Source organism: Bufo bufo, chromosome 2 (genome assembly GCF_905171765.1).
Source record: "Bufo bufo chromosome 2, aBufBuf1.1, whole genome shotgun sequence".
Lineage (NCBI taxonomy): Eukaryota > Metazoa > Chordata > Amphibia > Anura > Bufonidae > Bufo > Bufo bufo.
The window spans coordinates 707,716,980-707,861,158 of NC_053390.1; the positions used below are offsets into that span (position 1 = coordinate 707,716,980).

General features: G+C 43.8%; 1 protein-coding gene across 1 annotated transcript; it reads left to right on the forward strand.

The window, feature by feature from the left end:
• Positions 1–19,460: 19,460 nt before the first annotated feature.
• Positions 19,461–97,980, forward strand: LOC120990164 (cytochrome P450 4V2). Its single transcript, XM_040418760.1, has 12 exons — positions 19,461–19,811; positions 25,238–25,350; positions 37,957–38,042; positions 63,141–63,331; positions 65,343–65,412; positions 66,699–66,825; positions 68,889–69,086; positions 70,089–70,191; positions 78,616–78,750; positions 78,971–79,150; positions 88,647–88,879; positions 97,248–97,980. Exons 1-11 carry the CDS (start codon positions 19,613–19,615, stop codon positions 88,820–88,822), a joined length of 1,578 nt encoding a protein of 525 aa, XP_040274694.1. The 5' UTR covers positions 19,461–19,612; the 3' UTR covers positions 88,823–88,879; positions 97,248–97,980.
• Positions 97,981–144,179: the final 46,199 nt, after the last annotated feature.

Here is a 144,179-nt window from a genome sequence, read left to right on the forward strand (position 1 = left end):
CACGGAATACCTTGGGGTTTCTTCTTTCCAAAATGGGGTCACTTGTGGGGTAGTTATACTGCCCTGGCATTTTCCAGGGGCCCTAATGTGTGGTAAGTAGGTAAATGACCTGTGAAATCCTAAAGGGGCTCTTTGGAATATGGGCCCCTTTGCCCAGCTAGGCTGCAAATAAGTGTCACACATGTGGTATCGCCGTATTCAGGAGAAGTTGGGGAATGTGTTTTGGGGTGTCATTTTACATATAACCTTGCTGGGTGAGAGAAATATCTTGACAAAAGACAACTTTTCCCATTTTTTTATACAAAGTTGGCATTTGACCAAGATATTTCTCTCACCCAGCATGGGTATATGTAAAATGACACCCCAAAACACATTCCCCAACTTCTCCTGAGTACGGCGATACCAGATGTGTGACACTTTTTTGCAGCCTAGATGCGCAAAGGTGCCCAAATTCCTTTTAGGAGGGCATTTTTAGACATTTGGATACCAGACTTCTTCTCACGCTTTGGGGCCCCTAGAATGCCAGGGCAGTATAAAAACCCCACATGTGACCCCATTTTGGAAAGAAGACACCCCAAGGTATTCAATGAGGGGCATGGCGAGTTCATAGAAATTTTTTTTTTTTGGCACAAGTTAGCGGAAATTGATATTTTTAATTTTTTTCTCACAAAGTCTCCCGTTCCGCTAATTCGGGACAAAAATTTCAATCTTTCATGGACTCAATATGCCCCTCACGGAATACCTGGGGGTGTCTTCTTTCCGAAATGGGGTCACATGTGGGGTATTTATACTGCCCTGGCATTCTAGGGGCCCTAAAGCGTGAGAAGAAGTCTGGAATATAAATGTCTAAAAAATTTTACGCATTTGGATTCCGTGAGGGGTATGGTGAGTTCATGTGAGATTTTATTTTTTGACACAAGTTAGTGGAATATGAGACTTTGTAAGAAAAAAAAATAATAATTCCGCTAACTTGGGCCAAAAAAATGTCTGAATGGAGCCTTACAGAGGGGTGATCAATGACAGGGGGGTGATCAATGACAGGGGTGTGATCAATGACAGGGGGGTGATCAATGACAGGGGGGTGATCAGGGAGTCTATATGGGGTGATAACCACAGTCATTGATCACGCCCCTGTAAGGCTTCATTCAGACGTCCGGATGCGTTTTGCGGATCCGATCCATCTATCAGTGCATCCGTAAAAATCATGCGGACATCTGAATGGAGCTTTACAGGGGTGTGATCAATGACAGGGGGGTGATCAATGACAGGGGGGTGATCAGGGAGTCTATATGGGGTGATAACCACAGTCATTGATCATGCCCCTGTAAGGCTTCATTCAGACGTCCGGATGCGTTTTGCGGATCCGATCCATCTATCAGTGCATCCGTAAAAATCATGCGGACATCTGAATGGAGCTTTACAGGGGGGTAATCAATGACAGGGGGGTGATCAGGGAGTCTATATGGGGTGATCACCACAGTCATTGATCATGCCCCTGTAAGGCTTCATTCAGACGTCCGGATGCGTTTTGCGGATCCGATCCATCTATCAGTGGATCCGTAAAAATCATGCGGACGTCTGAATGGAGCTTTACAGGGGGGTAATCAATGACAGGGGGGTGATCAATGACAGGGGGGTGATCAGGGAGTCTATATGGGGTGATCACCACAGTCATTGATCACGCCCCTGTAAGGCTTCATTCAGACGTCCGGATGCGTTTTGCGGATCCGATCCATCTATCAGTGCATCCGTAAAAATCATGCGGACATCTGAATGGAGCTTTACAGGGGGTTGATCAATGACAGGGGGGTGATCAGGGAGTCTATATGGGGTGATCACCACAGTCATTGATCATGCCCCTGTAAGGCTTCATTCAGACGTCCGGATGCGTTTTGCGGATCCGATCCATCTATCAGTGGATCCGTAAAAATCATGCGGACGTCTGAATGGAGCTTTACAGGGGGGGTAATCAATGACAGGGGGGTGATCAATGACAGGGGGGTGATCAGGGAGTCTATATGGGGTGATCACCACAGTCATTGTTCACGCCCCTGTAAGGCTTCATTCAGACGTCCGGATGCGTTTTGCGGATCCGATCCATCTATCAGTGCATCCGTAAAAATCATGCGGACATCTGAATGGAGCTTTACAGGGGGTTGATCAATGACAGGGGGGTGATCAGGGAGTCTATATGGGGTGATCACCACAGTCATTGATCATGCCCCTGTAAGGCTTCATTCAGACGTCCGGATGCGTTTTGCGGATCCGATCCATCTATCAGTGGATCCGTAAAAATCATGCGGACGTCTGAATGGAGCTTTACAGGGGGGTAATCAATGACAGGGGGGTAATCAATGACAGGGGGGTGATCAGGGAGTCTATATGGGGTGATCACCACAGTCATTGATCACGCCCCTGTAAGGCTTCATTCAGACGTCCGGATGCGTTTTGCGGATCCGATCCATCTATCAGTGCATCCGTAAAAATCATGCGGACATCTGAATGGATCTTTACAGGGGGTTGATCAATGACAGGGGTGTAATCAATGACAGGGGGGTGATCAGGGAGTCTATATGGGGTGATAACCACAGTCATTGATCACGCCCCTGTAAGGCTTCATTCAGACGTCCGGATGCGTTTTGCGGATCCGATCCATCTATCAGTGGATCCGTAAAAATCATGCGGACGTCTGAATGGAGCTTTACAGGGGGGTGATCAATGACAGGGGGGTGATCAATGACAGGGGGGTAATCAATGACAGGGGGGTGATCAGGGAGTCTATATGGGGTGATCAGGGGCTAATAAGGGGTTAATAAGTGACGGGGGGGGGTGTAGTGTAGTGTAGTGGTGCTTGGTGCTACTTTACTGAGCTACCTGTGTCCTCTGGTGGTCGATCCAAACAAAGGGGACCACCAGAGGACCGGGTAGCAGGTATATTAGACGCTGTTATCAAAACAGCGTCTAATATACCTGTTAGGGGTTAAAAAAAACACATCTCCAGCCTGCCAGCGAACGATCGCCGCTGGCAGGCTGGAGATCAACTCTCTTACCGTCCGTTCCTGTGAGCGCGCGCGCCTGTGTGCGCGCGTTCACAGGAAATCTCGCGTCTCGCGAGAGGACGCGCCGGCGCGTCCAGGAGGAATGAATCAACCACCTCCAGGACGCGTCTGTGCGTACAGCGGTCCGGAGGTGGTTAAAAGTAGATTGACTGATTACTATTTTCTTTAATACAATTCTTGGACATTTTTACATTACATCAGAACAAACCTATGATCTGTGTACACGAAAAAGTATTACAGCAGCTCTGTCACGTATACGGCACATATATGGGGGCAGCATAACGCAGAGCCTTTTAGGAATACCCCAGCCATGAGCAGCACATGATAAATAGGGAGACAATGAGCTATGTACTTTTCTATGATGTGTTTCAGTATTTTTATGCACAAAACTTTCATTGTGGACACTGAGTGATTCTAGTATGTGCTTCTATCCAGGCAGAGCTAGGAACCGTCAGAACTCACAGGTTTTCCCTTTGAGTACTCATTAATTCTTTTTATAACTCAATAGGGTAGCACAGGGAAACTGACAGAGCCTTCAGATTTTTAAACATATGTGTATTTGCTGTCCGGTTTTGGATCATGGCACTAAAGCCATTATAAGTCAATGGGCGCTATAATGAAAAAAAACTGATCCAGCACCACTGTTCAGTTTCCCATGCCACGCACAAAAACACTGTTTGCCAGAATAGGAATGCAACAAACTGGAAAGGAATGCATTCTGGTGCACTTCAATCCGGTTTGTTTAGTTTTTTTCCTATTTGGTAATGAATGGGGACAAAACTGAAGGGTTTTCCTCTGTTTTTGAGATCCTCTGACGGATATCAAAACCGGAAAGCCATCCACAGCCATGCCATTAGTAGGCATGGCTGTGATGGCTTCTAAGGTCAGACAGTTAACCGTTTGTTGATTGGCTGCTCTGCAGCCTTTCAAAAAGCGCCAAGAAAGCGCCGAACACCAAACCCAAACCCGAACTTTTACTGTAATGTTCGGGTTCGGGTTCGGGTTCGGGTCCGGGGTCCAAAAATCCTAAAGTTTACAGTTCTGGTTCGCTCAACCCTAATAAAGACATAATGAGGAATAGCTAAGTAGAAAACGGAATATGAAGTCATATTCGTAGGTGCAAGTATACAGGATCTCAATGACAAGTCATGGGAAGCAGTGTATCCAAAATGATGCCATATTTGTTATAGTGAATGGTTTCTAATACTGATTCAAAATCTAAGGTAATATTAGGTAAAGTGCATTTAAATGGCTCATCCTTCTCCTTTTGAAAAAGGAAGTGTCCCCAAATGACCCTATTCAAATGTTTGAACAGCCAGAGTTAGTCTAAATGTTAACATTAGTGTTGAGCGCGAATATTCGAATCGTGAATTTTAATCGTGAATATCGTCAATTCGATAATTCGCAAATATTTAGAATATAGTGCTATATATTTGTATTTGCGAATAGTGTTGATTGCGAATATTCTAATTGCGAATTTATTGCGAATATACACTGCGTGCAGAATTATTAGGCAAATGAGTATTTTGACCACATCATCCTCTTTATGCATGTTGTCTTACTCCAAGCTGTATAGGCTCGAAAGCCTACTACCAATTAAGCATATTAGGTGATGTGCATCTCTGTAATGAGAAGGGGTGTGGTCTAATGACATCAACACCCTATATTAGGTGTGCATAATTATTAGGCAACTTCCTTTCCTTTGGCAAAATGGGTCAAAAGAAGGACTTGACAGGCTCAGAAAAGTCAAAAATAGTGAGATATCTTGCAGAGGGATGCAGCACTCTTAAAATTGCAAAGCTTCTGAAGCGTGATCATCGAACAATCAAGCGTTTCATTCAAAATAGTCAACAGGGTCGCAAGAAGCGTGTGGAAAAACCAAGGCGCAAAATAACTGCCCATGAACTGAGAAAAGTCAAGCATGCAGCTGCCAAGATGCCACTTGCCACCAGTTTGGCCATATTTCAGAGCTGCAACATCACTGGAGTGCCCAAAAGCACAAGGTGTGCAATACTCAGAGACATGGCCAAGGTAAGAAAGGCTGAAAGACGACCACCACTGAACAAGACACACAAGCTGAAACGTCAAGACTGGGCCAAGAAATATCTCAAGACTGATTTTTCTAAGGTTTTATGGACTGATGAAATGAGAGTGAGTCTTGATGGGCCAGATGGATGGGCCCGTGGCTGGATTGGTAAAGGGCAGAGAGCTCCAGTCCGACTCAGACGCCAGCAAGGTGGAGGTGGAGTACTGGTTTGGGCTGGTATCATCAAAGATGAGCTTGTGGGGCCTTTTCGGGTTGAGGATGGAGTCAAGCTCAACTCCCAGTCCTACTGCCAGTTTCTGGAAGACACCTTCTTCAAGCAGTTGTACAGGAAGAAGTCTGCATCCTTCAAGAAAAACATGATTTTCATGCAGGACAATGCTCCATCACACGCGTCCAAGTACTCCACAGCGTGGCTGGCAAGAAAGGGTATAAAAGAAGAAAATCTAATGACATGGCCTCCTTGTTCACCTGATCTGAACCCCATTGAGAACCTGTGGTCCATCATCAAATGTGAGATTTACAAGGAGGGAAAACAGTACACCTCTCTAAACAGTGTCTGGGAGGCTGTGGTTGCTGCTGCACGCAATGTTGATGGTGAACAGATCAAAACACTGACAGAATCCATGGATGGCAGGCTTTTGAGTGTCCTTGCAAAGAAAGGTGGCTATATTGGTCACTGATTTGTTTTTGTTTTGTTTTTGAATGTCAGAAATGTATATTTGTGAATGTTGAGATGTTATATTGGTTTCACTGGTAAAAATAAATAATTTAAATGGGTATATATTTGTTTTTTGTTAAGTTGCCTAATAATTATGCACAGTAATAGTCACCTGCACACACAGATATCCCCCTAAAATAGCTAAAACTAAAAACAAACTAAAAACTACTTCCAAAAATATTCAGCTTTGATATTAATGAGTTTTTTGGGTTCATTGAGAACATGGTTGTTGTTCAATAATAAAATTAATCCTCAAAAATACAACTTGCCTAATAATTCTGCACTCCCTGTAGGCACTTAGCAACATCCCTAGCAACCATTAGGAAAGTTGCCTACCCCTTAGTGTTGATCGCGAATATTTTAATCACATTTTTTATCGCAAATATATTACATTGCTGATTTTCACAATCAAGAAAATAATGTCTGGAGATCACGAATTCTCGAATTTGCAAATTTATGCCAAATATTCGGCGAATTTCGCGAATTTAAATATTGCCTATGCCGCTCATCACTAGTTAACATAGCTGTACCTGCAGACAATGCAACAGATCTGTCGGACCTCATTATACTTTATGGGGCCAGCGGACATTCTGCTTGTATCTGGCAGTGCCGAATCCGGAGAATTCTGGCAGACTGTTCTCTGGCAAATCAGCCTGCTGGAATTCACACCACAGGTGTGAAACTAGCCTAAGAAATAATTCAGTGACTTGTGCTGTATACAATGCTTGTATCGCAAAGGCTGAATACAAGAGTTGAGGGTTACATAATAATACTGAGGATAAATGGGAGAGCTTTAAATCCACAATGAATAATTGCACACAAAAAATTAATTCCTTCAGGTAACAAGTATAAACGGCTAAAATTAAACCCCCCGTAGCTTACAGCTACCATAAAAAGGGCAATAAATGACAAAAAAGGGCATTTAAAAATACAAATCTGTAGGGTCAGATGTAGCCTTTGAAGTTTACAAAGGGCTTAAAGGGAACCTTTCACCTAGAAAATGCATATTAAACCACCAGCAGTACCTTATTACAGCCTATAGCATGATTATAAAGGTGTCGGTGTCTTTTCTGTGCAATGCGGCAAAAGTCTGTAAAAAACTTTTATTCAACGGGCCACGCTATGTAAACGATAGTCGTGAGGTCAAGGGGGCAGCAGCTTTCTCACCTGAAGTCAAGCGCGCCCCGTCCCCTTTACCTCCCCATAGCGTTGAAACTAGTTGAAGGACCGTATCTAGAGAGTTGTGGTCAATGATTCCTATTCAGAATGGTCCCGGGTTATAAGTGGTGTACCCCAAGATTCAGTGCTGGGCCCTCTATTATTTAATTTATTTATTAATGATATCGAGGACGGGATTAATAGCACCATTTCTATTTTTGCAGATGACACTAAGCTGTGTAGAACTGTACAGTCTATGGAAGATGTCAATATACTACAAGCTGACTTGAACATTGATTGGGCATCAACTTGACAAATGAGGTTTAATGTGGATAAATGTAAAGTTATGCATCTTGGTAGTAATAATCTCTGTGCTTCATATGTCCTAAGTAGTGTTGATCGAGCACCATAGTGCTCGGGCCGAACACATCAGGATGTTTGGGTGCTCTACCGAGCACCCGAGCTCAATGGAAGTCAATGGGAGGACACAAGCATTAAACCAGGCACCTCCTGCTCTGAAGAGGGGAGGGTGCCTGGTTCATAGGAAAAGATCAGAAATTTATGGAAACACCACCAAAATGTTACGGGAACAGCATGGGGAGGATTTCTGGATGCATCTTGGACTCCCAGGTTGCTGCTGGGAACGATGTTGTTCGAGTAGTACGCGACTTTTACAGACTGACAATAATATGCACAAAACCAAAGATAAAATCGATTTTAGAGGAAACATTCTTTCCTGTATAGTTACTTGTATATAAAGTGCAAGTGCTGCCAAAAACTACAAGGAAAAGGCACTCCGATACAACCTGTATATCACATAAATGAGGGCCTCATTCACATTGTGGTACAATTGTTCAGGTAGTGGGACTCCTACACTCATAAAGCCTATGCACTAATTGAAAGGGCCGCCAAAAAATACATGGAACCGGCACTCCAATACACCCTTTATTACACATAAAGAAAGGCATCGAACACAACCTTGAAAAATTATGATTGATGGCCTGCTGGTGACCCTCAAAAACATTTGAAGCAAGGGCCTGCTGATCTGACCATCTAAAACATTATGGGCGAGGGCCTGCTGCCGCTTTGTTGACTCTAGATATCCTGGGCCCAATCGCACGTCCCCGTGACGACGACGATCCATTCGGATGTCTGCCCTATCAACTTTCGATGTTATTTTCAGCTCAAACCACGGTGACCATGGGTAACGGAGAATCAGGCTACCACTTCCAAGCAAGGCAGCATGCGCGCAAATTACCTATTAGGTATAATTAGGTGAGGGCCTGCAGGTGAGCTGACCCTGTAAAAGATTGTGAGGGCCTGCTGGTGAGCTGACCCTCTAAAACATTATATGTAAGGGCCTGCAGGTGATCTGACCCTGTAAAAGATTTTGAGGGCCTGCTGCTGAGCTGACCATTAAAAAAATTATGGGAGAGTGTGCAGCGTACTCAAGTTAGGGTTAATAGTGTTCCTGGGTGTTGTAGTGCAATAGACACTAACCTGAGACGGCTGACTCTCTGCAAGGGCAGGTGATGATGAGAATTGTTCGTGACGCCAGTGCCAATTAAACGGTGGCACGCCGTTTGCTGATAGCAGGAATAACTGAGGAACCACGTGATGTTAAAGCAGAACTCAAACTTTAGTAGTCATCATATAGGGACATTAACGGAAACGCAGTTCCTTTGCAGACAGTTGATTTTCAATACAGTTGAAGCAGGCAATATATGTATAGCAAGGTGACTTCAGAGTGTTAAACACAGGACTTGCAGTACAGGCAGCTTGCACTCTATTCCTGACTGATCCTGGAACATAGAAAATCTTCTCCAAGGCCCAATGCCCTAGCTCTGGCTTATATCCTTGGTTTTATCTTTATCAAGTACCTCCTCTGTTGTCTTGAGTACCTCTTGCTTTTCTGAGCTTTGCCTCTGTCTCTCTCTCAGCTTCCTCAGGCTCTTTAATTGAGGGGTTCCTGCTTCTGCATAGGTGAACTCAGGAGGGGAACCTTCTCTTTGAATCTGGAACCCGGTTACAGGGACTGCAATACCCTCTCCTGGTCTGCAGGCTTCAGGCCTGGACTTGACTCAGACATAGTCTGATCTCTAACTCAGTCTAAAGTCCCCTTCAACTACTCCTCCTTTCCCTGACTGGGCCTTATATAAACTAGGGCTCCCTAGCTCCCTCTAGTGACTCAGAGCTGGAATGACATCCCTAGCAGGCCTGTACATGCAAGTTTCACAGTAACAGGGAAATACATAGCATTACAGTTTATAAAGATGACTTATACCAACTTCCCCATAAATAAGGGGGGGAACGACAGCACACAAGTGACCCACCTGTAGTGACGGGCATTACAGTCCCCGTACACTACAAGTGACTGCTGCTTAGCTGACCATTGAAAAAATTACATTTTTCAAAGCAGGAATAATGGAATAGGACTACGGTTCTATTTTGTTGGTTTTCAGAACTGGGGCCATGATTAAGAGGGACGGCCGGGGGCATCCGTGTTGCGTCGCTAGAGGTGAAATTCTTGGACCGGCGCAAGATGAACCAAAGCAAAAGCATTTGCTAAGAATGTTTTCATTAATCAAAAACGAAAGTCGGAGGTTCGAAGACGATCACATACCGTCGTAGTTCCGACCATAAATGATGACGACCGGCGGCGTTATTCCCATGACCCGCTGAGCTGCTTCCGGGGGAGTATGGTTTCAAAGCTGACAAAGTACACTGTATGTCACAGAACATTTGAAGCGCACACGTTACACTTCAGATGTGGCCCTGGTATGGTCACTGTCAGAACCGGATACCGTCTATGGAAAAATGACAATGTATGTCACAGAATTTTTTCTGAAGCGCACACGGTACACTGCAGATGTGGCCCTGGTAATGTCACAGTCAGAAGCGGACACCGTCTACGGAAAAATTACATTGTATGTCACAGATACATTTTTGAAGCGCACACGTTACACTGCAGATGTGGTCCTGGTAAGGTCACTGTCAGAAGCGGACACCGTCTATAGAAAAATTTATTGTATGTCACAGATATATTTTTGAAGAGCACACGTTACACTGCAGATGTGGCCCTGGTAAGGTCACTGTCAGAAGCGGACACCGTCTACGGAAAAATTACATTGTATGTCACAGATAAATTTTTGGAGCTCACACGTTACACTGCAGATGTGGTCCTGGTAAGGTCACTGTCAGAAGCGGACACCGTCTATGAAAAAATTACATTGTATGTCACAGAAAAATGTTTGAAGCGCACACGTTACACTGCAGATGTGGCCCTGGTAAGGTCACTGTCATAACCGGACAACGTTTACGGAAAAAGTACACTGGATGTCACTGATATTTTAGGGATGCGCACGATTTACACAGGAGATGTGGCGCAGCTAATCTCACTGTCCGCAGCGGACACTGTCTATTGAAAAAGTACACTGGATGTCACTGATATTTTTTGGATGCACACACTTTACACTGGAGATGTGGCGCGGATAATTTAACTGTCCGCAGCGGACACCATCTACGGAAAAAGTACACTGAATGTCACTGATATTTTAGGGATGTGCACACTTTACACTGGAGATCTGGCGCAGCTAATCTCACTGTCCGCAGCGGACACCGTCTATTGAAAAAGTACACTGGATGTCACAGATATTTTTGGGATGCGCACACGTTACCCAGGAGATGTGGCACGGATAATTTAACTGTCCGCAGCGGACACCGTCTACGGAAAAAGTACACTGGATGTCACTGATATTTTAGGGATGCGCATATTTTAAACAGGAGATGTGGAGCGGATAATTTAACTGTCCGCAGCGGACACAGTCTATGGAAAAAGTACACTGTATGTCACTGATATTTAGGGGATGTGCACACTTTACACAGGAGATGTAGCACGAATAATTTAACTGTCTGCAGCGGCCTATTACAAAGTATTTAGCGCAGGATGCGCTAAAAATATATATTGCTGCTGTCACACATAATAGTCCATAAAAGGACTTTTGGGTCTCTAAAAAAATTTTTTTGTATAAAAATCTTCCTATTACACTCCCTACACTGTCTGTCCCTTCCTATGCACAGCTCTCCCTAACACTGATCAATTTAGCGCAGGTTGCGTTACAAACATATATTGCTGCTGTCACACACAATAGTCCTTACAAGGACTTTTGGTTCCCTGAAATGTTTTTGTACAAAAAAAATATTCCTACTACACTCCCTAGACTGTCTGTCCCTTCCTATGCTCAGCTCTCCCTGACTACGAATGAGCCGAACATGCGTTATCGGGTGCTATATAGCACCAGATGATGCTTTCCGGCCAGCTAATCACTGTAATGCCAATAGCCAACATGGCTACTGGCATTACAGTGAGGGCAGTACCTACATGCATGCAGGGAGGAGACTCAAGCATGGCGCTCGAGCACATGTGGTACTCAGCGGAGTACTGCCATGTGCCGAGCATCGAGATGTTTGGCCGAGCATGCTCGATCATCACTAGTCCTAGTGGATGTAGCACTGGAGGAGTCACTTATAGAGAAGTATTTGGGTGTCCTTGTAGATCATAGATTGAATAACAGCATACAATGTCAATCAGCAGCTTCTAAGGCTACCAGGATATTTGCATGCATTAAACGAGGCATGGACTCGCAGTGCAGGGATGTAATATTACCACTTTACAAAGAGTTGGTGCGGCCTCATCTAGAATATGCAGTTCAGTTCTGGGCAGCAGACCATAGAAAGGATGTTTTGGAACTGGTAAAAGTACAAAGTAGAGCGACTAAACTGATAAGGGGCATAGAGGGTCTTAGTTTATTTAGTTTATTTAGTATTGAGAAGAGATGTCTAAAGGGGGACATGATTAACCTATAGAAATATATAAATGGGCCATACAAAAAGCACGGTGCAAAACTGTTACATTTAAAATACCTTCAAAAGACAAGAGGGGAATGCCTCCGACTGGAGAAGAAAAAGTTCAGTCTCCAGAATCGTCAAGGGTTCTTTTGCTGTAAGAACTGTGAATCTGTGGACTAGACTTCCTCAGGACGTGGTCACAGCAGGAACAGTGGACAGTTTTAAAAAGGGTTTAGTTCTTAAAAGTAAATGAGTAAAACAAGTAATGTTTGGCGTGAAATACTAGACCAAGCAGCGGTGCCCTTAATAGGGTAGGTTCAATCTCAATAATATAAAGCAAAAAGTTAGATGCGGGAACCGCGCTGTGTTTTTGACAGTTTATGAGAGTAATTGAAATGAAGAACCATAAACATGAAGGACCGAGTTCGTATTCAGCTGTCAGAAGTGGCAATCGCAAGTCCGTAGTTTACATATAATGAACCTGCTATCCACCTCCAGCCTGACGTTAGATCTCGCTTTGAGCCACCGACCGCTCACTCCAAACCGGATCAAGATTACCTTCACAAAAGGACAAAGAGATGGTGCAATACCCTCGACACTCAGAGGTAACCAAGTTTTATTATACTCACATATTCCAAAGTTTTCACATGCATATAAGATTGCCCGACCCGGGTTTTGCTGTTAGCTTCGTCAGGGGCTGCGGTACAAACGCCGCTATAGTCCACGAGTATATAACAACCCGGACGGGCACCCTGCTCCCCACAAGCTCGAGCATGTTCGGCTCATTCGTAGTCAGGGAGAGCTCGAGCTTGTGGGGAGCAGGGTGCCCGTCCTGGTTTTTATATACTCGTGGACTATAGCGGCGTTTGTACCGCAGCCCCTGACGAAGCTAACAGCGAAACCCAGGTCGGGCAATCTTATATGCATGTGAAAACTTTGGAATATGTGAGTATAATAAAACTTGGTTACCTCTGAGTGTCGAGGGTATTGCACCATCTCTTTGTCCTTTTGTGAAGGTAATCTTGATCCGGTTTGGAGTGAGCGGTCGGTGGCTCAAAGCGAGATCTAACGTCAGGCTGGAGGTGGATAGCAGGTTCATTATATGTAAACTACGGACTTGCGATTGCCACTTCTGACAGCTGAATACGAACTCGGTCCTTCATGTTTATGGTTCTTCATTTCAATTACTCTCATAAACTGTCAAAAACACAGCGCGGTTCCCCCATCTAACTTTTTGCTTTAAAAGTAAATGACGTTAAGGCCTCATGCACACGACCGTTGTTGTGTTCCGTGTCCGTTGTTCCGTTTTCCGTGATTTTCTGCGGACCCATTGACTTTCAATGGGTCAGTTGAAAACTCGGATAATGCACCGTTTGTCATCCGCGTTTGTGATCTGTGTTTCCAGTCCGTCCAAAAAATATGACCTGTCCTATTTTTTTCACGGACAACGGTTCGCGGACCCATTCAAGTCAATGGGTCTGTGAAAAAACACGGAGGCACACAAGATTGTCATCCGCATCCGTGATCCGTGTCCGTTTTTTTCCTATCATTTGCAAGGCAAACTTGACTTAGATTTTTTTTTCACTTTTCATGTCTGGTGATCCTCCAAAAATCAAGGAAGACACACGGAAACAAAAACGGAAACGGATCACGGAACAACGGAACCCCGTTTTGCAGACCGTGAAAAAATACTGTCGTGTGCATTAGGCCTAATGCTTTTGAAAATGTGTAGAAATCTCACTTCCTTCTGGGATTTGTGTCTCCACCTATCCATTGGTTGAACTTGATGGACGTATGTCTTCTTTCAACCGTATTAACTATGTAACTATGAGGGTTAATACCCTGGCATCTTAAAAATAGTCGGATTGTGGGCAGATCCTTCCCCTTGGACCAGAAGCAGTTGACAGGTATACACCTACCCCGAGAGCTATATCACCCAAATAGAAGCCGAAAACCAGAGTCAGCCTCTGAGTGAAAATGCATTAAGTTTTACAGCAGATTGAGGGCCGTTACAAAAGGGACAGTGGATGGATATACATGTCAGTGAATTATGGCATGAATGTAGGCTGGGCACTTCCTTTAATTTGGTTGGGGGAAAAAGCCTCCGGTGCCCTACTATATTTCTGAGAAAGACTGGCTATCTGTTAAAGTACAGCCCTCAGTTGGTCATTGTAGCGGTACCTTGAAGGAGAGAATTCATGGTGAGAGAGACGTTGCATCCTTTGGCCGAGTTGGAAAGTCTGATGGTGTCACGATGCGGTTCACTGTGACAGTTTTGGCTGTGTAGGCTGGCTGCATGCCCTCTCGCATACTGGCTGCAGGCTGTATCCTGTGTATGCTAGTTGCATGGGGCTGCGTGCTGGCTGCGGTGTTTTGTGGAACTGCTGCCTGTGAATTTTTGCTCTCCCCGTTTCTGCTTCTCTGTGCAGTTCTTATCACAGTTGCCGTGCAGGCTGGCTGCAGGCTCCCTCGCGTACTGGCTGTGCATGCTGGTTGCTTGGGACTGCATGCTGGCTGCGATGTAGTGTGTGAACTGTGTCCTGTGTTTGTGGTTCCGGTTCTCCTGTTCTGATGGGGTTAACTGTGACAAACCTCCAGTTCTCAGGAAGACTATGCCCGCCTCTGTATTCTTCCTTACTCAGGAGATATTGCAAACCGCTGATCTGTAGCTCCCAGTTTCCCCAGTCACTTTATTGAACAACTGCACAAACTTATATACAGAAAGTGATCAGATGAAACTGTATTCCCATCACATCCCCCTTCCCCTCCCCAGACATTCTGTCGCATCACACCACAGGGGTCCACCTGCTAAGATAGCTCCAGACAGCCCTAGCAGGGAGCCTGGCCAAAATGTTATTATCCTGAGCTCTTTCAGAGTACAAAGGGAGATAACGAAGGGGGGCTGACAGTCTTTTGATAACAAGGTCACACAGCATAACATAATTACACCCAACACCAATACACATATAGCTCTTCACCATGTCATCACATAGCTCCCCCAAGTTTAAGTATGGCAGTCCCGGTGAGACCCTCTATGGGTCCACTTGGGGATGTCCCTGTTAGTCACCCTTCCAGTTCTGTTTGGTGAGATAGTCCATCAGCATTCGCATTGTGTTTCCCAGGTCAGTATTAGATTGTGAAAGTGAACGGCTGTAGGGACAGGCTCCACTGCAACAGCCGTCCATGTGCCCCGAACACCCGGTTCAACCAAACAAGGGGGATCTCCAAAATCCTATGTCTGTAGTCGCTAGCAAGGAAGCTGGCCCTCAGGCTTCTCCAGCAGCCCCAGAGACGGTTCAGTCTGTCACATTAACTTCCCCTGATCTGTGCCTGAGTGTGGCTTATCAGGTGCCCTCATTATACAGCTTTATCTACCAGTGAGCTGTGGGGCTTGGGGTCAGTCTATCTCTGCCCAGTGCCTTACTGGGTGTAGCCCCTTGCTGCTGACCCTGTTTTTTTTTTACTATCTGCCCTTGTTTGTGGTGTCACTTGGTAATGCTTTGTTGCTGTTTTGTCTGATGTTGTTGGTACCTGTTCTGTTATGGTGTTTGATGTTATATCCTTGTCTGATCTCTACCTAGCCTGTATGATGTTTTTGTTATCCTTGTCTGTTCCTTGTTAGCCTAGCAGTGCTATACTGCATCTGGACCCCAAGCGGAATGGAAGCATGGCGGTCTTAGGCTTCTGATCCCTGTCTGTTCTTGTCTGCCTATAGTTCCTTTCTGCTTCTGTTCCTGTCTCATGTTTCTCCTGCCTTCGTGAGAGAGTCCATGGGTTCTCCGGAGGAAGGATCTCTAGTCTGTGTGAATCTCAAGTCTGTGTGCAGCTCTGCCTAAGACCGCCATGCTTCCATTCCGCTTGGGGTCCAGGTCTGTGCTGGTTCCCATTCGTATTGTTGTCTGTTCCATGTCCTGTGTTTGCTTGGGTTCCAGTTTTGTTGTCTTTCTGCTGGTGGTTTCACCAGCCTGGTTTTCTGCAGGTAGGGGCCAAGTGTACCAGGACCTTCCTGGAGGCGCGACCAGTGAGCCCTCGGCCCAGTTGATCCCCACCACCAGGGGCTCTGTGAAGAGCGGGCCTCACTGGCTCTCCGATCTCTGTGCTTTTATTACACTTGTAAAAAAAGTTATTTGTGGGTCCTTGGTCTGTTTTGCCTGTGTCCTGTTTGCTTGATGTCCCAGTTGTCAGCCTGCAGCCAGTACGCGAGGGAGCCTGCAGCCAGCCTGCACGGCAACTGTGATAAGAACTGCACAGAGAAGCAGAAACGGGGAGAGCAAAAATTCACAGGCAGCAGTTCCACAAAACACCGCAGCCAGCACGCAGCCCCATGCAACTAGCATACAGCCTGCAGCCAGTATGCGAGAGGGCATGCAGTCAGCCTACACAGCCAAAACTGTCACAGTGAACCACATCGTGACATAGAAAGGGTGACATAGAAAGTGGAGTAATATCTCAAGACATGTTAGACTTGTCAAAAATGGTGCAACATTTGATAACTTTGGCACTCGTTTTAGCAATGCAGACTCCTACAAAACTGGGGCCCATTCACTAAAGACTGGTGTTTGAAACATCAGTCTTAAAGGGGTTATCCAAGACTTTAAAATGCTCCCCCATATGCCCGGGCCCCTCACAATGAATATACTTACCTGGCTCGCCGCACCGCTTCTGGCCTCCCTAGCATCACCCGCATTTTTTTTGTAATTATGGGGTGACCGTAATGGCGCTGCCACCACATTAACTTCAATTGCTGCACCGCTATACAGTGATCTTTGGTCAAGTAACGGGTATTGCGGCCAAGATCAACATGTAGCCCCAGCCTAAAACTTGAAGGTTATGCATGGAAACCTACTTACTGGCTGTTAGAATAAACATGATTGACTATATACAAGGAAAAGTCAGTATTACTATACCATTACTATTATTACTATATTGTCACTCTACTACTTATATGCTATTATGTTTGTATTATATTCTTTTACTACTATACTATACTACTGTATCAGTATACTGTTACTATCCTACTTTATATTGCTATACTATTACTGCACTATTAGTACTAAAATATCACTACACCACTATATTACTAATATTACTACTATTACTATACTACTATTGCTATACTAATATATTATTACTACTATACTATTACTATACCATTACTATGCGATACCCTACTAATACTGCACTATTACTACCATTACTACTAATATATCCCTACACCACTATACTAATAATATAACTACTATAATATTACTACACTACTATTGCTTTACTAATGCACTGTTGCATGGTGGCTCAGGGGTTAGCACTGGTGCCTTGCAATGCTGGGGTCCTGGGTTCAAATCTGACCAAGGACAACATCTGCACAAAGTATGTTCTCCCCGTGTTTGCGTGGGTTTCCTCTGGGTACTTTGGTTTTCTCTCCACTCCAAAGACATATTGACAGGGACCTTAGACTGTGAGCTCCATTGGGTACATCTTGATGCTAATTTCTGTAAAGCACAGCGAAATATGTCAGCGCTATATAGCTGTGTCAAATAATGAAATGATTATTGCTATACTACTGTGTTACTATACTAATACTGCACTATTACTTCTAAAATATCCCTACACCACTATACTAATAATATTGCAACTATTGCAATACTAATACACTGCTCAAAAAAATAAAGGGAACACTTAAACAACACAATGTAACTCCAAGTCAATCACACTTCTGTGAAATCAAACTGTCCACTTAGGAAGCAACACTGAGTGACAATCAATTTCACATGCTGTTGTGCAAATAGGATAGACAACAGGTGGAAATTATAGGCAATTAGCAAGACACCCCCAATAAAGGAGTGGTTCTGCAGGTGGTGACCACAGACCACTTCTCAGTTCCTTTGCTTCCTGGCTGATGTTTTGGTCACTTTTAAATGCTGGCGGTGCTTTCACTCTAGTGGTAGCATGAGACGGAGTCTACAACCCACACAACTGGCTCAGGTAGTGCAGCTTATCCAGGATGGCACATCAATGCGAGCTGTGGCAAGAAGGTTTGCTGTGTCTGTCAGCGTAGTGTCCAGAGCATGGAGGCGCTACCAGGAGACAGGCCAGTACATCAGGAGACGTGGAGGAGGCCATAGGAGGGCAACAACCCAGCAGCAGGACCGCTACCTCCGCATTTGTGCAAGGAGGAACAGGAGGAGCACTGCCAGAGCCCTGCAAAATGACCTCCAGCAGGCCACAAATGTGCATGTGTCTGCTCAAACGGTCAGAAACAGACTCCATGAGGGTGATATGAGGGCCCGACGTCCACAGGTGGGGGTTGTGCTTACAGCCCAACACCGTGCAGGACGTTTGGCATTTGCCAGAGAACACCTAGATTGGCAAATTCGCCACTGGCGCCCTGTGCTCTTCACAGATGAAAGCAGGTTCACACTGAGCACATGTGACAGACATGACGAGTCTGGAGACGCCGTGGAGAACGTTCTGCTGCCTGCAACATCCTCCAGCATGACCGGTTTGGCATTGTGTCAGTAATGGTGTGGGGTGGCATTTCTTTGGAGCGCCGCACAGCCCTCCATGTGCTCGCCAGAGGTAGCCTGACTGCCATTAGGTACCGAGATGAGATCCTCAGACCCCTTGTGAGACCATATGCTGGTGCGGTTGGCCCTGGGTTCCTCCTAATGCAAGACAATGCTAGACCTCATGTGGCTGAAGTGTGTCAGCAGTTCCTGCAAGACAAAGGCATTGATGCTATGGACTGGCCCGCCCGTTCCCCAGACCTGAATCCAATTGAGCACATCTGGGACATCATGTCTCGCTCTATCCACCAACGTCACGTTGCACCACAGACTGTCCAGGAGTTGGCAGATGCTTTAGTCCAGGTCTGGGAGGAGATCCCTCAGGAGACCTTCCGCCACCTCATCAGGAGCTTGCACAGGCGTTGTAGGGAGGTCATACAGGCACGTGGAGGCCACACACACTACTGAGCCTCATTTTGACTTTTTTTAAGGACATTACATCAAAGTTGGATCAGCCTGTAGTGTGTTTTTCCACTTTCATTTTGAGTGTGACTCCAAATCCAGACCTCCATGGGTTAAAAAATTTGATTTCCATTTTTTTATTTTTGTGTGATTTTGTTGTCAGCACATTCAACTATGTAAAGAACAAAGTATTTCAGAAGAATATTTAATTAATTCAGATCTAGGATGTGTTATTTTTGTGTTCCCTTTATTTTTTTGAGCAGTGTATATTATTACTACTATACTATTACTATATTATTACTATGCGACTATACTATGACTAATATTACTATACTATTGCTATACTACTGTATTACTATACTATTACTATTCTACTACAATATTACTATTGCCATAGTACTAGACTACAGCTTTATTATCACTATACCATTATGCTATTCTTACTATGCTATATTATTTTTACTGCATGGTTACTATACTATTACTGTTCTATAATAATTGCATACTATATACTATTACGATACTGTTCCCATTCTACTAACGAGCCAGATTTCCCCTGGATTAAAGAGGTATGAGTGAGACAGGCGTGGAGGCCTGTACATACAGAGCCTGCAGTGTAAAGTACACTGTCTATCAGCAATGTATCATCCCGCCCCTCCAGCACAGGCTGATTGCTGACTGGCTGATTGTACAACCAGGGGAAGCAGCAATGAGGAAGCTGGAGAACTTATAAACACAAGGACACACGTTCTCCACCATCATAGCCAACATCACTCTGTAACCCCCCACCCCTGGCATTGCAGGGCAGGAATACAACATGGAGCTGCTGAGGGCAGACGTGCATCTGCTGGTCTGGGTTACTGCAGCTGTTGTGCTGATCACCCTCATCCTCTTCTCTACTGTCCCTTTCTTCGTTGACTATTTCAACAAATGGAAAATAATGAAGCCCATTCCAGGAGTGGGCCCCAATTACCCACTGGTGGGGGATGCACTGATGCTGAAGCCAAATGGCGGAGGTAAAGTATATGCAGAGAGACATTGCTGCAGGGAGTTTACACGGCAGAGCTGAAATACTCTTTGAAGCTGCATACATTTCTTTTAACCTGTTAAGGACACAGCCTAGTTTGATACTTAAGATGTGGCAAATTTTTTTTTTGGGGGGTTTTTGATCTTCGTATTTCAAAAGTCAGAAGTTTATATTTTTCTGCATGCGGGCTTGTTTTCTGTGGGACAAGTATTTTTAATGGCACCTTTGGGGTTCATCTAATGGTTTATCATGTTTTGGGAGGTGATGGTGTGAAGTAACGATGCAATTCCACCATGATTTTTAAGTTTTCATGTTTACTGTGTTGTAGATCTAACTCTGCGGGCCAGTACTATTATAGAGAGACCACACTGTTTTAGTTATGTTCTTAAAAAAATGATTGCTTTGCATCAAAATACACCCATAACGTCTTATTTTTCTGCTGACGGAGCTGTGGGAGGGCTCGTTTATATTTTTTATTGATACCGTTTTGGGATACACATGCCTTTTCATAATTTTTTATTCAATATTCTGGGTTCATCGCACATGGTAAATCAGGATAAATAACATAATATTTCACATTGTTCAACATTTTTTTTGTGCTTTTTGTTTATTTTTTTACATTTTTCTTGAACCCATGATCATTTCATCTCCTGTAGTAAAGTTTTACAGGCGATCTATTACAGCGAGATTAACCTGACAGTACTGGAGACCTTCAGAAAGCCCCCTGGCTTCTATGACAAGTACTCAGTGAGGTCTATCCCTTTGTCTAACCACTTAGATGCTGTGGTTGCCGTGGCATCTGAAGGGTTAAACTGCCTGCTTTCATAGTTCATATGATCTCGGCAGTCAGAGCAGGGTGCCACCTGTATAATACAGTATAAGGCCTCATGCACACAGTTGTGCCGTTTTTGCAGTCCGCGGATCCGCAAAAAAACGGAAGCCGCCCGCGTTGCCTTCCGCAATTTGCGAAACGGAACGGGCGCCGGCAATATAAATGCCTATTCTTGTCCGCAAAGCGCGGACAAGAATAGGACATGTTATATTTTTTTAACGGGGCCGCGGAACGGAGCCACGGATGCGGACAGCACACGGAGTGCTGTCCGCATCTTTTGCGGCTCCATTGAAGTGAATGGGTCTGCATCCGAGCTGCCAAAACGGCGTGTGCGTGAGGCCTAATACACAATATAGTTGGCACCCGCAAGTGATGGCACAGGTCCAACACCAGGGTTGGCAACCAGATTTTTTTCTGGACAACTTGTCCCAAAATCACGGACAGCCAACATTTTTTTACGGACAAATTGGAAAACCATATTGAGTGCTAAAGATTATAAGTATTATATGGCTATAGCTCAATATATACTGCTCAAAACTCACTACCAGCATTTACTGTGACCGGTAAATGGATTATAATTACTACCAAAGTAGTCTAGTCAGGTACCACCAGCCTCATAAAAATCATGGAAACGTCGATTTTTTTAACGGACACATGAAAAAAGTTGCCTATTTTTATGGACTGTGCATAAAAATGCTGCCCAACACCTGGACCCACATCATCATAGCTCTGTGCTCACAGACAGTGAAGTAATATCTGGCGCTGAGCGGAAAATTGGTAAAACTTGGTATTCGTTTTAACCCACTGTCCTGGTTAAAACCATATAAAGGTGATTCACAAAAAAATAATTAATTTGGCAAACTTAGCTCGTCTCCTTTACTGTGCAGGACAGCACTGTATACTGTATATTGGCTGATGAAAAGGATGTTTCTATTAATACTAAATATCAGAAGAATTGTAGAGTTGGTGTCGTGAACTTTAAAAAATATAAATATATCACCAGTCCGCAATAATGTTATGCAGCAGGTCCGGAAAAGTGATGTGGGTTCAATCACGTTCAAAGCAGATACAATGTATGGGGTTCGGACCGCGCTTCTGGTCCAGGTCAGTATGCAAGTTCTTTAATCCTTCTCACTTCCTCGTTTGCAAAGAGAGCCTGAAGGCTGCAAATATCCCTCAAATAGATATCCTGCAACCAATGGAATTTATAATAGTGTAAATCCGTGTGTGACAACAACCTGCATTGCACTGGTTCTACTTACACACTGCGCATCACACAAAGCGTAAATGTAATCCCTCCGTGGTAAATTGCTCTGGTTTTGTTCAAGCAGCCACGTATCGTTCAATCAGATTCAATCTCCCCACGGACTCGGATGGTATACACCACAGACAAATCAGTGTATTTTTTTTATTTTTTTTTTTTTTTTTTTAGGTTCCTGAAAGTATTCTGTGGACAAAAATAGCTTCTGCAATAGTGAAGCTCCGTGATACTTCTTAAAAACTTTTTATTTGTCCATACTTACAAGACAGACAACTTAAAACGACTTTTGGGCAGAAGCAGCAGACGCTGGGAATTTTATGTGTTTTAAAAGTCGTTTTAAGTTGTCTGTCTTGTAAGTATGGACAAATAAAAAGTTTTTAAGAAGTATCACGGAGCTTCACTATTGCAGAAGCTATTTTTGTCCACAGAATACTTTCAGGAACCTAAAAAAAAAAAAAAAAAAAAAATACACTGATTTGTCTGTGGTGTATACCATCCGAGTCCGTGGGGAGATTGAATCTGATTGAACGATACGTGGCTGCTTGAACAAAACCAGAGCAATTTACCACGGAGGGATTACATTTACGCTTTGTGTGATGCGCAGTGTGTAAGTAGAACCAGTGCAATGCAGGTTGTTGTCACACACGGATTTACACTATTATAAATTCCATTGGTTGCAGGATATCTATTTGAGGGATATTTGCAGCCTTCAGGCTCTCTTTGCAAACGAGGAAGTGAGAAGGATTAAAGAACTTGCATACTGACCTGGACCAGAAGCGCGGTCCGAACCCCATACATTGTATCGGTGTCGTGAACTTCACTGTAGCCTTCAGCAAATTCAAATCAGGTCTTGCGCTATATTGACATTTTCCATTGTGCAATCTGTACTCTCACCTGGAGTCGGAGTTCCCTCTACTATTTGTTTGCTTGCAGTATAGTTATTAGAATATGTCATGCTGCGGTCATGTACAGTACTTCTGCTCATAACTCCAGCAGTATGGCCATGAATGAGAACTAAAGTTGTTATATACAAAGAGTTTCTGCTTCTATACAATTTTACTTAAAGGTATAGGATAAAAAGATTCTAGGGCTCAATGCAGAATGTGTAACGGGCCCCCAGGCTGCCATGTGATGATGTTTTCTTATGTGCCGGTGCCGTCATCGGGCCCTTCAGGCAATGGGACCAGAGTCCTATCCTGCTACCCTAGAATTGCTCGATTTTGCAAAGTTGTGGAGATTTAAATTCTTCCATCACTTTTTTTTGGACAAGATTGTAGATAAAGTATATAGTATATTAGCAAATAAGCTCACTGTATGGACATGCACAGCCTTGGACCTTTTCATTTGTATTGTGTAGTAACATTACATTGCAGGGAATATCATCAGGATTTTTATTATATTATTATAAATCACTAAATAATTAAATGTATAATGGCTATACTCACATGCAGTAGATTTGTTCCAGAAATTTGAACGGAAACATATGTATGAAACAGATCTCTTTTTAGTTGCACACATTTCTGCAAAAAATCTGCACATACGAATGTACCGTAAGGCTGCATTCACATGACCATGTGCTGTCCGTGATACACGGTCCTTGTGATGGCCATATTTCCCAGACTGACCGCGGGTCACGTCTGCCATTCCATACTGTACCTAATATGGCCTTATCCAGGCTGTCGACAGATTTCATGTAGACAATGGGTTTTGTACTGTAGTGGTAAAATACTGTTGATAGTGACTTTGGGATTGTATCAGTTGAAGAGTTTGCAGGGGTGCACCACCAATGAGGCCAGGTGAGGAGATCGCCTCAGGCAGCACCAGGTAGGGGCAAGAGGGGGGCAGCCCAAAGATCATAAGCTGAAGGGAAGGGGTTAGGTTAAGAAATTGGCATGGTAGGGGGGGGGGGGGGGAGGCATGACTGTTTCAGTTTTTCGCCTCAGGCAGCAGAAAGGCTAGGTGCACCCCTGAGTGTTTGCTTCCACGCTTTTGGCAGTACAAATTGAACAAGTGGAGTGTTTGCAGATTGAACTTTTGTCATCTGGAGAGCATGCCATTGAGCTTTGTATTCTGCAAATTCATTTAGAATAGACATGTTAAAAAACCACTATAAAATAAGCTTCACGTGAATGTGGGCACATATAAGAAGCAAGGGAAATCTACACAACTTCTGACTGATTCCATTTATTAGTTAATTTTGTCTTAAAGGGAATGTCAGCCCTGAAACACCTTCCCAACTAGAATAAGCGGTGTATAGTGTAAATGATGCAGAGTGCGATTATATAACTTTTATCTTCATACTCACTTGCATTCTGACGCTGGGCTTCCACAAACCAGCAGTAAAATGCATTGAGAGGACTCTTGTGCTAATGCACATAGTGGAGAGGACTCAAAGAGGAGTCCTCTCAATGCATTTTACTGCTGGATTGTGGGAGCACAGCATCGGGATGCAAGTGAGTATGAAGATAAAGATTGCATAATCAGACTGAGCATCACTTATACTACACACCTCTTACTCTAGTTTGGATAATGTTTCGGAGCTGACATTCCCTTTAAAAAGTAGAACTGAAAGAAAGCATAAAATATTTTGCAATTTTATAAAGTTAGACGCAATGTGGTACTTGTCTAATTGCCAGTCTAAGGAGGTAACATATTAACCTGTGACTTTTTGGTGTCATTTTTGGAGTGTGTGTCAACGGTTGCCCTTGTTTGTTTGTTTTTTTTGGACAAATTTTCGAAATATTGCAGACCATTTGTTATATTTGTCATATGGCATACCTGGATGCTTCAGTCTAAATTCTAACCTTATTTATTACAGAGGTTTTTAACTGTACGTCACCAGCGGACTGGAGTACAGTTGCAATTTTGGGATAACTTGCAACTTTTTGGTCAGAAAGTTACAATGATAAATCTGGCTAAAAACTAAGGGGGTCATTTATCAAACTGGTGTAAAGTGGGAATGGCTTAGTTGCCCATAGCAACCAATCAGATTCCACCTTTCATTTTCCAAAGGAGCTGTCCAAAATGAAAGGTGGAATCTGATTGGTTAGTATGGTCAAACTAAGCCAGTTCTACTTTACACCAGTTTGATAAATGACTGACCCCCTAAACCCTGTCCACAAAACATCTGTCTGACCCTTAGTAAATGCAATTTGCTGGGCATGGAGCAACCTCCCTCCTCTAAAAATGGCACAAAATGATTACTCCACTGATAAAACAGCCAAAATCACTCCAACTCTCTAGTGCAGTGCACTTCATATACATTACCCCTAAGTTTATGTCATTTAAAGTTTTTTTTTATTCTGCTTCTTTATTTTTCCAGATTTCTTTAAACAAATTATTGAATTCTCCGAGGTGCTGAGACACCTTCCGCTGATTAAACTTTGGATTGGTCCTGTACCTTTCTTGATCTTGTATCATGCAGAAACCATAGAGGTGAGTAACATATTGGGTACAAATGCATTTGATTTCCCTTCTAAAATAGTTAACAAAAGTTATAAATGGAAAGAATATTGTGATAATTTGGGGCATCCCTGCTGATCAGCTCTTTGAAGAGGCTGTGGGGCTTGGGGCTGGGGGGGGCATTGCTTCCTGTGCATTTTACACAACACTATTAGCAGCAGACCCTATTGATCTAGCATTAAAGGGATTTTCTGAGACTTATATACTGATGACCAATCTTGTGGATATGTTATCAGTATCTGATCAGTGGGAGTCTGACACCGGGACCCCTGATCAGCTGTTTGAGAAGGCAGCTGAGCTTACAGTAGTGCTGTGCCCTTCTCCAGCCCTAGGCTAAGTGATGACATTGGTCACATGGCCTAGGCACTGCTCACTGCCTTGCCAAGCACAGCCACTATACTATGTACGGCGCTGTGCTTGGTGAGCAGGGAGAAGGATGCGGTGCTCACAGGAGGCCTTCTAAATACAGCTCCCATGTGTTGGACCCCCACCGATCATATACTGATGATCTATCCAGAGCATAGGTCTTCAGTTTTTAAGTCTTGGAAAAACTCTTTAATGGTCTATCTTAACGGGCTATTCAAATGGTTGTATTCCAGACATATTCTTATTATATTCATATTAGGGTGGGTTCACATCAGCGTTATGGATTCCGTTTATGTTTTCCGTTATAACATGGTTATAACAGAATCCATAAGACAGAAGTCAAAACGGAAGCCTTTAAGAGGCATTCAGTTTTCATCCTTCATAATACAAGTCTATGGCCCCTTTCACACGAGCGAGTTTTCTGCGCGGGTGGAATGCATGATGTGAACGCATAGCACCCGCACTGAATCCTGACCCATTTATTTCAATGGGTCTGTGTACATGAGCGGTTTTTTTCATGCATCAGTTCTGCTTTGCTTGAAAAACGCAGCATGTTCTATATTCAGCGTTTTTAACACAGCCCTGGCCCCATAGAAGTAAATGGGGCATCAGTGAAAAAGGCATTGCATCCGGAAGCAAGTGCCGATGCAATGCGTTTTTCACTGATGGTTGCTTAGAGATGTTGTTTGTAAACCTTCCGTTTTTTATCACGTGCGTGAAAAACGCATCATAATAACGCATGGTTTCCATTATGCAGGAGTCCAGTCTTGCATAACAGAAACCAGGATGGATCCGTTATGCTGCCCATAGACTTGTATTATGATGGAATGCAAAACGGAAGCCTTTAACCCCTTTGGGACACAACCTTATTTCACCTTAAGGACCAGGCCATTTTTTGCAAATCTGACCAGTGTCATTTTAAGTGGTGATAACTTTAAAACGCTTTGACTTATTCAGGCCATTCTGAGATTGTTTTTTCGTCACATATTGTACTTCATGACACTGGTAAAATGAAGTAAAAAAAAAATATTTTTATTTATAAAAAAAATACCAAATTTACCAAAAATTTGTAATAAATTGCAAATTTCCAAGTTTTAATTTCTCTACTTCTATAATACATAGTAATACCTCCAAAAATAGTTATTACTTTACATTTGCCATATGTCTACTTCATGTTTGGATCATTTTGGGAATGATATTTTATTTTTTGGGGATGTTACAAGGCTTAGAAGTTTAGAAGCAAATCTTGAAATTTTTCAGAAATGTTCAAAAACCCAATTTTTAGGGACCAGTTCAGGTCTGAAGTCACTTTGCGAGGCTTACATAATAGAAACCACCCCAAAATTTCCCCATTCTAGAAACTACACCCCTCAAGGTATTCAAAACTGATTTTATAAACTTTGTTAACCCTTTAGGTGTTCCACAAGAATTAATGGAAAATAGAGATACAATTTCAAAATTTCACATTTTTGGCAGATTTTCCATTTTAATAATTTTATTCCAGTTACAAAGCAAGGGTTAACAGCCAAACCAAACTCAATATTTATGGACCTGATTCTGTAGTTTACAGAAACACCCCATATGTGGTCGTAAACTGCTGTACAGGCACACAGCAGGGCGCAGAAGGAAAGGAATGCCATACGGTTTATGGAAGGCAGGTTTTGCTGGACAGGTTTTTTTGACACCATGTCCCATTTGAAGCCCCCCTGATGCACCCCTAGAGTAGAAACTCCAAAAAAGTGACCCCATCTAAGAAACTACACCCCTCAAGGTATTCAAAAAACGTTGTTAACCCTTTAGGTGTTCCACAAGAGTTATTTGCAAATGGAGATGAAATTTCTGAATTTTAATTTTTTGGTAAATTTTCCATTTTAATCCATTTTTTCCAGTAACAAAACAAGGGTTAATAGCCAAACAAAACTCAATATTTATGGCCCTGATTCTGTCGTTTACAGAAACAGCCCATATATGGTCGTAAAACTGCTGTAGGGGCACACGGCAGGGTCTAGAAGGAAAGGAATGCCATACGTTTTTTTGAAGGCAGATTTTGCTGGACTGTTTTTTTTTACACCATGTCCTATTTGAAGCCCCCCTGATGCACCCCTAGAGTAGAAACTCCAAAAAAGTGACCCCATTTTAGAAACTACGGGATAGGGTGGCAGTATTGTTGGTACTAGTTTAGGGTACATATGATTTTCTTTGCATATTACACTTTTTGTGAGGCAAGGTAACAAGAAATAGCTGTTTTGGCACAGTTTTTATTTTTTGTTATTTACAACATTCATCTGACAGGTTAGATCATGTGGTATTTTTATAGACCAGGTTGTCACGGATGCGGCGATACCTAATATGTATACTTTTTTTATTTATGTAAGTTTTACACAATGATTATTTTTTTTAAACAAAAAATATCATGTTTTAGTGTTTCCATAGTCTGAGAGACATATTTTTTTCAGTCTTTGGGCGATTACCTTGGGTAGGGTATGATTTTTGCGGGATGAGATGACGGTTTTATTGGCACTATTTTGGGGTGCGTGTGACTTTTTTATCGCTTGCTATTACACTTTTTGTGATGTAAGGTGACAAAAAATGGCTTTTTTTACACTGTTTTTATTTTTATTTATTTACGGTATTCACCTGAGGGGTTAGGTCATGTGATATTTTTATAGAGCAAGTTATTATGGACGCTGCAATACCTAATATGTATACTTTTTTTATTTATGTAAATTTTACACAATGATTTCACTTTTGAAGCAAAAAAAAATCGTGTTTTAGTGTTTCCATAGTCTGAGAGCCATAATTTTTTTAGTTTTTGGGCGTTTATCTTGGGTAGGATATGATTTTTGCGGGATGAGATGACGGTTTGATTGGCACGATTTTGGGGTGAGTGTGACTTTTTGATCGCTTGCTATTACACTTTTTGTGATGTAAGGTGACAAAAAATGGTTTATTTAGCACAGTTTTTATTAAAAAAATTTTACGGTGTTCATCTGAGTGATATTTTTATAGAGCCGGTTGATACGGACACGGCGATAACTAATATGTAGACTTTTTTTTAAATTTATGTAAGTTTTACACAATAACAGCTTTTTTAAAACAAAAAAAATTATGTTTTAGTGTCTCCATATTCTGAGCCATAGTTTTTTTATTTTTTGGGCGATTGTCTCAGGTAGGGGCTCATTTTTTGCGGGATGAGGTGACGGTTAGATGGGTATTATTTTGGTGGGCAAACGCCTTTTTGATCGCTTGCTGTTGTACTTTTTGTGATGTAAGGTGACAAAAAATGGTTTATTTAGCACAATTTCTTTTTTTTTTTTTTTTTACGGTGTTCATCAGAGGGGTTAGGTCATGTGATATGTTTATAGAGCCAGTCGATACGGACACGGCGATACCTAATATGTATACTTTTTTTTCCCCTATTTTTTTTACCAATTTTTTTTTACTTTATTTGGGGAAAATGACGTTTTTGTTTATTTTTACTTGAAACTTTTAATTTTTTTGGGGGGAAAACTTTATTTCTTCAACTTTTTTTTCACTTTCTTTTTTGTCCCACTTTGGGACTTGAACTTTTGGGGGACTAATCCCTTTACAATGCATTCCAATACTTCTGTATTGGAATGCATTGGCTGTATGAGTAATACAGTGAGTATTACTTATACAGCTTCCGGCCTGTGAGATCCAGGGGGCTGGATCTCACAAGCTCGTCACCGGAAGGCACCGCCCGCCGCTGCTGCAACCGCAGGTAAGCCACAAACCGCAGGTCTGAATTGACCTGCGGTTTGCGGCGATTGCCGACACGGTGGGGTCACGAGACGTACCAGGACAACATGCCGTAAGTACCAGGACAACATGCCGTACCGGTACGCCATGTGTCCTGAAAAGGTTAAAAGGCATTCCGTTTTGCTTTCCGTCATAATAGAAGTCTACGGTAATAATAACGGATCCGTCTGGTTCCTGTTATGCAAGATGGAAAACAAAGTCAAATTGCCGTAAAGCAATTCTGTAAATGCTTTCTAAATGCTGTTAGCTCAGGCAAGATGATCGCCCCCATAATCATGTTCAGGGAATAGAATAAAAAATCTGCAATCAGAAACTAAAACAGATTAGAAAAAAAGATGTGTTACCATCTGATTTTAACTGGCAGATAAAAAATTCTGTGACACATTTTCTTTATCGCCACATAAACGTTTCTAACACGAAACTGATATAAATTCTGTAGCAGAGACCTCTATGAGTCACATTATTCATAATACAGGGTGGTCCAAGAACAAGTAGCCCTCCTCCAACGTCTCCAAATCAAACTGCCTAATAGTAAATGTCTTAGTCATCCACAGCAACCAATCAGAGCTCAGCTTTCATTTTTTCTCTGATTAGTTGCTATGGACAGCTCAGACTGATTTACTATTAGGCAGTTTGATTTGGAGACATTGGAGGCGGGCTACGTTTTTTGTGGGCCAATCTGTACTCACAAAATTGTGAAAATTTGATTTCAGGCTTCTAAACAATCAGCAAGGCTTTACAAATAGCTACATACAGCTAGTAATAGGGGTTTCCAGCAGCTAGTACTCTCATGTAATGAGCTTAGGTAGAGGGGTCCACTATTATAAACTATATGTGGAACTAGTAATATGCTCTTTGTTACTGATACTAGAAATCTGAGCAAAACTACTTGTTTATCAGTGATATGGGGAATATGTAGGTTTAATCTTACTGCCCTATTACCGGTAACTATGTCATATATTCCGATGGCATGGTTTTCTATTTATCTAATGTTTCTATATGCAAATTAACATATAAAAATGGCTACTAATATATTTTGTTTCCTAAAAATAGCCGAAAACTCACCATGGCATTTGTAACTAGAATCTCTCTTAAATACGTCCTACAAACAATTAGACCCAGCATATCTGATTCCATTAATTACAAATATCTATTATATCTCAGTTATTATTAAAAGCACAATAAAATCTGGTCCACTATAATTTATATAACAGGGCTATGGGAACGTGGCACTTGGCGCGCCGTTACATCATCCACATGTCTTGAATTCATCTGACCTCTCCGTAAAGGGACTCTGTCAGCTCAGACTAAACTAGAATAAGTGGTGTATAGTGTAAGTGACGCCGGATCTGGTTATGTAATTTTTATCTTCATTCTCACTTCTAGCCCATGCAGTGCTCCCCCAAACCAGCAGTAAAATGCAATGAGAGGACTCCTCCTTAAGTCCTCTGCACTATGTGCGTGAGCTCAGGAGTCCTCTCAATACATATTACTGCTGTTTTTTCAGAGCACAGCGTCAGAATGCAAGTGAGTAGGAAATAACAATGACATAATCAGACCCTGCGTCACTTAAACCGTATATTCTAGTTTGGGGGGTGTTTCGGAGCTGACAGATTCCATTTCATAATTACCCATTAGGCCTAAACCCTCTTATCAACTATCACATATCGTAACTTAAAGTATTCCCAAAGATCTGTAGTGCTCACCCATGTACAACAGTGACATACACGCCCCAGAACCTCAACATGAATTTTGCTTCCACTTCATCAGGAGGTGATGAAGAAGCGGAAGCAAAATGTGCGGAAGATATTTGGGGGAATTGAGGGGAATATTTGAAGTCAGTTTTCCTTGGGTCTGTATTGGCATACTTTGCTCCAAATTTATCAAACGATGCTGATACTTTTGTCTAGAAATGCTACTCCAGTTTGGAGCGGCTTTGGGGCTTTTTTTTAATGTCCCAGTCATAAATCTGTTGTGAAACTCATTTACATAGCTAACCACACCAACTTTAAAAAAAAACTGAAGTAGGTGGTATAAAAAAACAAAAAGTCACAAGATTTTTCTGCAAGTAAATAAAAGCCCTATTTTGCAGCTTTTTGAAGACAAAATTCTGCAGTGCAGTGCAGGGTGTGATGAGTTCCCGTCCCTTGAATGTTTGGGATAATTTCGACCAAACTGCAATGATAACATCAAGTAATAACCTGATGCAGCTACTTCTGGATTGAAGTTTTTATACACTTAAGGGTTAACGCACACGACTGTGGTTTGAGTCTGCACCCGATCTTCAATGGGGCAGCAACAGATGCTGACAGCACACAGTGTACTGTCCATTCCATGGCATCTGCAAAAATAAAGGACATGTCCTATTCTTGTCTGCATTAGGAACAAGGATAGGACTGTCCTATTATGGGCTGGATGTCCCGTTCTGTAAAATGCAGAACGCACATGGCCGGTATCCGTGTCTTGCAGATACGCAACCATAAAACAGGCAATAGGCGTGTGCATGAGCCCTAATGCTGAGTTTACACAAGGTGTAGTTGATGCGTATTTGTTATATTTTTGAGCAACAAGATACCATCGGAAAAAACACACACCAGCAATGCTGCATTTTATTTTTTATTTTTTGCATTATTTACACCTGGTGGTAAAGGCGACATAAATACGCTACTTGTGCCTAGATTTAAAGGGACAAAGGTGTTTAAAAAGTTGTGAATTCAGGGATTTTTTTACACCAGAAAACTTGGGGAAGAAAAAAAACACCAGTAGAACCATATATATATATATATATATATATATATATATATATATATACAGATGTAGCAGGGGTAACACACACATTCTTAACTCATCGCGTTATCTTGAAACAAAAGTCGTTGAAAAGCAATTGCTTAATGCATTTAGTTGCATTTAGTTTAGATAACATTTCTCATAAATCATGAGTGTTAACCCTGCTACATCCGTATATATATATATATATATATATATATATATATATACATATACATATACATATAAGTAAAAAAAAGTGGGCAGCACTCCATAAGATAAAAAAGTACAAAAATCTTTATTTACCCAATTATCCATATTGGGCCAGTTGCACTCCCTTGTTTGCACTAGAGACGGTGCTGCCACTTTTTTATTTTTATACACTGCTCAAAAAAATAAAGGGAACACTTAAACAACACAATGTAACTCCAAGTCAATCACACTTCTGTGAAATCAAACTGTCCACTTAGGAAGCAACACTGAGTGACAATCAATTTCACATGCGGTTGTGCAAATGGGCTAGACAACAGGTGGAAATTATAGGCAATTAGCAAGACACCCCCAATAAAGGAGTGGTTCTGCAGGTGGTGATCACAGACCACTTCTCAGTTCCTATGCTTCCTGGCTGATGTTTTGGTCACTTTTGAATGCTGGCGGTGCTTTCACTCTAGTGGTAGCATGAGACGGAGTCTACAACCCACACAAGTGGCTCAGGTAGTGCAGCTTATCCAGGATGGCACATCAATGCGAGCTGTGGCAAGAAGGTTTGCTGTGTCTGTCAGCGTAGTGTCCACAGCATGGAGGCGCTACCAGGAGACAGGCCAGTACATCAGGAGACGTGGAGGAGGCCGTAGGAGGGCAACAACCCAGCAGCAGGACCGCTACCTCCGCCTTTGTGCAAGGAGGAACAGGAGGAGCACTGCCAGAGGCCTGCAAAATGACCTCCAGCAGGCCACAAATGTGCATGTGTCTGCTCAAACGGTCAGAAACAGACTCCATGAGGGTGATATGAGGGCCTGACGTCCACAGGTGGGGGTTGTGCTTACAGCCCAACACCGTGCAGGACGTTTGGCATTTGCCAGAGAACACCAAGATTGGCAAATTCGCCACTGGCGCCCTGTGCTCTTCACAGATGAAAGCAGGTTCACACTGAGCACATGTGACAGACGTGACAGAGTCTTGAGACGCCGTGGAGAACGTTCTGCTGCCTGCAACATCCTCCAGCATGACCGGTTTGGCATTGGGTGAGTAATGGTGTGGGGTGGCATTTCTTTGGAGGGCCGCACAGCCCTCCATGTGCTCGCCAGAGGTAGCCTGACTGCCATTAGGTACCGAGATGAGATCCTCAGACCCCTTGTGAGACCATATGCTGGTGTGGTTGTCCCTGGGTTCCTCCTAATGCAAGACAATGCTAGACCTCATGTGGCTGGAGTGTGTCAGCAGTTCCTGCAAGACGAAGGCATTGATGCTATGGACTGGCCCACCCGTTCCCCAGACCTGAATCCAATTGAGCACATCTGGGACATCATGTCTCGCTCTATCCACCAACGTCACGTTGCACCACAGACTGTCCAGGAGTTGGCAGATGCTTTAGTCCAGGTCTGGGAGGAGATCCCTCAGGAGACCGTCCGCCACCTCATCAGGAGCATGCACAGGCGTTGTTGGGAGGTCATACAGGCACGTGGAGGCCACACACACTACTGAGCCTCATTTTGACTTGTTTTAAGGACATTACATCAAATTTGGATCAGCCTGTAGTGTGTTTTTCCACTTTAATTTTGAGTGTGACTCCAAATCCAGACCTCCATGGGTTGAAAAATTAGATTTCCATTTTTTTATTTTTGTGTGATCTTGTTGTCAGCACATTCAACTATGTAAAGAACAAAGTATTTCAGAAGAATATTTAATTAACTCAGATCTAGGATGTGTTATTTTTGTGTTCCCTTTATTTTTTTGAGCAGTGTATATATATATTCATGCAGGCAGTTTTTTCTGATGTGGTTTTTATAATGTTTTTTTTGATTTCCTAAAATCCTGTAAACCTAGTCTTAGAAACATATTTTGTTTTCCTTGTCACCTGCCTAACACTTTACACTGCTTTCCTGTGGCAACAGAAAAACAATAATTTCCCCCAGGTATACATTGCTATGCTAGAACTTGTTAGAAACATAGCTGCACCAGCAGGGAAAAGTCTAGGGACTGAATAGAAAAGCCATAGATTTATCAGCAAATCATCTAGGGACCTGAAAAACTCTCTTCCCCTCCATTTACATCGGTCAAAGTTTTTGAGATTACTCATGAAAGGTTTTCAATTGCATCGCTAGTAAAATGTGAAGGGGCATGCTCAGATATTAGTCCCCAATATATTCATCAAAGTGCCAAAGTGTTTTCCAGTTTTATGTAAATCCTGCCTATTCAATGAAAAGTTGCACAGCTTCTCAATCCTTTCTTGAGTCACACAAATGAAAAGCAGAGGGTGCAACTATGCAACATAACTTATTGAGCATCTTGCAACTAATGGTGCTACACATCATCATTTGCTGACATTAGGATTTATATCCTACAAGTAAGGACTTTTATAAACAGGTCAAGGGTCTAGCTAAGTTATCAAAAATTAGATTTGGCTGCTTCGCCGAAGTTCACAAAGAAATTTGAATTACTTTGTCATGAATGGCATTCCATTGTATGTAGCGGGTGCAAAGCCGGGGAGCTGCAATTGTGCCGCCCCCATCATTGAACCCCTCAGATTCCGCTTTCAACGGTGATCGTGGCATCTGACAGTCACATTGAGACCGTTCATGGGTTAATCAGGGGTAAAAAAAAACTTGTTCTCAGGGACACTTGTTCTCAGGATAGGTCATAATTATCTGATTGTTGGGGGTGTGGCTCCTGGCACTGCCCCCAATCAGCTGTTTGAAGAGGCCGCCATGCAACGTTGAGTGCTTCAACTCCTCACAGCGTATGAAGTACAGAGCCGTACATTGTATTGCAGCCCAAACATGACATCACTTGCCTAAAGAAGAGGCTGCATCATGTATTGGAGCACTTCAGCCTCTTCAAACAACTGATCAGCGAAGGTGCTGGAAGTCACACCCCCACCAATCAGATACTGATGACCTTTTCTGAGGATAGGTCATCAATATTGTACTCCCAGAAAACCCCTTTAACACAGCTAACTACACCCACTTTACAAAACTGCAGTTAGTGGTGTAAAAATGCAAAAAGTTCCAAACTTTAGCACAAATGAACACAAAAAGTTACAAGAGCCCTTACGTTTTTTTGAATCCAGAATACCAGATTGCAGGGCTTGATAAATTTCTCTACTATTCTTAAAGGCTATGTACACTTTCAGAGGCAAATTTTTTTTATGATTGCATTTTACTCATGCATTTTTTTCAGTTGGTCTTTATTAAAAATATTGAGCTGTTCAGTCTTAAAGGGTTAACTGTTTTACTTTGTGCCGGTCATCTAATAAACTTTATCTCTAATCTACTAAGAGGTCATAAACAGTAATCAGTAAGATAAGAACTGAGCTATAATAAGCGTTGATAATGTCAGAGAGCAGAGATAAGGAGCCCATCAGATTAGCCGGCTGAAGGAGCAGAGAGAAAATTCAGATCCCTCTATTAGAGCATCTCAGCTCTGTACAGAAAAAAAGGTTCTCTATTTGAAATAAAGACCAATTTAAACAATGATTTTTAGCTCAGAATGAGTACAATGCAATAATTTTAAAAAAATTGCCATACTAGTGTATTGTCATACAAGATACTAAAAGTTTAGACTAGTTCGCAGAGATTTGCATAGGCTGGATACATTGCAGGAATTTCTCAGCTGTGAGAAGTGTTAGGTCTGAACCGGTTTTTAGCCACTGGGTCTAAAAGAAGAATGTGCACAACTAGAAGAGATTTTCTGGTGGGAATAGAATTACTATGAGGGGAATTTATTAACCCATTTACACCAGTTTTGCATTTTAACCTTTAGGCTACCGGAGGTTTTTTGTTTTTGCGTTTTCATTTTTCTTCCCTATTTTTCTTGAGCCATAACTTTTTTATATTTCTGGTCACATAGCTGTATGAGGGATTATTTTTAGCGGGACAGGTTGTACTTTCTAATGCTACCATTAATTATAGCATAATGTGTAGTGGGAAGCGGTAAAAAAATTTGAAATGGGGTGGAATTGGAAAAAAAACGCAATTCCTCCACTGTTTTACGGGTTTTGTTCCCACGGCGTTTTGTTTATGGCAAAACTGACCCATGCCCTTCATTCTCTGGGTCAGCACTATTACAACGATACCCAATATGTATAGGTGTTTTATGTCTAAATAGTGTAAAAATAAATGTAAACTTTAATAAAACATTTTTTTTTTACATCACCATATTCTGACGCCCATAACTCTTTTATACTTATGTATAATGAGCTGTTTAAGGGCTTATTTTTTGCAGAACAATCTGTAGTTTTTATTGCTACCATTTTGGAGTGTGCGTGACTTTTTGATCACATTTTATTACTTTTTTGGGGTAACAGAAGCAATGAAAAAATGGCAAATTGTCCATTTTGACCCTTTTTTCCGTTACGCCATTCACCGTATTGGAATTTTTAAAAAATATTTTAATAGTATGGGCGTTTTCGGTCGCAATGATACCCATGATGTTTATATTTATTGTTATTTAGGTATTTATTTTTTAATTATACGGAAAGAGGGGTGATTTAAACTTTTATATATTTTAAAAAAATGTTTTTTAATTTGTTGTGATGATTTTGAAGCTCATATATGAGCCTATAAATAATTTTTTCTAAAATTTTTAAATTTGTTCTTTCAGGGATTTTTAAAATGACATTTAAACTAGAAGTTGCTCATTTCTTATCGTGGCCAAAATAAGAATTGCAGCATGAACACTATCAGCCTCTTCAGCGAGGCTCACAGTATTCAGCGCAACTACCAATGCCCACATTGGCTGCACGGGGCAACGGTCGGAAGCCCTTAAGCGCGACCTTCTGGATTTTTGCGCATTTAGATGCCGTGATCTCACTTCATCATGGCATCTAAAGCCTTTAATTACTGCGATGGGCATTATTGCCGGTCACGGTAATTAGCCACAGGTTTCTGCTGAATGAAACAGCAGAGACCTGCCGGCCATGGTACCCGCTGCACGTGCGAGCGGGAGCCATGTATACAGATCGCTCCAGCGCCGTACATGTACTGCGCTGGTAGCGAAGGGGTTAATAAAGATACAAATTTTGACACATCATATGTGCATTAACATTCTTATGGTGGCTGCAGTTCGACAATAGGGGTAGGGCTTCCTATAATTTGCATACATTTGCATGAGTTATAGCCTTATTTCAGGTGCACAGACAGCAAAGAAAGCTTTTAAAGCTCAGGTAACACTGTAGATGTTAAATACAGTATATATGCTATACACTTGTTTATAAATCATTTTTAAAGCTTTTTACTGGCAGTGGACTATATACAGTAGGCCACCTGGTGCTGGGACCTTTTGTCTGCTCCCATGACAATACTTCAACTCGTACACCAGCAGTTTAGTGCTATTAAAATTATATTATTGTACAGTACTTATTACCAATGAATTACCAATAAATGCGGTGATGGACATAGGAAACCTTCATACGTCTGTTTAAACAGTTTTTTTTCTTCTGTTTTTTAGCCTTTACTTAGCACTTCAAAACACATGGACAAATCATTTGCTTATAAGTTCCTTCATCCTTGGCTCGGATTGGGTCTTCTCACAAGGTAAAAAAAAAATAAAAAAAAAATAATATATATATATATAGCAAAAAAAAAAAACACTGGGCAGGACCGCAATAACGCTTGTATGTATAGAGTGCCAGCGGCTGTGAGGACAATCCACCCCCAAAAATATCCAAATAAAGGAAAAAATTCCACGGCACATCCAAGGCGTAAAATCCAAGTAGAAGCTTTTTTCACCAGACAGCGACGTTTCAGTCCACTTGCTGGGACCTTTCTTAAGCAGTGACAAAGTGCTTATTTATACAGGTTAGCATCATTCACAATTCAATCCTATAATTAACCATCTCAAATACATCATTTCTCAAATAACAAAACCTTTTTCACAAAAATTCATATGAAAGAGCTAGTGCATAATCAAGTGACACAATATATATATATCATAAATTGATATTCCATGTACATACATAGTATAATCCAACTAAATTCATAAGTAGTCTCCTAATTGATATTAAAAACATATGTTCAAGATCTAAAATCATACCTTAGTGCAGGTGTAATTAATAAAAAAAACATTAGAGGAGAGAATCACACAGTCGGCAAGGATCCAGTCTATATGGAATTTGCGTGTAGTAATCCTCAATATGCATGTCTTCACCGAAGCAAATTGCCCATCACGTTTCCGGTTACACCAGTCACGTGATCGCAAGTCCGGCCACGTAATCACAAATATAAATATATATATATATACACTGCTCAAAAAAATAAAGGGAACACTTAAACAACACAATGTAACTCCAAGTCAATCACACTTCTGTGAAATCAAACTGTCCACTTAGGAAGCAACACTGACAATCACTTTCACATGCTTTTGTGCAAATGGAATAGACAACAGGTGGAAATTATAGGCAATTAGCAAGACACCCCCAATAAAGGAGTGGTTCTGCAGGTGGTGACCACAGACCACTTCTCAGTTCCTATGCTTCCTGGCTGATGTTTTGGTCACTTTTGAATGCTGGCGGTGCTTTCACTCTAGTGGTAGCATGAGACGGAGTCTACAACCCACACAACTGGCTCAGGTAGTGCAGCTTATCCAGGATGGCACATCAATGCGAGCTGTGGCAAGAAGGTTTGCTGTGTCTGTCAGCGTAGTGTCCAGAGCATGGAGGCGCTACCAGGAGACAGGCCAGTACATCAGGAGACGTGGAGGAGGCCGTAGGAGGGCAACAACCCAGCAGCAGGACCGCTACCTCCGCCTTTGTGCAAGGAGGAACAGGAGGAGCACTGCCAGAGCCCTGCAAAATGACCTCCAGCAGGCCACAAATGTGCATGTGTCTGCTCAAACGGTCAGAAACAGACTCCATGAGGGTGATATGAGGGCCCGACGTCCACAGGTGGGGGTTGTGCTTACAGCCCAACACCGTGCAGGACGTTTGGCATTTGCCAGAGAACACCAAGATTGGCAAATTCGCCACTGGCGTCCTGTGCTCTTCACAGATGAAAGCAGGTTCACACTGAGCACATGTGACAGACGTGACAGAGTCTGGAGACACCGTGGAGAACGTTCTGCTGCCTGCAACATCCTCCAGCATGACCGGTTTGGCATTGGGTCAGTAATGGTGTGGGGTGGCATTTCTTTGGAGGGCCGCACAGCCCTCCATGTGCTTGCCAGAGGTAGCCTGACTGCCATTAGGTACCGAGATGAGATCCTCAGACCCCTTGTGAGACCATATGCTGGTGCGGTTGGCCCTGGGTTCCTCCTAATGCAAGACAATGCTAGACCTCATGTGGCTGGAGTGTGTCAGCAGTTCCTGCAAGACGAAGGCATTGATGCTATGGACTGGCCGCCCGTTCCCCAGACCTGAATCCAATTGAGCACATCTGGGACATCATGTCTCGCTCTATTCACCAACGTCACGTTGCACCACAGACTGTCCAGGAGTTGGCAGATGCTTTAGTCCAGGTCTGGGAGGAGATCCCTCAGGAGACCGTCCGCCACCTCATCAGGAGCATGCATAGGCGTTGTAGGGAGGTCATACAGGCACGTGGAGGCCACACACACTACTGAGCCTCATTTTGACTTGTTTTAAGGACATTACATCAAAGTTGGATCAGCCTGTAGTGTGTTTTTCCACTTTAATTTTGAGGGTGACACCAAATCCAGACCTCCATGGGTTAAAAAATTTAATTTCCATTTTTTTATTTTTGTGTGATTTTGTTGTCAGCACATTTAATGTAAAGAACAAAGTATTTCAGAAGAATATTTAATTAATTCATATTTAGGATGTGTTATTTTTGTGTTCCCTTAATTTTTTTGAGCAGTGTATATATATATATATATATATATATATATATATATATATATAAAAGGAAATTCCACTGCACCTCCGTATGGTGAAGAAAATGTGTCCTATATATCCCTATGCAACATTTCAGTTCCCTTGGCCCATGACTTTTGACTTACCATGTGCACTTCTGGCACTCTGCTAAAATATTCTTGGAATTGAGGCGTTAAGGTTGGTACTATGTCTTTAAGTACTGTACTGTATATTATATGGGCATTCTTGATAGCCATAGTGAGTAAACTGCATATACACAGCAGAGAATTCAAGCTATTAAGTAGGATTATTGAGGACATCTAGTGGCTGCATTGTAAACTGCAAGATGAAATAAGAATAGTTTTCATGTCATTGTCCCATGAATAAATAGAACATTTTTCAGTTGGAACTAGAGATGAGCGAGCCAATTGAGATTTGTTTCTGGTCCAGTTCGCCAAATTTTTGAAAAAGTTCAGTTCAGATCCGAAACGATTCAGGCCGAAGTTGCTCCAATTGCCTTGAAAGTTGGTATATAACCCCCTCTAGCCTCCTAGGAATTTTTAGGAATACTAGTTATCTTTTTTTGTTTATTATTTATGATTTTTTTTCCCCCTCCCTCCTCTCCAAGTTCTGGCATGTAATAACAGCAATAGTAAATGATGTCTGGGTGACACTGACATACATAGCTATGGGTAAACGCACATTTGACTGTGTTATCATACGTCGTCTTTAAAAAGACACTGCTCCAACACATGTCTCATGCTTTTTCATATTCCAAAGCTCAAAAAACACATGTTATGAGGAATTGTCTTTGGGGAATGTGATGGTTGGCGAGTGAGTCACGCCCATGTGCATGGTTGTGATTCCTTGGGAGCCGCATGCAGTTGCCCACGGTCTGGGTGTTTTGTCAACCGCAGCTGGGGGCTGTTAGTGTTTTGCCTCAGTGCGGTTGCCGTGGACAACAGGTGTTTGTTGGCAGTGTAGCAGCCTGATCCGGTTGCTAGGCGTCTCACTGTTGATGCATGCGGTTGCCTCTGGCTATGTGTGTGTATGTATGCACTTTCTCTGTCTGGTGTGCACGAGGTTTATGTATGTGTGCACTGTGACACTTCCCTTCACTTATGGCTGCCCGTGGCAACGTGTTGTGTTGTGTACATGTGGTGGCAGTGTCTCGGCCTTCTGGCTATTTCCCAGGACATGGTTGCCACGCATGTCGTTGCCTGCGGTAACAGCTGCAGTGTGATAGTTGTTTTGTACACTTCCCCTTTAAGTGGCTTCTATCCATTGCCTGGTGTAGGAAGGGTTAACTCCCTTCTTAGTGTGTGAACACTGGGTGTGTCTGTGTGTGGGTGTGGCTACTTGGGCTATTTAGCTCCTGCTGGAAGCCAGAAGTCTGAGGGGTACTTCAGCCATGGTTAGCTGGAGTCATCCTCCTGGTTATATACCATCTGCCAGTGAGGGCCACCCTTGTGGTTATAAGTTATGTTAGACATTATTGTCCTTGTATTGTTATATGGTAACCATGTAGGGATATCAGAAAGAATATGCGGCACTCACCGGAGTCTTCACAAAGTATTGCTCTTTATTGATCCTTCATACAGGACGGATGAGTGGGGTGCTGGGGCGGACGGGCTCCTGCAGATGAATGGCGGCTACGGCCGCGGCCAGAAGAAGCGCAATCCACAGCGCGAAACGGCCATAGCCGCCATTCATCTGCAGGAGCCCGTCCGCCCCAGCACCCCACTCATCCGTCCTGTATGAAGGATCAATAAAGAGCAATACTTTGTGAAGACTCCGGTGAGTGCCGCATATTCTTTCTGATATCCCTACATGGTTACCATTCATTCAGCTTTTACTTTTACATGCTGAGCACCACACACGGAGTGTGTGTTTCACTGCGGTGCCGCTATCTGAGCCAGTATCTAGGACCGGCTTGACTTGCCTGATTCATGCAGTGCCGCTCTGTTCTATTTCTTGTTTGCATAGCTTGTATTGTTATATGTCTAGCTTATGGTCCTAGGTTCCTGTGTGATGTGTGGTGTGGGCTGTGTCCGTTTGTGTTCTTGTGGACAGCAGCTCTCGTGCATGGGTTCCAGGCTTTGTGTCTGTGGCAGGTACGTGTAATACTAGTTTACTTACCTGCCATTGCCATATGCTGTACATGTGCCCCTTTCCTTGCAGCCTGGCCACTGAGACTCCTGTTCGTCCATGATGTGGAGGAACAGGTCGTCTTACTCTGCTCCTAGTCCAGGGCCACCCTGAGGGCTAGTAGGGATCTTAGGTTCCTGAGTATGAGCCCTCCTACCATCAGGGTTGGTTCATACGGCTAGGAGACCGGGTCAGAATTAGGGATGTAATAGGAAGTGACCTGCTCCCTGATTCCTGTCCTGGCCTAGCAGCTATCTTTCATATTGACGTCCCACGGATTAGAGTTACCCCCACTCTGATCCGTGACAGAGTGGCATTAGCGGCATGATGCAGGCCGTAGCATGCAGCAGTCGTACACAATATGATGGTATACCGCTCTTACCTCTGGCAGACAGAAATCAAGAGTGGCAAGATGGGGCACCAGCAGCAAGTAGAGGTCTATTGATCGCATTCAGCAAGCTTGGACTGTGAGAAAATTTCTGAATTAATACAGTAATCACGTACATGTGCCACCTCATAAAATTTAAGGGAGACTCTTTTGACTATCTGCTGTAGGGCGCAGTGGGGTTTTATTGCCACTTCTTAGGGAAAAGGAAAGCGCCCCTGTAGGCAGGGGCAGTTAAAGGGCTTCTGTCACCCCCCAAACAGCAATTTTCAGTATTGGACTTAATATAATTGCTAATGTACGCAGAGTCCATATATACCGCTCTTACCTCTGGCTGTGCTTTAAATTCTTTAAAAATAGTACTTTGGTGATATGCAAATGTCTTCACTACCAGCAAGTTGGGGGCGGACTTGCTGGTAGCCCAGCCGCATCCTCGGTCTAAAAAAAGCCCCCTCCTCCACATGATTGACAGGGCCAGCCGGGTGCAGCATGTGGAAAAACTGCTCCATCATGTTGAGGAGACTGAAATGGCTACTGCTGCTACTTCTCCAGATTTTGCTGCCAAACCTGCATACACAGTGTTTCCTGGTAGTAACGTAATTTGTCCTCCCTTTCTGCCAGATAAAAACATTCCTCCATTTTGCCTTGGTAGCAAGCATCTAAAAGCATGGCTTTCCAGTAATCTTCATAGTGTTTGATGTCAACGATACGCCTGTCACTGCATAAACAAGCGAGCATAAAGGTTGCCATTCTGGCCAGCATGCCCGAGAGCCACTTCTTTCCAGCTCCACCTCCCACTGCTTGGGTGTCTTGGCCGGTGCCATCCTCATCATCGTCCTCTTGCTCCTCCACCTCCAACTCTTCTCCTATTGCTGTGGCAGCTCCTCATCCTCATCTTCCTCATCCTCCTCCATGGCAGATTTTCTTTGTGTCTCCCCAAGAGCTAAAGGTTGGATAGCAAGATGCATCAGCTGCTCGTCTTCTGTTATGGTACCCTGCTGCATGAGCGTTAGAGTCTGTTCTAAGATAAATATGAGATAAGTGACATTGTTCGTGCCGCACTTGACCCTGCTGACTAACTTTGTGGCCTCTTCAGGCGTGTCGGATGAGCTGCCACTGCCTGACCCCGAAGCGACACATGCTCTCTGCTGCTCAAGCATGTGCAATGTCGAATTCCGTCCCAAGTTGGCACGTTGCGGATAAAGCGGTGTAGCAGCAGGCCTTTCGGTCGCTGCAGGTCCAGGAGAGCATTCATCACCACATAAGAGTGGCTGAAGTGCTTATTTAGAAAGCATTGCACCACTAGGTTGATATCATGCGCCATGCAGGGAGTATGTGTTATTTCGCCCAGGTTTATGGTGGTCACGATGTTGCTCCCATTGTCTCTGACCACCTTGCCCAGTTGGAGTCAGTGGGGTGACAGCCAGCGGAATGTTTGCTGCTTGATGTATTTGAGCAACTGCTCGCTGGTATGGCTACTCTATCCCAGGTCGATCAGCAACAACACGACGTGGCAATGCTTGACCTGACACGTGATAATAAGGAAGGAGGGGTAGTGCAACCGACCCTGTGCCAAGCTGCTGTTAGGGATGGAAACATGTTCACGGAGAATAAGGTGGATAAGTTCCTGGTGTGGGAGCCAGGCCAAAACAATTGTGGGGGGATCAAAAGGACCTGGACTCATTGCCGGGGTGCTGCCTCGGGAGATACTCATGCAAAGGTAGAGGCAGCTGAGCTGGGCTTAGCTCTGACATGTTGTAGGCCTAACCCACCCACTGCATCGGCGGCATCATCAGATCCCGAAGCAGACATGGCTGTGGCTGTTCTTTGGGAGGTATGTGGCATATGCTCTTTATTGCTGCTGCCATCACCCTCCTCCTCTGATGTTGCTTCCTCCTTAGCACCTTTATCCGGCTCCCAGGTCCTGTCCAGTACACAATTGTAATTGGAGTCCTCACCCTACCTTTTGCTTCTATAAGACTGTGGGAAATCATGGTGGGTTCTTTGGCCCCCGCTCCCCTGCTCTTCCCCAACTGTCACAGTTACTGCTCCTAACGCCAATAGTGTGGCTACAGGGTCCACTACTACCACATCCAACACAGCTTTACCTGTCCGCAGCCTCCACCTTCTCCTCAGAGCAATACAAATGTTGACTGCTCTCACACAAGTCATCAGGGAGACTCTTTTGACTATCTGCTGTAGGGCGCAGTGGGGTTTTCTTGCCACTTCTTAGGGAAAAGGAAAGCGCCCCTGTAGGCAGGGGCAGTTAAAGGGCTTCTGTCACCCCCCAAACAGCAATTTTCAGTATTGGACTTAATATAATTGCTAATGTACGCAGAGTCCATATATACCGCTCTTACCTCTGGCTGTGCTTTAAATTCTTTAAAAATAGTACTTTTGAGATATGCAAATGTCTTCACTACCAGCAAGTTGGGGGCGGACTTGCTGGTAGCCCAGCCACATCCTCGGTCTAAAAAAACGCCCTCTCCTCCACTTGATTGACAGGGCCAGCGAGCGCTCTCCTCCTTCCGCTGGCCCTGTTTGCAGCTGAAACCCCACGCCTGTGTCGTACTGGTCCTCATTCAGCGCAGGCGCTCAGAGAGAAGGACGCTGGCTTGGCTGCTCCTTCCTCAGTGCGCCTGCGCCGATGACATCAGCCCTACAGACGCCGGCATCGCTGGTAAAGAGGCGGAGACGTCGCTGGATGCTTGATTCAGGTAAGTATTTGCCTAATAAGCATGCAGCCGCTACAACCACCAACGAAATGGGGTGCCATTATTTTACAAAAAGTATATTTAGACACACTATCCCACCAACGCTTAGATCCCCATAACAGTGTCACCCACAGATCCCCTATAACAGTGTTACCAACAGATCCCCATAACAGTGTCACCCAGAGATCCCCCATAACAGTGTCGCCCACAGATCCCCCATAACAGTATCCTCAAGAGATCCCCCATAATAATATCATCCACAGACCACCATTAGTTCAAAACCCACCAAAAGCACACCTTTTGGTTCAAAATATTTTTTTTCTTATTTTCCTCCTCAAAAACCTAGGTGCGTCTTATGGGCCGGTGCATCTTATAGGGCGAAAAATACGGTATACACTATATATATACACTGCTCAAAAAAATAAAGGGAACACTTAAACAACACAATGTAACTCCAAGTCAATCACACTTCTGTGAAATCAAACTGTCCACTTAGGAAGCAACACTGAGTGACAATCAATTTCACATGCTGTTGTGCAAATGGGATAGACAACAGGTGGAAATTATAGGCAATTAGCAAGACACCCCCAATAAAGGAGTGGTTCTGCATGTCGTGACTACAGATCACTTCTCAGTTCCTATGCTTCCTGGCTGATGTTTTGGTCACTTTTGAATGCTGGCGGTGCTTTCACTCTAGTGGTAGCATGAGACGGAGTCTACAACCCATACAAGTGGCTCAGGTAGTGAAGCTTATCCAGGATGGCACATCAATGCGAGCTGTGGCAAGAAGGTTTGCTGTGTCTGTCAGCGTAGAGTCCAGAGCATGGAGGCGCTACCAGGAGACAGGCCAGTACATCAGGAGACATGGAGGAGGCCGTAGGAGGGCAACAACTCAGCAGCAGGACCGCTACCTCCACCTTTGTGCAAGGAGGAACAGGAGGAGCACTGCCAGAGCCCTGCAAAATGACCTCCAGCAGGCCACAAATGTGCATGTGTCTGCTCAAACGGTCAGAAACAGACTCCATGAGGGTGATATGAGGGCCCGACGTCCACAGGTGGGGGTTGTGCTTACAGCCCAACACCGTGCAGGACGTTTGGCATTTTCCAGAGAACACCAATATTGGCAAATTCACCACTGGCGCCCTGTGCTCTTCACAGATGAAAGCAGGTTCACACTGAGCACATGTGACAGACGTGATAGAGTCTTGAGACGCCGTGGAGAACGTTCTGCTGCCTGCAACATCCTCCAGCATGACCGGTTTGGCATTGGGTCAGTAATGGTGTGGGGTGGCATTTCTTTGGAGGGCCGCACAGCCCTCCATGTTGTAACGCACCTAGTTGATCAGTTAGGATCTCAACTGCGGAAGTAATGGACATCCACTATTATCCCACCACCCTTGTTTTTGGCTGTGGGATTCGCGGTTACTCAGTATGTACCCCAGGCGTCTCTCTCAGTCTTGGGCGGAGAGTTTGGGGTAACAAAATCATTTACCGCTATCCATCTAATTAGTTACTGCTGGAAAGGAAGGTCCCCCAGTATTACAGGAGTCCCAAGTTAGTATAAGCTTGTGCACAGTTCAGAGTTAGTATATAGTATGCCCTCAGTTTAGTCTATAGTATGCCATAGGTTCAGGGTTAGTATATAGCATGTCCTCAGTTTTAGTATATAATATGCAGTAGGTTCAGAGTTAGTATAGCATGTCCTCAGTTTTAGTATATAATATGCAGTAGGTTCAGAGTTAGTATAGCATGTCCTCAGTTTAGTATATAATATGCAGCAGGTTCGGAGTTAGTATAGCATGTCCTCAGTTTAGTATATAATATGCAGCAGGTTCAGAGTTAGTATAGCATGTCCTCAGTTTAGTATATAATATGCAGCAGGTTCAGAGTTAGTATAGCATGTCCTCAGTTTAGTATATAATATGCAGTAGGTTCAGAGTTAGTATAGCATGTCCTCAGTTTAGTATATAATATGCAGCAGGTTCAGAGTTAGTATAGCATGTCCTCAGTTTAGTATATAATATGCAGCAGGTTCAGAGTTAGTATAGCATGTCCTCAGTTTAGTATATAATATGCAGCAGGTTCAGAGTTAGTATAGCATGTCCTCAGTTTAGTATATAATATGCAGTAGGTTCAGAGTTTGTATAGCATGTCCTGAGTTCAGTGTTGGTTTGGGAATATCGCCTCACACCAGCAGGAACCACCCCACTCTGAGTTCCAGGACCTCAATCAGAGCAGGTAACAGGCATATACTTGCGGTTAGTTGATCCTGGCTAGGAAGCCAGCAGTGGGGAAGCCAGTGGCAAGAAGGTAGGCAGTCCTTTACAATGTTGTTAGGGATCCAGGTCTGGATATGTGGACAGAGTCCTCAGATGCAATGGAGCTAGCAGGGTGCGCACTCCATTAGTGGAACACCCTGCTTAGCACCTGTCTTCTATTTAAGGCCCGGAGGTAAGTGGGCGGAGTCACAGGGAGCTGCTGCGATCCAGGCTGTACTGTTACAGTACCCCCCCTTAAAAACCCCTCCGGGGTACCCCACTAGGAGAGGGTCGGTTGGGAAATCTTCTATGGAACAATCTTTGGAATCTGGGAGCATGAACGTTTTGCACATCTTCCCAAGAGTCATCCTGGGGACCATACCCCTTCCATCTAACGAGATACTGGATCTTCCCCCGTCTTCTTCTGGAATTAATGAGCTGCTCAACTTCAAATTCTTCTTCTCCTTGGACCTCTATCGGCGGCAAGGGTCGAGGATCATTTGATGGGAACGGCCTAGGTCTAAACGGCTTCAGTAGTGACACGTGGAATGTGGGATGTACCTGTAATCGAGGAGGAAGGGTGAGTCTCACCGTGTTGGGGTTAATAATCCTATCTATCGGAAAAGGACCCAGGAATTGTCTTCCCAATTTCTTGGAAGGTACCCCCAACCGAAGGTTTCTTGTTGATAACCAAACCGAGTCTCCGACCTGGTAGGGAGGATTTTCTCTCCTATGACGGTCGTAGTAGAACTTCTGTCTTTCCTTTGCCCGTTGAAGGTTGTCTTTTAGCGTCTTAAGGGTAGTTTGCAAAGTGGTCAGATAATCGTCTGTGGCTGGAACGCTTGTGGGAAGGCTGGTTTGAGGAAGAGACCTAAGGTGAAATCCGTAATTAGCAAAGAATGGAGTATGTAATGTGGAGGAATTCGTAGAATTATTATAGGCGAATTCAGCGAGAGGAAGTAGGCCCTCCCAGTCATCCTGGAGAAATAAGCAGTGACATCTGAGAAACTGTTCCAGACACTGATTCACCCTTTCAGTCTGCCCATTAGTTTGGGGGTGATAGGCGGTAGACATTCTGTGGTCGATTTGAAGTCTGGAACAAAGTGCTCTCCAGAATTTGGATACGAATTGCGAACCCCTGTCTGATATGACCTGGCTAGGAATTCCATGTAACTTAATAATATTAGACAGGAATACCTCGGCCGTTTCCTTGGAGGAGGGTAACTTCTTGAGGGGTACGAAGTGTGCCATCTTAGTCAGCAAATCCACTACCACCAGGATGGTGTTTCCTCTGGAAAGGGGAAGTTCAACTATGAAATCCATCGAGACCCATTCCCAGGGTCTGTTGGTGATGGGAAGACTCATTAGGAGACCATAAGGTCGGTTCCTGTCAGTTTTACATGAGGCACAGGTCACGCACGTGGAAACGTATTCCTCAATTTGTTTGGTCATCTTTGGCCACCAGAAGTTCCTGCGTATCAGGGTTGTGGTTTTAGCAATGCCGGGATGTCCCGCGAGGGGTAAATCATGGCAAAGTTTGATCACCTGATTGGTGAGGGAGGGTGGTATATACAGTTGGCTGTCCTTGTAAAGGAGACCCTGTTGGTTCTGCGAAAGACCAGGGGGGGTATTAGCATGGTCATTAATTAGAGCATCCTTGAGCTGGGTTTCCAACGTTATGGTGGCAAGGACGAGTTTCTTCGGTGGAATGATCCATGTGGGGGCCGTGTCTGAGGTGCGAATTTCAGCCAGTCGTGACAAGGCGTCGGCCTTCACATTTTTTGAGCCTGGTCAGTATGTAATTTGGAAGTTAAACCTGTCGGAAAAAAAACTCCACCGTACTTGGCGGCCTGTTAGTGTTTTATTGGTTTTCAGGTATTGTAGATTACGGTGATCCGTATAAATTGTGATGGGGTGTATTGATCCTTCAAGTAAATGCCTCCAATTTTCCAGGGAGCATTTTATGGCGAGGAGTTCCTTTTCGCCTATGGGGTAATTGAATTCGGCGGTATTTAGCGTCCGGGAGTAGAACCCGATAGGATGTAACAGAGTTGAAAAAGAGCTTCGCTGGGACAGAACGGCTCCTATGGCTGCCTGGGATGCGTCTACTTCCAGCACGTAGTGATGGTTCGGATTTGGGAGAGTCAGTATCGGTGCCATAGTGAACCTGTTCTTTAATAACTCAAACGCTGATTGGGCGTCCTTGGACCAAACGAACTTCGTGTTGACACTAGTTAAGCGGGTTAGTGGTTTAGTGGTAGCGGAGAAATCTTTAATAAATTTCCTATAGAAGTTTGAGAACCCCAGGAACCGTTGAAGAGCATTCCTGGAATCCGGGATCGGCCAATTTTGGATGCAAGTGATTTTTGAGTGATCCATCTGGATACCCTTGGGTGAAATTATGTATCCGAGGAAGGGAAGAGAAGTAGTCTCGAACACACATTTTTCCTGTTTGACGTATAAGCGATGAACACTTAACCGTGCAAGAACCCAACGGACATGTTTCCTGTGATCGTGTAAGTTATCGGAATACACTAGTATATCATCAAGATAGATGATTACACATACGTCCAGTAGATCCCTAAAGATGTCGTTAATAAAATTTTGGAATGTGGCAGGGGCGTTGCACAACCCAAAGGGCATCACTGTATACTCGAAGAGTCCATACCGAGTGCGGAAGGCTGTCTTCCATTCATCACCTTTTCTGATCCTAATTAAGTTGTATGCGCCTCTCAAATCCAGCTTGGTGTAGATTGTTGCTGTTTGTAATCTTTCTATGAGTTCGGATATTAGCGGCAAGGGGTACCGATTTTTGATTGTTACTTTGTTCAAGGCTCTGTAATCTATGATGGGCCTTAGGCTTGAGTCTTTGTTTCTCACGAAGAACATCCCTGCTGCTGCCGGGGAGGTTGAAGGCTGAATAAAACCTTTTCGTAAATTCTCTTCTAGGTACTGTTTGAGGTGAACAAGTTCTGGTTGTGCCAATGGATAAATTCTACCCGTGGGTATCTCACTACCCGGCAGCAAGTCTATGGGGCAATCGTAAGATCTATGGGGCGGAAGAGATTCCGCCTTCTTTGCGCTGAATACCTCAGCAAAGTCTGCGTATTGGCTGGGAACCTGGTTCACTCCCACGTGCATGAGAGATTTGAGAGGAAAGCAGGTCTCCATACAATAAGGTGACGTAAACTGAACTCTCCCCTGTTTCCATAGGAGGGTTGGCTGGTGTATTTGCAACCATGGCAACCCAAGAATCACGGGAAACAATGGAGAGTGTATGATATCAAGGGATAAGAATTCTGTGTGGTTATTTTCACATGTCACCATGAGTGGTTGAGTCTGACTGTGGATAGGACTAGAAGTAGTACCGTCAATGAAACTCACGGATATCGGAACGTTTTTTCTCATGTGGGGAATTTTATTTCGCTCAACCAGATGCATGTCGATAAAATTCCCCGAAGCTCCCGTGTCCACCATGGCTTCAACGATAATCCGGTTTTGGTCCCACTGTAAGGTGAGAGACGTGTATATGTAACCACCAGTACTATTTTTTGTACTGCCTAAGGTACAAAACGTGCCGCTCTTACCTTCGCACTTCTTATGTATCGCGGGGCATCCGTCAACGGTATGGTCAGCAGACGCACAGTATAAACAGAGGTTGAGGTTACGTCTCCTGGCCCCAATCTCCATCATCTCTACAGCAGGACCCTGGCTGGACGGTCTTGGGTTGGGTGTGAAGCCTGAGACTCTCTCGGCTCTGCGTTCCCTCATCCGTCTGTCAATGGTGGTGGCCTTCTGCATCAAGGCATTAAGTGTAAGAGGTAATTCTCCTCGGGCTAATTCGTCCTTCAGGGCCTCGGAAAGACCTAGGCGGAACTGATTCCTAAGAGTGAGGTCATTCCATTCAGTCTCCCGGGCCCAGCGAGTGTATTCCGCAATAAAGTCCTCTACAGGTCGTCTCCCTTGTTTAAGGCTGCGTATAGCGGTCTCAGCGGTCAGCTGTTTACTATGGTCCTCGTAGAGAAGGGCCATTTTTTCAAGGAACAGAGGGAAGGAATCCAGGACTGGCTCTTCCTTTTCTAAATAAGTATTGGCCCATGCTCTGGGCTCCCCCCTGAGGTAAGAGATCATGGTAAGTACTTTTGTTCTGTCAGTTGGGTAAGTCGGGGGCTGCAGCTCAAACATTAGTTTGCACGCGTTTAGGAAATCCCTGAACTGCCTTCGGTCACCCGAGAATATCTCAGGTGGGCTGACCTTGGGTTCTGGTCCATCATGGGGGTGTCCTGGCCCCTGAGTGACAAGTTGCCGTAGTGCCTGGTTTTCTAGCTGGAGATGTTGTACAGTCACGTTGAGGGTCTCCACCCTCTTAGTGAGGGTGACGAGGTGACCTGCAACCTCCGCTGGATCCATGTGGGTTCCACTAATATGTAACGCACCTAGTTGATCAGTTAGGATCTCAACTGCGGAAGTAATGGACATCCACTATTATCCCACCGCCCTTGTTTTTGGCTGTGGGATTCGCGGTTACTCAGTATGTACCCCAGGCGTCTCTCTCAGTCTTGGGCGGAGAGTTTGGGGTAACAAAATCATTTACCGCTATCCATCTAATTAGTTACTGCTGGAAAGGAAGGTCCCCCAGTATTACAGGAGTCCCAAGTTAGTATAAGCTTGTGCACAGTTCAGAGTTAGTATATAGTATGCCCTCAGTTTAGTCTATAGTATGCCATAGGTTCAGGGTTAGTATATAGCATGTCCTCAGTTTTAGTATATAATATGCAGTAGGTTCAGAGTTAGTATAGCATGTCCTCAGTTTTAGTATATAATATGCAGTAGGTTCAGAGTTAGTATAGCATGTCCTCAGTTTAGTATATAATATGCAGCAGGATCAGAGTTAGTATAGCATGTCCTCAGTTTAGTATATAATATGCAGCAGGTTCAGAGTTAGTATAGCATGTCCTCAGTTTAGTATATAATATGCAGCAGGTTCAGAGTTAGTATAGCATGTCCTCAGTTTAGTATATAATATGCAGCAGGTTCAGAGTTAGTATAGCATGTCCTCAGTTTAGTATATAATATGCAGTAGGTTCAGAGTTTGTATAGCATGTCCTGAGTTCAGTGTTGGTTTGGGAATATCGCCTCACACCAGCAGGAACCACCCCACTCTGAGTTCCAGGACCTTAATGAGAGCAGGTAACAGGCATATACTTGCGGTTAGTTGATCCTGGCTAGGAAGCCGGCAGTGGGGAAGCCAGTGGCAAGAAGGTAGGCAGTCCTTCACAATGTTGTTAGGGATCCAGGTCTGGATATGTGGACAGAGTCCTCAGATGCAATGGAGCTAGCAGGGTGCGCACTCCATTAGTGGAACACCCTGCTTAGCACCTGTCTTCTATTTAAGGCCCGGAGGTAAGTGGGCGGAGTCACAGGGAGCTGCTGCGATCCAGGCTGTACTGTTACACATGTGCTCGCCAGAGGTAGACTGACTGCCATTAGGTACCGAGATGAGATCCTCAGACCCCTTGTGAGACCATATGCTGGTGCGGTTGGCCCTGGGTTCCTCCTAATGCAAGACAATGCTAGACCTCATGTGGCTGGAGTGTGTCAGCAGTTCATGCAAGACGAAGGCATTGATGCTATGGACTGGCCCGCCCGTTCCCCAGACCTGAATCCAATTGAGCACATCTGGGACATCATGTCTCGCTCTATCCACCAACGTCACGTTGCACCACAGACTGTCCAGGAGTTGGCAGATGCTTTAGTCCAGGTCTGGGAAGAGATCCCTCAGGAGACCGTCCGCCACCTCATCAGGAGCATGCACAGGCGTTGTAGGGCGGTCATACAGGCACGTGGAGGCCACACACACTACTGAGCCTCATTTTGACTTGTTTTAAGGACATTACATCAAAGTTGGATCAGCCTGTAGTGTGTTTTTCCACTTTAATTTTGAGGGTGACTCCAAATCCAGACCTCCATGGGTTGAAAAATTTGATTTCCATTTTTTTTATTTTTGTGTGATTTTGTTGTCAGCACATTCAACTATGTTAAGAACAAAGTATTTCAGAAGAATATTTAATTAATTCAGATCTAGGATGTGTTATTTTTGTGTTCCCTTTATTTTTTTGAGCAGTGTATATATATATATGTGTGTATATATATATTGTAGGAGAGTCCCCGGGATAATAATGGATGGACGATACGTGCCACCAGAGGTCCTGGCCTCGGTAGAGTAAGAACCAGATCATTGGGGTTACAGCGGCGTCCGGGGCGGTTCTTACTAGGAACAGGTAAAGAGCAGGGTGGGTGCCTGTTCCCCACAGCCAGCCCAGGTTTTGGGTGGAGCTGGGCCTTTGAAGAACCCAGCCTGCTGAACATGGGGGGTGGGGTGTGTCTTGCTGTTCTGGAGATTTTCACAGACAGAGTCAGTGCTGGGCAAGGAAAGTCTGGGCGCAGCACACACTGAAGTATAGCCCTGGGACCTGTGGTGCTACTAGCCGAAGGGGCTCTGGCCTGAGGGAGACAAAGGCAGGTAGCCTGGAAGCCTGCAGGACCGGAGTGGTCTGTCCAGAAACAAGGTGATTCAAACCTTCTGTTTATTTGCTATGTGGATATGCACCTGTGTGGTCTGCACATTGCCTGTTATGCCTTTGCTGTGAATAAAGTCACGGTGTATCACAAAGGCTGTCTGTGACTGCCTCAATACTGCCACCGCTACCATAGCCTACCATGAGCACATCCCCACAATATATATCACACAAATATATATATATATGTGTGTTTATATATATATCACACATATATAAATATATGTATATACACTGCTCAAAAAAATAAAGGGAACACTTAAACAACACAATGTAACTCCAAGTCAATCACACTTCTGTGAAATCAAACTGTCCACTTAGGAAGCAACACTGAGTGACAATCAATTTCACATGCTGTTTTGCAAATGGGATAGACAACAGGTGGAAATTATAGGCAATTAGCAAGACACCCCCAATAAAGGAGTGGTTCTGCAGGTGGTGACCTGACCACTTCGCAGTTCCAATGCTTCCTGGCTGATGTTTTGGTCACTTTTGAATGCTGGTGGTGCTTTCACTCTAGTGGTAGCATGAGAAGGAGTCTACAACCCACACAAGTGGCTCAGGTAGTGCAGCTTATCCAGGATGGCACATCAATGCGAGCTGTGGCAAGAAGGTTTGCTGTGTCTGTCAGCGTAGTGTCCAGAGCATGGAGGCGCTACCAGGAGACAGGCCAGTACATCAGGAGACGTGGAAGAGGCCGTAGGAGGGCAACAACCCAGCAGCAGGACCGCTACCTCCGCCTTTGTGCAAGGAGGAACAGGAGGAGCACTGCCAGAGCCCTGCAAAATGATCTCCAGCAGGCCACAAATGTGCATGTGTCTTCTCAAACGGTCAGAAACAGACTCCATGAGGGTGATATGAGGGCCCGACGTCCACAGGTGGGGGTTGTGCTTACAGCCTAACACCGTGCAGGACGTTTGGCATTTGCCAGAAAACACCAAGATTGGCAAATTCGCCACTGGCGCCCTGTGCTCTTCACAGATGAAAGCAGGTTCACACTGAGCACATGTGACAGACGTGACAGAGTCTGGAGACGCCGTGGAGAACGTTCTGCTGCCTTCAACATCCTCCAGCATGACCGGTTTGGCATTAGGTCAGTAATGGTGTGGGGTGGCATTTCTTTGGAGGGCCGCACAGCCCTCCATGTGCTCGCCAGAGGTAGCCTGACTGCCATTAGGTATCGAGATGAGATCCTCAGACCCCTTGTGAGACCATATGCTGGTGCGGTTGGCCCTGGGTTCCTCCTAATGCAAGACAATGCTAGACCTCATGTGGCTGGAGTGTGTCAGCAGTTCCTGCAAGACGAAGGCATTGATGCTATGGACTGGCCCGCCCGTTCCCCAGACCTGAATCCAATTGAGCACATCTGGGACATCACGTCTCGCTCTATCCACCAACGTCACGTTGCACCACAGACTGTCCAGGAGTTGGCAGATGCTTTAGTCCAGGTCTGGGAGGAGATCCCTCAGGAGACCGTCCGCCACCTCATCAGGAGCATGCACAGGCGTTGTAGGGAGGTCATACAGGCACGTGGAGGCCACACACACTACTGAGCCTCATTTTGACTTGTTTTAAGGACATTACATCAAAGTTGGATCAGCCTGTAGTGTGTTTTTCCACTTTCATTTTGAGGGTGACTCCAAATCCAGACCTCCATGGGTTAAAAAATTAGATTTCCATTTTTTTCTTTTGTGTGATTTTGTTATCAGCACATTCAACTATGTAAAGAACAAAGTATTTCAGAAGAATATTTCATTAATTCAGATCTAGGATGTGTTATTTTTGTGTTCCCTTTATTTTTTTGAGCAGTGTATATATTACATATATTTATTAATTATATATATATATTTATTAATTATGGGTATATTATTTATAAGCGTTGGTGGGATAGTGTGTCTAAATATACTTTTTGTAAAATAATGACACCCCATTTCGTTGGTGGTTGTAGTGGCTGCATGCTTATTAGGCAAATACTTACCTGAATCAAGCATCCAGCGACGTCACCGGACTCTCCGCCTCCTTACTAGCGATGCCGGCGTCTGTAGGGCTGACATCATCGGCGCAGGCGCACTGAGGAAGGAGCAGCCAAGCCAGCGTCCTTCTCTCAGAGCACCTGCGCCGAATGTGGAGCGGTACGGCGCAGGCGCGGGATTTCAGCTGCAAACAGGGCCAGCGGAAGGAGGAGAGCGCTCGCTGGCCCTGTCAATCAAGTGGAGGAGGGGGCGTTTTTTTAGACCAAGGATGCGGCGGCTACCAGCAAGTCTTCCAAACTTGCTGGTAGTGAAGACATTTGCATATCACAAAAGTACTATTTTTAAAGAATTTAAAGCACAGCCAGAGGTAAGAGCGGTATATATGGACTCTGCGTACATTAGCAATTATATTAAGTCCAATACTGAAAATTGCTGTTTGGGGGGGGACAGAAGCCCTTTAAGACTGGGAGGACTTCACTAAAAACCTACCTTGGGTCTCCAAGGAGGTGCAGGAGGAACACGGTGACCCATGGCTCCATGGCACAGTTTAAGACTGTGAAGTCATCTTCACATCATCCTGCTGCGACTGAGAGGAGGAGTGAGCCATCCAATCCACAATCTCATCCTCTTTCTAACCAACTATAATGTTGTATCTTTCTGAAGCCAGCAGGGACAACTGCAGCCTACTAATACTATTACCACAATTTCTGTCCAGATAGATGGTGCTGCTACTACCCACATTCTGGCCCTGGGCTTTCGTTTTCGGAACCCTGCTGTGGCCCGGACATTTTTTTGGGCTTCTCAGATAATGTTGTGCACTACCCGACACATTCTATGTTTTTATGTTTCTACCCTGTCTATTGGTGTAGTAAACATGTATATATGCTGCTATTTTGAATAATCTATTGTAAAATAGGGAAACGGATTTGGGCCTAAATTTATTATCACTCCCAGATACTTTTGTTTGCTACCCTGTATATTGGTGTAGTAATCACGTATATATGCTGCTAGTTTGAATATAATAAGTCCCCAATACATTTTTTATTTATTGGAAATGTGTTTGTGAACACAGAAATAAAGGTGAACTGATTTATGCCTAAATTCCTTATCTCTCACAGATACTTTCGTGTGCTGGCAAACAGGGTAGTTGCTCTGTGTGAGCAGAAGGTACAGGTTGCTGTTAGGGCCCTTTCACACTTGCGTTCTTTTCTTCCGGCATAGAGTTCCGTCTTTGGGGCTCTATGCCGGAAGAATCCTGATCAGTTTTATCCTAATGCATTCTGAATGGAGAGAAATCCGTTCAGGATGCATCAGGATGTCTTTAGTTCCGGAACGGAACGTTTTTTGGTCGGAGAAAATACCGCAGCATGCTGCGCTTTTTGCTCCGGCCAAAAATCCTGAAGACTTGCCGCAAGGCCGGATCCGGAATTAATGCCCATTGAAAGGCATTGATCCGGATCCGGCCTTAAGCTAAACGTCGTTTCGGCGCATTGCCGGAGCCGACATTTAGCTTTTTCAGAGTCGTTACCATGGCTGCCGGGATGCTAAAGTCCTGGCAGCCATGGTAAAGTGTAGCGGGGAGCGGGGGAGCAGCATACTTACCGTCCGTGCGGCTCCCCGGGCGCTCCAGAGTGACGTCAGGGCGCCCCACGCTCATGGATGACATGTCGCATGGATCACGTCATCCATGCGCATGGGGTGCTCTGACGTCATTCTGGAGCGCCCCGGGAGCCGCACGGACTGTAAGTATACTGCTCCCCTGCTCCCCGCTCCTACTATGGCAACCAGGACTTTAATAGCGTCCTGGGTGCCATAGTAACACTGAAAGCATTTGGAAGACGGTTCCGTCTTCAAATGCTTTCAGTACACTTGCGTTTTTCCGGATCCGGCGGGCACCTCCGGCAACGGAAGTGCACGCCGGATCCCAACAATGCAAGTGTGAAAGAGGCCTTACTCTGTTTTATTTGGGACAGTCAGGTACGTTACTGTCTAATTAGTGCTCGAACGAGCAGGAGTTTCTTTATGTTATGTTTTCTTTTTGAACCGTGCATCCTGTACACTGTTTACGCTGACAATAAATGCCGGAAAGGACCGTGCTTTGAAAGCTTAAAGTCTGTATGGGTCTCTATAGCATTGGACTTGCTCGGACCAGTGAGCTAAATAGAAAAGTGCACATATATATCGCGTAAAACCGCTGGAAAGGGGCGGAGATAGGCTAGTGTTGCTAAAGAAAAATGAACTTAGATGGATTTTTCGTCTGGATATGCTGAAGCCCAAAGGCTTGAATGTTGAGTTCAGGGTAACTGGGGGCATGGTAGGCTAATGCTTTACATCCCATTGCTTGTGTTCTTTTGCATACGAATTATTGTACCAAGTGAATGTAATAGATGCTGCATATGGTTATTGCCCTAAAAGTGACGCTATACTATGATTACTTTAAAGTTGTTCTGCGGTTGGAAATATGGAAGCCGTTATGCTGGGACATATATTAGCTGAATACAAGATGATTGAATAGGGAAGATCTCTAATGTATCAAAAGTTATGACTACTATTTATTTGTCCACAAATTTGCCCCCAAATAAGATGGTGTGAATGAGGTACGCGTTTCTCGGGATGGAGACGGTTGAACATCTGCATATGCATGATGCGCTGTGTTGTCTGCATATATGCGTGCACGCATTGTGTAGATAGCTTAACATCGCACCTGTTCCGTCTCCGCCCCAAGTGACGCCAATCCATTACGATTTATAGGGGAGGAGTGGGATAGATTGACGCATGCGCATTGCGAATCAAGAGACGCGGAGATTACAGCGTGGAGTCCTACTGTTCACTATTGAGATCTAATTACCCTTATGGATCATGCGAAGTACAGCCACAATGCCCCAGCAAGGTAGTTTTTATTGTATATGGCTCAGTTGTTTTTAAGCACAATGCACTTTATATAACTGTGTCACTATTATAATATACCGACACTAAGATTAGTACTGCAGATATGGTAACCTATATGGTTGCTACTGACTACGCACATTGCACTTATGCTATGGTTCACATTGAATTGTTTTAGACTGAATGAATTGTAACATTGTTAAAAGGGGCGTTCACAGTTTGATCAATTAGTACTGATTGATTTCATGAATCATGATGTATAAATGTAAGCACTGTTGCACTTTATAATTCACTTGGCTTAAAAAAGTTTCTGAGAGAGAACCGAAACGTTGCTGTATGACATGTGTGAATAAATAGCAAATTTTTCACTTTTAAGGAGTGCCGTGGATTTTTGCGACATATATATATATATATATATATATATACAGTACAGACCAAAAGTTTGGACACACCTTCTCCTTCAAAGAGTTTTATTTATTTTCATGACTATGAAGGCATCAAAACTATGAATTAACACATGTGGAATTATATACATAACAAACAAGTGTGAAACAACTGAAAATATGTCATATTCTAAGTTCTTCAAAGTAGCCACCTTTTGCTTGGATTACTGCTTTGCACACTCTTGGCATTCTCTTGATGAGCTTCAAGAGGTAGTCCCCTGAAATGGTCTTCCAACAGTCTTGAAGGAGTTCCCAGAGATGCTTAGCACTTGTTGGCCCTTTTGCCTTCACTCTGCGGTCCAGCTCACGCCAAACCATCTCGATTGGGTTCAGGTCCGGTGACTGTGGAGGCCAGGTCATCTGGCGCAGCATCCCATCATTCTCCTTCATGGTCAAATAGCCCTTACTTTCAAATTTTTTCCAATTTTCGGCTGACAGACTGGCCTTCATTTCTTAAAGTAATGATGGCCACTTGTTTTTCTTTACTTAGCTGCTTTTTTCTTGCCATAATACAAATTCTAAGAGTCTATTCAGTAGGACTATCAGCTGTATATCCACCTGACTTCTCCTCAACGCAACTGATGGTCCCAACCCCATTTATAAGGCAAGAAATCCCACTTATTAAACCTGACAGGGCACACCTGTGAAGTGAAAACCATTTCAGGGGACTACCTCTTGAAGCTCATCAAGAGAATGCCAAGAGCCTGCAAAGCAGTAATCAAAGCAAAAGGTGGCTACTTTGAAGAACCTAGAATATGACATATTTTCAGTTGTTTCACACTTGTTTGTTATGTATATAATTCCACATGTGTTAATTCATAGTTTTGATGCCTTCAGTGTGAATCTACAATTTTCATAGTCCTGAAAATAAAGAAAACTCTTTGAATGAGAAGGTGTGTCCAAACTTTTGGTCTGTACTGTATATATATATTGCTTAATTACATTGAATGCTTTTAACATGCCTCCTTACTGATGTCCCCCTTTTGATGCTAGTACACCACCGCTCTCTTTTTCAAATGTGAAACCACCTACGCCAGGGCCTCATGCATCTGTTGCTGCATAGAGGAACCACCATTCACAGCGGTGTCTACCATCAAATCATGAATTATGCATGTAATTGATATAAAATCAGCACTCTCATGTGAGTTACGGTCCTTTTGGACGATATGAATTATTTATTGAAATAACAGTTGAATCATGGATGAAATTCCCATCTGCCAAGGAGTAATAATATGATATATTTCATGTGAATTGATATATATATATGAATTTCTACTGATGTGTATATGAATTTCCCTCTTTTTAATTGTACTACATTTTTGTAATTGTAAGCTACATTGGTGTGCTGTCTCTGAAAATCGTATTTAAAGCTACAATTTCACTCCGTGGGTGGAAGGAGGTTATTAGGAGACGAGCACCCACAAAAGCCATTCAATTAGACGTGTGCTGAGGTCTCACTACGATTAAGAAGCTTAATTACATTGAGCCCCACAAAAAAAAAGACTTCTGTAAAAATGGGGAAACAAAATGAAAGTATTTGCTTGAGGGTAGCTTCTTTTGAGGTGCACCTACACTTCTGATAGCAGGCACAGTCAGCCGCAGGTTCTGTCTCCTCTTTCCCTGTCTGTCAGCCGCCCTGCTTTTCTCTATTGTACACAACACACACAATTCTTCTTTGGAAACCTAGACAGGCAGCAAGCTTGATTGATTGATTTCTGGCTGTCCCTGATTGACTTTTCACTGTCCCTCATTTCCTAAGATCATTTTCCAGGCAGACATGGTCACACACAACCACCTTGTCTGACACCCCAGCACAGAATGATGTTCTGCTAGGGCACCTCCCTGCCTTCTGCAGCATTGATTGGCTCATCCAGGCCCTCCCCCCCATTTCCTCTCAGGGTCATATGAGAACCCTTCTTCTTCTTCTTCCTCTGTAGTGCTTTTTTCCCCGCTGACATGTGCACTAAAACATGCCATTTTAGTGGATTCATCTGAAACAAACCTGGAAAGATTCGGGTTCGCCTGCTGTCTGAAAAATAGCGAAGTTCGGACCGAACTGGTTTGCTCATCCTTAGTTGGAACCATTAAAAATGCTCCTTTTTCTCAAAAACTTGAGTTAATGTGTTCAGCATTGGTGAGAAGAAGCTTTCTGTTAAGTTAATCCTTATTGACTGGCCTGCAGAATACTACAAATTATTTTACAACCAGGCCCCCATCCTATCTGCAACCTCCCCAACTGAAGATGTGTGACTCCTCTACACCAATACGTCCCACTGATTTTATTAAATAACTCAAAGTTATCCATATGGGCGAATTATGCAGCATATATTGTATATCGAGACATCCAAATAAAATTGATAAGTTATGTTCTCATTACCATATGAAGTATACATTACCAAAACTCTTATTTAATCTAGTAATAGTTGGATTAATATTTAGTCATTCATAATCCAGAAAAGAGTCAGAAATAATTAAACCCAGATATTTAAATTCTACTAAAACTTACAGCCCTGTGCAAAAATATCTCCCCACAGAAAGCCAAAGAAATCACATAGACCATATATAAATAAATAAAATGTGCAAAATCTTTATTAATTGCTAAAGCACAATAAAAAGTACCAGACAAAAAGATGGAAATTTGGAACAGCAGGGACACCTGGTGGACAAAAGATGTAACAAAAGACGTTGGTAGAAAAAAACAGCTACTGCTATTTGATGAATGGTCCTAATCAGTGATTGACAGCTATCTCTGTATACACAGTCATAAAGGGAAGGCTGCCAATCACTGATAGGACTGACTTCTTCACTTCAAAGCCTAGAATGAGCAGAAGTGTAAATTTATGAAATACAACTTATGCTGAATCTTTTCCAATAAGACAATATATTAATCTGCTCAACTCCTCCTGCTCTATAACTTGCTGCCTTCAACTCAGAACTATGTTCAACGTGAAACCCCCAAATTTCCTTGCGCTTCGTGGTAACAAATCATTTTTCCTAAAATGGTGGCAGGAGTGGTCTTAGAAAAAACAGAAATAAAAAAATTACTAGCGAAGCTACCGAATCTAATTTTTCTAAACTTTGCTCATCTCTAATTATAACTCGGACAAGTCTTCATAACATGCATGTATAGACCATACCCGTTAAGCAAAATTTTGATATGACTTTGTGGTGATTCAAATACTTTGATATTCCCACAAATTAAAAGAAGTAGATATAGTGATTGTGATCTTGAACCCGCACAAGATCTCCATAATCTGAAGTTGGATGTTTTGTCAACAGAATTTTCACATTACTAATGTACAGTTAAGGATCTTCATGCTTTTCTGGTTTGTCCTTTTTGAAAATCTAACTTTTTGATTATGTAACTCATGTTTCTAGGCATGTTTTCAAGGATTTTTTTCATGATGTTATAATTCATTTTGCCTATTGTAAATTTACAGCACTGGGGAAAAGTGGCGTTCCAGAAGAAAAATGATAACACCATCATTCCACTTTGCTATTCTTTCCGATTTTTTGGAAGTTATGAATGAGCAATCCAAAGTATTGGTGGAGAAGCTCAATACTCGAGCTGGCAAAGGATCTTTTAATTGCTTTATGGACATTACTCTTTGTGCTCTGGATATAATATGTGGTAAGTGAGAGCCTGGTTGACACATTAAAGGATTTTCTGGTATAAAACATGTTTGACAGCATAAAGATAGGCACCTATAAAGTATTTTTATGTATTATGTGGATACGCATTAGACTGATCACATGCCTAGGAAGAATCTATGCCTATTATATAGACTTGCCTGTCCCCTGTTTCTTCATATTTTTACTTAGATGTCGCACATTCCTGACAAGCCAAATGGAATTTACTTGCTGGTTCTCCCAACTGAACAATGTTGGTTTTAGACATAAGGATCAGTTATTTTTAGTCCTACAAGATATAATCCATTGTGTATTTTCCATGGTAGACCCTCAGATATGTAGTTTACATTGACACATATTTGCACAAGGAGTAGACCCTTGTGCATGTGAACAGTGTTGCGGAAAGCCTACTTACATGCTTAAGATTTGGATTGAATGTATGTTTCAGTGATGGAGAAGTGCTGAAATCCATGTGAAAATTCAGCACTAAGGCTGGTTTCACACGGGCGTTGCGGGAAAAGATGCGGGTGCGTTGCGGGAACATGCGTGATTTTTCCGCGTGAGTGCAAAACATTGTAATGCGTTTTGCACGCGCGTGAGAAAAATCGGCATGTTTGGTACCCAAACCCGAACTTCTTCACAGAAGTTCGGGCTTGGGATCGGTGTTGTGTAGATTGTATTATTTTCCCTTATAACATGGTTATAAGGGAAAATAATAGCATTCTTAATACAGAATGCATAGTACAATAGAGCTGGAGGGGTTAAAAAATATAAAAAAATAATTTAATTCACCTTAATCCACTTGTTCGCGCAGCCCGGCTTCTCTTCTGTCTTCTTCTTTGAGGAATAGGACCTTTGACGACGTCACTGCGCTCATCACATGGTCCATCACATGATCATTAACCCCTCCAGCCCTATTGTACTATGCATTCTGTATTAAGAATGCTATTATTTTCCCTTATAACCATGTTATAAGCAGCCCGATGAGGGAGGGAGCTCCCTCAGTTTACCCTTCAAGCATCGGCAACTGCCACTGCAGAGCAGCAGCCTGATGGTTAGCCCCTCCATATAGCAGTCTCTAAGGACCACGGCACGGAAGGGGTTAAACGTCCGCCATCGCTGCTAGCACCAATGTTGGCCGTTTCAAGCAGAGTGTTAGCTGTACATTACAGCTAACGCTCTACCCTGCTGCCGCTCTGCCATCCTGAAAGGAAGGGAGGGGGGTGCTGCGCTCTCTGCTTCTTAAAATGGGGGGCGGGGGTGTTGTGTGTGCGGGGGGGAGCATTAACCCCTCAAACATTGGGCCGCTGACAGGGTAGAACAGCGGCCCGATGGTTAGTCTCTTCCATACAGCAGTCCCTAAGGACGGGGTTAAACAGTTATTTGAAGCAGAGTGTCAGCACCGTGTCCTGACTTTTGCATGCCCAGTGCAAAACTGGTGACACACACACGGACACAGCGCACTCACTCTGCGCTTTTATTATATAGGATATATATTCCACAGAATTAGGCCTCATGCACACGACCGTGCAGTTTTTTGCGGTCCGCAAACCGCGGATCCGCAAAAAACGGAAGCCGCCTGTGTTGCCTTCCGCAATTTGCGTAACGGAACGGGCTCCGGCAATATAAATGCCTATTCTTGTCCGCAAATCGCAGACAAGAATAGGACATGTTATATTTTTTTTTAGCGGGGCCGCGGAACGGAGCCACGGGTGCGGACAGCATACGGAGTGCTGTCCGCATCTTTTGCAGCCCCATTGAAGTGAATGGGTCCGCATCCGAGCTGCCAAAACGGCGGCTCGGATGCGGACCCAAACAACGGTCGTGTGCATGAGGCCTAAAGGTAATACTTTATCTCTGCCACAGTAAATGCAACAAAGCAGAATTGCTGTTTTTCCCAATATGTTTTCACTGACAAATGCTTTGTCCAAAGTGCTGAAGAGGTTAAAAATATACTTTTTTTTTTAATAAATGCAATATTTTCTTTATACATGATTTTTCTGCTTTTACAGAGACAGCCATGGGAAGAAAAATTCAAGCACAGAGCAACAGTGATTCTGAATATATCAAAGCTATTTATGAGTGAGTATTATTTCTGTAATTAAACAGATTTTTACTCTGATGACCTATTCTCTGTATAGATCATCAGTATCTGATTGGTGGGGGTCTGACATCAGGGACCCCCGCTGGTCAGCTGTGTGAGAAGTCACCAGCATTCTAGCAGCTCTGCCTAGACCATGTGACATCACGTTCATCAGTCACATAGCCCAGACGCAGCTTAGCCCCATTGAAATGATTACCAAGCACAGCCGATATCAAATGTAAGACGTTTGGTGATCAGGGAGAAGGCCGCAACGGTGCCTTCTCAAACAGCTGATCGGTAGGGTGCCGGGTGTCAGACCCCCAGCGATCAGATAATGATGATCTATCCAGAGGATAGGTCATCAGTTAAAAAAAAGTCTTGTAAGACCCCTTTAAAGGGAACCTGTCATGTGGATATTTGATTATAATCTAACTAATTATATACAATCATTAACTACTAAAAAGTACCTTAGATGTATTCACTTACTGGTGTGACAGATGGTTACCTCATAATATACACACAAAGATGCCGCATGCTGCATGCTAATGAGCTGATTGGAGTCCAGCGTGATGTCATTGAGTCCAGCGTATATTTAATTCAGAGCTATAGCCACTCCCCCACCCACCTGCTGCTGATTCCTATGGAAACAAACTGTCATTCAGCAGCAGGTTGGCTGGGAGAGTCAGGAGCTCATGAATATTCATGACTCATCATTATTAGCTGGAGCTTTTCAATACAAGATGTTGGCAGATTGACTTGGTCAATTAAAGAAAGTGACCCAGCATTGTGCTAAGAGAATCAGTCACTTATTTATGTTGCCCTTAGTTAGGACACCATAAAACTGGTGACAGGTTCCCTTTAAGGTTAATATTTAAAGTTGTAACATTTCATACCAGTGGTAAAAGGAGCCAGACAGCAGCTTAGGTTGATTGACTGCAAAAAATTGGACAAAAGTCATATGGAAGACATATAGCTATCATCCTGTGGGTGCCCACCCCCACTTGCCTTTCATTGATTTGATGTTTGTATTTAGGAGCCCTGCATTTTCCCCTTCCGCTCCTGCCTCCTTGACCAATGATTTGAAGGCAATGTGTATCTGCCTGTACACAGAGTCCATGAAGGGGCACAGGGAGTGCTGCTGTATCCTTGTAGTATCTATTAACAGGCATCACATCTTTGATCATTCTTGTTGATGCACAATTATTTCAACTCATCAACTGCTACCTTATTAATCTCATGCTTTAAAACATTCATAATACCAACCATATATTTTATTTTTTCTTAGAATGAGTGATTTAATACATCGTCGTCAGAAGATGCCCTGGCTGTGGCCAGATTTTATTTTTTCTCGTTTAAATATTGGAAAGAGACATGACAAAAACTTAAAAATTCTCCATTCATTTACTGACCAGGTTAGTGATGTTATCATGCATTCCCTTTATGATACTTTGGAGAGAGTTCAGAGAAGAGCTACTAAACTAGTACATGGATTGCAGGATAAAACTTACCAGGAAAGATTAAAGGACCTTAACATGTATAGCTTGGAAGAAAGACGAGACAGAGGGGATATGATAGAAACTTGTAAATACATAAAGGGAATCAACAAGATAAAAGAGGAGAGAATATTTAAAAGAAGAAAAACTACCACAAGAGGACATAGTTTTAAATTAGAGGGGCAAAGGTTTAAAAGTAATATCAGGAAGTATTACTTTACTGAGAGAGTAGTGGATGCATGGAATAGCCTTCCTGCAGAAGTGGTAGCTGCAAATACAGTGAAGGAGTTTAAGCATGCATGGGATAGGCATAAGGCCATCCTTCATATAAGATAGGGCCAGGGGCTATCCATAGTACTCAGTATATTGGGCAGACTAGATGGGCCAAATGGTTCTTATCTGCCGACACATTCTATGTTTCTATGTTTCTATGTTTTTATGTTACGCTGCTTTAGAATGTGACACTGCTTACAGGTTGAATCGTAAGACCAACTACAAGTTTGGTGCCCCAACATTACTGTCTGTCCGCAATAAAGTAGTAGTAGTACTCTTGTGGATGAATGGACACAAATACCCTCACCATTCTGGAAGAGTCATATCAATTCCAACATGATTTAGGACTGATGCGAGTTCACAGGTTCAGCCATGTAGAGTATACTTTGCAGTGCTGTGAAAAATTAGCCCTTTCTGAATTTCTTCTTTTTTTTAAATGTTTGTCACACTTGATTGTTTCATCATCAATCTACTTTTAACTAAGATAACATAAAAAAAAGGTAACCCAAGTAAATGCAAAATGCTGTTTTTATATGGTGATTTCATTTATTGAAGAACAATGAATGATGTTCAACCATACTTGAACTTATGTGTAAAAGTAACTTCCCCCCTTAGCTATGAAATCAACCTATTGACCAAATTCAACTGACAATGGAGTTTAATTTCACTAGCCACACCCAGATACGATTACTAACAGGCCTGTTAAATCTAAAAATCACTTAAATATAACCTGTCTGGTAATGTGAAGCAGACTAGAAGGTCTCGAAAGGCAGTACATGATGCCACGTTGTAAAGAGATTCAAATACAGACGCAAAACACACAGTGTTTGGCAAAAAATAACTCTAGATGACTAATATTCACTAATATTCTGTTGACATATGAGTGAAAGTTGGAACTTTTTGGAAGATATGAGTCCCCTTACATCTGGTCAAAAGCTAACTTTACATTCCACCATTAGAACATCTCATCAGCAGTCAAACATGTATTCTGCTCTTTATTTGAAAATCCTGAAGAAGAATGTCCACCCATCAGCTTGCGACTTAAAGCTCAGTGCGCCTGCGCCGATGACATCACCGAAAGAGAAGACGTCATCGGCGCAGGCGCACTCAGGGAGTGCTGAGGAGACGAGCCTCCTCATCTCAGAGCGCCTGCGCCGAATGACCAGAGGCGACGATTTTTGAAATACTGACAGGGCCGGCCGGAGGAGGAGATCACGGCTGGCCCTGTCAATCAACACGGCGAGGGGGCGGTTTTCTGCTGCGGCTACCAGCAAGTAGACGCCCTACTTGCTGGTAGAGCCCTGATTTACATATTATAAAACTTCGTTTTCTAAAGAATCGGCTGCATGAAAGTAAGTAAGACTATTATATTCTCCTATATCGCGCTATAAGGAATCTAACTATCCAAAAAAAAAAAAAGAAGAGTTTTGTGGGGTGACAGAAACCCTTTAACAGTTAAACTGGTGTGCCATAAGTTTAGATGTAAACGCCATGTAAATCTGGGTTGTGGAACAACCTCTCTGGGTCTGTGCTGGATATACTGTATTTCTTGTTATATACTGTAGTTCCTTGGTTTCATTGCATTAAATATTGGGATGTAGCTAGAGGTATTCCACTCTAATACCCTCTAATACAAGAACACTAATGTCATATTTTGTTAATATAGTATCGTTAAACTACAGTAATCACAATAATTCATTTTTTTTTAGACAATTTTAGAAAGAGCACAAGAACTGAAGAATGCCAATGCCAATGTTGAGCAAGAAGATGATAATGTCAGTGAAGAAACTAAGAAAACCAAAAAAAGGAGTGCCTTCTTAGATATGCTTCTGAAAGTAACCGATGAAGCGGGCAATACATTAAGCTATAAGGACATCCGTGAAGAAGTTGATACATTCATGTTTGAGGTACTGTGTATGCATGTTATGTAGTTACTGCTTTACTCTCTGTTAAAATGTCATCAGATACCCACACCACAATGAGAGGGTGAAAGGCAGTATATATTTCATACCCAAGGTACATTTAAAAATGTTAATCATAATATACGTAGACCCTTTTTAAGAATGACAATCTTATTTGTGGGTGATTAAGGGCACCCGATTACCTTAAAAAGTGCACTAAGACATATTGCAAATGGTTATCTAAAGCTAATAACCCCTTTACAGTGACTCAATTAGCCAGCAGGGTACTTTTCTGGTAAACTGTATCAAGAGATTGTAGGATTCATTATGTTATTATAGTTTAATTTTTATTTTATTAGAATTTGTTTTTCCTTACTTTTAGCTTGCTTACTTTTTCATTAAATAGTAAGATCCAAGCCACCAGGGAACTGTTCAGGAAAAACTAGTAACAAATGACAGAAAGAAAAAAACAAGTTAGCTGTGTTCATCCATGGCGTATTTTCCGCTTTCTTCAGTATTTTATATGTCCAGGGGTATTAAGGCTAGTTGATTATTTTATACAATGAAATACTGTATGCTAAATATTTCGAAATCTTAATTTAAAGGGGTTATACGATATCTAAAATATCCCCTCCCCACATGCCTGGGCCTCTTGTATAGATTATACTTACCTGCTCTCCTGCACCCTTGTCGCTCCTGATCCCTGCACATCTGCAGCTACATTTGCCCTTCGCTTGGATCAAAACATCCAGCGATGGGGGAACAGTCCATAGCAGGCCACAATGCGGACCAACTTCAAGGGGGATGCAGTGGCAGAAACGCCGGGATCCGGAGCGACATGGGTGCCGGGGAGCAGGTAAGTATAATCCATGCAAGGTGCCCGGGCATTGGGGGGGATATTTTAGATATTAGATACCGTAACCCCGAATCATCCATTCACTGATATTATGATACAACACAGTATTACAATTCATATTTGTCCTACAATTCACATATTTTTATGTTTAGGGTCATGATACTACAGCTGCTGGACTTAACTGGTCCATGTTTTTATTGGGATCTCATCCTGATGTTCAGGAAAAGGTTCACAAAGAGCTAGATGACGTATTTGGTAAGACCTGTCTCCAAAAAAATATTCCTTAACCATATTATTATCGGCTATGTCATACACATGAACACATTAGTGACCACCCACACATGTTTTACAGCAGTCACTACTCCTTTTTACAGAGGTGCAGATTTGTTTTTAACCCAACGCAGGTGTTTTGCTCTAACAGCCTGGAATGGAAGACCTTCAATCCTGGTGACTTAACCACTTAGATGCCATGTTAAATAGCAACTGCAGCATCCAAGTGGTTTCAGAGGAAGGAGGCTTCCTACATCACTCACTGGGCCTCTTGCAAATGGGATCACAGGGTGCTGATGCTTTATACGGTATGACAGTCAGGGGTGTAATGAAGGCGCCCAAGTCTGCCTTCTGTAAATGCCTATTAGGTCATGCCAGAGACACGGCCTAATAGATTGTGTACATATATAATTAGTACAGTGTTTTATCAAGGCGATTGAATGATGGCATGTCCAAGTCTCATTGTGGTACTAATAGGAAGTAAAAATAGGAATTACATAAAGTTTTATTTAAAAAAAAAATCCCTGAAAAAGTTTTTAAATGAAAAAAATTTAGGAAAAAATCAAATGTCCTCCCCTTATTTGGTATTGCCCCATCTGTAACTACCTGAACTATTGTCAGAATTGGTGATTTTTGCTTATATGCCAAATAAAAAAAATGGACTAGAAATATTACCAATAATAAGTTGTACCACAAAAATCAAGCGATCACACAGCTCTGTCAAAATAAAAATATTAAGGGTCTTGGGATACAGTGATACAAAAATTAGTTTAAAGAGTTTATATTGCGCAAATGCAGTAAAACAGGTATATACAGTATATTTGGTACTGCTGTAATCATGCTATTTATTCTGCACAGACTAAAGTCTTTCTGCTAAAATAAACCACACACAGCTCAGTAGAAAGGAAAAATAAAAAGTTATGGAACTTGGGATGTGGCGATGCAAAAAAAATAAAAAAATATATATATATACAGTACAGACCAAAAGTTTGGACACACCTTCTCATTCTGAGTTTTCTTTATTTTCATGACTATGAAAATTGTAGATTCACACTGAAGGCATCAAAACTATGAATTAACACATGTGGAATTATATACATAACAAACAAGTGTGAAACAACTGAAAATATGTCATATTCTAGGTTCTTCAAAGTAGCCACCTTTTGCTTTGATTACTGCTTTGCACACTCTTGGCATTCTCTTGATGAGCTTCAAGAGGTAGTCCCCTGAAATGGTTTTTACTTCACAGGTGTGCCCTGTCAGGTTTAATAAGTGGGATTTCTTGCCTTATAAATGAGGTTGGGACCATCAGTTGCGTTGAGGAGAAGTCAGGTGGATACACAGCTGATAGTCCTACTGAATAGACTGTTAGAATTTGCATTATGGCAAGAAAAAAGCAGCTAAGTAAAGAAAAACGAGTGGCCATCATTACTTTAAGAAATGAAGGTCAGTCAGTCAGCCGAAAAATTGGGAAAACTTTGAAAGTAAGGGCTATTTGACCATGAAGGAGAGTGATGGGGTGCTGCGCCAGATGACCTGGCCTCTACAGTCACCGGACCTGAACCCAATCGAGATGGTTTGGGGTAAGCTGGACCGCAGAGTGAAGGCAAAAGGGCCAACAAGTGCTAAACATCTCTGGGAACTCCTTCAAGACTGTTGGAAGACCATTTAAGGGGACTACCTCTTGAAGCTCATCAAGAGAATGCCAAGAGTGTGCAAAGCAGTAATCAAAGCAAAAGGTGGCTACTTTGAAGAACCTAGAATATGACATATTTTCAGTTGTTTCACACTTGTTTGTTATGTATATAATTCCACATGTGTTAATTCATAGTTTTGATGCCTTCATAGTCATGAAAATAAAGAAAACTCTTTGAATGAGAAGGTGTGTCTAAACTTTTGGTCTGTACTGTATATATTGAGTGTTTGTGTACCCCAAAATGGTGCAATTAAAACAAGCCCTCATACAGTTACTTTGCTGAAGAAATATAAACAAATATAGGTCTTGGAATGTGTCATTTGAAAAATGAGAACAATTGCTTGGTCATTAAGGCCTAGTCACTAAGGGGGCTAAACTGTTTAGCCTGTTAAGCATGGATTATTTATGTGTAATGTAGAAATAACATAAAGTTATGTTGTAGACAAATTATAGGGATTGTCCAAGTTTAAAAAACTGTCAGCAGCTGTAAATGGTCTAAACTAACAAAAGAACCCTGCAGAATGGTAAGAATTTACTTATATCAACAATTTGCTAAGGCAATAAATACCCTATTATTCCACCTTGTGTAATGTACGAGTAAATATAAAATATAACTTTTAATATAGATTCACTAAAAGCATAAGTGGTTGCAGTGGGACGAAAGACAAAATAACATACATACATATAAACACATATATTGCCACCGTCTAGGGCCGCGGTAAGATAGTAATGGTTTGATCTTACCCCGTCCTGTAGACACACGATCAGATAGACGGTGGATGGCGTCAGTGCCCCGGTGTAATGATGGGCACTGGTGACCAAATGCTTCTGTGCGTATGGCAAACTGGACACTCCTATAATGCCCTGGTCTAGAGCCCTCCCTATATGGATGGTTAGGGGCTATCCTCATAGACCTGCCTCAACGACACAGAGCACCCGCCCCGACAGGGGCGACCCCATACGGAACCTGTCCCTAAATGGGGCCTATTCCCTGTAAATCCCTTACTGTATAGCCCTACATGCCATGTTTCGTTCCATTAGAATTGGAACTTGTCAGGGGCTTATTCAAGTCAGAAGGTTTCTACAAAAACACAGAAAAAGACACGCAAAAAAAACCGCGGTCACTAAATGTGCTTAGTCTAATGTACATTCACGTAACATTGTTAGGTATGTATTCTCTACTTACTACTTCAGGAGAAAGTTTCTTTCCTTCTAGGTACGAGACAGTATGGACGGTCAGCGGTACACGTCCCTACCAGGGTATGGGAAAGTGTCCCCAACGATACCCTCGCCTCACCGCAAGATGCCAGCAGTGCGGAGACACAGCATGTACTGCTGCGTCGCCTTTTAAAACAAGTGCCTCCAGCTGTTACCACCCTTTTGCTCCGCCTTCTCACGGTGGAACGCATATGGAACGCACACCGTTCCCATGCGCTCCACATCACCGGAAGTTGGCGTCACATGATCCCTCGGGCTGCCGGAAGTTACATGCATCTGTATCTGAGCGTCGCCCGTCGCCCTGCAACCGGATGACGCGCAGACACTACAAGCTGGTGAACCGTCTGATGCCGGACGGTAGCTTCATTTAATACAATCATTCAGATATGGATTTCTTAGGCAGGTTTCACATCCATACCTATGCCCGCATAAGGTTAATCGCGGGGTACAGATAGGTGGAATGTGTTCCTACACAGATTAAATCATTACCAATTATATCATCATTAGTGGTCGTACAGACGACGTGCCACCGTATGTAAACCAGATCTTTATAGTACTACGGCAGTCGTGCCATCATCATCATTGGTCATTCAAATGAAGCATGTAAAGCTCTGTTGTTCATTGAGACCATTGGGATATACCGTCTTCAGATAGAAAATCCATCTCGCCTCACATTGGAGGATTCTCTTATCCCAGTCGCCGCATCTTAATGGTGGCTTCACTTTTTCGATGCCCATAAAGGAGAGGCACCTCAAGTCCCCACCATGTTCAATGCGTACATGGCGCGAGACTGCGGTGTCCCTACAATTGTTGATGTCACTTATATGCTCGCCAATCCTCCTTCTCAGCTCCCTCTTTGTTTTGCCAACATATTCCTTGTTACAGGAACATGTGATTTTATAGACAATTCCTACAGTTTTGCAGTTTATCAGATCCCTGATAACATAGGTTTTCCCCGTATTGCTGCTCCTAAAAGATTTTCCGCACTGCATTTACTTACAGGCTACGCACCCACTACATCTGTAGTTACCATGAATTCCCTTTTCCAGCCAAGTTTTTGGTGCTGGTTTTGGGGAGAAATGACTGTTCACCGTCCAGTCACGTACACTTTTTCCCCTCCTGTATGTTATACTTGGGTGTTCTTTTATGGTAGCACAGAGGTCAGGGTCCATCCTGAGTACATGCCAGTGTTTAGCAATTATTTCTCTTATGCCTGTAGAGGCCTCATTAAACGTACTAATTAAACGTGTTGGATCTCTGTTGGAGACACATTATCATTGCTGCTTGTCTTATTGGGGGTGAGGAGGGAACTACGAGTACGGGCTTTTGCGGCTTTATAGGCTGGTGTTAATGTGCCAATGGGGTAACCCCGGTCCATAAAACGTTTTTTTCAGGTTGGTCGCCTGTCTCTGGAATTTTGCCTCCTTAGAACAATTTCTCCTTATTTACACGTAACTTATCAGACTTCAAAGAAAACAAAGCCTATATACTTTTGAGTGAGAAAGGGAGAACAGAAAGAGACACTGATTTGTCTTCAACAGAGACTGACCAATCTGAGTCTGACAAAGAACAATCAGGCAGCAGAAGGAATACGGCCAGAGGGAGGGGGCGTGGGAGAAGAAATTATAGAGGTAATTCCTATAATAAAAGCAGAACCTGTCCTACCCCTTAAGAACCTGTCCTACCCCTTAAGAAACCACTCCCAGCAACAACTGACTGTAGTACAGGCCCAAAAATTATTAATCTGTCCTCCTATTGCCTAACTGAATCTGAAAACAGTATTTTGGAAAAGGGGCTCTAATTTGTACCGACACCCAGGTTCAACCTCTTTAGGACAATAGTTGATATTAATTTATTTGTTCGCAAATTAAGGTGGTTTAAAAACTTCCGCAATATAGAAAAGAAACAGAGTTTGGAACTGGGGGTCCCAACAAATATGGTGGCAGACGTGAGACTTTTACAGAGTCTAGCGGCTCCACCAGAAACAGCACTTGGGGAGGGGCCGTTCACACCACTAAAGAACAGGAGTACTAGAACAGCACCAACTACCGATACAAATTGTATTAACGTATTCCTGAATTTAGTGAGTACTGAATTGGAGTCAACACACTTACACTCAGCCCCTCAAAACTGCACACAGGAGGAGCCACGGGCACTAGAGAGCCTAGCACAAAACAAGAATATAACTATTAAGCCCTCTGACAAGGGTGGAAACACCGTCATTATGGACACAGACGGTTATAAAACTTTTGGCCTCGCGTGACTGCTATGAGATTCTGGAGGGAGACCCCACGACCAAATATAAACATGAACTCAAGAATATATTGGATACAGCAAAAAATAATAAATTAATCAGTCAGATTGAATATGATTTTCTCCTCCCACAGCACCCACAGATAGCAACATTCTATTGTCTCCCAAAAGTGCATAAAGGGTGCGACCCACTTAAGGGCCGCCCAATAGTATCGGGCATAAACAGTTTAAGCCAAAATGTGGGAATCTATATAGATAAAATTCTATCACCCTTCGTGCAATCACTTCCCTCATACGTTAGGGATACAGGAGACCTGTTAAAACAGCTAGAGGGTATACATCTAGAGGATGGGTGCATACTAGGAAGCATTGACGTGGAGGCCCTGTATTCATCCATTCCACATGAATGGGGCCTACACGCAGTGGCACATTTCTTGTGCACACGTGGATGCCAATTTGTGGCACATAACAGCTTGGTTCTTCAGTTATTGGAGTTTGTACTACATAGGAATTATTTCCTTTTCAATGGCAAATTTTACCGCAAGCTCAGGGGCACCGCGGTGGGGTGTTCATGTGCCCCATCGTACGCAAATCTGCTCTTGGGCTGGTGGGAAGATACCCTTGTTTTCTGTGATGAGACTATACGTGAGGTCCAAAATGTCCAGATATGGGCACGTTATATTGATGACGTGCTGGTCATCTGGAAGGGCTGCTCTAAGTCCTTCTCTGAATGGGCAACTGGCCTAAACAAGAATCAGATTGGCCTACGTTTCACTTCAGAGTGTGATGAGAAACAGCTGCCATTCCTGGATATCCTCATTATTAAAAATCAGGACAGTTGTCTTGAAACAACAATTTTCTGTAAACCGACCTCGACGAATTCCCTCCTGAGGTGGGACAGTTGCCACCCTTTCCCCCTCAGGAGGGGAATTCCTCGGGGCCAATACTTAAGAATAAGGAGAAATTGTTCTAAGGAGGCAGAATTCCAGAGACAGGCGACCAACCTGAAAAAACGTTTTATGGATCGGGGTTACCCCATTGGCACATTAACACCAGCCTATAAAGCCGCAAAAGCCCGTACTCGTAGTTCCCTCCTCACCCCCAATAAGACAAGCAGCAATGATAATGTGTCTCCAACAGAGATCCAACACGTTTAATTAGTACGTTTAATGAGGCCTCTACAGGCATAAGAGAAATAATTGCTAAACACTGGCATGTACTCAGGATGGACCCTGACCTCTGTGCTACCATAAAAGAACACCCAAGTATAACATACAGGAGGGGAAAAAGTGTACGTGACTGGACGGTGAACAGTCATTTCTCCCCAAAACCAGCACCAAAAACTTGGCTGGAAAAGGGAATTCATGGTAACTACAGATGTAGTGGGTGCGTAGCCTGTAAGTACATGCAGTGCGGAAAATCTTTTAGGAGCAGCAATACGGGGAAAACCTATGTTATCAGGGATCTGATAAACTGCAAAACTGTAGGAATTGTCTATAAAATCACATGTTCCTGTAACAAGGAATATGTTGGCAAAACAAAGAGGGAGCTGAGAAGGAGGATTGGCGAGCATATAAGTGACATCAACAATTGTAGGGACACCGCAGTCTCGCGCCATGTACGCATTGAACATGGTGGGGACTTGAGGTGCCTCTCCTTTATGGGCATCGAAAAAGTGAAGCCACCATTAAGATGCGGCGACTGGGATAAGAGAATCCTCCAATGTGAGGCGAGATGGATTTTCTATCTGAAGACGGTATATCCCAATGGTCTCAATGAACAACAGAGCTTTACATGCTTCATTTGAATGACCAATGATGATGATGGCACGACTGCCCTAGTACTATAAAGATCTGGTTTATATACGGCGGCGTCTGTATGACCACTAATGATGATATAACTGGTAATGATTTAATCTGTGTAGGAACACATTCCTCATATCTGTACCCCGCGATTAACCTTATGCGGGCATAGGTATGGATGTGAAACCTGCCTAAGAAATCCATATCTGAATGATTGTATTAAATAAAGCTACCGTCCGGCATCTGAGACGGCTCACCAGCGTGTAGTGTCTGCGTGTCATCCGGTTGCTGGGCGACGGGCGACGCTCAGATACAGATGCATGCAACTTCCGGCAGCCCGAGGGATCATGTGACGCCAACTTGATGTGGAGCGCATGAGAACGGCGTGCGTTCAATATACGTTCCACCGTGAGGAGGCCCTGGTTTTAAAAGGCGACGCAGCAGTACATGCTGTGTCTCCGCACTGCTGGCATCTTGCGGTGAGGCGAGGGTATCGTTGGGGGACACTTTCCCATACCCTGGTAGGGACGTGTACCGCTGACCGTCCATACTGTCTCGTACCTAGAAGGAAAGAAACTTTCTCCTGAAGTAGTAAGTAGAGAATACATACCTAACAATGTTACGTGAATGTACATTAGACTAAGCACATTTAGTGACCGCGTTTTTTTTTGCGTGTCTTTTTCTGTGTTTTTGTAGAAACCTTCTGACTTGAATAAGCCCCTGACGAGTTCCAATTCTAATGGAACGAAACATGGCATGTAGGGCTATACAGTAAGGGATTTACAGGGAATAGGCCCCATTTAGGGACAGGTTCCGTATGGGGTTGCGCCTGTCGGGGCGGGTGCTCTGTGTCGTTGAGGCAGGTCTATGAGGATAGCCCCTAACCATCCATATAGGGAGGGCTCTAGACCAGGGCATTATAGGAGTGTCCAGTTTGCCATACGCACAGAAGCATTTGGTCACCAGTGCCCATCATTACACCGGGGCACTGACGCTATCCACCGTCTATCTGATTGTGTGTCTACAGGACGGGGTAAGATCAAACCATTAGTATCTTAGCGCGGTCCTAGACGGTGGCAATATATGTGTTTATATGTATGTATGTTATTTTGTCTTTCGTCCCACTGCAACCACTTATGCTTTTAGTGAATCTATAGTAAAAGTTATATTTTATATATACTCAGTCCACATGTGATAAATAAGTTAATTAGAGGTGTGACATATTTCTGCACATATGTTACCTGGTGCATAGAGATACTTTTTTGTATATACCGTAAGTACTGTACGAGTAACACATAATTTTTAGTCCACATTCTCATGACTATTAAACAGTAAAAACTCCTGAAGTAGATAATGAAGGTAACAACTTTTGATTTGTTAATCAGTACATCATTTTTTACTCATGTCCTAAAACTATATCCACTGTTTTATTCTCCTTAGGTCAGTCTGACCGGCCAGTGACAATGGATGACATGAAGAAGCTACGATATCTCGAAGCAGTTGTTAAAGAAGCTCTTCGACTTTACCCTTCAGTGCCATTCTTCGCACGCACCATTACTGAAGATTGCACCATAAGTAAGACATTTTATCAGTCATTTCAATGGGAATGTCTGACATCTAGGGAAAATATAATTATTTTTGTATTTGCATACATTTGAACCTGATATTATGTGTTGGAAAATTAGTAAGACATGAGAGAAAGTACAATGCTGCAATTTTGTGTTATGTGCATAGCCACATATACAGTACCTATAATATAGCTGTGTATGACTTAGTCTTATGTTTAATTTTACAGGAGGTTTTACTGTACCGAAAGGTGTGAATGTAGTCATTTTGCCCTTTGCCCTTCACCGAGATCCAGAATATTTTCCTGAACCTGAGGAATTTAAGCCAGAAAGGTTTCTTCCTGAGAATGCAAGCGGGCGCAATCCATATGCTTATATACCTTTTTCTGCAGGTCTCAGGAACTGCATTGGTAAGTGGCGAAATGGATAATACTTGTATAAATGTGTGTGTGTGTGTGTGTATACAGTTCAGTTAATGTTATAAATAGTTTTGTGGTTTATGTACACTGGCACAGAAACTGTATGGCTTTTCAAAGGGACATTTCTATCAACATGTTTTTCTTTATCACATATCAACAACCTATATGTATTTTTCATTTATTCAACTTCTTTTCCTGGCTCTTAACTTCCACTTCCAAAAGTTAGGACAGTCAGACCATCATTGTGACCAGATAGAGCCCCCTATAGTGACTCAATTAGAGCATCACACATTACCCTCATCTGTGCAATGGTCTTCAGTAAAGATCTTTTTTCAGCCTATCAAGAGTACAATAGAGCTGTCATACCATTATCCAAATTCTACACCTACTATCATGAGGATTACCCTTCAGATAACATCATGCTCTCACAGCAGCAGTAAAATGACAGTGTATCATCTATTATTTGTTTTTACTGCTGGAGAAGGATAATATTTTGGATTTTATTTTCACTGGTAAAAAAACGCTGAAATGAAAAAGAAAAACAAACAACATTTCTAAAAACATTTTTCTATGAATATTGAGTTTAAAAAAATTACATTTTCTGACGACAGAGTTCCTTTAGGTTCAGAGCCATAAAGCCTCAATGCGCTACTGCACAGATGTTGGGCAATCTGTGTATGGATCTATTTTCCCCTAGATTTAAATAGTAGAATGCATATGGAGTATGATGGAAAATGAGAAAAAAAATCCAAAGGATACAGATATACCATCGCTAGCGCTCCCTACAGAATCGCGGCAGCGCAAAGCGATTTCCAATTCAATTAGCAAAACCGAATCGCGTAAATAGCCATTGAGAAAATTCAGTGTGCAATGTTGGTTTGTGAACACCAGATGGCGCATGGAACTACAGTCAGTTAGTTAGTTCCCGTGTGCTATACAGTGTCTCTGTACACACTGATGCCGTGCGCTCCAGGGCACCAGCAGTGAAAGGGTCTCCAGCAGGAATCCTGTGCCCTGGAGAGCTGGCAGAGCCATGACCTGTGACCACACACACTGCACATCATAAGGAGGACTAATGACAGCACATCCTAAGGCTGGCAGACACACACTACACATGGGTAAAGTCGGTGCAGGGCTGGTAGATCACTGCAAACACAATCCTCGTATTTTTATGAATAAAAATGAATAATTTGATTTTTAATTATGAATAATTAAAAAAACTGAGGCGCTGAACTGAACCATAGAAAGTACCATACAGAACTGTAAATCTCACCACTTCATCCCCTGAGCAAATAATTTAATGCTAGTAGAAAGGGGATTAAAAGGTTAATCGACAGAAGGCCAGTGGGGAGCTGCTCAACAGCTAATGTTATTGTATTTAATTAATATTTAAAAAAAATGGCAGCATCTCTGTATCCTAATAACAGTAATCTGCCATTTTCTTCACTGCCAGGTCTTTATATAGCTCTGGATCGCTCAATACAGAATATTTAGCCAATCACATTCTAGTTCCCACAGTCTTGGGAACCAATCACAGGCCGGTTCTCTGGCAATCCAGCTTAATTGGTGATGACAGCTTGTCAAAACAATTATGTCATATTGGTTAACAAGGTATTTAACCTTAATTTCCGTGAGAACCGGCCTGTGATTGGTTCCCATGACCATGCTATAAAAAGACCTGGCAGTGAAGAAAATGGCAGATTACTGTTATTAGGATACAGAGATGCTGCCATTTTTTTTATATTAATTAAATACAATGACATTAGGTGTTGAGCAGCTGGCCTCCTGTCGATTAACCTTTTTATCCCCTTTCTACTAGCAATTTTCAATAGTAAAATTTAATATATATATGTGTATATACATGTGCGCATATATGTGTATATATGTGTGTGTGTCTGTGTATACATGCATGTATGTATATATATGTTTGTGCGTGTATATAAATATATATATATATGTATTTATATATATATACATATTATAATTATATTATTATTTATATTATAATATAATTTGTAATATATTTTTATATTTGCAAAAAATGCATTGCCAGTTATCAATAATATCAGTTTTTACATTTCTATGAAGTCATGCATTGCGATTGGTAGTGGAACTATGTATATACACAATATACTGCTGCACTGGATATAAATATAACATAAAACACTTCTGAGGACTTAAAGAGGACCTTTCACCTGGAAAAACATTGTGACTTACTATTATCCCTGGGCGCTGCTCCGTTCTCCCGTTATGTCCTCCGGTATCTTCGCTCAGTAAGTTATAGTAGGCGGTGTCTGCCCTTGTTCTGTGGGCGTCTCCTTCTCCTAGGCTGTAGCGCTGGCCAATCGCAGCGCAGAGCTCACAGCCTGGGAGGTTTTTTTCTCCCAGGCTGTGAGCTGTGCGCTGCGATTGGCCAGCGCTACAGCCTAGGAGGAGGAGACGCCCAGCAGAACAAAGGCAGTCTCCGCCTACTATAACTTACTGAGCGAAGATACCGGAGGACATAACGGGAGAACGGAGCGGCGCCCAGGGATAATAGTAAGTGCAGTGAGATCCCTGGGTGCCGCTGTATATTTCAGGATACTTAGTTCACAATGTTTTTCCAGGTGAAAGGTCCTCTTTAAGCTTATATTAACAAATCGAATGTTAGTCAGTTCCTGTAAAGAGCCTTTGTTCTGCTAAAGAAAGTACTGTATGCACTACTCCCTTTTTTTTTTGGAGAGCAATAGATACCTGAATATATACATGTAATTACAAACATATAATATATATACAGTACAGACCAAAAGTTTGGACACACCTTCTCATTCAAAGAGTTTTCTTTATTTTCATGACTATGAAAATTGTAGATTCACACTGAAGGCATCAAAACTATGAATTAACACATGTGGAATTATATATATAACAAACAAGTGTGAAACAACTGAAAATATGTCATATTCTAGGTTCTTCAAAGTAGCCACCTTTTGCTTTGATTACTGCTTTGCACACTCTTGGCATTCTCTTGATGAGCTTCAAGAGGTAGTCCCCTGAAATGGTTTTCACTTCACAGGTGTGCCCTGTCAGGTTTAATAAGTGGGATTTCTTGCCTTATAAATGGGGTTGGGACCATCAGTTGCGTTGAGGAGAACTCAGGTGGATACACAGCTGATAGTCCTACTGAATAGACTGTTAGAATTTGTATTATGGCAAGAAAAAATCAGCTAAGTAAAGAAAAACTAGTGGCCATCATTACTTTAAGAAATGAAGGTCAGTCAGTCAGCTGAAAAATTGGGAAAACTTTGAAAGTAAGGGCTATTTGACCATGAAGGAGAGTGATGGGTTGCTGCGCCAGATGACCTGGCCTCCAAAGTCACCGGACCTGAACCCAATCGAGATGGTTTGGGGTGAGCTGGAACGCAGAGTGAAGGCAAAAGGGCCAACAAGTGCTAAGCATCTCTGGGAACTCCTTCAAGACCGTTGGAAGACCATTTCAGGGGACTACCTCTTGAAGCTCATCAAGAGAATACCAAGAGTGTGCAAAGCAGTAATCAAAGCAAAAGGTGGCTACTTTGAAGAACCTAGAATATGACATATTTTCAGTTGTTTCACACTTGTTTGTTATGTATATAATTCCACATGTGTTAATTCATAGTTTTGATGCCTTCATAGTCATGAAAATAAAGAAAACTCTTTGAATGAGAAGGTGTGTCCAAACCTTTGGTCTGTACTGTATATATATATATATATATATATAGATACATGTATACACAGACACGCACATATATACACATATATACATACATGTATATGAACTTTACTGGGGCTCTGAATAGGGTTGCATCCCCCTCCCCCTACAGTGATCTTGCTGTCTGTGAATTAGATCGCACGCTATCTCTCTACACACTGCCCTCTCATGCAGTGAAAGCCCGGAGACAAAAGGAACTCCCTGTTTGGGGGAAGTGGGGTATTGTCTGCAGGCTGAAAGTGCAGGTTATTTTTCTGCTGGAGACCCTTTCACTGCTGGTGCCTTTCACTGCGCTTCTGGTTATACTGCCGCTCAGCGTGAGGTACTATAGAAATGTGAAGGAAGCAAGGGGATGAAAGGGTTAATGGGCCTTTTGACAGGAGGTCAGGGGGACGCTCCAGAACATCCAGGGTAAATAAAAATAAAAAAAGGACAGTATCTCTGCCTCCCCAAAAATGTAGACTGCCATTTTCTGACTGGTCCTTATATAAATAAATAAATAAAATATATGTAAATGTATGTAAATAGGAAAAATGCAAAAATAATCATTTAAAAATGAATGCAAGTTTTTCACATATAAAAATATTGGGTTGCTCAACCAGGAGTAATAATGGATAGGTGCACTGCTAAAAGACTCACACAATATAGTTGTAAATAAATAAATAAATAGTAGCAGGCAACACTTACAAATGGAGTACGTGTTTTTTTTAACTAAAATCAGGACAATAGCTAAAATAATGACCAGCAATAAAAAATAGCAATGAATAAAAATTAGCAATACATATAAAATAGTGATAGATCCAGGAGCATACACAAACAAATAAATGAATATCCCATAAATAGGTCCATCACTAACTGCCTGCTGTCTCTGTTATATGGCAAATTCCATTAAAAGATCGAAGCGCTGACATTAATAGTTACTTACCAACTACTGCCACCTTGTCTATACTGCAACAAATTGCTGTGAACTTGGATACATATATATATATATATATATATTCTCTATTCTCCTATTCTATGCTGCTACAATTATATTAGAATATGGAAGTGAACTGAACTTGTCTTATTCCCCTCTGTGAATTGGAACACTATCTAACTCAGGTGCTGCTACATAAACTATGATATTTATGGGATATTAATTTATTTGTTTGTGTATGCTCCTGGATCTATCACTATTTTAAATTTATTGCTATTTAATTTTTTTTATTGCTGGTCATTATTTTAGCTATTTTCCTGATTTTAGTTAATAAACACGTACTCCACTTGTAAGGCCCCTTTCACACGGGCGAGAATTCCGCACAGCTGCAATGCGTGAGGTGAACGCATTGCACCCGCACTGAATTTAGACCCATTAATTTTTATGGGGCTGTGCAGATAAGCAGTGATTTTCACGCATCACTTGTGCGTTGCTTGAAAATCGCAGCATGCTCCTCTTTGTGCGTTTTCCAAGCAAAGCAGGCCCCATAGAAGTGAATGGGGTTGCGTGAAAATCACAAGCATCCGCAAGCAAGTGCGGATGTGGTGCGATTTTCACGCACGGTTTCTAGGAGACGTTCGGGATGGAGACCCGATCATTATTATTTTCCCTTATAACATGGTTATAAGGGAAAATAATAGCATTCTTAATACAGAATGCATAGTACAATAGGGGTGGAGGGGTTAAAAAAAAATAATATATATTTAATTCACCTTAATCTACTTGTTCGCGCAGCTCGTCTTCTTTTCTGTCTTCTTCTGTGCTGTGCACAGGAAAAGGACCTGTGGTGACGTCACTACGCTCATCACATGGTCCGTCACATGATCCATCACCATGGTAACAGATCATGTGATGGACCATGTGATGAGCGCAGTGACGTCATCAAAAGTCCTATTCCTCAAAGAAGAAGACAGAAGAGAAGCCGGGCTGCGTGAACAAGTGGATTAAGGTGAGTTAAATTATTTTTTATTAATTATTAACCCCTCCAGCCACTCCTCGCCCGTGTGAAAGGGGCCTTAGATCCTATTGTAGCCACACTGAGAGTGGGGGGTAGGGTGTAAAGTAAACAATGTATACCACGGTCAATAGACCAAACCAAATCCCTTTAGGGGTTTCTATCTAATATTAAAATATATATCTTTATTTCATCATTCTTAAAACATAAGTGTAATAGAAAAAAATATGTTTAAAATTGTCAGTGTGCAGCGGGGTTTTATATCTACTGAACTAGTAGCTGCTAGTAATTACCAGCGGCAACCAAGGGATCCTGTCCCCTTATTCAGTAATTATAGACACCTTTCAGGTGTTATATTTATATTTCTGTGGCAGACAGGTTGATGTCAATAGTTAGTGAGGATAGATATATTGCATTATCGGACTGTGCCAAAATTGAGTCTGGCAGGGATATGGGTATTTTACTATATTCGATCAACCCAGCAGTCTATCTGTGCGTGGCCAGCTTTGCGAGCCCTACACACATATCAGCTGTTCACCAGAGTCAGGCGCAGGCAGTGTAGTCAGCGATACTGAGGTATAATACTGCAATGTACACCATTAGTCGATCCTTTTGTATGTACTTGCAACCTTAATGCATCGCACTGATCACTGCGTGCTTCCAGTACCTATCTCCCCACATCCTTGTTATTTATAAGTACATGTATTGCATGAGGATCACACGTAAAATAAGTGCTGTGAGCTCAGCAAGGATCCAAAGTCTCTATTAAGTTGAAATAAAGTGTATTCACAGTGTCCCACACTAACAAGCAGGTAGGTATCAGAAAAATGTGGGCTGGATCGGGTCATAGCAATATATACGGGTCAATAAAAAACAAAAGGACAGTATTTTGGCTTTAAACATAAAGGGGACTGCCATTTTCTTTTCTGGCTGGTCCTTATATACCCCGGAGGGGTGTTTTCATTGGCTGAAGGAGTCACATGCCCTCCTCTGGCCTTTCACATTACTAAAAATAGGTTTCATTCATAGAATACTGAATAGGCAGCCAATGGGATACATTTTGAAACCAGTGTTTTGACAACCTGTCATCAGCAATTAACCTTAATTACCTGGGGACTGTCCCTGATTGGCTCTCGTGACCGTGGGAAAATGTATCCCATTGGCTGCAGTATTCTATGAATGAAACCAAGTGTTATTAATGTGAATGGCCATTAGGACTCCGCCTGGCATAGCATTACCACGGCAAAACTAAAATTAGCAAAATGTCAGAAATGAAAAGATTGATTCACCCAGACGCAATTATCATTTAAAAGTGATTGATTGAGGTGCTGCAGTTGGGTGATTTATTTAGCATCCCATATACATAATTAAAGTAGTGGAGCGGAGTAATTTATCAATCTAGTTGAGGCTGGAGGTGAGGCTCAGGCGGCTCCACTTCCAGGGACCTCCCCGGACTACGTCTCTATATCGCATAAGGCTTTTTTATTTTACGCTCACGCATTTCATAGAAAAGTTTAACATAAGGTGGGGGGGGGGGGGGTTGCACTTTTGAACGCTTTAGGCTGCCGTTCTGCTTTTGAAAGTACCAAAGCTGGCAGAGATCACCGAGCTGAGTTTGTACTTTACACTTTTACATAGTCACTCGATTCGCTGCAGCTTTGCTACATCTGTGAGCAAGTATTACCCTCCTTCTTAACCTTAAAACACTGCCGATACCATATAATACATCATGATGATAGCGAAACGGGTAAGGGTTACAGTAGATCCAGATTCGAATACTACTGCTTCATTTTGTACTTGTACTCAACACTGCCATCTACTGGCCATGTTATGTATTGCTATTGTGAAGAAGAGAAAATCGCGTTTCATTTGTAACTATATGCAAAAAAGAGGAGCACTAACGATATTGCATCTGTATGTGAGCTGCTACCACCTTCACTTTATTTTAGCATCCATGAGCCAAACATCGTTCAAGTGAGAACAGTTTCCATGAATACTTTGGATTGTTTCTCTTTTCTCTGGTTCCATATTGTGGCTGCACTGTATACAAGTCTGGACCAAGAGGATGCTGTAGCTGACACCAATTGATACTATGACAAGCTCTTCCTAGTAATGTTCCTGAATTACATGACCACAACAATTCATTTATACTTTTGTTTTATAACGTTTCTGTTTATGGAGCCCCCATCCTTTGTTTTTCTTCTTTTTTATAATATTTTTTTTATTTCAGATTCATTTAGTATCTGACAGAAAAAGTCTCAGTAGGCCTTGGTACATGCACCTCCATGAAACACATAATACAACTCAATGTACAGTTGTAACACAGCCGTGTCACCAAATTGTAGACAGGCATGCGCTAGCTTATTGCCTCTGAACTCCCAGATTGCAACCATTTTTCATGACAATCTCAGTGAGTTCATTTTTGCCTACATCAAAATGCTATGCAGAACCTGGCATAAAGAATATGTAATGAAGGTGTAAGTGTCCATTAATTCAGTAGAGGATACTAAGGGGGTCATTTATTACACTGAAATACATCTTTATTAGGTGTATTTCAGGCGCAATATGCAACTTCTCCTCCACTCACGCCTGGTCTGAAATTGTGGGTGCAACTTGGACGGGGGAGGGGATGGGCTGGCAGGCCCATCTCATTCATCATTTTCTACACCTGATTTAGGTGTAGAAAATTGTCTAAATGTAAGACAGCTAGGAAGCTGGCTTACATTTAGACTAGCACTGGATGCGCTAAAGTTATGGAGAGTCCGGCGCCTCTTCATAACTTAGGCGGGTCCACCACCTGCTATAGGGGTTATTAAGACCGGCGTCTAAAACGCTAGTCTTAATAAATGACCCTCTAAGGCCTCTTTCACACGGGCGAGTTTTCCGCCCGGGTGCAATGCGTCAGGTGAACGCATTACACCCGCACTGAATCTGGACCCATTCATTTCTATGGGGCTGTACACAAGAGCGGTGATTTTCACGTATCACTTGTGCATTGAGTGAAAATTGCAGCATGCTCTATATTGTGCCTTTTTCACGCAACGCAGGCCCCATAGAAGTGAATGGGGCTGTGTGAAAATCGCAAGCATCTGCAAGCAAGTGCGGATGTGGTGCGATTTTCACACATGGTTGCTAAGGAGACGATCGGGATGGGGCCCCGATCTTTATTATTTTCCCTTATAACATGGTTATAAGGGAAAATAATAGCATTCTTAGTACAAAATGCTTAGTAAAATGTCCATTGAGGGGTTAAAAATAATAAACAAATTTAACTCACCCCATCCACTTGGTCGCATAGCGGATCTCCTCTTCTTTCTTCAGGACGTGGGTAAAGGACCTTTAATGATGTCACTATGCTCATCACATGGTCCATCACATGATCCATCACATGGTCCATCACCATGGTGATGGACCATGTGATTAGCACAGTGACGTCATCAAAGGTCCTTTACCCAGGTCCTGAAGAAAGAAGAGGAGATCCGCTACGCGACCAAGTGGATGGGGTGAGTTAAATTTGTTTATTATTTTTAACCCCCAAATGGACATTTTAATAAGCATTCTGTATTAAGAATGCTATTATTTTCCCTTATAACCATGTGAAGAAGTCCGGTTTCGGGTCTGGGTACCAAACATGCTGATTTTTCTCACGAGCTTAAAACGCTTTGCAATTGCGAGGGAAAAATCGCGCATTTTCCCGCGACGCACCCACATCCTATCCGGCCCTCACACGCGACGCCCGTGTGAAAGAGGGCTAAGTGTTTTCAGCTCAGAAATGTAATTCATTTTCTGTTGTAAAGGGGTCATAACGGTCATCTCTTGTCACAAACAGGCCAACGCTTTGCTCTAATGGAGGAAAAAGTGGTGTTATCGTCTATTTTAAGAAAGTTTAATGTAAAAGCAAGCCAGGACCGTGAAGAAATCTGTCTGGTAGGAGAGCTCATTCTTCGTCCAGAGGATGGCATATGGATTGAACTGCAGAAAAGAACACCTAACTCTACTTTATAAACCTTGGAACAACCTCTGTGTGTAAACAATTTTATCTCAAATGTTTATTATTGTAAACTAGACATTAAGCCCGTTATAATAACGGGTGCTAGAACAGTAGTGCATAAACATTAGTAGAAACAGTCTATATTAAATAGTAAGATAATTTAACCACATTGTATTTCTTGTTTTATTTTCTTTTGTCAAAAATATTTTGGAAATAAGTCAAAAGTAAATTAATAATAAAAATAAAATGGAAACATATATATCACAATACAGTAAGTATAGTTTGTAACAATCTGCAATATACAATACCTGAATCAGATATTCAGGAAAAAGGTATTTTTTAACCTCTTGAAATTTTTCTATAAAATTTCTTTATACACAACATTTCTTGTAAATATTCTATCTGAATTTGGCAACAGTTTGCCTTGTTCAGGACCATCTACAACCTTTGCAACCACATCTGAAAAAGTTCTAACTCTAGATAATGCAACATATAACTGACCGTGGCAGAATACTGGTTCTGGCAAGTAAATGCCAACTTTTTCTAAGGTTTGCCCCTGAGCTTTATTAATTGTCATGGCAAAGGCTAATGCAACTGGAAATTGTCATCTTCTTAAGGTAAATGGCAAATTAGTAGAGGATGGAGCTAAATCAATACGTGGAATAAAGACTATGTCCCCTTCCGCTGAACCTGTTATTACTTGAGCAATAATGAGGTTTCTTTTCAAGTCTTTAACAAAGAGGCAAGTTCCATTGCACAATCCTCTTTTAGTGTTTATATTTCTGAGGAGCATAATTATTGCTCCCTTTTTAAGGTTCAGTTTATGCCTCGGCATTCCTGTTGGAGTTAACCCATTAAGAAACTCAATAGGATAGTTCTGCATATCTTCCTCAGTTGAGTCATCAATTGAGTTTGAGCTAAGGAATGTCACAGTATCTCCTTCCAAAATGTTTAGCACCTCTTCATTTATGCTATCAGCATCAGAGTTCTTTGGGCAAAGATTAAATTTTTTTTGTTATCTTTGAGACATCAGCAACTAAAATTCTTTCTCCAAAAAAGTTGTTGACAATATTTCCTGTACATAAAATTTTTGAAGGGATTTCAATTTTGTCTTCAGGCAAACCGTCAATGTGTGGTGTATCACCATTGCCAACTTGGATCAACCAATTGCTGAATTCAGTATCAACTGAACGGATATTTTTTGTAAGGTTAAGTATTTGGAAGTTTTGCCACAGTTTATTATACTTTATACATGCTTCAACAATTTTTGTCCGGTCACCATGAGGAACCACTGGAAGTGTTTGCCGAAAATCTCCACCAAGTAATAAAACTTTTCCTCCAAAGGGTTTCTGGTTATCCATTATTTATTTTAGCAGTTTGTCAACCACTGTAAGAGCAATAGAAGGGGCCATTGTACACTCATCCCAAATGAGCACTGTAGATGATCTCAAATTTTCAGCATCAGCAGAATTGAGACGCATATTTGATATTGAGTTCTCAACTATCGGAACAGGTAATTTGAACTGAGAGTGGTATGTTCTTCCACCCTCAAGAAGATTGGCTGCTATACCTGTTGAGGCTACAGGGAGTGCAATGTTACCTTCTCAACGAACTGTGCTGAGAAGGGTTTTGTAAAGATATGTTTTACCACTACCTCCTGGACCATCCAAGAAAAAACAACAGTTGCAAAGGTTGTCATTTTTGCTTGCAGACAATATTTTTTCTGAAGCTCTTTTTTGTTCTCTGTTTAATGTTTTCTCCATTTCTTCAGCTCTGTATTTTTGTAATTCCTTATCATACATATTCCAAAGTTGATCAGTATTTGGCATTGTGGAAGGCAATCGAAAATCTTCACAGTTTTTGCCATGTAGTACCAAAATGTTGGCTATTTCTTTAAGTGCGATCTTACGACAAATTGTACAATCCTCATTGTGTTGTTTATGTTTGTGAACTAAATCTTCAATGAGATATTGCTCATATTTTAGAAAAAGTGCATTCATATTTTGTAATGATTCAAAAACACAGATATATGCAAATAATTCCCTAAGTTGTTTAGGCATTGTAAAGTGGACCTCATCTTCCAGAGTGTTCTCCCACACATCGCATCATTAATAAGTCCTTTTCCTTCTGCAGCCTCTTGGAAAGTGGGATAGACATTACCATGTACTGTCCTCAGATCTTCAAAGGATACTGCACCAGCCACATGCAGCAATAGTAGACGCAGACAGTAACGCTCTGCATCTGATATTAAGTTGACAGAATACATTCGTCCAATAATTTTTTCTGCACCAAATTGACGCAATTTCCAACAACAATTTTGAGAGTCAAACACATAATGCAAAGGAATGTCTGAATATAATATATTCTTTGCTTCCTCTTTTTGTTGATTCAATTTGAACCAAGCTGTCAATTGAGTATAACGGTTTAAAGCTCTCTGTACCGCTGTGGTAATGTCATTTGGGTTGAAAAAAACTGATTGTTCTTCAGGCAGATGCACTGCTAATCTATGGATGGTATGGGATTGATAATGCATTTCAAACTCATGCAAACACCATGCTGCTTCTGGAGCACTGACATACCTAGAATTAGTAGTATAGACAAACCGCTCACTCCCCTTACAATTCTGGATTGGGTGCTCTAGTCTCAAATTGATTCACTCAAATCAACAAAGGCGTAATAAAAAGTATATATTATGTAGTATGAGACTGGCCCTCCCTCGCATGGAAATAGAGCAATAGTGATAGTGTTGTTACACAATATTTAATTGGCAAAATATATTAAAATACAACATCACAATACAATATTAAAATAACCATCGCTGCAGCGGAGACAATATCAGTCCCTAAAAATACCTAAAATCTAAAACTTCAACAAAAACTCAAAAAAAGTCCAAAAAGAAGGGGACCATACGTACTGAATGTGCAAAAATATTGCAAGCCAAAAGTGTCAGTCTATTCCTTATAATAGTATTGGCATTCCTTTCTTGTATGCAATATAACATGCAAAATCCATGCAAGGCACCTTTTCAAATATTCAGAATTGTCCGATATAAATATTCAATAAAGTATCCAACGGATATCCTGTAACGACAATCAATTCTAAGTATATACAGTATAGCTCTTAGAATTGATTGTCGTTACAGGATATCCGCATATTGATATATTTTGTTATGAATTGACCATTTAGCAACCTTTCTGGACTATTTCCTTTATAGACTAGACTAATTAGACCATGGGGCACAATATACTGCAAAAAACGCATCGTCCCCCAAAAAAACGCATGGAAACCGCATATGCGTTTTTTTGGTTCCAGACCAGATTTTGGTGTTCCAGAGCAGATCCCTTACTCCAGATCTGATCTTACATGCATCTTAAAAGGGATATAAAAGGAATCACAGTAAGTTGGGATGTCACCACTGAGGAAGGGGAAAGGAGATCCCCGAAACGCGTTTGATGCTTTTCAAAGACATCCCCAACAAGTGACCCCCACTTGAAGTTCGTCTACTAATATCCGGAGATACACAAAGAAATTGGAGCGCTCCAAAGATAAAGTCCCGGAATTTCAGCCATTCAAACTGGTCAGTACAAGTATAAGTTTACCTCTCGCGATATTACACCCTGATCGTATAATCGGATCTGAGATTTGTGGATAACGATCGAGAGAGACCAGAGACAAACAAACCAGGTGGGACGCTAAACACTGAGAACCACATGAATAAATACCGTGAGTAAAAATCAAAAGGATTGAATATTGGGACTGCAGGATAATTGACATTCACCTGTGAGTAAAAACTTGGTGTCCGATTGGATACTTTATTGAATATTTATATCGGACAATTCTGAATATTTGAAAAGGTGCCTTGCATGGATTTTGCATGTTATATTGCATACCAGAAAGGAATGCCAATACTATTATAAGGAATAGACTGACACTTTTGGCTTGCGATATTTTTGCACATTCAGGACGTATGGTCCCCTTCTTTTTGGACTTTTATTGAGTTTTTATTGAAGTTTTAGATTTTAGGTATTTTTAGGGACTGATATTGTCTCCGCTGCAGCGATGGTTATTTTAATATTGTATTGTGATGTTGTATTTTAATATATTTTGCCAATTAAATATTGTGTAAAAACACTATCACTATTGCTCTATTTCCATGCAAGGGAGTGCCAGTCTCATACTACATAATATATACTTTTTATTATACCTAGAATTAATAAAGGTGTTTATTTCATCATGATTCAAAGTACCTTGTTCTTGAATGACAACATTTGCACAATCAAGACCTTTGTACACATATTTAAAAAGGTATTTGACACTTTTCACTGATGCACAAACTTCCACATTAATGTGGCAATTGTACTTTAACGCTAAGTAAAGATTATATGGTACAACCCAAAAATTATCAATATTCTTTCCGTTAAGAATTATAGTTTGGCCTGTATTTCTTCTTTTGTACTTTGGATAGCCATTGCTCTTAGCAATAGTTTTTTATTCGAATTCCTTTGGAAAATCCTTACAGCATTTGTCATATGTCATACATGGAGAATTAGGATTGAGTGCTCCGCATGGTCCATGAATCATATGCTTTGTTACAATTGCATGTAAGCGAGGAGTGATTTCTATGTTAGGGATTTCAGCAGAGACAATTTTATCTATCAGTTCTTCATTTTTTGGTTTACAGCTTTCTTTAAGAATGAGAAGTATGTGAGCATGTGGTAAACCTCTCTTATGAAATTCTATTACGTAGACCATTGCTTTTGGGACTCCAAAAATATGTTTTTTACTGATGTCATCAATTAGAGCTTTGAGTTTTAGGTGAAATACTCTTGCAACTAAATGTGGTTGTCCATCAACAGTTTGTCCATGTTGTAGGTTATGTACAATCTCTTCCCATTTGGGATTGCATGTTATTGTAATAAAAAGATCTGGTTTTCCATATTTTCTGACAATTGCCATAGCATCTTGATAATTTTGTTGCATGTTTCTGGGGCTCCCTGCAAATGAAGATGGCAAAATATACATTTTTCTAGGACTCAGGCCTCCTTCATTGGCTTCATTAAACAAATGATCCATTAATCCAGAGTATTTTTCAAAACGCAATTTAGGCTGATTTTGACGTATATAATTGAGTCTGTTGGCTTCTGTTTTTACATTTGCATCAACTATATATTGCTGTGTAAGGGGGCCTGCATTTAAAAAGGGATTAAAATCCTCTCTAATGGAAAGACGGTAACCGTAGTATTGCATTTGAGTGACTCTAACTCTAGGATTGTGTGACTGGTTTGGTAAATTTAATAAAGCTTGTGGTCTGTTTTACTATGGAATGTCAATTCCCCAGCTTTGATCCCCATAGAGAAATAACAATGGATAAACCATGGGTTCCAAATTAGGATCAAGGACACTAATTCTTTGTGTTTTTTTTTTATTTGTATAATCTTCACTTGGTTTGCAGTGTATTAGAAGATCTCTTTCAAGTGGTGGTTCTCCATCATCATTTTGAAAAATAAAAGCAACCTCATTATATTTTGGTGCGTTATAGCGCTTTTCGTCATTTTTGCGATCTTGTACTATTGTCATGGACACTTCCTTAGTAACATTGTCATTTTTGGCGGCATTCTCTTCATATTCTTTTTCAACTTGGTACAACATTTTGCAGGCCTCGGCAAAAGGATTGAATTGTGCCATAAATGTACTTAATGTTTGCATAAGCTCTGTATTTATTCCTGAGTTGGCAGAAATTTGCATTCTTTGTTCTGCAGCTTCAGAGGGATCTAAAATGTATAATTGTGCAAACTGTCTGTTTTCACCCTGTTGAGGATGCAGTGTTCCTGCTCTGTGACAAATCGAACCATGGATTCAAAAACAGTATGGCCCATAGCCAGAAGGCAGACTAATGTTAGCTCCCATAGATGCAAATGCTAGAGCACTATTTATTGACCTTATATTTTGCATTACATTTTTGCTGTAATGATGCTGACCCATCATGAGCTGCTCTATAAACGGATTTGTTCGAATTGGTTGAAGATTTACTTTTCCTTTTGAGCAACACTGTGAAAATGTTTGATCAGATGGTCTTTCTCCTTCAAAATGTTTTGCTTGACAAAAATTGCATATCTGATTTAAATCTCCACATGTGTGGGGTATAATGTTACCCTCATTAATATTAACTATATCATTTATCATTGCCATTCTTTCTGTTTTGGCCGAGATTCGTTATTTTCCACTCGTTTACTTCGGGCCAGTCTCTGTAATTATGCTTGCAGCAAACATTGTAATTGTCGTTCTTCTGATGTAAGACTTGCTCTCCTAGCTTTTTCTCTTTCAGCATGTCTCTTACGTTTTTGTCTTTCTCTTATATCATTTATCCTCTCCTGTGTGGCTGTTGATAAATGTGTTGTGTCTGTTTGTAGATCTGTTATCCTGCCTCTTTTTATTGCTTGTTGCTGACGTAGTGTTGCTCTCCTAGCTCTGTGTGCTTTCACATTTTTCTGACGCTCATTTTCCTTTTCTTCAATATTTCTTCTATTTGCTCGTCTTTGTCTTTCTCTTAGAGATAGTTTTTTATGCTGATTTTCCTGTTCTTCTATAGATCTATTTGCTCTTCTGAATCTTTCTCTTTTACCGTTTTTGTGACACTCATTTTCTTTTTCTTGAATTGATCTATTTGCTCGTTTTATTCTTTGTTTTTCAGCCTTTCTTTTTTTGATTTTTACTTGCTGACTTGACTGTTTCTCCAGGAGAATTTGGTTATGTAGGGTTTCATTGTCTGTGTCTCTTGTCCTACTTGATGTGTCCTTTTTTTGGGTGGCATGTTGTTAGTAAAAAGTCCAAGTAATATAGGCTTGTACTTTTATAATTTTATAATATTTTCTCTTACTGTAATACTTACTTATATGTAGCTGTAATATGCGTCACTGGCACTGAGTTTTGGCTTAGACTGCAGGCACTGTGACTGGTGGCTGATATGACTGCCACTGACTGGTAGTGCTGAGACCACTTGCACTGTGACTGGTGACTGATACAGCTGTCACTGACTGGTGGTGCTGAGACCACTGGCACTGTGACTTGTGGCTGATACGGCTGGCACTGACTGGTGGTGCTGAGAGCACTGGCACTGTGACTGGTGGCTGATACTGTTGGCACTAATTGCTGCACTGACTGCTGGTACTGACTGGTGGTGCTGAGACTGTGGGCACTGTGACTGGTGCCTGAGATGGCAGCCCCCCTCCCTCCCTCCCCAGTATTAAAAGCATTGGTGGCCAGTGCGGCCCCCCTCTCTCCCTCCCCAGTGTTAAAAGCATTGGTGGCCAGTGTGCCCCCCCTCCCTCCCCAATATTAAAAGCATTGGTGGCAGTGGCCACAGGCTAACAACCCCCCTCCCCCCCATCATTGGTGGCAGCAGAGCGGCATTTCCGATCGAAATCCCAGTTTAATCGCTGGGGCTCCGATCGGTTACCATGGCAGCCAGGACGCTACTGCAGTCCTGGCTGCTATGGTTACTTAGCTTATACGTACATACGCTGTCTGTGGCCGGCCGGCGCTCCTCCTACTGGTAAGTGAAAGGTCTGTGCGGCGCATTGCTTATAGCACAGACCTGTCACTTACCAGTAAGAGGAGCGCCCGGCCGGCCACAGACAGTGCAGGTAAGTATAATGCTTCTAAAATTGCTAAGTAACCATCGCAGCCAGGACTGCAGTAGCGTCCTGGCTTCCATGGTAACCGATCGGAGCCCCAGCGATTAACCTGGGACTCCGATCGGAACTCTCCGCTGCCACCAATGAGGGGAGGGGGGGTGATTTTAATTAGGGGGGGAGAGGGGAGGCCGCACTGGCCACCAATGAATTTAATACTGGGGCGGGAGGGAGGGGGGCCGCACTGGCCACCAATGAATTTAATACTGGGGAGGGAGGGGGGCCGCACTGGCCACCAATGAATTTAATACTGGGGAGGGAGGGAGGGAGGGGGGGCCGCACTGGCCACCAATTAATTTTTTAACTGGGGAGGGAGGGGGGTCTGGCCCCCTGCTGCCTGGCAGCACCTGATCTCTTACAGGGGGATATGATACGCACAATTAACCCCTCAGGTGCGGCACCTGAGGGGTTAATTGTGCGGATCACAGCCCCCTGTAAGAGATCAGGTGCTGCTAGGCAGCAGGGGGCCGTTATGTCCACAGTTCTCAGTATATTCTAACTTGAAGCGTCCCCATCACTATGGGAACGCCTCTGTGTTAGAATATACTGTCGGATCTGAGTTTTCACGATCTAACTCTAATCCGATGGTATGGGGACGCTTCAAGGTAAAATATACCATCGGATTGGAGAAAACTCTGATCCGATGGAGTGTGTGCTGATTGGTTTGTGCGCCGCGCATGCGCACTTCACTAATCGGCACACGCAACAACAGCCCTGAGCACGTACACAGGGCTTTTATTAGTATAGATAGTTTGGTGTGCGTCTGGGAAAACACTGGCTGGAAACTATTTCATTAGTATCTGCTATAAAATTTGGTATTATGCTTTTCATTTTCTGTATGTGCTACTCAGGACATTTAATATTTGCAAGGAAGTCCACAAAAATCATTAGGCCTCGCTCACTCAATTTGTCTAAAAGAAAAATTGGCATTGCTCCCATTGAAACCAATCGCAATGCAATTTTCTATTTTTCCAGACCATTTATAAAAAACAAAAGCTGAACTTTGGTTGGGCTACAATCCACTTTTTATGGTAGACCATTTTGTTAAAGGGGTTCTTCGGGATTTTAATATTGATGACTAGTGTTGAGCGAACTTGCAATTTGCAAGTTTGGCGTTTGGGTTCGGGTTATCTAAGAATTCCGTTACCATGGACCATAATGAAATTCTATGATGGCATGCACCACGGAAGCCACGGAAGAGGCATTCCATATTGCATTCCATTATAATACAATTCTGTGCTGGCCAGTGGCTATAGACTTCTATTATGATGGAATACATTACGGAATGCCTTTTATAGGCTTCCGTGGTGCATGCTGTCATAGAATTCTGTTATGTTCCACAGTAACGGAATCCATTACGGAATTCTTAGATAACCCGAACGCCAAACTTGCAAATCGCAAATTCGCTCAACACTATTGATGGCCTATCCTCAGGATAGGTCATTAATATCAGATCGGCGGGCGTCGGATCCCCGGGAGCCCTGTCGATCAGCTGGTTGAAGAGAAGACCGAGCTCTGTGTAAGTGCAGCCTTCCCTTCATTGTTTACCTGCTCACTATCGACATTGTACCAGTGAGCAGGTGTAATTACAAGCTGTCCCATTCACTTTAATGGGACAGCTCGTTCCTATTCAAGTGTAAACCAAACCAAGCTTTCATTTTTCAAGAGCATAATATGAATTGAAAACTGAGCTTTGATTGGTTCCTATGGGCAACAAAGCCTGTTTTTGTTTCAGACATTTTCATAAATAAACCCCCTTATTGTTTTTAAGTTGTTTTTTTTATAAAAAGGAGCTAAGATACTGTATGTGAATTAAGATAACATGAAAATCTTTGAAATGCATTTGGGGTGGGGCACAATAACTGGCCTAACCCTGAAATACTGTAATATAGTGCAGACTATAACTACTATATTCAAGTATTGCCTTTCCATTCACCTGAAAATGTGTCTTTTAATACAGCCAATTGTCTATGAGATGCGTTCTAGAATCTTGCTTATACTGTCTGTAGAGTAAATGTATTATCTCATGTTAAATTACTCAATTCCAATAAAGGGCGGTACTATCTTTTAATTCTTACATTGTCTGTTGTTACATATGAATGGCAATGCTTCATACCAACAAATAGATAGAGAATAAAGTTTGAAATGAGAGCTAGTTTTTCATTGGGGTCTATGGTTTGCGCTGGCTATCATGATGTAACCTTTGTTAGGCTATGTTCCCACTACACAGATCTAAAAGATTGGCATAAGAGTATATATTTAAAAAAAATATCCATCAAACTTATCCATTAAAAAGTATACAGTTGGTATGTTTAACTCTATTCACACTGCTCCCAATGCTACATATAAGTTATGGCCGGACTGGGGGCGTAGCCTTAGGGGAGGGCATCATGACGGGGGTTTGGTTTAGGGAGACCCCAGTTAGGAGGTTAGGTGGAGTTTAGAGGGGATGGGAGGAGGAATTGGAAAAGTGGGGGATTGGTTGGTTTGAGTGTAGGGGGTGTGGTTAAGGGGTTAAATAGGGAAGCTGAGGATCCTGAGTGAGATGGTACCTGACATTGTAGCTGGAGAAGCATCATGGAGCAGCTCGAGGAGACCATCGCTCGGTTAAGGGCAGCAGCGGAGGTCTGCGGCACCGACTGGATCCAGGCGCAGGTGCAGCAGATGCTCCAGGGGGCGGCTGAGGCTCCAGCTGGGCCTCAGCCTGTGTTGAACCGGCCGCGGCGGGCCAGGCCGCCGGCGCGCTACAGCCCACCGGCTTCTCAGTCGGAGCAGCCCCCTGTTAAGGCTCAGCGCCGCAAACGGAGCCCCTCAAGGGACCCTCCACGCCGGGGGTCGGTGGGGAAAGCTTCCTCCGCTACTCCCTGACGTGGGAGGAATCCGGCCAGTAGGCGGAGCCTGCGAGGTGGCCGGGCCCGGTCACCTCGTTCTGCAATGACGGACGGCGAGGGAGAGGGACCAGGTGCGGGGGTCTCCAGCCCAGGACCGGAGGCTGTGACCCCCCAGCGGGTGCAGGACATCAAGAGGAGCGGGGCTGCTGCAGTTGAGATGGCGTCCGGTGGCAGGCCCCTGGCTTCGGTGGTCACAGTCCCAGGAAGAGGAAGCTCCGCCCACTCTCCTGCAGCCCGGGAAGATGGATGTCCTAACGTCTCTAGCCTAGGCCTGGCTAGGGGACTGGACGAAGAGGCGGAAACGCGGAGGGATGTGCAACAGGATTCCGGATCTTCGGCTGGTGGGGACACATCACCCAGGCAGCCAGGTGAGGCCTCTTGGGGAACGTTAGCGCAGTTTGATGGGGGGGCTGGGGGTGTTGGGGGGTCCCCTGTAGATGTTAGCAGGGGTTTGGGGCAATTGTTAGGGGGGCTGGCAGGTTTGCTTGCGGGTTGGGGTATGGGGGGGGCATCTCTATTACCAGCGTGGGGGGTGTCTGGGCCCTCTGGGGGAGCGAGTGCGGTTGGGGGGGCCAATTTAGGTGTGGGGTCTGCGGTGGCGTCGGTGCAGACGCAGGCGGGGGGCACGGTTGATGACGAGACGGTTCGGATGGATGATAGGGCAAGAGGGGAGGTATATGTTTGCTTTGAGGGCCCTTTGGGGGCACATTTGAAACAGGAGGTGAGGGAAAAGATTTGGAGCGGGGAGTATGTAGAGATTTTTTCTTTGCTACCTTTAGACAAATTTAACCTGGACAGGGCGAGGCGGGATGAGGGTAAGAAGGAGGAGGAAGAGAAGCGAAGATACCGCCTAATACCACGGACGTTTGCAAACTGGCTGCAGGCGTTTGTGATATTGGCAAGCGTGATTGGGGAGAAGGCGCCGGAGTGCTGTTCGGCGTTGTTTTGTTATTTGGATGCAGTTGGGGAGGCGTATAGGGTGTATGGGGGGATAGCGTGGCTGCGGTACGACGAACAGTTCCGGCAGCGGAAGGCGGTGCGGCCCGAAATTAAGTGGGATCACAAGGATATAGCTTTGCGGTTGAAGGTTACCGCTCCGGTGAGACAGGGCCAGTCCTTTCGGGGGGAGGAAGGAGGCAGAGGGCAGCCCAATGTTGCGGCAGCTTCAGCAAAGGGGCTTTGTTTCGCATTTAATGACGGAACATGTAAATTCGGAGCAAAGTGTAAATTTAAACACGAGTGCTCGGGGTGCGGAGGTTCACGCGGTGCGGCGCGGTGCTTCAGGGGTAACAGACAGAGGGGGGGGGATTTCAATAGCAAAGGAGGGTACGTCTGGGAAGGATGGGCCCATTCCTAGACAGATATCCGGATAGGGAGGCGGCAGTTTTATTGCGGGAAGGTTTTTCAGTTGGGTTTCGGATCCCGTTTGTTCAGGGTGAAGCGGTTTTGGTTAGAAAAAATCTGAGGTCAGCGTTGGAGCATCCGGAGGTGGTGGCCGAGAAACTTAGAAAGGAGGTCAGTCTAGGCAGGATGGCGGGCCCCTTTTTGGCCCCACCATTGACGAATTTAAGGGTGTCACCGTTGGGGGTGGTTCCGAAGAAGGAGGTGAATACGTTTTGGCTTATTCATCATCTGTCTTTTCCAAAGGGCTCGTCGGTCAATGATGGTATAGACCCCGCCTTGTGTTCGGTGGTTTATACCTCATTTGATGCGGCAGTGCAGTGGGTTAAGAAGTTCGGGAGGGGGGCGCTATTAGCAAAGACTGACATCGAGGCTGCGTTCAGATTGTTGCCGGTTCACCCAGATTGTTTACACTTGTTGGGGTTTTTGTGGATAGGTGTTTGCCTATGGGCTGTTCCCTGTCCTGCGCGTATTTTGAGGCGTTTAGTTCATTTTTGGAATGGGCGGTGGTGGATGCGTCGGGTTGTGAGTCTATTATTCATTACCTGGACGATTTCCTATGTATGGGTCCGGCGGGTTCTAGGGTGTGCGCCTTGTTGTTGCATACCTTAGAGTCGTTGTTTGGGGTTTTCGGTGTACCGTTGGCCACGGAGAAGACGGTTGGGCCGGTCACGGAGTTGAGTTTTTTAGGGATAGTGATTGATACGGATAGGATGGAATGTAGGTTGCCCTTAGATAAGTTAGGAGATTTGAAGGGGGAGGTTGCTAGGGCGTGTCGTTTAAAGAAACTGCGGTTGCGGGAGCTTCAGTCGCTGCTTGGTAAACTCAATTTTGCGTGCCGGATTATGCCCATGGGGAGGGTGTTCTGTAGGAGGTTGGCTATGGCAACGGCAGGTGTGGTCTCACCACATCACTATGTGCGTTTAGGGAAGGACTTGAGAGTGTGGGGTTCCTTTTTGGAATGTTATAACGGTCGCTCTCTATTTATGGGTGATACCAAAAGGACATACTTAACTTAGCTGTAACTTATCACTAGAAGCCCAAGGCTGGTAAGTTCCACATTAGTGCTTCATTATTTCTAATTGCTATAGTGACTATATCAGTTGAGCTATTTGCCTTTTTATAAGGGGTACACTATATTACAGTAAGATTTTTGAATCTATCTGTCACCAGTGATGGCCAGTTCGCAGTGTTCGCCAACGAACACATGCGGGCTGCCATCTTGATTCACAAGTCCGGCGATGCACAGGTAAGCCCTTACCTGTGCCTGTGCCGCGAGCCGGTCTGAAATCAAATGCGGTCACCGGGAGCAGGCAGTTCCGGGGGGCCTTCATCGGGCTGTTCTCGGAACTGCCTGCTCCTGGCGACCGCATTTGTTTCAGACCGGCTCCCGACACAGGCACAGGTAAGGGCTTACCTGTGCATCGCCGGACTTGTGAGTCAAGATGGCAGCCTGCATGTGTTCGCTGGCGAACACTGCGAACTGGCCATCACTGTCTGTCACTGAGGTAAACATGATATGAAAAAACAAAATGTGGCAAAATATAGAGTATGCAAAAGCCAAGTGGTCTAGATTATTATCTTCTCTAGACTCTAGCAGTGAAAGACTAGAAAAGATTAGATATTCTTGAAATTTCCATTAGCAACATGGAAAAGAGTCTAACTAAGGGTACTTTCACACTTGTGGCAGAGGATTCTGGCAGGCAGTACCGTCTCCGGAACTGCCTACCGGATCCATCAAAACGTTTGCAAACTGATGGCATTTGTCAGACGGATCAGGATCCTGATCCGTATGACAAATGCATTGAAATGCCGGATCCGTCTCTCCGGTGTCATCCGGAAAAACGGATCCGGCATAAAAAATGAGCATGCGCAGACCGCAATACCGGATCAGTTTTGCCGGAACACTCGGGGCAGCATGCTGCAGTATTATCTCCGTCCTGAAAAGTCAAGAAGACTGAACTGAAGACATCTTGATGCATCCTGAACGGATTGCTCTCCATTCAGAATGCATGGGGATAAAACTGATCAGTTCTTTGCCGGTATTGAGCCCCTAGGATGGAACTCAATGCCGGAAAAGAATAACGCTAGTGTGAAAGTACCCTAACTACTAGACATGAGTGAATCAGTTTGTGCAAACTTCTTAAAATTTCGTTTGCCAGACGAACCCAAAACTTTTCAGGTTAGCTCCAGATGAATCCAGTAAAATGGCGCGCAGAGCCTTTTTACTGCACATGTTGGTGGAAACGAGGGAGGAAGAAGCAGGTTGCTCACATGATCCAGAGAGGAAGTGAAGGGGGGAGGGCTCGTCTTGATTGGCTCATTCAGGCTGTCTGCCAGCCTGTGAGACAATCAAAGCTGCAGCCGGCAAGAAGGTGCTCTAGCAGAACAAGCAGAACGTTATTCTGTGTTTAGCTGTGAATGAAGGTGAATGTGTCTATGAAAAAATTTTTTCCCATTTGAAGAGAAATACAATTTTGTGTGTGTGTGCGGGGGGAAAAGCCCAAAACTGTACAAGTGTTTTAGCATACAGAGCATAAATAGCGTTTAAAATGTCAGTGAAAGCACTTGAAATACTAGACCAAAATATGTGCCAGGGCATCTCCAGACAGCTCAATTTTTTTGGTGTGGGAAAAGACCAATATATGTGTGCAACGTGTCTCTTACAATACAGAGGGTAGCGTTTTAAATCTCTGAGTGAAAACATGAAATAATAGACTGAAATCTGTGTCAGGGCACAAGTTTTTTTTTTTGTTGCAAAATATAGAAATAGTAGAATAGTAGTGTGCAATGTGAGTCTTATAAAATAGAGGGAAATATAAACGCAAGACCAACGCTGGCCCACATGCCAAAACTACAGTTAGTATATGCAATACATATTGCGGCAAATTCAGGGGGCCAACAAATTGACAAAATATCAGCTCCTACAACAAAACACAGAACCTACAAAAATTTTAAATTTCACTGGTACCAATACAAAAATATACTTTATTGAATTACAATTGTACATACATAAAAGACGTTGTAATTAAAAAAGGTAGCAGCAAAGAAAAACACCATCCCAGTGGGACACTGGCTACATATTGTATTATAATACCGCCTGACGAAGGCACGCCTAAACACACGTCGGGGTAACGCCATCCTGGTTTGGGTACACTGAGCTCTGTAGGTGAGTCTCTCCCTTGGTTCCTGGTTATTATCTTTTTGCCGTCAGCAGTCTATATATTTGGTGGCTGCCATGGCAATATATTGTGGAGACAAAGTACCTCCCAAAGAACTGGCAGGGGAGGTGAACTGATGATGCTGCTAATACTGTAATACATGCCAGACCTATGCCAAGTTCAGCTTCCGCTAGCACTGTGCAAGCAACTTCCGAAGGGCGTTTTTTATGTCCACAAGGCCGGTACACAGAGCCACAGCCGTGTGCAATATCTGAAAGATTAAAATTAGCCTTGGGTGTTCATAGGTACCACAGCTCTACTGCAGCACATGAGGCGGCATCACAGGATCCTTTAGGAAAATACAACTGGCCAGCATTCCCAATCAGAACAAGTTTATCCTCCTTCTCCTGGTGCTCTTTGGGCAACCAACCCACATTCCCAAGCACTAAAGTGTCCTTGTCATCATCATCACCTTCTTCTTCTGCTAAGAATCCTCCATGTGCTTTTGCTCCATCATGAGACGTCCATAATGGAATGTGTGGCCATGAAAACACTATTCTCAAACAACAATTACTGTATCTTGTCTACAAGTAGTGTTGAGCGCAAATATTCAAATAGCAATTTTTTTTGGGAATATGGGCACTTCGCTAATTCGCGAATATTTAGAATCTAGCGCTATAAATTCGTTATTTCGAATATTCGTTTTTTTTTTTTTTTTATTGTTAGATTTTTTTCTTTCCCACTTTCCAAAAGTAGTTCTTACCTGTTCTGAGGATTCCTGGCTGCTCCAGTCAGTGCCCGTTGCCGCTTCTGCCGACTTCCGTGCTCATGGAGCGTCCCCATCACCATGGGAACTCCTTCATACTAGAATGTACTGTCGGATGTGAGAATTAAGTTGAAATCGCAATGCGATTAATATAACTTGAAGTAATCGCATTGCGATTTCAACTTAGAGCTGTGTTTCTAATGGGTCAGCTTGCTAGAATTAACAAAGTTAACGAATATGGAATATAGCAGTGCTAAGTTGAAATCGCAATGCGATTACTTCAAGTTATATTAATCGCATTGCGATTTCAACTTAGCACTGCTATATTCCATATTCGTTAACTTCGTTAATTCTAGCAAGCTGACCCATTAGAAACACAGCTCTAAGTTGAAATCGCAATGCGATTAATATAACTTGAAGTGGGGCGTGGCTAGCTGCTGACTGAGGAAGACGTCTCTCGCCACAGCTCTGATACAGCAGACCTAATCCGTCTTCATCTGCCCATTATATTAAGTTTATAGACCTCATCTCAGATCTCAGGTGACGGCTGTTAACATCTGCCCTGATTTGAGACCTCTCTGGGGCCACAGGACCGCTCCGTTCTGGAGTTACGAGTGAGGCCTAGCAGGGGAAGAATCCCCGGCCTAGATTTAAATCGGAGAGCGGTCGACTACGGAGCTCCACTTCTGTTCCAGTCGGCAAGAATTACGGTACCGCAAGTCTGTTGCAAGGTACTCTATCCTATAAATGGGGCCTACCTCAATCCGGCAGCATAAGGGGATATAACGCCATCCTGAAGGCTGTTTCCACTGTGCCGGCGCCATCTTGAAACCCAGACATAGCTACTGAACGGTCCGCTGCTAGCGGCATCAGTAAGCCACGGATTTACACATATAAAGCTCCTATTAGTCAGAGCGAGACCAATATTTTAGGAGCCTGACCAATATAAGAGCTGCCAGTCAAATAGCTGTACGATCGCTTCCAACTGCGGTCATACCCTGTTCATAGTGACTCCTCACAGCCCTCAGATTCTTTCTAAATGATGGACAGTAGTGTTTTACACTGTACCTGATCCACTGGCAGATAGGTTACAATTCCGGAAGAATATCTGCTGGTTTAAGGTTCGGTTTCTTTAAACAAACATATTTAAAGAGACAGTAACCTATTTAGGTTTTAGTGCATCCGGGCAGAAGATTTCTATCCACAGTCACAGGATGTTATAAAGACTGGAAAACAACTCAAATATACATCTAAATCCAGTAATGTGGTAATCACTTAATTTTTGAATGAAGAAGTGAGTAATCAGCTTCAGGGGCCAGAACATACCCACTTATGGGGAAAGTTGGAAGATATAGGGGGGCTTATCAAGACTCTCATAAGCAGTCTAAGGCACCTTCTCTAGCACAATCTGACCTTGATAGATTTATGATGAAGAAAAACCTGAACACTAAGGGGGCACCTCAGTCCACCCCCAAAAGCAACCCTCAACGGCAATCAATATCACACCAAGACAGAGAAAGTGATGATGAAGACCAAATAGATGTTGCCTCAGATCTCCCAATATCCAGATCCTTCATCTCTCAAGCTTTATCCAAAGCATTAAACCCTGTTTTAGAGGAACTTTCTGAAATAAAAAGAGAGGTGAGACAAATAGGTCAGAGAGTTGAAGCCTTGGAGTCCACTCGGTCTGCTGTGGCCGAATATACAAGCAAGAACTCTACTGCTCTTTCTGTCTACCAACAACACATAAATTATCTGTATGATTATATGGAAGATCCGGATAATAGGGGCAGGAGGAATAATATTCGCATCAGAGGAGTCCCAGAGACTGTCGCTATAGAAGCAATTCCCTCTGCAACAAAAGAGATATGCCTATCCTTGTTGGGGGAAGACTACCCAGACCCAATCATCATAGAAAGAGCCCACCGTGCCCTACGCCCTAAACCTAAACCAGGTGACCCCCCAAGGGGCATCATTTGCAAGCTCTTAAATTTTGCACAGAAAGATCTAGTGATGAAAAGAGCTAGGGAGAGTGGGAACATTGAATATGAAGGTTCTCAAATCCTCCTATTTCAGGATCTAGCCCCTGCCATTCTCAATAAGAGACGCGCCCTAAAACCTCTCACAGACCACCTTAGACAAAAACGCATTGCTTTCAGGTGGTTGTTTCCATTTGGGATGCTGATAACCAGCAAAGAGAAGAAATACGTCTTGAGATCTCCTAAAGACCTCCCGGATATCCTCGCTGCTTTAGAAATACAAGATGTGGACATACCTGATTGGTCAGCCACCAATGACGTTTTGATCCCTCAAGACATCATGCCTTCTACCTCATGGGAAATCGCAGGGGGAGGCAAGCCACAAAGGTCTAAGAAAAAACAGGGTAAACTCACTCCTAGACGTAGTATTGCAGAAGAGGACTGACGACATCCATGATCTCTTGAATTGTAGGTTCTACTTGTCAATCTGACAGTAAGACGGATGTGACGTTGTGGCTGCTGATTGTGTAGTCCCTCCGGTTCACCCCTTATTCCTCCTGTTAACTTCCTGTCCTTATGGGATCCGGGTTTGGGGGAGTGGACGGTCAGCATCCTATGCCCAGGATGTCCCTATGTTAAGTTACAGTTACTTCCCCGCAGTAACAATAGCAAGTGTCAGTGAGATTGGTTATTAGTATTTGATTGCTACATGTACTACTCACTTCTTTAATCTTTAACCTCTAGTTAAGATTTAAGGTTTCTACTCAGTATGTTAGCCTTGAACAGTTTTCCGGGCTTGATACCTCTGTTTCCTCTAACCTCATCTACAGGTTCCGACCTAAAAAGGTCCCATGTAGGGATAATGATATCCCTTGTCCCGAATATCAACAGAGGAATGTTACTGATCTATCCTTTTTTGATGTTAATGTTATTTCTCTTACCTTTTAGCCTTTTCCCACCCCTCCTCATCCACAAACTCTTTGATCCAGTGATATCATCGATCTACTCTGTGTTCAGTAGCTTTTACAGCAAACTCAGGTGGCCAGTGGTATGTAAGTACAGTGCTTTATCCCCTCAATTTCCACCATGGAAGATATACATATAGCTACATATAATGTCAGAGGTTTTAAAACCCCTGCAAAAAAGAGCCAGATCCTAAATTTCCTGCATAAAGAAAAAACCAAGGTGAAGATCTTACTTTAATCTCTGGTACCACAGCTCCTCGGAACATTCCAATAAACTCGGTGTGAGTATTGGCTTCCACAAACATATAGACTTCACCATGACAGGTCTAAAATCTGACCCGAATGGAAGATATTTATTAGTAAAAGGGACTATAAACTCCCAAATTTATACGTTTGTTAACCTTTATGCACCTAATGTAGCACAAAAAAATTGGTTCAAAAACGTTTGGCAGCTGTTTGAGGAATTCAGAGAAGGTATCGCTTTCGTAGCTGGGGACTTTAATGTTGCCCTTAACCCTCACCTAGACACTTCTTCGTGTAAATCCTCGGTCCCATTAAAATCGCTTAGTACCATTAAAAGGTTAGTACACGACAGTAGTCTCATAGACGCTTGGAGGGTGAATAACAGGCGAGAGAGATTTCTCCTTCTATTCATACCCTTATAATACGTATCACAGATTAGATTAGATTTTGATCCCTACAACACAGATCTACTGCTGCACTGAGACTCACATTGGTAATATTGTACATTCAGATCACGCACCTGTATTTCTCACATTGAGAGCTCCCCAGAACGTACATTTGGAGACTTAATGAGACGTTGCTAGATAATTCGCAAGTAAAGGATAAAGATGAAGCTAAACTCAGGGAATTTTTCTCTCTGAATAATTCAGGGACAGTGTCCCCACACATGTTATGGGAAGCTCATAAATCAGTTATCAGAGGCAAATTTATCTCAATCGCTTCTCATGTAAACAAGCAAAGAAGAGCCAAAGTGGCTGATTTATACAAAAAAATTTCCATATTGGAATCCTTGCACAAAAGCTCCAATAAAAACAACAACTACTGGAACTTTCCTCAATTAGAGATGAGCTCAAGGAACTACCGGCCAAGCTATACCTAGCCTTTAATCAGAAGTTTTATGCCCATGGTAACAAACCCACTAAGTTCATGTTGGCATTAATAAAACAGCGTAAACATAAATCCAGGATTTCAGCTATTCGGACTGATGAGAAGACATTAGTTAAAAACGACTTAGAAATAGCAGAGGCCTTTCATAAGTTTTATTCAGAGCTGTATAACAGAAAAATCTGACACTGTTGCCCTCAAGGAGGAGAAAGTAGCTATAACGAAAGAGTTCCTTAGTAAAATTCACCTCCCAACTTTATCCTCTGAACAAGCAACTAGTCTATGCTCTCCAATTAAGTTCTCAGAATTATCGGATATACTAAAAAGATGGCTAAAGGGAAATCCCCAGGGCCTGATGGCCTCCCAATGTTGTACTATCTCTCTTTCAAAGAGACTTTATTGCCCCACTTACTTAACTCCTTTAACGAAGCACTTGCAGGCAAGGCATTCCCACCGCAAACTGTCAACGCCCACATTACTCTGATCCCCAAACCACAAAAGGACCCGAACTTGTGTTAAAATATTGGCTAATAGAATAAAACCTCTACTAAAAGATCTCATCCATCCTGACCAAACAGGATTCATTCCTGGGCGTGAAGGTAAAGATAACACTTATAAAGTTATAAATGCTATTGCCTTAGCAAAAAGACTGGGACTCCTTTTGTGGTCTTGGGGACAGATGCTGAAAAAGCTTTTGATAGAGTGGCATGGGCCTTCATTAAAAGCACCTTGACTAAGTTAGGTTTCCCTGACCCCTTCATAGAGGCTATCTTCTCATTGTATATATCCCTTAGCGCCAACATTAAAGTTAATGACATTCTCTCTCAGCCTGTGCAGAAAAATAATAGGACAAGACAAGGTTGTCCCTTGTCACCTTTACTATTCATTCTTACGATCGAACCTCTTTTACAATACGTTAGACAAACTAAAGAGATAAAAGGCTTGGCCTGTGGTAATTTGGAGATTAAACAAGCGGCATATGCCGATGATTTACTCTTAATGATCTCTAACCCAGCACAAGCTTTCCCTGTCATAATTAAGACCTTTACTACCTTTGGCTTCATCTCAAATTTTTAAATAAATTTGTCTAAATCAGTAGCGATGAATATAAATCTCCCACCCAAACTCCTACAGAAACTTAAAGAAAACTCCCCATTTGAATGGACACACTCATACATAAAATTCCTGGGGATAAACATCACGCCAGACTTAAATAGACTAAATGAAGCTAATTCCCCCCCTCTGTTGAAATCCATACCTGCAACATTAAACTCGTGGTCTCCTTCTTTCATCTCCTGGATAGGCAGACGTAACATTTTCAATTCTCTAATAGTTCCCAAGATTACCTATTTACTGCAAGTCCTCCCTATAAAATTGCCATATCGTTTCTTTGAGTCATTTAGGAAGATACGTTCCTCTTATATCTGGGGTAATATAAAACCCAGAATTTCCAATAAGATCCTGCTTCTTCCCTTCATAAAGGGAGGAATTGGTTTTCCTTCCATCAAAAGATATCACAGAGCTGTTCATCTTAACAGAATCATTGATCTGATTAGGAGACCAGATCATAAACTATGGCTCCCTCTGGAAGAAAAGTTGGTGGGTTGTCCTATCAGACCCTTGTTATTATCCGAATCTGGGAAGGCCCCTCAATCGACTACATGAGATCCATTGACGTCAGCTACACTGTCACTATGGAAAAATCCAGATATAAGAGGAACTTGCTTGACCTACCCATCGGCACTTATAACCATTAGAGACTGCCTTAGCCTCAACATGTATAGTTTTAATATTTTACCCTCTCAAATACGTAATTCCACCTTACCTATCCATGAGTTAATGGACAATGAAGGCACCTTTTTAGACTCCGCCTCCTTAATAAGTAAATTTAATCTCACGAACTTCAGTCAGATGCAATTCACATGCCTAAAAACTATCACTAGTTCTATTCTTAAAAAGATTCAAGCAGACTCATCATTAACATGGTTTGAAAGACTTGTTTCACAAACTCAATACCCATCGAAAATCATCTCCATTGTAACTAGAAATGTATTGCCTTTAGAAGTTTCTTCCTCCCTTTACTTCATAAAGGAATGGGAGAAAGATTTGGATAAGAAGATTTCTGAAAGGGAAACTCAGATTATTCTAAGCACTCCTAAGAGTATTTCTAGATGTGTAACCGTACAAAAGAACGCATATAAAGTCCTCACAAGGTGGTACTTAACCCCTGTAAGACTAAGTCTGATGTATGGTGACACTTCGAATAGTTACTGGAGATGTCTTTCTGAAAAAGGTTCCTTCCTACATATATGGTGGTCGTGCCCCAAAATAAAAACCTTTTGGGACTTGAATTTTAGGCTGGTGAGGGACATTCTTGAAATAAAAGATGATATTCTCCCTAGCTGTCCAGAAATAGCTCTTTTAACTTTATTACCTAACCCTTTAACAGCCTCAAAATTATCCCTTTTGAGAATTTTGCTGGCAGCAGCGAGAATATTGATTGCCTCCAATTGGAAATCAACAGTTCCTCCATCAATCTCTCAATGGAGAGAGAAAGTTGAAGCTCTAGCAAGACTAGAAGAACTATCACATTGGGAACTTCGCTCCCATCATAAATATACAAAAATATGGCTTCCATGGAGGGCTGGGAAGGATATCATAACCCCCCATCAGCTTAAGGAGTTGGACTCCTTGATCTCCTGAAACACATGAGATTATTTCACACATCACCACGTTCATTGAGAGGATATATATCTACATATCATTGCACTTGTACTACTACTGGTCGCATGGACACATGGTCTCGCCTGGCTCTTACTTGACCTTAATCGTCTGTTTAACATTTCTCTGGATCTGAGGATTATGATTCTTATGTTCAACTTGTTTATCCACTCCTTCTCCCCCCCTCCCTCCCTTCCCTTACCTTCCCTTACCTTCCCCCCCCCTCCCTCATCCTTTATCCCTTGTCTTTGTTAGTTCATCAGTTTATTATTGGACTATTTAGCTCATTTGATTATGAGTCCAATTTTGTACTAAACATCATTTGCCTGTAAAGTATAGGTTTGTCTATCTTTCTGACTATCCCTACTTGTCGGAACAATCACAAGAATTGAGCCCATATGCTGCTTATTAAATACCATTTGCTCTTGTGTATTGTTGCTTTGCTTTTTTTTTATAAATAGAATAATTCTAATAATTATCAAGTATTATAATTATTCTATTTATTAAAAAAAAAGTAATATTATCGCATAGCGAATTAAAAACTTAGCTGTCTCTAGTCAACTTTTCTATTTAATTGCTAGAATTAGCGAAGTTGACGAATATGGAGCTAAAATGAAGATTGAGAATATTTTGTTATCTTCGTTTTGAGGAATATGACGAATACATTCGTCATATTCGTCATCTTCGCTAATTCTAGATATCAAACCAATAGGAAAGTTGCCTTTCCCATTTAAATCGCATATTTTCCTATTTAAATCGCATATTAATTGCGATAACTAGAATAATGACGAATATTCGATTTCGACGAATATGAGACGAATATTCTAGCGAATATTAGCAAATTTAGTCGAAATCGAATATGGCACCTCCCGCTCATCACGATCTACAAGCTGAACCCCTAACTGGCCAAGTCACAGCCTCACCATTTAGTATTCCCTTGCACTCTCACATGGTTGAGAATGTGGATGGCTGCTTGAGATTCTCACTGAGCGGCAAGGTGCATGCCACACCTAGAGCAACTGTTATGGGCAGGGACAGTACATGTCTTTTATTGCCCACTGGATAAATGATTTTTGCGGCAGTGGCGAGACAGCAGCCCAGCAAAGATGCCAGGTTACGGGAAAAAAAAAAAGGGAATTTTAGTGGCACTAAAAATTAAAATTATGCCTTGATGGGTTAAAAATATCTGCCCATACGACACACACAACTGTTAATTGTCAGAAGAAAAAGTGACTCATTGTGAACAAGCCTAGAAAAATTCGCCCTTTTAATTGGGAACAGCAGCAGTATAGTGTGCAGGTGGAAAGGGTAGGGTGGTCATGTTCAAGTGGACCGTGAAAGACATACCGTATTTTTCGCTTTATAAGACGCACCTGATGATAAGACGCACCTAGGTTTTTGAGGAGGAAAATAAGAAAAAAATATTTTGAACCAAAAGGTGTGCTTTTGGTAGCTTTTGAACTAATGGTGGTCTGTGGATGACACTGTTATGAGGGGTCTGTGGATGACGCACTGTTATGGGGGGGATCTGTGGATGATGCACTGTTATGGGGATCTGTGGATGACGCACTGTTATGGGGGGATCTGTGGATGACGCACTGTTATGGGGATCTGTGGATGACACTGTTATGGGGGATCTGTGGATGACGCACTGTTATGGGGGGATCTGTGGATGACGCACTGTTATGGGGATCTGTGGATGACGCACTGTTATGGGGGGATCTGTGGATGACGCACTGTTATGGGGAATCTGTGGATGACGCACTGTTTTGGGGGATCTGTGGATGACGCACTGTTATGGGGGATCTGTGGATGACACTGATGGGGGATCTGTGGATGACACTGATGGGGGATCTGTGGATGACACTGATGGGGGATCTGTGGATGACACTGATGGGGGGATCTGTGAATAACAGAGGGGGGATCTGTGCATTACACTGAGGGGGGATCTGTGCATGACACTTATGGGGCTCTGTGGATGAAACTTATGTCATCCACAGATCCCCATAAGTGTCATCTACAGATCCCCCATCAGATGCATCAGTGTGGAGGGAGGAGGCGGGGCCCGGTGCAGTGAATCTACTCTAATACACCGGGCCCCGCAACTGTTAAACATTCAATCTGATAGTATATGCTCTGTACGGCTCTTACTATAGTACCGTAAGTATAGCGCAGACCGGCATCTCCATCGGTCATGCGCCACCTGCCGCAGCTCCCTCTGTCATGCGCCGTCTGCTCCAGCTCCCTCTGTCATGCGCCGCCTGCCCCAGCTCCCTCCTCATGCGCCGCCTGCCTGCTTATCTCACTTTATGAATGAACAGGCAGGCGGCGCATGACAGAGGGAGCTGGGGCAGACGGCGCATGACAGAGGGAGCTGGAGCAGACGGCGCATGAGGAAGGAGGTGCGGCAAGCGGCGCATGACCGAGGGAGATACCGGTCTGCGCTATACTTACGGTACTATAGTAAGAGCCGTACAGAGCATATACTATCAGATTGAAAGTTTAACAGTTGCCGGGTCCGGTGTATTAGAGTAGAGTCACTGCACCGGTCCCCGCCTCCTCCCTCCACACTGTCACTGATACTTCGCTGGCCGAGCTATGCAGCATAGCGGCCAGCGAAGTATTCGCTTTATAAGACGCACGGCCATTTTCCCCCTACTTTTGGGGGGGGGGAAAGTGCGTCTTATAAAGCGAAAAATATGGTAGTTACATAGTTAATACGGTTGAAAAAAGTCCATCAAGTTCAACCAAGGTATAGGTAGGGATGTGAATCCCAGAAGGAAGGTTTCTACACATTTTCATAAGCATTAATGTCATTTACTTTTAAGAATTCATCTAGACCCTTTTTAAAACTGTCCTCGGCTCATGCTGAAGTGACCACTTCCTGAGGAAGTCTGTTCCCCAGATTCACCGTTCTTAAAGTAAAGAAACTTTGACGCTTCTGGAGACTGAACTTTTTCTTCTCCAGTCGGAGGCAGTGCCCCCATATCTTTTAAAGGTACTTTACAAGAAACAGTTTTTCACCGTACTTTTTGTATGGCCCATTTGTATAGGTTAATCATGTCCACCTTTAGACATCTCTTTTCAAGGACTAAATAAATGTTATTCTTTTAATCTTTCTTCATAACTAAGACCCTCCATGCCCCTTATCAGTTTAGTCACTCTCCTTTGTACTTTTCCCAGTTCCAAAACATCCTTTCTATGGACTGGTGACCAGAACTGAACTGCATATTTCAGATTAAGTCGCACCAACGCTTTGTAAAGTGGTAATATTACATTCCTGCACTGCGAGTCCATGCCTAATTTAATGCATGACAATATCCTGGTAGCCTTAGAAGCAGCTGATTGACATTGTATGCTGTTATTTAATCTACGATCTACAAGGACACCCAAATGCTTCTCTATATAAGTGACTCTCTGTCACGGAACCATGAACCAGACGTACAACAAGGGATAAGTGAAAATAAGAAGGCTTTATTGAAAATAAAGCTGTAAAGCAAAAGTCCAAACGGATGGCAAAACCGAAGCAGAGTCTTTGCGAAGCCAGAGGTCAGGAACCAGAAGGGTAGTCAGACGAAGCCAGGATCAGGAACCAGCAGGGTAGTCAGACGAAGCCAGCATCAGGAACCAGCAGGGTAGTCGGACGAAACCAGGATCAGGAACCAGCAGGGTAGTCGGACGAAACCAGGATCAGGAACCAGAAGCAGCAGCAGTCTAGAAGCATGTGAACACAGGAGGACCAAGCAAGGAACTGAAGCCACAGACCTCCTATATATATGAGCTGGGCATCCAGCTCCTCCCAGTGGGAAGGAGGAGCCGCAGGGTGGGAGGCTACAAGAAACCCAGAAACCAAGATGGCCGCCAGCACATGTCAAACGAAGGAGAACAGCAAGAAGGTAAGACCATGACAGTACCTCCCCCTCAAGGGCCCCTCCTCCGCGGAGTAAAGAACGGTTTCTGAGGGAAGCGTGCGTGGAAGGCTCGGAGCAAGGCAGGAGCATGGACATCTACGGAGGGAACCCAGGAACGCTCCTCTGGACCATAACCACGCCAATGGACCAAAAACTGCACCCGACCGCGGACCAGGCGTGAGTCCAGGATATTGCTCACCTCATACTCCTCACGATTACCCACTTGGACCGGACGAGGCCGAGGAACCGAGGAAGTGAAACGATTACACACCAGTGGCTTCAACAGGGAGACATGAAACACGTTGGAGATCCGCATGCCAGGAGGAAGCGCAAGGGCATAGGCTACCGGGTTTACCCTGCGAAGCACTCGGAAGGGACCAACAAAGCGAGGCGCCAGCTTGGGAGTGGGCACTCGAAGGTTGAGGTTGCGGGTGGACAACCATACACGGTCTCCGACCTGGTAGGAAGGAGCAGGCGCTCGTCTGCGATCAGCCTGGAGTCTCTGGCGCTGCGCAGAGACCTCAAGGGACTTCTGGATCAGTACCCAAGAAGCACGTAGGACGGAAAGGTGATCCTCCACAGCCGGAATATCCTGGGGAGAGAATACCTCCGGTAACACGGCAGGTTGGAACCCATAATTGGCCATGAAGGGAGACATCCCAGAGGAAGAGTTCACCGCCGTGTTCCTGGCAAACTCAGCCCAAGGCAGGAGGTCAACCCAATTGTCTTGGTGATCGGAGACATAGCAACGAAGGAATTGCTCCAAGGCCTGATTGGATCGTTCTGCGGCCCCATTGGACTGAGGGTGGTAGGCCGAGGAGAAGGAGAGATGAATCCCCAACTGGGAGCAAAAGGCGCGCCAGAACCTGGACACAAACTGACTCCCCCGATCCGACACAATCTCCTTGGGCAAACCGTGCAACCGGAAGACCTCCCTGGCAAAAATCGTGGCCAACTCTTGTGCAGAGGGTAACTTCTTGAGAGGAACACAGTGGCACATTTTGGAAAACCGATCCACAATCATGAGAATGACCGTATGGCCTCGGGATGCAGGGAGGTCCACAATGAAATCCATCCCCAGGTGTGACCATGGGCGCTCCCCGGTGGCTATGGGTTGCAGAAGGCCCAACGGAAGGTGCCGAGGGGACTTACTCTGGGCACAAACGGAGCATGCCGCTACATATGCGGCGATGTCGGAACGTAGGGAAGGCCACCAGAACAGACGTGAAACAGCCCAGGACAGCTGATTCTTTCCAGGATGCCCCGCGGTCTTGGAGTTATGGTAGGTTCGCAACAACCGAGTGCGCAACTCCTCAGGCACAAAACATCTGCCGTTGGGTCTCCCAGAGGGAGCACCAGATTGAGCCGCCAAAATCTGCTCACCCAGGGGAGAGGTCAGGCTGGTGCGAATGGCGGCCAAGATCTGATTCGGAGGTATGACCGAAGTCGGAATCGACTCCTCCCTGGACAGCTCGGAGTACTGCCGTGATAAGGCATCCGCCCTGATGTTCTTGGAACCGGGTAGGTAGGAGACCACGTAATTAAAACGTGACAAGAACAGAGCCCATCTGGCCTGACGTGGTGTCAATCTCTTGGCCTCAGAAAGGTAGGTCAGATTCTTGTGGTCCGTCAGGATGAGGACCGGAACCACCGAACCCTCGAGCAAGTGCCTCCATTCTTTAAGGGCCTGCACGATGGCCAATAACTCCCTGTCACCAATCTGATAGTTGCACTCCGCGGAAGACAGTTTCCGGGAGTAAAACCCACAAGGAAGCAGAGAACCCTCTGGTGTTCTACGCTGAGACAGAAGGGCGCCTACTCCCGTCTCAGACGCGTCCACCTCGAGGACAAAGGGCAACCCAGGGTTGGGATGCGACAGAATCGGAGCCGACACAAAGGCGGACTTTAGAGCCTCAAAAGCTCGGATGGCCTCGAGCGGCCAGACCTGGGAATTACTGCCCTTCCTGGTCAGATCCGTGAGAGGCTTGGCTAGCATGGAAAAGTCCCTGATGAACTTCCGATAATAATTGGCGAAGCCCAAAAAGCGCTGCAGGGAACGAAGACCACTGGGCTGGGGCCACTGTAAGACAGCCGAAACCTTCTCAGGATCCATGGAGAACCCCTCAGCGGAAATGATGTAACCTAAGAAGGTTACCTGGGATCGGTGAAATTCGCATTTCTCAAGCTTACCGAACAGCTTGTTCTCTCGTAACCGTTGCAACACTCGTCTGACATCCAGAATGTGGGCCTCCATGGATTCAGAATATACCAAGATGTCATCCAAATAGACCACCACACACTGCTGCAACAGGTCACGGAAAACATCGTTGATGAATTCCTGAAAGACTGCGGGCGCATTGCACAACCCAAAGGGCATAACCAAGGATTCAAAATGACCGGTCCTGGTGTTAAACGCGGTCTTCCACTCATCGCCCGCCTTGATCCTTACCAGGTTATATGCCGCCCTCAGGTCGAGTTTGGTAAAGACCGTGGCCCCTTTAAGGCGATCGAACAGCTCGGAAATCAAGGGTATCGGGTAAGCGTTCTTGATCGTGATGCGATTGAGACCCCTGTAATCGATGCAAGGCCTCAACTCACCGCCCTTCTTTTTCACAAAGAAAAATCCAGCCCCTGCCGGGGACGAGGATTTGCGAATGTGTCCGCGTGAAAGCGCCTCCCTCACGTACTCCTCCATGGCCTCATTCTCCGCTACCGACAGTGGATAGACTTTGCCACGAGGAGGAACGGCACCAGATTGTAACTCTATGGCACAATCGTATGGGCGGTGCGGAGGTAGGGCAACCGCGCGCACCTTATCGAATACATCCCGGTACTCCTCGTATTCAGGAGGCAACAGAGAGTCCGAGGAAGTACACAGCAACTTGACAGACCCATGGATGCAACTAGCCCCACACTGCGGTGACCACGAGAGGATCTCGGCCGATCTCCAATCGAAAGTCGGATTATGCTTCCGGAGCCAGGGGTACCCCAAGACCACCGAGTAGTGTGGAGACGAAATAACCTGGAGGCAGACCGACTCTCTGTGAACGGCACCAATGGCTATCCCCACTGGAAGGGTCTCATGAGTCACGTGTGGCGGCAGAAGGGGTCTGCCGTCTATCGCCTCAAGAGCCAGTGGGGAACCTCGAGCCTTCAGAGGAATGGAATTGGCGGCAGCGAACACATTATCAATGAACAAACCACCAGCACCAGAGTCCACCAACGCCTGGGTCGTCACCGAGCCCCCGACCCAGGAGAGGACAACAGTGATCAGTGGTTTGTCAACACGGGAAACCGGGGACGAGGAGACTCCACCCAAGATCTGCCCCCGACAGGATCTCAGGTGCGAGCGTTTCCCGGACGGTTCGGACATGCCAACCGAAAATGCCCACCGAGACCACAGTACATGCATCGGCCCTCGCGTCTCCGGAGTATCCTCTCCCCCTCGGACAGGCGAGCAAACCCCAGCTGCATGGGTTCACCCCCAGACAAGTCATCCCCAGGAGGCGTGGGAGGAGAGGGAGGCACGGGTGGGACAGCAAACGTAGGCGCCAATCTGTTAGAAAACCTCCGCAGGCTCTCCTTAAAGGAAGGTCTCTCCCTGAGTCTGGTGTCAATCAAAATCAGGAAAGAAATAAGAGACTCGAGCTCCACTGGTAGGTCCTTAGCTGCAACCTCATCCTTCAAGGCATCCGAGAGACCATGAGAGAAAGCAGCGACCAGAGCCTCATTATTCCAGCCCACCTCTGCTGCCAGGGTACGAAACTCAATGGCGTATTCAGCTACGGATCGTGAACCCTGTCTGATGGACATAAGGAGCTTCGCAGCAGAGGCAGCACGAGCCGGCACATCGAATACCTTCCGAAGAGAAGCAACAAAACCGGAAAACTCGGCAACCACCGGATTGTTGTTCTCCCATAAAGGGCTGGCCCAGGCCAAGGCCTTGTCCGAGAGCAGCGAGATCAAGAAGCCCACCTTTGATCTCTCAGTGGGAAAGGCATGTGGCAGCAACTCGAAATAAATGCCCACCTGGTTAAGGAAACCTCGGCACTGAGTTGGCTCTCCCCCAAAGCGCTGTGGAAGAGGGGCAGAACCGGTCATACCCCGAAACACCGCAGGTGCAACAACAGGTGTCGGGGTAGACTCTGGCGCAACAACCGGAGCGGCAGTAGGAGCGGGCCCAGGAGCGACAACCGACCCATCGGCAACGGGAGCGAAATGAGCCGTGCGTTCAAGCAGGGTTTGCAACGCCACAGCGAACCGACCCAACAGGTGATCCTGCTGATCAAGTCTGGCAACCAGCGTGGGTAGCGAGGATGGCCCTGTACCGTCAGAATTCATGGCTTGGTCCTAATGTCACGGAACCATGAACCAGACGTACAACAAAGGATAAGTGAAAATAAGAAGGCTTTATTGAAAATAAAGCTGTAAAGCAAAAGTCCAAACGGATGGCGAAACCGAAGCAGAGTCTTTGCGAAGCCAGAGGTCAGGAACCAGAAGGGTAGTCAGACGAAGCCAGGATCAGGAACCAGCAGGGTAGTCAGACGAAGCCAGGATCAGGAACCAGCAGGGTAGTCGGACGAAACCAGGATCAGGAACCAGCAGGGTAGTCGGACGAAACCAGGATCAGGAACCAGAAGCAGCAGCAGTCTAGAAGCATGTGAACACAGGAGGACCAAGCAAGGAACTGAAGCCACAGACCTCCTATATATATGAGCTGGGCATCCAGCTCCTCCCAGTGGGAAGGAGGAGCCGCAGGGTGGGAGGCTACAAGAAACCCAGAAACCAAGATGGCCGCCAGCACATGTCAAACGAAGGAGAACAGCAAGAAGGTAAGACCATGACACTCTCCCAGTGTTACATCCCCTAGGACATATGATGCACAGAGATTATTACTACCAAGATGCATAATAATTTACATACAGTACAGACCAAAAGTTTGGACACATTCTCAGTCAAAGAGTTTTCTTTATTTTCATGACTATGAAAATTGTAGATTCACACTGAAGGCATCACAACTATGAATTAACACATGTGGAATTATATACATAACAAACAAGTGTGAAACAACTGAAAATATGTAATATTCTAGGTTCTTCAAAGTAGCCACCTTTTGCTTTGATTACTGCTTTGCACACTCTTGGCATTCTCTTGATGAGCTTCAAGAGGTAGTCCCCTGAAATGGTTTTCACTTTACAGGTGTGCCCTGTCAGGTTTAATAAGTGGGATTTCTTGCCTTATAAATGGGGTTGGGACCATCAGTTGCGTTGAGGAGAAGTCAGGTGGATACACAGCTGATAGTCTTACTGAATAGACTGTTAGAATTTGTATTATGGCAAGAAAAAAGCAGCTAAGTAAAGAAAAACGAGTGGCCATCATTACTTTAAGAAATGAAGGTCAGTCAGTCAGCCGAAAAATTGGGAAAACTTTGAAAGTAAGGGCTATTTGACCATGAAGGAGAGTGATGGGGTGCTGCGCCAGATGACCTGGCCTCCACAGTCACCGGACCTGAACCCAATCGAGAGGATTTGGGGTGAGCTGGACCGCAGAGTGAAGGCAAAAGGCAAGACTGTTGGAAGACCATTTCAGGGGACTACCTCTTGAAGCTCATCAAGAGAATGCCAAGAGTGTGCAAAGCAGTAATCAAAGCAAAAGGTGGCTACTTTGAAGAACCTAGAATATGACATATTTTCAGTTGTTTCACACTTGTTTGTTATGTATATAATTCCACATGTGTTAATTCATAGTTTTGATGCCTTCATAGTCATGAAAATAAAGAAAACTCTTTGAATGAGAAGGTGTGTCCAAACTTTTGGTCTGTACTGTATATCCACATTAAACCTCATTTGATGCCCAGTCACTCTGAGTGTTTAAGTCAGCTTGTAGTTTATGGACATATTTCATAGACTGCACAGTACTGCATCAGTATTGGGTCCTATTATCTTCAATATATTTATTAATGATCTTGTAGAAGGCTTGCACAGTAAAATATCAATTTTTGCAGATGACACTAAACTGTGTAAAGCAATTAACACTGAAGAGGACAGTATACTGCTACAGATGGATCTGGATAGATTAGAGGCTTGGGCAGAGAAGTGGCAGATAAGGTTTAACACTGACAAATGTAAGGTTATGCACATGGGAAGGAATAATGCAAATCACCCATACATACTAAATGGTAAAACACTGGGTAACACTGACATGGAAAAGGACCTAGGAATTTTAATAAACAGCAAACTAAGCAGTAAAAACCAGTGTCAGGCAGCTGCTGCCAAGGCCAATAACATAATGGGTTGCATCAAAAGGGGCATAGATGCCCGTGATGAGAACATAGTCCTACCACTTTACAAATCACTAGTCAGACCACACATGGAGTACTGTGTACAGTTCTGGGCTCCTGTGAACAAGGCAGACATAGCAGAGCTGGAGAGGGTTCAGAGGAGGGCAACTAAAGTAATAACTGGAATGGGGCAACTACAGTACCCTTAAAGATTATCAACATTAGGGTTATTCACTTTAGAAAAAAGACGACTGAGGGGAGATCTAATTACTATGTATAAATATATCAGGAGACAGTACAGAGATCTCTCCCATCATCTATTTATCCCCAGGACTGTGACTGTGATGAGGGGACATCCTCTGCGTCTGGAGGAAAGAAGGCTTTTACACAAACATAGAAGAGGATTCTTTATAGTAAGAGCAGTGAGAACTCTCTGACTGAGGAGGTGGTGATGGTGAGTTCACTAAAAGAATTCAAGAGTTGCCTGGATGTATTTCTGTAGTGTAATAATATTACAGGCTATAGCTACTAGAGAGGGGTCGTTGATCCAGGGAGTTATTCTGATTGCCTGATTGGAGTCAGGAAGGAATTTTTTCCCCCTTAAGTGGGGAAAATTGTCTTCTACTTTACAGGTTTTTTTTTGCCTTCCTCTGGATCAACTTGCAGGATGACAGGCCAAACGGGATGGACAGATGTCTTTTTTTCAGTCTTATATACTATGTTACTATGTTACATTGCTTAGTGTCATCTGCAAAAATAGAAATGGTGCTATCAATCCCATCCTCAATATCATTAATAAATAAATTAAATAATAGAGTGCCCAGCACTGAACCTTGAGGTACACCACTTATATCCCGGGACCATTCTGAATAGGAATCATTGTCCACAACTCTCTGGACACGGCCCTTTAGCCAGTTTTCAATCCAATTACAAAATATACTTTCCAAGCCTATACACCTTATTTTACCTAACAAATCTATGAGGGACAATATCAAAAGTATTTGCAAAATCCAGAAACACTAGATCTACAGTCGCCCCTCTAGCCAGGCTTCTACTCACCTCCTCATAAAGACAAATCAGATTAGTCTGACAACTTTTTGTCCTTGGTAAACCCATGTTGGTAATCACTTATAATATTATTAACAGTCACATACTCCTGTATATAGTCCCTTAAGAGTCCTTCAAACATTTTCCCCACAACAGAAGTTAAACTAACTGGTCTATAATTACACGTAGAGGACCTAGATCTTTTTTTGAATATGGGCACTACATTTGCCTTACGCCAATCATTTGGCACTGTACCAGTACCTAAATCATTTCTGCATTTAAAAATTATAAACAAAGGCACAGAAATGACTGAACTGAGCTCTTTAAGAACTGTAATGTCCCTGCCTGTAACACCTGCTCCATGAGTCCACCATGGTGTGCACATTGTAGCACAGAAAGAATTGCAAGGAGTGTCCCACTTTCTCTTCCACATCAGAGTACAAGGCCAGAATGTCTTTTTGGAGAAATAATCCTAGCTAGGTATCTTCCAGTGAGACTGTGCACATGGCCTAAGCCCTCTAACGGCAGCAGAATGCACTAAGTGGTACTGCAGAGACTGCACGCCCAGCAACTTGGCCAGGTGGGAGGTAGGCTTGTGCCGCAGCGGATTGTTGGAAGTATAGAGTTGCTTCTTGGCCACACATTCTGTTATCTGCTGAAAACAGAACTATGTAGCAGAAGTAATCTGACCAGGGGAAGCACTAAGTGATGATAATAGCATGTAGTAGGCTTTTGTTGTCTTCTTAGGAAAAGAGAAGGTGTCCCATTAGCAGGTGGCAATGAATACAGAGAGGATGTAACTACATCCTGCTGTGACTGAGAGGAGGAATGAGCCATACAGTCCACAATTGCATCCTCTTTGTCCTCAATAATAATGTTGTGTCTTTCAGGAGCCTGGGAGAACTTTGGGCTACTACTTCTGCTACTACTACTGGTCAGATGGCTGGTGCTGCTACTGCTGCGACTAACCAAATTCTGACTCTTGGATGATAAGTCCTGGGTCTTTCGTTTTGCACACTTCTGTTTTCCAGACATTTTATTATGAGGCCTATACATGAAACTCATGGGTTTTCTATAAATGGAAGGTTAGGGGTTTCCTATATGAAAAGGCATCTGTTTGATGCACACAGAAAATTTACGTTATTGTTATAAAAGAGTATGAAACAGTGAAGCCCTGTGCTCCACCTGCACCACTGTCCTTGCAAGATCCATCCTAAGTGATGGTCCTCAACTGGACAGCAGTCCCTTCTTAAGCTACTTTCACACTGGCATTTCACTGATCCGTTTGAAACGCATTTGAAACGGATCTGTCAATAAAATGACTAAACGGAGACGAACGGAAGCCATTCAGATGGATCCATACAAACGGATCCGTCTGTAATGCCGATCCGTTTGTCACGTTCGCTTCCATTTTTGCATCCGTTTAGCGGATCCGTTTTGTATTGAGTGGCGTCTCAAAGTGTCCCCCCACTTTATGTATTCAGATCCCCAGCTTTGAAGCATTTAAATGCTCCGTTGCTAATCTCTTGGGGGCCGTCTGGTTGAAATTCCAAGTTGGTCTAGTTTCAGCTCTGATAATGGACGACACCTTTCAGACTCTTGTACATGACTATATGCGCAAAAAGATGTATAGTGTTCGTTAGCGGGCTATATCTCCCGGAGCGCCATTGATCCTGCGTACGGGAGTACATAGCATCATGCCGCTGTACACATTGGGCTGCCCGCGGGGCTATTGTCCCGCACTCATATGATCTAATGAGTGCTAGACAATATCCCTGCGGGCAGCCCGACGTGCTCAGCATCATTGTAAACTATGATTCTGTATGCTCCCGTGCGCACGATCAATGCCACTACGGGACATATGGCCCGCTCACGGACCGTATGTCTCGGAGGGCATGCGGTTGTATGCAAGAGACCTTAACAGCAGTATGTCCCTTGCGTGTCCCTTTGTGGTAATCATGCTAGTTATGTCAGAGCGTCATCGGGAAATCATTAATAAAACTGTAAAATTAAAATTTGTTAATGAATTCATGATGATGCTGATGGATTGTGACTCCCACAAGGGCTCATATAAAAGGGCACAAGATTCAACAATGAACAAGCATTTGCTTGCAATCAGAGGGTATACGATCAATAAAGAGCCAAAAGAAAGCTCATTATTGATGGTCATGTTCATGGTTCAGCCACGTTTGGCACTAAGGCTGTTTTGAAAAAGAAACTACCAAGGGCGTTATAATAAATGCACAGTAGTGAGCCTATGGTAGTTTTAATTTCACTGCAGCTGGAGTGCCCAAGGTTACTGTTCCCCTGTACAGGACAATGAAAACACAGACACAGTGAAGTAAACTATAATTTATTTATTTATTTTTAAATTAAAATGGCAATGGTAGCCCCCCTGTCCGGTCGATTGTCTGAGATAAAACTACGGGCCACAGGAAAGGCTGCAGGGCGAAATTGTGGGGTGTGGACAATGGAAGGGTCTGAGGAGGAGGGGACCCGAGCATATGTAGAGGTGGAGGAATTGTGGAACAAAGTGGGAGGAAAATAGTGGGGAGGAGAAGTAGAATACGAGACAGAAGGGAACACATGCTCGGGGGGGTGGGAATGGGAAGGTTGGCGGTAATGGGCCCTGGTGTGGGATGGGGGGTAGGTGTGGGATGGGGGTGGGGGTTGGGGGCGGTGCATAATTTCCCATGACCCGTTCTCTAGCATGATCTTAAACTCATGCAACTGCTTGGGCATCATTAAGTCCATCAAATTGATTACGCTTAGCCCATAATGATTGTTAGGGCTGCGTTGAACTGCCGACGCTGCCCCCTCTCAGCGGCGATTCAAGTCAGCACTAAATACCTTCTGATGTTCGGAAAAACTTTCTAGAGCGTCAGAAACGACCTCTACAAGGTCCACATAATCATTTTGACTTGGCGCACCGGATCTCTGTCTGCTCACCAGGGCTCTCAAATTTGGCTGGAAACCTAAGAGCCTCTGTTGAGCGGAGGGATCCGGTAGGCAACCCGGATTGTCCTGAGCTGATGCATGAGGGACAGGAGGGCTGGCGGTGGTGATCCGTTCCGGTTCTGCTTCAGGAGGTTGTTCAGGCTCTCGAGTGCTGCTGGCAGTTCTGTAGGAAAAAACTAAGGAAAGTAAAGAATTGTCCTTTAAATACAGCATCCATGTTCTATTCTATGGCTACCTTATACCATAGGGGCTGTCCAAAATAGGGGAGCCAAATGCTCCGCTGTCTCAGAGAGCCACTTACACTCAGACGGAGAGAACAGTTGTCCTTCTGACAGTAGGGGGCTGGCCAAAACAGGGGAGCCAAACGCTCCACTGTCTCAGACATCCCCTTACACTCAGACGGAGAGAACAGTTGTCCCTCTGACAGTAGGGGGCTGGCCAAAACAGGGGAGCCAAACGCTCCGCTGTCTCAGACATCCCCTTACACTCAGACGGAGAGAACAGTTGTCCCTCTGACAGTAGGGGGCTGGCCAAAACAGGGGAGCCAAACGCTCCGCTGTCTCAGACAGCCCCTTACACTCAGATGGAGAGAACAGTTGTCCCTCTAACTGTAGGGGGCTGGTCAAAACAGGGGAGCCAAATGCTCCGCTGGCTCAAACAGCCCCTTACACTCAGACGGAGAGAACAGTTATCCCTCTGACTGTAGAGGGCTGGCCAAAACAGGGGAGCCAAATGCTCCGCTGTCTCAGACAGCCCCTTACACTCAGACGGAGAGAACAGTTATCCCTCTGACTGTAGGGGGCTGGCCAAAACAGGGGAGCCAAATGCTCCGCTGTCTCAGACAGCCCCTTACACTCAGATGGAGAGAACAGTTGTCCCTCTGACAGTAGGGGGCTGGCCAAAACAGGGGAGCCAAACGCTCCGCTGTCTCAGACATCCCCTTACACTCAGACAGAGAGAACAGTTGTCCCTCTGACTGTAGGGGGCTGGCCAAAACAGGGGAGCCAAACGCTCCGCTATCTCAGACAGCCCCTTACACTCGACGGGGAGAACAGTTGTCCCTCTGACTGTAGGGGGCTAGCCAAAACAGGGGAGTCAAATGCTCCGCTGTCTCAGACAGCCCCTTACACTCAGACGGAGAGAACAGTTGTCCCTCTGAGTTTAGAGGGCTGGTCAAAACAGCTAGAATTAACGAATATGGAATATAGCAGTGCTAAGTTGAAATCGAAATTCGATTATTATAACTTGAATTAATCGAATTGCTATTTCAACTTGGACCTGGTTTACTATGGTTGGCTTGGTAGAATTAGCGAATATGACGAATGTATTCGTCATTCCTCAAAACGAAGATAACAAAGTATTCTCCATCTTCGTTTTAGCTACCTATTCGTCAACTTCGCTAATTCTAGCAATCAAATAGGAAGGTTGGAGGGGCGTGGCTAACTGCCGGCATGACCGCACGCACTTGAGAGCGGCTCCGGTCCCTGGAATCTATCCTGACTAATCCTGCCAAGCTGCATTCCTCAAACTCAGAGTGGCAAGTGCAGAGGAGACGGAGGAAACCCAGGAACCACGATATGGGTCCCAGCAAGGCGCAGACTGCGGCCGACAAACTTAAAGAATATGCCCGCCAGGAAAACCAACATGGCGCCGCGGCTCCCGCCACTCCACGTGCAGCGGTGACGCGCGGACAGGCCGCGCAGCAGATAGAAACCGATGATGCTGGGGAACCGGAGATAACGCTGAAAGCGGTCTCAGAGCAGCTCCTCACAGCGATTTCCTCCTTCCAATCCTCCCTTACCTGCAAGATTGAGGAGGTGCGTGTCGACCTGGGCCTGTTGAGGCAAGACGTGCAACAGCTGAGGGAAAGAGTTAAACACACTGAAGACCGGGTGTCGGAGCTGGAGGATTACACCAGGCCGCTGGATTCGAGGCTGACGGAGGTGGAAAGAGCCGTTGGATTATGGCGGCAGAAGTGCGACGACCTGGAGAACCGGGCCCGACGCAACAATGTAAGAATCCTGGGGATGCCAGAGAGAGCGGAGGGGAGAGATCCTGCTAGCTTTTTGGAACTTTGGTTTAAGGCCCAGTTCCCTGCAGCCACATTCTCAGCGGCCTATGCAGTTGAAAGGGCGCACAGAGTACCGGCCAGACCACCACCTCCAGGCGCACCGCCGAGGCCCCTGCTCGCCCGTCTATTAAATTGGAAGGATCGAGATTTAATTCTTAGCCAAGCAAGGAGCAAAGGTGTATTGATGCACGAAAACGCCAACGTGTCACTTTTCCCGGACTTCTCTGCGGATTTGCAGAAAAAGAGGGCCACCTTCGTTTTGGTCAAGAGACGCCTCAGGGAATTAAATTCGCAATACTCGATGGCCTACCCGGCGCGACTACGCGTAGTGGATGGTGACCGGCCTATATTTTTCACCGACCCAAAGGAGGCTGAGGACTGGGTTGCTAGACGTCCAAGGATGCACTGACCTGAAACACCGGGACTGAGTTGCAAGTATTACTGAGTTCTGGAAAGGCACTTTATAGAAGCCTTGTCACTGAGTTGTCTATCCTTATTATATGGTGCAATATTTAGCTTTACCTGAATGTAATATGGCGCTCTTTCAGATAGCAGATCATTGTGTGCATAGGTTTAGTCCTACTGTTGATGTTGATTTATAGACTGGCTAGATATGAGTGTCTGCACCTATTGAGGCTTAGATGCACCTGCAGCTATAATATTCACACTGACCAGGGAATGCTTGGCTACCTGTGCGGGCATAACATCTTCACCCCGCACTGGTCCCCGAATACAGATTGTCACCTTGTTAATACTATGATGCATGCACTGGATGTTTGCTCAGAGGTATTAGAAGTTTACCTGTTATGTTATATGTTTGTTAAGTTATTGAAAGCATGGTCACATCAATTATTCATCAGGAGTGTGGGAGGGGGGCGAACTATTAAAATAGGTGAGGTTATTCCACACGTGCCGGATGGCACCCTGTACTACTGGAGGGATAACTTTAAGATTGTACTATGGGACCTCTAGTGGTGATGTCCTGGAATGTGAGGGGCCTGGGAAATCCGAACAAAAGGATAGCGGTGTTCTCGCATGTACGACGCTATAGCCCTCACATTCTGGGACTTCAAGAGACTCATCTGACGGCTGACACCGGGCACAGAATTGTAAAACAATGGGTACAGTGGTCACTTCAGTCATATGGCACATCAAATTCTAGAGGCGCGGCTATATTAGTGCGCAGGGGCCTCCTGTGGGAACCGCAGCAGACAGTTGCTGATCCGGAGGGACAATATATACTGGCGTATGGCTTTATTGACCACATCCCGTATGTAATAATTAATATATATAATCCCCCCCCGGCGAGTCTTTCACTCCTTCATGTTATCCTGGGGTTTGCGGCGCAATATTCCTCGGCCCGACTGATTTGCATGGGAGACTTTAATATGGTAATGCAGGAAGAGGTAGATAGATTTAGACCGCCTGAAGGGAGGGAAACTGGGGTCCAATCGACGACCACTCTGTTTAGAATTGCTGCAGAAATGGGATGGATAGATTTGTGGAGAATTAGGAACCCGCAGTTGAGGGAATACTCCTGTTTCACTCCCGCTAGGGGGGCACTCTCGAGAATTGACTATGTCCTGGGAAATGCTGCTAGTTATACGGACTTGGTAGCAATTACCTATGAGTCGCGGGGACCCTCAGATCATGCTGCGGTTGTGGCACGTTTTGACACTCCCGGGATTGCATCTAGAGGGGGGAAGATGAGAATACATCCCTTTTGGCTCTCTTTATTGACAAAAAATGATAGAATTCCCGATCAGTTGAGAGTATTCTTGGATGTGCAGGGAGATGAAACGGAGGAATTGCTATTGTGGGACACTCTGAAGGCCTTCCTGAGGGGATGTCTGAAGTCCTCAATATCCTATGTAAAAAAGGACACGTCCCGCCAGGAATTAGAGTTGCATAATAAATGTAGGGAGGCGGAAGTATCTTTTTGTTCTGACCCCACAGAAAGGAATAGGATAGAGTGGATGACTAGAGGTAGGGCGTATATGATGCATCTTAAGGAGAAAAGTGAACGCAAAATGTTCTTCATGAAGCAACAGTCATTTGAATCTGGTGATAGAGCGGGTAAGCTTTTAGCTCAGATTGCTAGAGCCAACCAGTCGTCGTCCCCGGTACTCCGAATTTTGAACCCGGAGGGACAATTGGTGGAATCCGGACAGAGAATACTTGACGCTTTCAAACGGTTTTATCAATCACTGTACAGCACAGCAGCTAACTACACGGAGAGGGAGTTAAGTGACTATATTTCAGAGGTGGAACATCCTAAGCTTAGCGCGGCGGAAGTGACCCTCCTGGATAAGGATATAACTCTGGAAGAAATCCAGCTAGCCATGCATGACATACCAACTGGGAAAGCACCGGGCCCGGATGGGATCCCGATCGAAGTTTATTCTAGATATAGTGAAATTCTTAGTCCCCAACTCCTTAAGCTGTACTCAGCATCATTCCAGCGTCACCAATTGCCTGAGACCTTATATGATGCTACTATTGTTGTTATATTAAAGCCAGACAAGGATCCAACTGTATGCGGCTCTTACAGGCCGATTTCGTTGCTTAATTTAGACTACAAAATTCTAACCAGACTGTTAGCCTCTCGTTTAAATAAAGTAATAACGTCTATAGTACACCAGGATCAGGCAGGGTTCATGCCGGGGAGGACCACCTCTGACAATATCAGGAGAGCTCAGGTTATTGCTCAGGTAGGAGTAGCGGAGGGGTGTGAATGGGCCATGGCGTCACTGGACACGGCTAAGGCCTTTGACTCTGTGGAGTGGCCTTTCCTGTTGCGGATCCTGAAGGAATTTGGGTTTGGACCAGGATTCATAAGATGGGTTGAGATACTGTACCAGAGACCTAAGGCAAATATACTAGTAAATGGCACCCTGTCAGATTCCTTTACTCTGCATAAAGGTACCAGACAAGGTTTCCCCCTCTCCCCCCTTTTGTTTGCGGTGGTAATCGAACATTTAGCATTGAGGGTGAGGCAGGATAGGTCCTTCATGGGGATCTCTAGAGGAGATAGAGAGGAGAAGATAGGCTTATATGCAGATGATCTCCTTCTGTTTATGGACGAGCCTGAGCGGACTCTACCCAGAGCAATTGAGGTAATAGGAGAATTTGGCACATACTCGGGCTTGCTCATAAACTGGACGAAGTCAGCTATTATGCCTCTTTGAGATCATGGGTGGCCGGAGAGTATACACAATTTACCGGTAGTGGACCAGTTTAAGTATCTCGGCATTGTGATCACAAGGGACCCTGGCGTGTCTGGGACGAGAAATATAGAACCGATAGAGTCCTTATTTATTGATAAATTTAAAACTTGGAAGGCATTACCGATTTCGGTGATGGGGAGATTGAACCTAGTTAAAATGATTCTGCTCCCCAAGGGCCTGTATCTCCTGTCACATGCATGCGCCCCGGTACCAAAGGCCTTCTTTGACAGGCTGCACTCCCTGGTAACGGCGTTTGTGTGGGGCAAAGCTAGGAGGAAGCTCTCGCAGAAAGTGTTACAGAGGTCTAAGACGAGGGGGGGAGCGGCTCTACCTGATTTTTTTCTATATTACTTAGCCGGCCAGCTGAAATATGTAGCGGCATGGGTCAAACAGGGAGAACTACCAGGACCGGAATATTGGTTGAGGGAATATCTTAATCTTTCTACTCTGTGGCCTGTCTTGGAGTCCCCAAGAACAGTACCCAGGAGACTACTTCCTGCTCATAGATTGGCTAACCAAGTATGGAAAGCAGCCAAATTAAACTCGTATGCTGATTTACCAGATGCAATCCCGCTCTGGGACAATCCCATGTTGCCGCACTTGGAAACATTAGAGGGTGCAGGGATATGGAAGGGATGTGGAGTGCTGACATTAGCAGAGCTGTATGAAGAGGGCGTATTACGAACTTTGCAACAGCTACAGGAGAAATTTGAGATTCCCCACTCTTTGTTTTTTCGGTACCTTCAATTACGGCACGCTCTAAATGATCAGTTTAGAGGGACAGATCGCAGTATTTCTAAATATCCTTTGATAGGGGTGTTAAGATCGCAGGGACCTAAGGGCATTATTTCTATACTGTACACATATTTACTAGGTGATCGCATGATTCTTCAGCCATTGGAAGTAGAAGCGAAATGGAAGGTTAATATTCCAACTCTTGATGCTGAAGAATGGGAGGAGGCTATGTTGGTACCCACTAAGGTTTCCCCGTCGGTAAATAATAAACTAATACAATTATTCATATTGCATAGGAGCTACTTAACCCCCCTCAGGCTGTATAAGATGGGGAGATTGCCTAGCAGCAGATGCCATAGATGTCAAGAAGAGAGCGCTGATTTCTGGCATTTGATGTGGGGATGCAGACATTTACAAGTCTTTTGGAATAAGGTTGTAGAGATTCTGTCCACGATGGTGCCTGTTTCGATAGGAGCCTGCCCAAAAATATGTATCCTAGGGATATTAGAGGAGGAACAGTGGACACATCACCAGAGAATATTCCTAGGGGAAGCCCTCTTCTTAGCTAGGAAGGCTGTAGCATTGAGGTGGATGGCGGAAAGACTCCCCACGGTGAGCCTATGGAAGACCTTGATGAATCATGCAATGAATATGGAAAAAGTGGTATATATACATAGAAAATGCCCAGGGAAATTTCAGAAAGTGTGGGAAGAGTGGTGCTCTTCAAATCACTCCTTGCAACCTGTACACCTGCACTCTGTGTCGGAGGATACTACTGCACTAAGTGTCTGAACACTAGAATGTAGACATGCTGTATTGTTTGATGCCAAGTAGTAAAATATTGCCGATAATCACCTGACACACTATGTATCATGATTGTACTTCATGGAGTTGGTGACTCCCCTGCGTGGGATGCCACTGCTCCGAAATATGCTGAACCATGCTTGTTGTTAATTTTCAATAAAACGAGTTTAAAAAAAAAAATAGGAAGGTTGACTATAGAGACAGCTGTGTTGAATTCGCTATGCGATTATATTACTTTGCTTTTTTTTTTTATAAATAGAATCATTATAATAATCAAGTATTTAACTATTAATTTTTTTTAAAAAAAAGCTAAGTAATATAATCGCATAGCGAATTAAACTTAGCTGTCTCTATAGTCAACCTTCCTATTTGATTGCTAGAATTAGCGAAGTTGACGAATAGGTAGCTAAAACGAAGATGGAGAATACTTTGTTATCTTCGTTTTGAGGAATATGACGAATACATTCGTCATATTCATCATCTTCGCTAATTCTAGATATCAAACCAATAGGAAAGTAGCCTTAAGTTAAAATCGCAATACGCGATTATTTAAATCGCATAATAATCGCGATAACTAGAATAATGATGAATATTCGATTTCGACGAATATGAAACGAATATTCTATCGAATATTCGTGAATTTCGTCAAAATCGAATATGGCACCTGCCACTCATCACTAGTCAGCATCCAGGCTGACTAGGATATTCTTAGTTTGTCGATGTGCTCTGCGTGATGATATCGCCCCAATTGCTGTTCGGATGTTGTAAGTAATAGATCTCCCTAATATAAAGCCATTTTGTGAAGGATGAATGATCTCTGAGAGGATTGTTTGAAGTCTGTTAGCCAAAATTTTTGTGAATATTTTAAAATCTGTATTTAAAAGCGAAATGGGACGGTAAGACTCTACCAGTAGACTCTACCGGTAAGACTTTACCGGTTTAGGGATGACCGTTATGCAGGCATCATTAAATCCATCAGGAATATTGCTCGAAGTGGTAATGTGGTTATACAGTGAGCAGAGGTGTGGGCTCAGGGTTGTATTTAGTATTTTATAATATTCACTCCCAAAGCCATCGGGACCAGGCGCTTTAGAAAGTTTGAGAAATTTAATAGTGGCTTTAATTTCATCGTGACTAGAGTTGAGCGAACACCTGGATGTTCGGGTTCGAGAAGTTCGGCCGAACTTCCCGGAAATGTTCGGGTTCGGGATCCGAACCCGACCCGAACTTCGTCCCGAACCCGAACCCTATTGAAGTCAATGGGGACCCGAACTTTTCGGCACTAAAAAGGCTGTAAAACAGCCCAGGAAAGAGCTAGAGGGCTGCAAAAGGCAGCAACATGTAGGTAAATCCCCTGCAAACAAATGTGTATAGGGAAATGAATTAAAATAAAAATAAAATATATAAAAATAAACCAATATCTATTGGAGAGAGGTCCCATAGCAGAGAATCTGGCTTCACGTCAGCAGAGAATCAGTATTCATGCCATAGCAGAGAATATGGCTTCACGTCACCCACCACTGTAACAGTCCATTGTCATATATTTAGGCCCCGGCACCCAGGCAGAGGAGAGAGGTCCCGTAACAGAGAATCTGGCTTCAAGTCAGCAGAGAATCAGTCTGCATGTCATAGCAGAGAATCAGGCTTTACGTCACCCAACACTGGAACAGTCCATTGTCAGATATTTAGGCCCAGGCAGAGGAGAGAGGTCCCGTAACAAAGAATCTGGCTTCATGTCAGCAGAGAATCAGCCTGCATGTCATAGCAGAGAATCAGGCTTCACGTCACCCACCACTGGAACAGGCCACTGTCACATATTTAGGCCCAGGCACCCAGGCAGAGGAGAGAGGTCCCATAACAGAGATTCAGGCTTCATGTCAGCAGAGAATCAGTCTTCATGTCATAGCAGAGAATCAGGCTTCACGTCAGCCACCACTGGAACAGGCCACTGTCACATATTTAGGCCCAGGCACCCAGACAGAGGAGAGAGGTCCCGTAACAGAGAATCTGGCTTCATGTCAGCACAGAATCAGTCTTCATGTCATAGCAGAGAATCAGGCTTTACGTCACCCACCACTGGAACAGGCCACTGTCACATATTTAGGCCCAGGCACCCAGGCAGAGGAGAGAGGTCGCGTAACAGAGAATCTGGCTTCATGTCAGCACAGAATCAGTCTTCATGTCATAGCAGAGAATCAGGCTTTACGTCACCCACCACTGGAACAGGCCACTGTCACACATTTAGGCCCCGGCACCCAGACAGAGGAGAGGTTCATTCAACTTTGGGTTGCCCCGCAATATAATGGTAAAATGAAAATAAAAATAGGATTGAATGAGGAAGTGCCCTGGAGTACAATAATATATTGTTAAGGGGAGGTAGTTAATGTCTAATCTGCACAAGGGATGGACAGGTCCTGTGGGATCCATGCCTGGTTCATTTTTTGAACGTCAGCTTGTATACATTGGCTGTAGACAGGCGGCTGCGTTTGTCTGTAATGACGCCCCCTGCCGTGCTGAATACACATTCAGACAAAACGCTGGCCGCCGGGCAGGCCAGCACCTCCAAGGCATAAAAGGCTAGCTCTGGCCACGTGGACAATTTGGAGACCCAGAAGTTGAATGGGGCCGAACCATCAGTCAGTACGTGGAGGGGTGTGCACAGGTACTGTTCCACCATGTTAGTGAAATGTTGCCTCCTGCTAACACGTTCCGTATCAGGTGGTGGTGCAGTTAGCTGTGGCGTGGTGACAAAACTTTTCTACATCTCTGCTATGCTAACCCTGCCCTCAGAGGAGCTGGCCGTGACACAGCTGCATTGGCGACCTCTTGCTCCTCCTCTGGCTTCGCCTTGGGCTTCCACTGGTTCCCCTGTGACATTTGGGAATGCTCTCAGTAGCGCATCTACCAACGTGCGCTTGTACTCGCGCATCTTCCTATCACGCTCCAGTGTAGGAAGTAAGGTGGGCACATTGTCTTTGTACCGGGGATCCAGCAGGGTGGCAACCCAGTAGTCCGCACACGTTAAAATGTGGGCAACTCTGCTGTCATTGCGCAGGCACTGCAGCATGTAGTCGCTCATGTGTGCCAGGCTGCCCAGAGGTAAGGACAAGCTGTCCTCTGTGGGAGGCGTATTGTCATCGTCCTGTGTTTCCCCCCAGCCACGCACCAGTGACGAGCTGCTTTGGGTGCCACCCCGCTGTGAACATGCTTCATCCTCATCCTCCTCCACCTCCTCCTCATCCTCGTCCTCCTCGTCCTCCAGTAGTGGGCCCTGTCTGGCCACATTTGTACCTGGCCTCTGGTGTTGCAAAAAACCTCCCTCTGAGTCACTTCGAAGAGACTGGCCTGAAAGTGCTAAAAATGACCCCTCTTCCTCCTCTTCCTCCTGGGCCACCTCCTCTTCCATCATCGCCCTAAGTGTTTTCTCAAGGAGACATAGTAGTGGTATTGTAACGCTGATAACGGCGTCATCGCCACTGGCCATGTTGGTGGAGTACTCGAAACAGCGCAACAGGGCACACAGGTCTTGCATGGAGGCCCAGTCATTGGTGGTGAAGTGGTGCTGTTCCGCAGTGCGACTGACCCGTGCGTGCTGCAGCTGAAACTCCACTATGGCCTGCTGCTGCTCGCACAGTCTGTCCAGCATGTGCAAGGTGGAGTTCCACCTGGTGGGCACATCGCATATGAGGCGGTGAGCGGGAAGGCCGAAGTTACGCTGTAGCGCAGACAGGCGTGCAGCAGCAGGGTGTGAACGCCGGAAGCGCGAACAGACGGACCGCACTTTATGCAGCAGCTCTGACATGTCGGGGTAGTTGCGAATGAACTTCTGCACCACCAAATTCAGCACATGCGCCAGGCAAGGGATGTGCGTCAAACCGGCTAGTCCCAGAGCTGCAACGAGATTTCGCCCATTATCGCACACCACCAGGCCGGGCTTGAGGCTCACCGGCAGCAACCACTCGTCTGTCTGTTGTTCTATACCCCGCCACAACTCCTGTGCGGTGTGGGGCCTGTCCCCCAAACATATGAGTTTCAGAACGGCCTGCTGACGTTTACCCCGGGCTGTGCTGAAGTTGGTGGTGAAGGTGTGTGGCTGACTGGATGAGCAGATGGAAGAAGAGGAGGAGGAAGCTGAGTAGGAGGAGGAGGAGACAGGAGGCAAAGAATGTTGCCCTGCGATCCTTAGCGGCGGAAGGACGTGCGCCAAACAGCTCTCCGCCTGGGGCCCAGCCGCCACTACATTTACCCAGTGTGCAGTTAGGGAGATATAGCGTCCCTGGCCGTGCTTACTGGTCCACGTATCTGTGGTTAGGTGGACCTTGCCACAGATGGCGTTGCGCAGTGCACACTTGATTTTATCGGACACTTGGTTGTGCAGGGAAGGCACGGCTCTCTTGGAGAAGTAGTGCCGGCTGGGAACAACATACTGTGGGACAGCAAGCGACATGAGCTGTTTGAAGCTGTCTGTGTCCACCAGCCTAAATGACAGCATTTCATAGGCCAGTAGTTTAGAAATGCTGGCATTCAGGGCCAGGGATCGAGGGTGGCTAGATGGAAATTTACGCTTTCTCTCAAATGTTTGTGAGATGGAGAGCTGAACGCTGCCGTGTGACATGGTTGAGATGCTTGGTGACGCAGGTGGTGGTGTTGGTGGTACATCCCATGTTTGCTGGGCGGCAGGTGCCAACGTTCCTCCAGAGGCGGAGGAAGAGGCCGAGGCGGCAGCAGCAGCAGAAGAGGCAGAGGCGGCAGCAGCAGAAGAGGTAGCAGGGGGAGCCTGAGTGACTTCTTTGTTTTTAAGGTGTTTACTCCACTGCAGTTCATGCTTTGCATGCAGGTGCCTGGTCATGCAGGTTGTGCTAAGGTTCAGAACGTTAATGCCTCGCTTCAGGCCCTGATGGCGCAGCGTGCAAACCATTCGGGTCTTGTCGTCAGCACATTGCTTAAAGAAGTGCCATGCCAGGGAACTCCTTGAAGCTGCCTTTGGGGTGCTCGGTCCCAGATGGCGGCGGTCAGTAGCAGGCGGAGTCTCTTGGCGGCGGGTGTTCTGATTTTGCCCACTGCTCCCTCTTTGTCTTTTGCTACGCTGTTGGCTCGGTCTCACCACTGCCTCTTCCTCCGAACTGTGAAAGTCAGTGGCACGACCTTCATTCCATGTGGGGTCTAGGACCTCATCGTCCCCTGCATCGTCTTCCACCCAGTCTTGATCCCTGACCTCCTGTTCAGTCTGCACACTGCAGAAAGACGCAGCAGTTGGCACCTGTGTTTCGTCATCATCAGAGACGTGCTGAGGTGGTATTCCCATGTCCTCATCATCAGGAAACATAAGTGGTTGTGCGTTAGTGCATTCTATCTCTTTCACCCCTGGGGAAGGGCTAGGTGGATGCCCTTAGGAAACCCTGGCAGCAGAGTCTTCAAACAGCATAAGAGACTGCTGCATAACTTGAGGCTCAGACAGTTTCCCTGATATGCATGGGGGTGATGTGACAGACTGATGGGCTTGGTTTTCATGCGCCATCTGTGCGCTTTCTGCAGAAGACTGGGTGGGAGATAATGTGAACGTGCTGGATGCACTGTCGGCCACCCAATTGACTAATGCCTGTACCTGCTCAGGCCTTTCCATCCTTAGAACGGCATTGGGCCCCACCAAATATCCCTGTAAATTCTGGCGGCTACTGGGACCTGAAGTAGTTGGTACACTAGGACGTGTGGCTGTGGCAGAACGGCCACGTCCTCTCCCAGCACCAGAGGGTCCACTAACACCACCACGACCATGTCCACGTCCGCGTCCCTTACTAGTTGTTTTCCTCGTTGTTACCGTTCACCACAATAAGAAAAATATTATTCGGGCCAATGCATTGAATTAAAATTCAGGCCTTTTTTTACAGACACCTAACACTGTCTGGCTATCTATTAAGGTACCGTATTACACTAATACAGGCACACAAGTAATGACAGATTTGGTTGACTATAAATGTGAGGCCTATTTTTTACGCGCTGTGTGACAGATATACCTTTAATCACAGAATTAGACTTGTATCTGCACTGTAGCGTGTGTGTTAAGTTTTTCAGAATGACACTATCAGCACCTTGAATCTAATATACCCTTTTTGGGATAGATTTAAAGTAGGCCTGATATAGCAGAAACTACTAATTTTGAAAATGGCAAATTTGGGAATAGTTTTTCAACCCAGAACAAAAACTGTGCTTTTACGGTCACTACAAATAACTTGACCAGCTAAAACAGTACTGATTTGGAGGAATATAAATGTCAGGGCTATTTTTTAGGCGCTGTGTGACAGGTATACCTTTAATCACAGAATTAGACTTGTATCTGCACTGTAGCGAGTGTGTTAAGTTTTTCAGAATGACACTATCAGCACCTTGAATCTAATATACCCTTTTTGGGATAGATTTAAAGTAGGCCTGATATAGCAGAAACTACTAATTTTGAAAATGGCAAATTTGGGAATAGTTTTTCAACCCAGAACAAAAACTGTGCTTTTACGGTCACTACAAATAACTTGACCAGCTAAAACAGTACTGATTTGGAGGAATATAAATGTCAGGGCTATTTTTTAGGCGCTGTGTGACAGGTATACCTTTAATCACAGAATTAGACTTGTATCTGCACTGTAGCGTGTGTGTTAAGTTTTTCAGAATGACACTATCAGCACCTTGAATCTAATATACCCTTTTTGGGATAGATTTAAAGTAGGCCTGATATAGCAGAAACTACTAATTTTGAAAATGGCAAATTTGGGAATACTTTTTCAACCCAGAACAAAAACTGTGCATTTACGGTCACTACAAATAACTTGACCAGCTAAAACAGTACTGATTTGGAGGAATGTAAATGTCAGGGCTATTTTTTAGGCACTGGGTGACAGGTATACCTTTAATCACAGAATTAGACTTGTATCTGCACTGTAGCGTGTGTGTTAAGTTTTTCAGAATGACACTATCAGCACCTTGAATCTAATATACCCTTTTTGGGATAGATTTAAAGTAGGCCTGATATAGCAGAAACTACTAATTTTGAAAATGGCAAATTTGGGAATAGTTTTTCAACCCAGAACAAAAACTGTGCTTTTACGGTCACTACAAATAACTTGACCAGCTAAAACAGTACTGATTTGGAGGAATATAAATGTCAGGGCTATTTTTTAGGCGCTGTGTGACAGGTATACCTTTAATCACAGAATTAGACTTGTATCTGCACTGTAGCGTGTGTGTTAAGTTTTTCAGAATGACACTATCAGCACCTTGTATCTAATATACCCTTTTTGGGATAGATTTAAAGTAGGCCTGATATAGCAGAAACTACTAATTTTGAGAATGGCAAATTTGGGAATAGTTTTTCAACCCAGAACAAAAACTTTGCTTTTACGGTCACTACAAATAACTTGACCAGATAAAACAGTACTGATTTGGAGGAATATAAATGTCAGGTCTATTTTTTAGGCGCTGGGTGACAAGCTCAACTTGCCCCTGATGTAGTATATGGCCAAAAAATAAACACACTATTGATGGTTAAATGCACTTGGGTGACACAGGCTCAGCCTGCACCTGATGTAGTATATGGCCAAAAAATAACCAGACTGTTGATGGTTAAATGCACTTGGGTGACACAGGCTCAGCCTGCACCCGATGTAGGATATAGCAAAAAATAACCACACTATTGATGGTTAAATGCACTTGGGTGACACAGGCTCAGCCTGCACCTGATGTAGTATATGGCCAAAAAATAACCACACTGTTGATGGTTAAATGCACTTGGGTGACACAGGCTCAGCCTGCACCTGATGTAGTATATGGCCAAAAAATAACCACACTGTTGATGGTTAAATGCACTTGGGTGACACAGGCTCAGCCTGCACCTGATCTAGGATATAGCAAAAAATAACCACACTATTGATGGTTAAATGCACTTGGTGGTAGCTTGTGCTGGCGCACCACAAGCCACAAAATGGGCGCCGATCACCCCAGAAAAAAGTGATATAAAAACGCTCTGGGCAGCCTAAAAAAAGTGAGCAATTCAATATCAGCACTTCAATGATCCACAGCTGGAGATCGATCACTGAATTAAGTCTTTTGGAGGAGTTAATCTGCCTAATCTCGCCCTAACGTCGCAGCAGCAACCTCTCCCTATGCTTGAATCAGCAGAGTGACGTGCAGCGCTATGTGACCCAAGCTTATATAGAGGCTGGGTCACATGCTGCACTGGCCAATCACAGCCATGCCAATAGTAGGCAAGGCTGTGATGGCCTCTTGGGGCAAGTAGTATTACGCTTGTTGATTGGCTGCTTTGCATCCTTTCAAAAAGCGCCAAGAAAGCGCCGAACACCGAACCCGAACCCGGACTTTTACGAAAATGTTCGGGTTCACTCATCCCTAATCGTGACTAATAGGGGCGTTTAAAATTAGTCGATGGTCATCTGACAGGGCGGGCAAAAAATTTGTGTTTAGAGAAGGGGACACTGGAGGAATATCGTCTGAGGGTATAGATTCAAAGAAAGATTTAAATTGTTCTCCAATTTCCATAGGATGAGATATGAAAGAGCCCGTATTTAACTTCAATTTGGAAATTCTGGTAGCAGTACAAAAGGGTTTGGTAAGGGAAGCTAACAATCTGCCAGGTTTATTACCCCAAAAGAAAAATCAGTGTTTTTGGTAATTTACATCTAATAATGCTCGCTCATGGGCAACTGCCTCGTCCTCCATTTTAGTGTTTGTTGTTGTGTTTCAGGAGTATTACAGAGCTTACATTTTATGTATGCCTGTGTAAGGGTTTTCTGGGTGGAGGTCAACGAGGCCATTAGTTTTTTTCCATTTATGAGAGACATAGGAGATGATCTGTTCTTGAATAACTGCCTTAGAGGCGGCTCAAAAAAGGGTAATATCTTCCCAGTAACATTGGTAGTACTGGTCATTTGACCAATTCCAAGAAGTGGCCAGAATTGGTATAAATATACGGTAATGAGAAGGAGAGGAAAAAACACCAGTCCGAGCGAGCAGGCATCCCCCCAGCAACTTATGAGGTCCCCCAAAGTAAAGTGCACATTATTCCCCTCTGAATGCCCAATCAAAAAACAACAAACTATTACTGTGCTGCCCATCAACTTGCAGGAGCAGCACCGTGGTAACAGATAACAAAACATACAGTATTATCGACTCCATAATTGGAGTGTAGATTAGATAACCTAGATAAAACAGGCAAAATGTTAACTTTACTTCAAAAGTCCCTTACGACTCCGCTCACGTAGGTGCAGTAGGAGAAGCAGGTATAGCTCAACCTGAGGTATGGATCTGGGTGAGAGCCTTCTGGGGGTCATTGAACATCCACATCTTGTCGCCCATGGAGAAACGGAGGGTGGCAGGATATTGAAGGTCGATATCGAATTGATTTATCCAGTAGCAGCTTACAGACCCTGCGTTTTTCTGCCACTGTTGAAGAAAAGTCCTGAAATAGAAGTTTGGAATTTTCGTAGCTAACTGCAGATGCTTGGTGGAAGGCTGCAATGATTACGCCGAGATCGGTTTTCAAGGTCGTCCACCTTGTTTTGTAGGGTAACAAGCAGTTGCTCCTTTTCCTTCAGTTGTTCACGACAAGCATGGACTGTGTCCTCTAAGTCAGAGACTCTCTGTTCAACTTCGGATATCCAAGTGTTATGAGCCATTACTTGAGATACAATAAGGTACTAGGCCGCCAGCCTAGTATCAATAGTAGTTCAGAGATAGCTTGGGCTGTTGCCATTGAAGTATCCACAATAGGGCATGGAGTGATATGTACTGGAGAGGATGGAGTTTGACTGCGTGTTAGAGTCCGAGAACCTTTAGTAGTAGCAGAATTTTTCACCACAAACTTATCCATGTGTCCACAGACTAGCAAATGCTTGCTGTAGATGTCGAGCTTTAATGTGAAAAAAAATCTGGCGGAGTCGCAGGATCAATTGTATTACATGAGAAATCGAACAAAAGCCCCAAGAGCAAGAGGTTGGGGTGCTGAGTACATAATGTTAATGGCTGATGAAGGTAATTCCCTCAAAAAGATGGTCTAAAAATGGGCATAGTAGTAAAGTCATGTCGATTTGTAATATGCTGATAAATAAGGCCCACTATAATGTCAGAAGATTTTCCTGTGGCTGGTCTCCAGTTTAGTGGGAGATCGAAGTGGTGCAGATTCTGCCAGTGTTGTGCCAATATAATGTAGGTTATAGGCAACTCTTGGCTGTATATACAAATAAAAGGAATATAGAACAGGGACTTTTTCTGTAGCGCTGCTGTACATAAGAACTCCTCAAACTGCGTGCAGATGAAAAATGCAGCGAAAGCGGGAGCATGTATTTCAAACTGTCCACTTGAGTTATGAAGAGATTAGAAGTCCCCACTAAACTTTGAACTCTCCTCCGGACTTGCTGTAAAGCTGAAGGGTGATAGCTGTCCTGTGAGGAGGAAAACGCAGCAGAGCTGAAGATTATGGGCAGAGACTGTTGTAAGCGCCTGCTGCTGTGCGCTGCTGCCACAAGGTGATCACGGGTGGGTTGGCGCGGGCCGCTGTAATATAGATGGCTTCTGGAGCTTCCAGGGACGAAGGAGAGCTGGGTGAGATGCTGCCCACCCTTGTCCTACCCTTATCCAGACTTGAATCGCCTCCGGTGCCAGGTAGGGATAGCATCAGGCAGTCGTCTTTAGACTGAAGGTCCGGAGCTCTGCTAAGATGCGGCCATTGCGAAGCGCCGCCTCCTCTTAGTTTTTAAGAAATCTACCTCTTAAGAGCAGCAGTGCTGGAATCCTGCTATGTGAAGCAGTCCTGATGTACATGAGCTGTGGTGATAGCGCTGCCCATTCCCACCCTCCTACCAGTGATTGACACCATTCTCTGTATGCTCAGTAATGGGGAAAATGATGTCAATCATTGGCAGGAAGGTGGGAATGGTCGGAGCTATCGTCACAGCTCATGAATGTCAGGACAGCTTCCTAATAGCAGGATTCTAGCTCTTCCACTCTTAAAAGTTAGATTTCTTATGCCCTGTCCTTATGTTTATCACCCTGAAACAGTTGTCTGCAGATGAGGTGCTGGCTTATTTATTATCCAAGTCATGTCTCAAGGCTTATTTAAAGGGTAGAACATTAACTTATAGGATAGCTGCCTTACATCTGGTGGCATTAGAGGCAGAGCTTGGTATGAACTCATTTGCATCACTTTCTTCCCAGAATTCCAGAAGAGCATGTATGGCCTATAAGTCTCTTCACGCCAATTATGGTGCTCTCTCCCCTAGGAGAGATAGTACCCACCAAATCCTAACCTGGGCCTCTCACCCAGTTAAGCCAACACTTTCTGCTCTGCACTGATGAGGGGCAATCATCCTGAAACAGCTGTCTGCAGATGAGGCGCTGGCTCATTTAATATCCAAGTCATGTCTCAAGGCCTGTTTAAAGGATAGCTGCCTTACATCTGGTGGCATCAGAGGCAGAGCTAATTTGCATTCCTTTCTGCTCTTATGTGTAATGCTTTGGCACTAAATCATTATATTTAAGCTTCCAGGTTGTAGGTGCATGTAATACGTTTCTAAAGAGTTAAAAAAAAACACACAGCAAGTGTATTGCTCTACATCAACCATAGAGGTCGCTC

What these genes read in the sequence shown, in the direction of transcription:
- LOC120990164 (XM_040418760.1), top strand. Translation starts at nt 19,613, where the DNA reads ATGGAGCTGCTGAGGGCAGACGTGCATCTGCTGGTCTGGGTTACTGCA. An exon ending in TGCTCTGGATATAATATGTG is followed by an intron (nt 63,332 to 65,342) that starts GTAAGTGAGAGC and finishes CTGCTTTTACAG; the next exon opens with AGACAGCCATGGGAAGAAAA. An exon ending in TATATCAAAGCTATTTATGA is followed by an intron (nt 65,413 to 66,698) that starts GTGAGTATTATT and finishes ATTTTTTCTTAG; the next exon opens with AATGAGTGATTTAATACATC.